Raw genomic sequence first — 140,227 nt, 5'->3', positions numbered from 1 at the left:
AAGGACATTCACTGAATGGTTATTGGACATATCACTACTTGTGTACATACCATTGATTCAGTTGGTGTAATTGAATTTGGACCAACAAGTGGATTTAGGCTAAAGTATTCTAAGCCTTGTGCTGACTGGCTATTAAGGCTGGCCTAGGGGTGGAGTTGAGGTGTCGCATCCATATGATGCACATCCTGACTCCGCCCCCAGGGTGGTATGATGCTGCGCACCGCACAGTGTGAGCCATCACGGCACTGCTCTGGCACTGTGTCCACACAATGCAGCGCTGAAGGAGTGCCATATAGCTGTGACGTTGCAGCTATTGTGCCCTTTCCAGGGCACTTTTTATGGCTCCTTTTTGCACCCTGGAAAAGTCAGATCAAGGCCATGGCGTGCGGTTGCCACGGCCCTGATCTAGTTGTAAAAGGGGCGTCTGGAGGCCACCTTTAGCAGCCTTTTCTCTGTAGAGGTAATTCAGCGTTTCCTTGTACAGTGCACCCTTACTTTACACGGGGATCCATTCCGGACTCCCTGCATAAAGCAAATTCCGCCTATGCTTGAGCCCCATTTAAATGAATGGGGCTTGTGCATGCGGCGGCGCGGCGGCACACGTGCGCCATGGGCACACACACCATTGTTCCCTATTGGACGCTCTGCCCTTTCTCCCCACGCGACTTTTAGCGTATGCTGAAAGCTGCGTATGATGCAGGTGCACTGTATTTATTACAGGTTGTGATTGGTCTACATGGTCTATATCATGTAAAAGTGGTCAACTGAACAAATGTTCTAAAAACTTGCCATTATCCAATATTTAATTCTGAAGAAATGTGAAGTCAAAGGGTTTTGGTGGGAGCATTCAAAGACTTAATTCAGTTGTATATTCAGCTTTTCCTGTTTGCTGTTTCTAAGCTCTGGTCTTTCAGCTTTTCTTCTCCTATATGCATTCCCTTATCTGCTTCATCCCATTAATTGTCTGTGATTTCACAAATTTAAGTTTCTTCCTTTTATTTTCTGTTGTTGCTCACTCTCTGTTTCAGTCCCCTTTCTTTGGAATTCTTTTTTTTATGATATTCAGGGGGTCTGGTTGTCTTCTTCTTCTCCATATCCTTCTCCTTCATTTCACCACTTGGGAAGGTGGTGGCCATGTTCGTAGGAGTCAGTGTGATATGTTAATTTATGTCTTGAACTAGGACCACAGTTCAACTGGAGACCATGGTTCAAATCCCTGGTTGGCATGGAATCCCTCTAGGTGACCCTGACAAGCCACACTCTCTCAGCCTCAAAAAAGGGCAGTGGCAAACCTCCTCTGAATAAATCTTGCCAGTCACTATAAATTGGATGTGACTTGAACAAAGCCATGTTAGCCTGCTACAGCAAGTTTGGAATGTATGTGATGGACACATCTGATTTAGGAGACTGGAGCCCACAAAAGCTAATGCCAAATAAATCCTGTTCGTCTTTATGTTGCCATAAGACTGTTATTTATATTTAAACAGCATTTCAACATATACATTTTACAAAAGACTTTATTCTCCAATCTGTGTTTTTTAGGTCACCTTCTGCATATTTATCTTATTCTAAGCATGTATGCAATGCTCACTTGAAATAATTAAACTTGTTTAAGATCAGGACATAAATATAAGAAATGTAAGCTATAAATATATACAAGAGGAAAGGAGGTCCTGTTGCAGGCTTCCAGCTCAAGTGAACAGAGCACACTATGCTAACAAAAGTAAATAAATACAACTGTAACATTCAGACCTTTTCAAAGTGTTGTACAAACATTAACTAATCTGCATGGCTCTCCTGAAAAGCAAGCAAGTACGGTAAGTTATTATCATGTGTCTTATCAGCTAGACCTGCCACAGATTGCCTTAATTTACATGCTGGCTGTTAAGATTCTTCCATCTCCTTATGCAATGTACTAAGGTTACCTGCTAAATAAACAAGTGAATGTTTACTGCAGTAACTTTCTCCAACTATATTTTAAAGTGTAATTTTAAAACAAAATAGAAAAAAACCCACCTCCTTAGAACTCTAATAAGAAGTCATGCAAATTCTTTGAGTCTGAAAAAGTATTATGCAGTGTTCAGTCTGAGAAACAATGCAACATTCTGAGAATCCCAGCTTCAGATTTTAAAACCAAATTTACAAGCCCTATAAAGTTAAATAACAATTTGAAAATGTTCAGAATCACTCGAACACTCATCTTTATGAAACAAAAATCTTGCAAAAAAAAAAGAGTCAGTGTATCTTTTCCTCATACATTCTTGAATATTACATATTCTTCTATTACTTCAGGTCAAGTTAGGTTATTCCATTCAGCGTAGCTTTCACTGCAATGGAGTCAAAGAAAGGTTTGCATGTAGGAACTGTTTTAGTCCAAACAACATAATATATTTTCTGTGACACTTGACACTGCTGTGTACTTTTTCCTGTATTATTTTTGTGCATGTAGTATAAGGAAGAACACGGAGTAAAGGATGCAGATGACACCAGTTTGTACAGTAAGACATTTTTCTGGCACTGTAATATTTGCCACTAGAATATTCCAAAATGACAGTTTGGAAAATACACTGCCAACTGCAAGATCATGAAAGACGTTTTCTGTTCTCAGGGGTGCCCTGCCTCTTTCTTTCTCCCTTCTTCTCTGTCTCTCTCAAGTTTTACTTTTGTCTCCTTCTTAATATTTATGGTTAATTGCTCACTACCTCCCAGTCTGTACACAGTACATGCCACTGAGCAAAAAATCTGTAGTAATGACAAGAGCGCACAAGGCAGAGAATGACTCACCTGTAAAACATTCAGGACTAAATCATATGTTTCCTGCTGAAGCATTTTTCAGCCAAAATAGTTTTGCATTTGCAATATTTAATTAAGCATTTTATAAGCAATCCATATTAAATGCTAATAATTAGATTTTAAAAAATCTTTCAGCAATCAAAAGTATTTAAAGACACAGAACTAATGTTAAATTTATTCATTCATATAGCCACTAACTCAAATCTGCAAAGCTTCAAACATTTCTTTGAGAAACAGACTCCTCATTTTTATATGCTATGAATGTTTTATTAAACAAGAAATTTAATTTACTAACAGACTGATTATACCTGCCCTCTATTCAGTAATAAAGCTGTATTTCACTGCTGGCATTGACAGTATATAAAACTGGCTTATTCAATGTAAAGAAGGGAACCTGTGGTTCTCCAGATGTCTTTTGACTGCATCTCCCATCATTCTGCACTACTGGCTCTCGCAGCTAGGAATAAGGGGAGTTGCAGTCCAATATCCAGAGGGCCACAGTTTCCATCTGCGCAATTATTAATAACTAATACTCAGAAGAATCAATGAAGGAGGGAGCTGTTTCACTAACATAAAGGTGTGGACTGATGTTATTTTTCAGCCCCTTATCTCGTCTTCCTGTTTTAGGCCGTTACTATTATCTTCAATGTAACAGACTTTATTGGTAAAGATCAGTCCTGTCCAGGTGTTCATCACTCTTCTAGACCTCTGAGCTATTTTTCTTGTACACAACAATAGTTGCAGTCAATTCAGAAAGAATGTAGGTGTTCAAACTTTCCTCTCAAAGTAAGATATGAATACATGATAATAAATGAAATACATGTGGTAATTATTCCATTCCATGCTGAAGCATAAATCATCTATGAAGTGTTCCTTGTCCTAAATAGATCCATCTGGTAGAAAAAATATATATATACAGTTCAAACGTTCCTCAACTTTTAAGAGACAATTCACACAATTTCTAAGGAACTTAGCTGTCAGCATGTGAGTGTGATGACTGGCTAAATATGGTTGCAATAAATTGAAGTTATTCCGAGATGCTGTGCATTCAAGACTATGGCATTCAAAGGCTTATCAGAGGGGGGAAATTGTGCCTACACAAGAATAATTTTCAGAGATCATTTTACTTTTGAAAACCATACTATCTCAACTTGTCTTTAAATAACTACCTGCTGCTTCTCCTTAAAGAATTACAGTAGTTAGTTGCTGTCCACATGCTTGTGCCCTTGGCAGAAAGTAAATCTCCCCTCCTGCATTTTTCAGATAGCCAGTTTTAGATCAAGACTCAATGAGTCACAATTAGACCAGCTGAAATCGATGGGACTGACTCACATCCCATTGGTTTCTGTAGGACTAGAGCATGACTAACATCCAGCTTGATAAACTTAGTTCTTTTTAAACACAGAATCTTCCTATCATTTAAAAGGACATCCTTCTTTATCTGAGGCATGTTATTTGACCAAACAATGTTGATTAATTTCTCACAGATACCAATTCTCATATATTATTTTATACAGTCTGCTTTTATATTGAATAAACTGAGGGTTTCAAAAATAGTCAAGTATTAAAAAGAAGGTCCTAGTTAACCATTTTCCAGTGTGGACATAAATATCCAAGGAGGACGCTTGCACAAGAACTTACCATATAAACCCCACTATTAGGTGGTCTTACATTTCCATTATGATTATGATCTCTCAAATCACATTTTAAAAAAAGACATGGGATTTGTGTGTGTAGTATATAGTAGCCTCCCTCCACTCTTCCTCATGAGTTTTGAAATTTGTCTTTTTCTTCTTTTTTGTTTGGCCAAATAACATGTCTCAGATAAAACAAGATGCCATTTTTAATCACAGCAAGATTTTATGTTGCAAAAGAGCTACATATATCAAGTTGGACGTTAGTTGTGCTGTAATCTATGGAAATCAATGCATGTGAGTCTGCTTTTATACTGAATAAACTGGGGGTTGCATCAATAGGTCTAGTATATAGAGAGATCTTGTAGCACCTTTGGGATTAACCAAAAGAAAGAAGTTGGCAGCATAAGCTTTCATAGGTCTAGTATTAAAATAAGGATCCATAGTTAACTGATTTCCAGTGCAGAAGTAAATATCCAAAGAGGACATTTGCACAACAGCTTATTATATAAACCTCTCTGTTAGATGGTCTTACATTTCCATTCCTCCAGATTATGATCTCTCAGATCACATGCAAAAAAGACATGGGATTTGTGTGTGTAATGTGTAGTAGCTATTTAGCTCCTGGGATAAGACGGGGTCTTCCCTCTCCGCTCCACTTTTGGCACTGTACACTTGACTTTTCCAACACGTTCTTCTGAAGTCACTGAGAAAGAGCCACCAACTGTTTTGAAAGCCAATGTTATCTCACTTACCTGGGAGGCATTTCAAAGAGGAAGGGGAGGGAGAAAGAGAAGCCTCAATGATCTGAGACTTAAAACTTCTTTCTTAGGGAAGCAGAAACACTGCTTGAGTTACTGACAGGCATCCAAACCCTGCAGCAATGTTTTTTTTTTTGGGGGGGATGTACTCCAGGCAAGGGGAAGAGAAGGACAGAGATACTCCGGAGTGTTAAATTTGCACATCTGGAGCAGCTCTTGGAAACCAGCCGCCTCTGACCCAGAGTTAACCAGAGGTCCTCCTTTTCCAGGACATGCCCTACATTTCAACCTTCTGTCCAGGAGGAATTTCAAAATGTCCTCCATTCTGAGCAGGGCTAAGAAGCATGAATTTACATTTGTTTTAGCTCTTATTTTGGTCATGTTCCACATTTTTCTGGAATGTCCTACATTCTGCAGAGCTGTTTGTCTTGTGCATAACAACTGTAGTAGTCTATTCAGAAAGAATGCAGGTGGTTCAACTTTCCCCTCACAATAAGACAGGAATAAATGATAGCTAATAATATTCCGCTCCATGCTGATAATTCTTGTAGGGAGTGCGTTAGCCGTTCCTTGTCCTATCTAACCCTGCTTCCACAATGGAGAAATAATCTGGTTTGACACCACTTTAACTGGCATGGCTCAGTGCTATGGATAACAAAAGACAATTCCCAGAATTCCATAGCCTTGAGCCATGGCAGTTAAAGTGGTGTCAAAGCGGATTATTTCTGCGGTGTGGATGCAGCCTATGAAACCTCTGGTAGAATATGTACACCCACCCACACACACACACACACACTGATGAAATCTTCCTCAATCTTTAAGAGACTCACACAATTCAGAGGAACAATTCACACAATTTTAAAGGAACTTTCAGCATGTGACTTTGATGGCTTGGTGATCCCAAGTGTATTGTTTGCCTTTAAGAGAAGAGGTTTTGCCATGGCCGTCCTCTGAAGCTGAGAGAGTGTGGCTTGCCTAAGGTGACCCAGTGGGTTTCCGTAGCAGAGCCGGGATTCGAACCCTGTTCTCCAAAGGTATAATCCAACCACTGGGTTATGATCACCCCCAGCTGACTTGCAAAAACAAACAAACCACCCAAAAAGCATCTGAGGAAGTAGTGTGAAGCCTAGAAAAGCTCATGCTGCCAACTTCTTTCTTTCAGTGAGTCCCAAAGGTGCTAATAATAATAATAGCAAAAGCATCTGAGGAAGTAGTCTGACACCTAAACAACACTAAACAGGACTAAGCTGATAACTAGTTTTTTCCCAGTCCCACTCCACCAAATGCACCTGAGGAAGTAGGCTGAAGCCTAGGAAAGCTCATGCTGCCAACTTCTTCCTTTCAGTCAGTCTCAAAGGTGTTCAGCCAAAGCTACTAGAGAAACCTAAAGAGCCAACGTGGTTGGACGACGATATGAATATGGAGAGACTAGGGTTCGAATCCGGGCCCCTGCCTTTTAAACCCACTGGGTGGGTGGACCCCCATCCCTTTGGGCAGAGTCACACTCTCTCAGCCTCAGGGGGAAGCCAAATGGCAAAATCCCTCTGAACCAAGAAAAACAACAACAACAACAACCAGGAGTCAGAAACGCCTTGGAGGCACACAACAAGGAGGAGGGGAAGGGGGTGGAACACAAGACAACACAACTGCACAAACACAACCCCCCTCCCAGAGCCCACCGACCTGCAGCCAAGGCGGAGCATCCCAGGAGGACCAGGGGCGGCCAGAGAGGGCTCCCCATGGCGCTGCCTCTGGGCCAAGGGCATCGGGGGGAGGAAGGGGCTCAGCTACCGCCTGGGCTCCTTGGGCAGCAGCCCTCTTCCCCGGGAGGCTCTGGGCCAGGGTCCCTGGGAGCAGCAGCTGAAGGAGGCATCCTCCTCTCCCTCGCCTCCTCCTTCGCTTTGCAGTCACTGGAGGTGCAGCTTTAGCCTCCTCCTCCTTCTTCCTCCTCCTCCTCTTTCCAGGTGCTCTGACCCGCCTCCTCTCCGGCCCTGAAAAGGAGGATGAGGATGAGGATGATAGTGACAGCCCCAGGAGGGAGGAGCAGGAGGAGGAGGAAGGAAAGGGATGCTCCCCTCCAGGAGGACCAGGCGTCCTCCTTTCCCCCAGGACATGTCCTCCATTTCAGATTGCTCTCTAGGGGTGCTCACACTCTGTCCTCCATTGCAGGACGTGTCCTCCATTCTTGCCTTCTGTCCAGAGGGAGGTTCCAAAAATGCTTTCTTAGCCTTTGAGCAAGGCTAAGAAGAAGAAGAAGGAGAAGAAGAAGAAGAAGCAGGGATTGACTTTTTTATATATAGGGAGTGTATGGAGTGTCTATTGATAGGACCAGGAACGAATTTACACTTATAATGGAGTGTTTTTGCTTGTAGTTTGGTCAACGTTTTCCCCCTGGGATGTCCTCCATTTTGAGCATGGCTAAGAAGTATGGGTTGACATTTATAGGAGTGTTTGTAGCTTTTATTTGGTCACACTACATTTTTCTTGAACGTCCTCCATTTTGAGCATGACCAAGAAGCATGAATTGACATTATATTAAGCGTCTTTAGCTTTTATTTTATCACATCCTCCATGTCTCTAGAATGTCTTCCATTTTGAGCATGACCAAGCACCAATTTACACTTAGATTGTGTGTTTTTAGCTTTTATTTGGTCACAACATCCATGTCTCTTGAACGGCCTCCATTTTGAGCATGGCTAGAAAGCCATGAGTGTTTTTAGCTTTTACTTTCTAATGCCCCACATGTTTCTTCAACATCCTCCATTTTGAGCATGACCAAGAAGCAGGGATCTACATTTATATTATGTGTTTTAGCCTTTAATTGGTCATGACCTCCATGTCTCTGGAACGTCCTCCATTTTGAGCACGACCAAGCTGAATTTACACTTATATGAGTGTTTTTAGTTTTTACTTTGTAATGGCCTACATGTTTCTTGAATGTCCTCCATTTTGAGCATGACCAAGAAGCGATTCACCTTTATATGAGTGTTTTTAGCTTCCTCTTTCTAATGCCCTACATTTGTCTGGAATATCCTCCATTTTGAGCATGAACAAGAAGCATGAATTCATTTTTATAGGAGTGTTTTTAGCTTTTACTTTGTAATGCCCTACATGTCTCTTTAATGTCTTCCATTTTGAGCATGACTAAGAAGCATGAATTGACATTTATAGGAATTTTAAAAAAGGTTTTTAATGTAGTCACAGGTTCCATTTTTCTGGAGCGTCCTCCATTTAGTGGTGCTTTGTCCTCCTTTGCAGGTCACCCTTCAGAGCCTTGCCCTGAAGCCACAATCCCCCGCCTGTGCCTGCGCCTTGGCCTGGCTGGCCTCCCTCCCTGCCTGCAGCCGCCTTCTTCCCCCTTCGGCCCTCTCAGCTCAGGCATTCCTCAGAATCACTGACTTTTTCCCTCCTGTCACATCTCTGCATGCCAAGGTACCTCAGGCAGCCTGACAGACAGGCTCAGGACAAGGGAAGAGCAGCCCTCTCACAAACACAGACACACAACGTACACAAACACAACTAGTGCCACTCTATTAAGCTTTGGTCAGGCCTCACCTGGACATACTGTGTCCAGTTCTGGGCACCACAGTTCAAAAAGGATGTGAATAAACTGGAGCATGTCCAAAGGTGGGCGACCAAAATGGTGCAGGGTCCGGAAACCATGTCCTATGAGGTGAACGACTTAGGGAGCTGGGGATGTTTAGCCTGGAGAAAAGAAGGTTAAGAGGTGATATGATAGCCTTATATAAATATTTGAAGGGATGTCATACTGAGGAAAGAGCAAGCTTGTTTTCTGCTGCTCCAGAGACTAGGACCCAGAGCAATGGATGCAAGCTACAGGAAAAGAGATTCCACCTCAACATTAGGAGGAATGTCCTGATAGTAAGAGCTGGTCGACAGTGGAACACACTCCCTTGGAGAGTGATGGAGTCTCCCTCCTTGGAGGTTTTTAAACAGAGGCCTGATGGCCATCTGTCAGTGATGCTTTGATTGTGAGTTCCTGCATGGCAGAATGGAGTTGGACTGGATGGCCCTTGGGGTCTCTTCCAGCTCTTTGATTCTATGAAACACACACACATGGCCTCCGCTTGCCCTTATCCAGCCTTCTCCCACACCACACTGTTTTCTCCCTCAGCCTTCACCTTCCTGCCATAGTTTTCTCCTGTGAGGTGACTGACCTCTCTGACCCCTGAGGCACTACACAATGGAGGATGTTCCAGAAATAAATGGAGGACGTGACCATGTGATTCAACTACTGCATTCCCGTAGCCATCCTCTTCCCTTCACCAAGGTGACCAGATGTCCTAAACATAAAGGAAGACAAAGCACCACAAAATGTAGGACATTCAATAAAACATGTAGGACGTGACCAAATAAAAGGATGTACTTAAACAAGTGATAGTACTTGCCCATAGGAAATCATACTTGTCCATAGAGAATCATTAGAGATGGGGAAGTATTCTCCAATTATTCTCTGTGGGCAGGTATAGTTTCTCTATGGACAAGTATTGTCATTTGTTTTAGCATGTTCAGCCAATTAAAAGATAAAAACAAATGCATATAAATTCATGCTTCTTTTGGAATTCCCCCTGGACAGAAGGCTGAAATGGAGGCCGTGTCCTGAAAAAGGGGGACCTCTGGTCACCTTGGCCCTAACCACCACCGCACAAAAGGTGAACCTATCATGCTTGGGGTTTTTTTTTTGGCAAGTTTCTTCAGAAGGGATTTGCCATTGCCATTCTTTGAGGCTGAGAGAGAATTACAGTATTTGCCTACGGTCACCCATGGCTGACTCCAGAGTCAAACGCCCAAACCACTATACCATGGAGTTTATCACATGGGAGGAATTTCTCTTAATTTTGAATGAAAAGAAAGTGCGGCCAGAACGCATTCACGTGAATTTGCTAGTTCAGCGAATTTTCATGAATTTTAATTGCATTCGAACTGACTTCCCATAGCCTGAAAATAACTTGCCATTGCCTGAAATTGCATGTGATCACCTCTCACACAATAACGTGAAACCCCATGATGGCGTTCAGACTGACTTCCCATTGCCCGAAATTGCGTGTGGTAGTCTATCACGCAATAACATTAAACCCCATGATTGCGTTCGGATTGCCATTGGATTATACTTCCAATTTCCCTTGTCTGATAAACTACCATGCTGGCACAGCATATGTAGAAGATGCTTAATTTCTCCCTATTGGAGGCTCTCTCCACATGACAACTTCTTTTTATGCAGCAGGTCACAATGAGAATGAGAAATATTATCCACGTTGCTGCAAAATTTGATTGGTAGGTTTTCATTAGTCTGCAGAAATTTTTCTGAGCCATGTGGTGAAATGCTGCAGGCTATTGGCCACCACAGGCAGGCCTGGGTGAGGCAACTGCTTCAGAGTGCAGGTGGTAGTGGGCAGTGGCGGCAGCCCCCCTACATTTATTCTCAACCCTCTAGCAATTCTCTTCTTGGGGGATAGAGTTATGCATACCCACCCACTCTATCCCAGTCCCACCAAAATAACCAGTTTCTTCAGATGTGGTGGAAGATACTATCCCTTTATCAGTGCTGAAGTAAGATATACTTGTCAGTCAAGTTATGTATGTGAAATTGATGGAGACATTGTGTCCCTTGCCTCGGGCAACAAAACATCCTGGGCTACCCCTGACTAGAGGGAATAAAATAGCTACCATGTATCTGTTGTTTTGGATGTCCTTAGCTTCATGTGGCAGCCATGTGTGTATGTGTGGGTAAACTGTATGTAAAATATATACCTCACTTTTCCTATGGCAAAGCAACTCACACTCACAGATTTTAGCAAAATGATAAACAATAATAGAACATAAATATGCCATTATAGTGAAGATAGGGAAATACAAGCAAGGAGACAGTTAAGGAGCCAGCTATGGATGAGCAAAACATGTGTAGCTACCACACAGTAGTAATTAGAAGCAGAATGACTGTGCATGAGAGCTGCAGACACATGTCTTCACTTCATGTTATGCGCTTGCCAGGAGATCACTGCAGATGAAATAAACACACTCTCTCCTGGCTGCTCCTCTAGGAGAGAGCTGACATCTGGTGTCCCTCAGGGTGCCATTCTGTCCCCCATGCTGTTTAACATTTACATGAAGCCGCTGGGAGAGATCATTTGGAGACATGGGGCGGGGTGTTATCAGTACGCTGATGACACCCAAATTTATAGTGACCAACGAGGGCATCTCCCCACTGAATGACTGCCTGAAGTCAGTAATGGATTGGATGAGGAAAATAGACTTATGCTGAATCCAAATAAAATGGAGGTACTCGTGATAGGTAACCCCAATCCGGGTATGGAGATAGGTTCGCCAGTTCTAGATGGGGTTACACTTCCCCTGAAAGACTGCGTCCGCAGCTTGGAGTGCTCCTGGATTCGTCACTTCAACTGTCTTCTCAGATTGATGCAACAGCCAGGAGTTATCAGCTTTGGCTGATATGCCAGTTGCACCCCTACCTGGAGCAGTGGGACCTAGAAACGGTTGTACATGCTCTAGTAACCTCTCACCTTGATTTCTGCAATGTGCTCTACATGGGGCAATCTTTGTGCCATGTCCGGAAGCTCCAATTGATACAAAACATGGCAGCCAGACTGGTCACTGGAAAATCCAAGTTCGACCCTATTACACCTATTTTAAAATCACTACATTGGCTGCCTATTAGCTTCCGGGCACAGTACAAGGTGTTGGTTATCACCTATAAAGCCCTACATGGCCTGGGTCCAGTCTACTTGAAGGAATGCCTCCTCCCATACAATCCTTCCCGTACACTCCGATCCTTCGGGAAAAACCTTTTACAATCTAGAAAGACCAGATTGGCGTTGACCTCCCGGAGGTCCTTTTCTGTCACCGCTCCAAAAACTTGGAATGACCTGCCAGAAGAGATTCATCAATTATCCTCACTCGAAGCTTTTAAAAAGGCGACAAAAACCTTTCTCTTCCGGCAGGCCTTCCCCGATTGATAATGTCCAGAACCAATTGAATCCCCCTTTTCTTATTTTTCTTATTTGTGATTTGTTTTTAACTTTGATGTATTGTTATGTACTTTTTAAAACATTTTTTTACTGTTTAATTTTATAGTTGGGAGGGAGGGTTGGGTTGGGGTTTTGTGGGACTTGTTGTTTTTATTGTTGTATATTTTATTTACTTTGTTGTTACCCCCCTCGATCCTCAATTGGAAGAGGCAAGATATAAATAAATATTTATTATTATTATTATTATTATTATTATTATTATTATTATTATTATATCGGTGCATGTGCTATACCTACAAAACTATGGTACAAAAGAACAGAAAAATGATCTGAAGGCCATGCTGGTAATTTAAACGTTCTAGCGTGCTGCAGTGGTTTGATTGCTGGACTCTGGGGAACAGGGTTTGAATCCCCACTTGGTTATGTAAATGCAGTGTGCAACTTTGGGCAAGTCACACAGTCTCAGCCTAAGAGGATGGTTACGGCAAATCCCCTCTGAAGAAACATGCCAAGAAAACCCCTTACTTGAAGGCACACAACAACAATCCCTATTTAAACTGAAATGACAAAACATGGGCCTTGCCATGAGAATATACACCCTTCTTTTAACAAAAGAAGTAACCAGACTTTAAGAAATGGCCTGTGTTGAAAGTCAAATTACAGTGTATTCACCAAAAAGTTACTTCTCAAACATTGTGATATATACAGTGCTAAAACAGAATATCACAAATGTGAAACTGAATATATTTCCAATAGGTTAAGAAGAACTGGTTTAACCCGGTTAATATAAAATAAAATGTATCTGTGAAAATGACTCCCTGATGTGAAATGGAAGTTATTACGAGTACCAGTTTGCTGAATTCATAGGAGAGCCAGCCTTCTTGGAAATAATGACAGTTCGCATGCTGGGATTGTCAAAAACAGTAACTAGCAAAGAGATTAGATATGTAGTAGTAGAAAGTTCCTGTCTAGACGGGGCACATACTATACATGCCAGGGTATTTAGAGAAAATGATAGGACTAAAGGGCACAAAAATGTTTTCTCTTATTATTTAAGTTTACACTGAAAATTAGAGATGCAGAAAATAGCACCTTAGCTGCTTTTCTGGTTAGAGGAATAAGATAATCAAACAAGTTAGAGCAAATGATAAATGATTATTAACATACAGTGATTATAATTATTATGACAGTGCATAGCCATCATGAGGACTGTAGGCATAGCATTGTGATAGCTGTTTATAGTCACAGTGATTAGGTTTTGGAAGTATTTTAATACAACAACAAAAGGTTGTGAGTCAATGAAGGCAGCTCCAAAGAGGTACAACGGGCAAAGAAACATATCTAAAGCAAGGTAGCACTAGTTAATATTGCTTATGCTTGGTGTGCTTGAAAAATATTTTTCAGAACATATCCATATATATTCCCTCACAATGGCACATATGCTGAGAACATGGTAAGATTTTTAAATTAATCATTTTAAGGTAGTATGCATTTCATAAGTCTGCATGCTGTCATGAAGAGATTTTCTTCCAAGCCTTGCACTTAAGTTTATTAAGAGAAAGGGAAAAAGAGAAAGAAGAGGTATTTGATTTCTGTACAGTATAAATGAGAAGCAGAACTATATGTTACTCCAAACGTATGCTAAGATCATTTTTATGAGAATCTTATAGCGGAGGAGTTTATCTTATGCCTGCTCATTTCCTCTATAGGGAGGATTATTTTTAATTTTAGGGCTCATTTGGGAGAGAGAAAAATTAATGCAGATATATTTGCACAGGTGGAAACTCAAGTATTCTCCATTTACTTACTGGCAAATGCCTGAACCAACTACCCCAGAATTAGCATTATGAGGGACATGAGGGGATAGAAACCCCAGTTCTTTCCCTCTAATTGACCAAAATAAATCAGATATTCAGTTTAATCTATTTGGTTTTCTCCTGCTTTTCTTCCCAATCTGAGACCCAAAGGAGTTTATGGTGTAATTTAAAACAAAAACAGTAAAATTATATTCCACAAGGAGGATGGCAACTATTTTGCTACACTGGTTTATTTTTAAATAATTAATTAATATTTGTATATCATACTATAAATGTCATCAATAACCATATGGTAACTTGTACTGTGACTTTCTGTTATGAGCTCATAGCAAAAGTCCTTATGCATGTGGCTAATTCTTCCCACCACAGAAGACAGTAAATTGATGTAGATGTTATTTATTTACTTTATTTTTACAAAACCAAAATGTAGCTTATGAACCCTTGTCATGATCTTTTTTATGTATTTAATGTTTTAGCAAAATTGTGTTCTTTATATAAAATGGCAAAATAAAGGTTTGCTATTGGGAATCTATACTTTTAAAAAATATTTTCAAGCCATGGATGCTTGAAGCAGTGAATAAAAAATCCATGCATAAGGAGGGCCAACTGTATGTTATAAAGGAAGGAAGGAAGGGTGAATGTGTATGTGTTTATTACTATAACAACATAAGAAATAGTGTAACATCATAGATAGAGATAGAAAGATTACTATACATTACTGTACACACATACATTTGCACACATATAGTGCTCTCCTCAGTACTTGAGCAATTTGGAAGTATTTGCTCAACAAGACCAATTCTACAGAAGACACTCAGTGTCTTCCTTGTTTGGTGAGGAGCAGGTTCAAAATTGTGTTTGGAACATGGGGCAGAACTTGTCTTATTTTGGAGAATCTGATTTCTTCTTCACCTCAGTTGACTGATATTATAATCAGTATTTCAGAAATTTCATCATTTCTGAGATTATCACTTCAAGTAGGAATGGAATTATGATACTCCATAGTTCATAGTATCCAAAGACAATGAAAAGTCCAGGAGAAATAGAAAAAAAAATGCACGCTTCCTATCTTTATCCAAATATAAAGGATCAACAAGAAAAACCAATTAGATATGTTGTAGTACAACATGAAAACCTGTCACAATGTGCCTCTGGAGGCTCTTTAGTATTACCCTGTGGGTTGAAGTAGGTTTAAAATCATATGGAAAAGATTAGTTAGACCACTTACTGACTAGAGGAATAATGTTTCACTACCATCTCTAAAAAGCAGACATGATACTGTGCTCTAAGGGCCTGATGATGTGGACAGACTCCTTGGAGAGGTGAGTGCCTCCGCATGTGTGTTAGACCCTTGCCCTTCATGGTTATCAAACACACGGGGGGCGGGCTGGCTGAGTGGTTGAAGGGGTTGTCAATGCCTCCCTCCAACACGGCGACATTCCAACTTGCCTAAAGGAGGCAGTTGTGAGGCCTTTGTTGAAAAAGCTATCCCTGAATCCCATTATAATGGACAATTATCAGCCAGTGTCCAACCTAACATTTGTGGGCAAGGTCTTGTAACATGTGGTGGCTTCACAACTCCAAGGGTTTCTGGATGAAATGGATTATGTAGATCCATTCCAATCTAATTTCAGGCCTGGCTATAGAACAGAGACAGCCTTGGTTGCCTTGGTGGATGACCTGTGCAAGGAACTAGACAGGGGCAGTGTGTCCCTGTTAGTTCTGCTGGACCTCTCAGTGGCTTCCAATGTGATCAACCATGGTATCTTTTTGATCCACCTGGCTGGGATGAGACTCGGAGGTACTGTTTTGCAATGGCTCTGTTCCTTCCTGGAGCGGTGAACCCAGAAGGTGCCTCTGGGGAATTCCTGCTCAACCCCTGCCTGTTGGCCTGTGGGATTCCTCAGAGTTCTGTTTTGTCCCCTATGCTATTCAACATATACATGAAATCACCGAGAGAGGTCATCTGGAGCTTTGGGGCATGGTGCCATCAATATGGGGATGACTCTTCTACTCCTTTCCACCTTGATTCAAGGAGGCTGTCCTGATCCTAAACTAGTGTCTGTAATCAGTAATGGGTTGGATGAGGGTAAACAAATTGAAACTTAATCTAGGCAAGACAGATGGGTTCTTGGTCAGTCAGAAGACAGATCAGAGAATAGGGTTTCAGCCTGTGTTAGATGGGGTACACTCCCCTTGAAGATGCAGGTTCGTAGTATCCTGGACTCAGTTTTGAACCTGGAGGCCCAGGTTTCTTCAATGGTCAGGAATGCTTTTGCACATCTAAAGTTTGTGCATCAGCTGCATCTATTCTTTGAGATGCCTGAATTGGGCATGGTGTTACATTTTTGTCCAGACAGGCTTTTAAAATAGAAAGTCTTTAAAGAATGGGCTGAGGGTGTAGTACTGTTTCAGTTGTACTGGCTGTACAATTGTAAGCCACTTGGAACCCCAATTTTCTTGGTAAAGCATGATGATGATGATGATACTTACTCCTGGAAACTGTACTGAGGGAAAGATGTGTCAGGACCATGTTCCACATTGGCCTGTGAAAATGACATGGCTGTGACCACTAGGAGAAACTGGAGCTGAGGTTACTACAGTTCAAGTGGCAGGTGCATGAATCAGCACTTGGTGAGCTGTGCATCATGGGAAGTCTGATGCAACATGCAAAGTAGGTGAAGTCAGCCAGCAGTGCATCATGGGCAATGCTATGATGCAACAGGTACTGGGTATGAAACCAGCAAGGTTTCATTGGTGGCATAGCTATCACATGGCTTCACAGAAGACCACCTATAAAAGGGAGAATGTGACTATCTCCGTTGTTGGGTTGTTATGGTTGGTGGTTGGCGAAGCACTTTGTTAGTTTGTTTGTGGAGAGTATTCAAGCTGTCTGTCTGATATTCTGTATGATCTTTGTAAAAAGTTTGCAACAAAGATTAAAGCCCTCGTGTCGAGTGAACCCTGTTGTCCGAGGTTTGTTCCTTCAAGCCAGGAGCTCAAGGCTGAAGCCTGTGTGTGAGGAAATTTTTCCTTGCAGCTCAAAGCCTTTGCAGACTTCTCACAGAGAACTTCTTCTGGGCGTCCTGCCTACGTGGATCAACTCTGTATGTGGTCGTAGTGGACACAGCTCGTCTCTCTATGCCCCAACAAGATGGTCTCCATGGTGATGGCCACAGTCTCATTCACAATTTCATCAATTGGGCTGTCCAGGAGTACAGGGGAAACTGAGACAAAAGTGACAGAAATGATCTCCATGCATACATCCAAAAGTCCCGGAAGAAAAATACCTCTAGCCTTGGACATAAAACATTACACCTAGGCCTGATAATTAATGGAAAATAGACTGGAACAGGAGCTGTATCATTTGCATGCTTAAAAACAGGAGCCAGTTCCAAGATTTTTACTAATCTGGATGAGCCCTTACTTCACTTCATATGAAAGTGTGCTCTTAGCTATGGTCAGTAGGTTCTTGCTACAGTACCCTCTACAATGTGAGAATCTGTTGTGTTTTTGTGGGTGGTAGATTGTGTTCATGCCAAGGGAGCATGGTTACAAAGCCCAGTGTGACTGGCAACCTGCTGCATCAAGGCTCCCAGTTTTGTGAAGTTCTGTTCATATTCAACTGAGCACAGTACCTTTTCAAACCTTCCCTGACCACACAGGGATATTGTGAGTAGATGGGTGGAACTGGAGTGCTCATCTCCAGCTTATTGAAAAATAGCACCCATATAAAGCTAAAATTAATGAATTAATGAATTAATGAATGAATAAAATACAGCCTTAATCTTGGGGGGCGGGATGTTGCTTTGGGATATGTCATTTATTTTGATTTGAAGTGTAAGCTTATTTTTGTTATAAAAGAATTTGAAAAATGTGAACAATAAGGTTTGCTTTTTAACTACAAGTCTGATCAAAGATCACTTTTTAAAATATATTGGCATCTCCATGGCCATGCACCATTCTTGTTACAGTTTAACTAGGTGTCTTTGCATGGGGTTCAATTAGTCAAATTCTTGTGGTTACTTGGAGTAGTGTCATGTGTTTTAGTTTGGTTCAGAAAGCATCTTAACTATTTTCAGATCCAGGTTTGGAATTCAACCCTATATTAGGTGTGAAATCCTAGGCAATAAACTTATTACTATCAAATGCCAGAATGATTGGGAAAAATACTGTATCATCCGGACTTTAAATGCTTTATTTGCCATTTGGTTGTAATGGGACAGCTTTTCAACTTCAAGAAGAGTGATTTGCATTTGACTGGAAGGTGATAACCACACAATTTCTACTTTCTAGACTTAACATTATTTTTGAATTGAAATAATTTCAAACTGACATTTCTGAATGCTAAATAAATAAATAAATATAATAAAATAGAGAGCCTTGTGGCAGAGAATGAATCTAGGCACACAGCCAAACAGTCCTGGGATGAACTTACCCCAAGGTAGCCTTGTCATTTCTATTGCCTTGCTAAGTGGTAAAGAAGCATTTACTACAAATTCAGTAGTTTAAAATCAGATATCTGAATGGAATCCATATTTTCTATGCATACTGATTTACCTTACATGTGAGGGCCTATGTTTGGTGCTCTTTGCAAGTTACTGATATCTCCCTAATTTATCCAGCATTTTGTATGAATGATGGTGTATGTGTCTGTATGCATGGATGCATGTGCACTTCTTATCATTTCTTAAAAGGCTGCAAAATTGTCAAACAGTCATCGAATAAACAATGAGCATTTTAATCTGTTACACTAGTGGAGCATTTGTTTTTGTGATTTCTTATATCTGAGTTACCACTGGGAAAATGAAAACCAAAAGTAATGACAGACGTTTGACATATCCTTGCACTGGGAACACTTAGGGCCCAAATAGACTGGCCAAAATAACGCTGCTTCAGGTCACTTTGGAGATTTGCGGTTTAAATGATGCATGTGTCCTAAGAGACCAGAAGCCGTGCCAAAGCCATGCTCCAGTCCTAAGGACTGGAGTGCAGCTCTGGCACAGCTTCTGGCCTCTCAAGATGCATGTTTCATTTAGACAGCATACCTACAAAGTGACCCAATCTGTTCGGGCCCTTAGATAACTTTGGGAACTTTTAGATGAATTAACAAAATCAAATTGCTCATGCTTTCAGATGGATTTTACAGTTAACTTTTTAAGTCATGGATGTTTTATGCTGGACTGTTGTCTTGGATTGGAAGTAAATTAATGTAACTGTTGTGTGCCTTCAATTCATTTCCACTTAAGGCGACCCTCAAACAAATCTATCATGGGGTTTTCTTGGCTAGTTTCTTCAGAGTGGATTTGCCGTTGCCATCTTCTGAGATTGAGAGAGTGTGATTTGCCCAGCATGACCACATAGTTTTACATGGCCAAGCTGGTATTCAAACCCTAATCTCCAGAGTCATAGTCCAACACTCAAACCACTACACCATACTGGCACTCAAATTAATAGTGGTGTTGTAATAATACTAATTAGAGTTTTTAAAAGATGAGATTAAGGGTGGTGGTAATCTACTACTGTTACTACTACTATTACTATTGATAATACTAATAATAGTAGTCATTGTCATCATCATAATACATTGACAACGACAACACAAACCATATCCTTGAAAACTGAACAGTGAAAGATGACAAGAATTTAGAGAATAATCAGGAGACTTTATATGGAATTCAATTTTTTTAGGTTTCTTTGCAGAGATAAATACTGTACTCAAACCAATGCCTAAATACCCTAAAGGCACCAGATCCAATCTGATCTTAGAGTTTGGAAGCAGGTAAATGCAAATATGGAAGCTTAGTATTTGCACTTCATAGTCACTGTCCCATAATATATATTAATACTGGTCAGTAATCTAGATAGGACTGATGATGTCTACAAGCCCAATAAATATGTAGTTCCATGAATATGTATAGAAACCATAGTTTTTGTTATTTTGAAAACCTTTCCAGGTGATTTCATTGATGTAAATTCCATTACTGACAAAGGGACAGTATCAGTCAGCTGGAACATCTTCAAGATTTCTCTTAAATAATGTTGTCCAATGCTAACAGGTCTTGATCACACTACTGATGTTTCGAACACTAAGAAGGTAAGTAACCGAACATACTGTATATACTCTGGAAATTACTGTAATACACCACACACCTTAGATCACACATATTTATGCTAAATTAGATATGCTTATCTTTAAGGTACCACAAAATTATTTGGTATTTTTGCTTCACAGACTTAACATGCAACAGATTGAACACTGCAGAAATTGTGTCAGAATAACGGGGGCTTCTTAATTACAACATTAAAGAATTACTCATAACTATTAGTGAGAGGTGACATCTAGTGTCAGTTACAAGAGTGAACAGGCCTAAATTCAAACACACACATACACCATAAAATGAAATATCATCTTAACATTTTAACATTTAATTTCTTTTTATCATTGATCCAATATAAATAATACTTGGTATATTTGCCCCCTACATATTGTTTCTCATTCTTATCTGTTGGAGTTATTAATTCTGTTTTGCAACACTGTAGCACTAGTTTCTCCACTTAGCTTAAAAAAACTATATGATATACTTCTGTGACACACACACACACGTTCTGTAAATCTTTGCACTGAAGATCTGTGTGAATTTAGGCATGCATATTTTAGTATATCCTCAGAAAAGGGACAATAACTGTACATAAGAGGGCGAAGGTAATTCTGATTGTAGCTTCTACATCTCTTTGTTCCACAACTACGTAGAAAATATAACCAATATAAATTATCCCCGTTATACTGGGCCCAAAGAGCACAGTATGTCTATAAAGATTTGAGAGGCAAGAGGTGGCCAATATGCACTTTGTGAGCTGCATGAATGCTCCTCTCCACAAGCCATTTTGCTGTGTACTCACCACTGAATTTCAGTGATATAGCAGTACAGCAGCTCAGTCCACTCCCAAATGTTTTTAGCACTTTTAAAGGGTGATTGCACTCTGCAAAGCCTCCATGAAGCCTCCCCTGACCTCCAGGAAACAAAAGATAAATCTTTCCTTTAAAACATAGAATTTGTGTGGCCTTGCCTGCAGCCTAAGCGAGCACTGCCAAATATTCAACAATAATTGGAGAGCCACACAGTTTCTGTCACTGCTCTAAAACAAGCTACATACTCCCCTGCCTGCCTTGTTTTAGCATGAAAACATTCCCATAGAATCATAGAATTGTAGAGTTGGAAGAGACCGCAAGGGCCATTCAGTCCAACCCCCTGCCATGCAGGAACTCTCAATCAAATCATCCCCGACAGATGGCCATCCAGCCTCTGCTTAAAAACCTCCAAGAAGGGAGACTCTACCACACTCCGAGGGAGTGTGTTCCACTGTCAAACAGCCCTTACTGTCAGGAAGTTCTTCCTAATGTTGAGGTGGAATCTCTTTTCCTGTAGCTTGCATCCATTGTCTCATGCAGTGACTAGGGATGCCATCTCTCCTCTAAATGCCTGCTTGGAGTCGGTAATGGGCTGGATGAGGAAAAACAAACTCAATCAAGTGAAATTTGTCCACCTGTCTTGAATGGGGTCACGCTCCCCTTGAAGGACTCAGTCCGCAGTTTGGGGGTGCTTTTGGACTCGTCGCTCCAGTTGACTTCTCAGGTGGATGCGACGGTCAGAAGCACCTGCTACCAGCTTTGGCTGATACGCCAGCTGTGACCCTACCTAGGCCGGGGGGACCTTGAAACAGTGGTACATGCTCTGGTAACCTCTCGGTTGGATTTCTGTAATGCGTTCTACATGGGGCAACCCTTGTACCAAACCCGGAAGCTTCAGCTAGTGCAGAATATGGCAGCAAGCTTGGTCACTGGATGCTTCAGGGCTGACCATATAACACTGATTTTGCAAGATCTCCATTGGTTGCCTATTCGCTTCTGGGCACAATACAAGGTGTTGGTTATAACCTATAAAGCCCTAAATGGCTTGGGCCCAGGTTACTTGGAGGATCGCCTCTCCCCATACAATCTGCCCCGCACACTTAGGTCAGCCGGGAAGAATTTGTTGAGGATCCCGATGGCGAGATATGTGTCAACCTCACAAAGGCCCTTTTCCATCTCGGCCCCTAGGATCTGGAACACACTTCCCAATGAGCTCCGCTCCACCACCTCCCTGGATCTCTTTAAAAAGAGACTCAAGACCTTCTTGTTCCGGCAAGCCTTCCCCGATGTTTCTTGATATCATGTGACTCCCCTCTATATGTACTGTATTATCGACTGCACTCAGCTAGCTTGGATTTGATGTAATGGTTTTAATTTGTATAATTGTAATGGTTTTATTGAAGTTTTATTTATGTATTGCAATTTTTAGTCTGCACTTTATATTTTGTCATTGCAATTTCTATCTGTACACCACATTGATCACTGTGGAAAAGCGGTTTATAAATAAAAATTATTATTATTATTATTATTATTATTATTATTGTCATCCTTCGGCCTGTGAGGGAGTGAATAGGCTGGCCCAGCTCCATCAGGGCTAGCCTGAAGAAGAAGAGCCCTCCCTCTAATCCATCTGCCTTGGTCCAGGCATCAGAGGGAGAGAAGAACCACTGGACCTCATCCCCTTCCCCACCACCATTCCCTTCTCCTTTTGTGTCGTGTTTTTTAGATTGTAAGCAGGGAACCGTCTTATTAAAAATAATAATTGTAAGCTGCTCTGAGAGCCATTAGGGCTGAAGGGCGGGGTATAAATAACGTAAATAAATAAAATAAATTAATTGTTCCTGGTCCTAGTCTCTGGAGCAGCAGAAAACAAGCTTGCTCCCTCCTCAACATGACATCCCTTCAAATATTTAAATAGGGCTATCATATCACCTCTTAACCTTCTCCAGGCTAAACATCCCCAGATTCCTAAGTCGTTCCTCATAGGACATGGTTTCCAGACCCTTCACCACTTTAGTTGCCCTCCTTTGGACATGCTCCAGTTTCTCAACATCCTTTTTAAATTGTGGTGCCCAGAACTGGACACAATATTCCAGGTGGGGCCTGACCAAAGCAGAATACAGTGGCACTATTACTTCTCTTGATCTAGACACTATGATTTTATTGATGCAGCCTAAAATTGCATTGGCCTTTTTAGCTGCTGCATCTAGGGTTGCCATAAGTCTGGACCTCCAAACCGGGACAAATGTAGGATAACATTTTCAAATGTAGGGCACATTTTTTTAAAATGGAGGACACACAAAAAAATTGATGGATTTAAAAAAATGTTAATATAAATTCATATTTCTTAGGCATGATCAAAATAGAGGACATTTGGGCATTATTCCTAGACAGTTGACAGAAATGTACTTTCCTTTTTGGCCAACCTCCCCTCCCCCCATTCCAAACAGCACATTTGGGCATTGAACATGGCTTTATTTTAACATGGCCCCTTGCATATTTCAGAGGCTTATTCAATAACCAAACTCTTTGGGTTTCGCACTGAACATGCTATGCATACTGAATATGTCAAGGTGGTTTAACAAGAAGTGGGTTTGCCCTCGGATTCAACTGTACTTCTCAGAAGTATGTACTTGGTCAAGGGACTTTGGTTTTTCTTCACTGCTCATGAGTTTGTAAAAATCACAGCAATTTACATTGGCCATGCCTCAGAGGCTTGCTGATATCAGTATCACCGTTAAAGAACCAAAAACACACAGAAAATGCACTTTGGAAGGTGACACTCTCTCGGCTTCTGAAACAGTGCCTGAATGTCTCTGAAGCTGACTCATATCATCATCATCATCATCATCATCATCATCATCATCACACTATCATTGTCAAAATAAGGGAGACTCGTTAGCATTAAAAGACCCCCCCCCCCCAAAAAAAAAAGCCACCTTGAGGCCTCTGGCCACTCACTCACCACCTCCTCCTCCTCCTCTTCTTCTCCTTCTCCTTCTTCTTACTCCTCCTCCTCCTTCTCCCCCTCCTTCATTTGCTGGGTGGCCTGGAAGGAATGGAGGAGGAGGAGGTGGGTGGCGCGGTCGCGCGGGGAGGTGGGGGAAGGTGGGTTGGCACTGTGCGGGCCCCAAACCGGGGGTTGGGGGCCAAATTGGACCGGGACCGGGAGGGGGCCCCCAAAAGCGGATTTGTCCCGGGGGCCACCGGGATATGGCATCCCTAGCTGCATCACACTGTTGACTCATGTTCAACTTGTGGTCTAGTTGGACTCCTAGATCCCTTTCACACGTAGTCTCGTTCAGCCCGGTGTCCCCCCATCCTATATCTGTGCATTTCATTTTTCCTCCCTAAGTGCAGTACCTTACATTTCTCCATGTTGAATTTCATTTTGTTAGCTTTGGCCCAGCTTTCTAATCTATTGAGGTCATTTTGAATTTTGATCCTGTCCTCTGGAGTCTTAGCTATTCCTCCTAATTTGGTGTCATCTCCAAATTTGAAATCCAAGTCATTGATAAAGATGTTGAAGAACACTGAGCCCAGGACAGAGCTGGTCACTTCTCTCCAGGATATAAAGGAGCCGTTGTTGAGCACCCTTTGGGTTTGGCCAGTCTACCAATCACAAATCCATATAACTGACCTTATCTAGCCCACATTTTACAAGCTTGTTTGCAAGAATATCATGGGAAACTTTGTCAAAGGCCTTACTAAAATCAAGATATACTATATCCACAGCATTCCCTTCATCTACCAAGCTGGTAATTTTATCCCTTCCCTTCCTTAACAGAAGGATAAGAAATCCCCTTCTAAATATTACTGTACCACACATCAGTAGACATGGAGTTTAGTCCATGGCAGAGTCCATGGGAGTGAGCCAAAGATCCACATAAATTGCCAACACTGTGACAGATAATCTGATCTCCCTAATGTGATAAACTTCATAGAGTTGCCAGACTGCAAACTGAACAGGGTTTCAGTGGTTGTGTAGACGTTGCATGTTACCTACTTGTGTGGCAAAGAACACTGTCTCTTCTACACAACCATTAAAAGTATTGTTCTCCTTTCCAGTTTTTACTCGAGCAACCCTAATGAGTCCCTATGTTGGGAGAAAGGCAGGATATACAATGATGGTAATAATAATAATAATAATAATAATAGGTTCATTTATTCTACCAATAACTGGGTGAGAAGATCTGGATCAGAACTTGGAAACATGACTTTTTGGGATTACATAGAACTTTATCACACAAGGCTTGAAAAGTGGAATTTGAGCATCTTGTGGCCTTACAGTGAGTATAGTCCAGTTCTATGCCTGATATGAGTCTGATCACATGATGCTGTGTCTGTCCAGTAGCTGGTCAGTAGTCCATCCATTGCTGGAGCACTCTTTCTCACTGATGGACAAAACCCATCCATGCCTCCCAATTGATCTGCCTTTCCACTGGTGATGCATGTGAGATAGGTTCCTCTTGAAGCTGCTCCAATATGGAGGCAACAATGTGGTGCTAGTAGACATGGTTATGCTTCTGTTCCTTCCTCTTCCTTCTCCCTCACTGTTTTTCAGCAGGCTGTTTTTCTTTTTTCTTGCTGGGAAGGGGTTAGGGCAGAGAGGCTATGGAGGCTGGTGTGAGGATGGACAGAGGATGGACACCTGAATGTCTTCTGTATTGCCCTGACTAGATTACAAAATTGAGAAAATCAAGCATCAGCCATCCCCCCCCCCCAAAAAAAATACCAGTTAGCTATTCAAAGATTAAAAAAAGCTAGCACACAGAGGATGGGACATTGCCTTTTCCTTCTCAGTAGATATCAGTGGAAAATAGCAATTACAAGCTTGCAAGTTTATATTTCTGGACAAAATGGATACTTTTCAGCCAAGGTGGCAAGTTAAGAACCCAAAATAAAGACAACCATAAGCAATATATATATATATTTTTCCGTAAGGGTGGTAACCCACAGAAGCTTTAGGCAAACAATTTAATTGCAAGCCCACTTATGTCCAGACATGTTCATCTTTAATTCAGGATGGCAGTATGTATTATGTTTTTGAAGGTATGAATGTTGAAATAAATTATTCAGTACAGTATTCTTGATGTAACTTGGCTCAAAAGAAAACATATTGGAAAATGTGTGTGCATTTTTAAGTAGAGTGGAAACAATTTCCTCTTACATTTCTATTGGGTCCATAAATGTTTTTTGGACAAAGATGGATAGCAGTACCTTGAAAAATGCTAAGAATTGTCAAAAGAAAATTAACAGCACAATCAGGAGTAAATGCAGAATTCAATGAGTTTACCAGTGGCTTGGATTTTAGCCTTCTTGTTGTTGTGTGGTTTCAAGTCGTTTCCAATTTATGGTGGCCCTGAGGCAAAGCTATCATGGTGTTTTCTTGGCAAGATTTGTTCAGAGGAGGTTTTCTCATTGCTTTCCCCTGAGGCTCAGAGCATGTGACTTGCCCAAGATCACCCAGTCAGTTTTATGGCCAAGTGCAGAACTGAACCCTGGTCTCCAGAGTCATAGTCCAACATTCAAATCACTATGCCATGCTTTAGCCTAAACATGCTTAAATCCTGATGAAATCAGTTGTATGTAGCAAACCATGAAATACACTGTCATCTGATCCTGTGCATGTTTGCCTGGTAAGAAATCCCAGAAAGTACAATAGAATTTATTCTTTAGCACATGGGAGTAATGCATGCATGTGTGTGCACACACGTGCACACATATGCATGCATTTTGAAACCTAAAACACATTGCTTACATTTACCTTCTCTTCAGGGTAGTTTTGATCATGAAAAAAATTGAGATTTCTGTTCAGTTTGTACATACTGTATAGCTAAGGAATGGATGTACACATATTTTAATTCTGATTTTTAAAATTAATATAAGAGCATCATATATGCATTGGTCTGAATACAGGATTCACACCTTTTTTTAAAGACAAAGTATACAAAACTTTTGTAAACACTGTACTGTTGTTCTGTACATAAACATTGCTTCTTTTTTTGTTGATCCTTACAAACTTTTTATAGCTACATAAATGATTATGGCTGAAATCCTGGACTGGAAAATATAGGGGCTGTACATGCAGGCAGGGAAACACTGCCCCTCTTTGCTGTGCCACATTGCTGGAGCAACTAAGCAGGGCGGCAACTCTACGCAGCAAAAAAGGAGCCATCTAGAGCATCTCCTTTTTGTGGCGCAATAAGGGCTGTGTTGCATCTCTTATGACATCACTTCTGCCCAGAGGTGTGTGGGCGCTCTGGCGCCCTTATGTCATGAGGCTGTGCCCCAGGTGGATGAGGTTGCAGCCTTGTGATGTAATGGTGCCAATATTAGGGCTCAGCACATATAGATGCTGCACTGTAGCGAGCCCTAATTTTGGAGTCAGGACCTCACAAAGCGCCTGTGTGTACTGCCCCATAGTATAAAGGTCTGCTTCCCCTTTTCCCTCCCACAGGGTTCATCTTGCTTTGCAGGGACACCTCCTACCTGGCCATTTAATGGCCAGTGGAGAGTGCAGGGTAGTGGTGTTTAAGCATCTGGCTATGCCTATAGCCAGTCATCCAACTACAATGTCATCCCTGGCACCAGAGGATTCCTGGGAATAATCAAAGGATGTCTTTGCTGTTATGCATCCAGCTAGAGGCATATAGCTAGACACTCTTTCACTGCTCCCTTTTATTCTCCACTGGTCAGTAAAAGTCATATGGCAGTATTACTTTGGTGTTTGTCACTAGTAGTATATCAGCCATCATGTACCTTTTAGATTAGAGATTTGGATATGGAAAAGATAAGTAGAATGGTGTAGCAGTTTGAGCATTGGACTACGACTCTCGACATCAGGGTTCTATTCCCTGCTTATTACAAACTCTCATCTCCAGAAAAAAAACGTGATAGGTTTGCCTTAGGGTCTCCATAGATTTTGAAGGTACACAGCAACATATGAAAAGGAGTAGCATTTGTGCTTTGTTTTGTTTTTAAAAAATAAACATTTATGCTAAGTCATTGGTACTAGCATTTCAGTTTGAAAAGGTTCAAATAATATATTGCTGCTGTGGCTCTCAGTTATTTTGTTATTCATTACCTAGTGCATACAAGTCTGCTAACCAAAAATAGTCATTTGGTAATTTTAAATGGCATCTCAGAAACAAAGAATTTCTATTGGCATATATACTTTAAGTGAAGAATGTTAAGAATGTCTTTGCTGTTGCTTAAGACTGCAGCTTTCTTGGTTCCTTGCCAATTTTACTAGTAGGGTAAGAGTAAGATATAACCTTGCAGGACAATTGTAATAGTTATCACCTGTGTGGGGATTGTGTGTGTGAGTGGGTGCAACAACATACTGATGAAGCTTTCAGAAGCTGTGTTTAGCACTTACTCGGTTTTCTAGGTTACTTTGTTCACATTGTTGGAATTTTTAGTTTTCTGAAAATGATAGAAGTGTAATCCCATATTCACCATTTTTGTGCCCATCCCCCAGCATTATTTCCAATGGAAGCAAAATGCTTCAGTGGGGAACAACTGTAACTCAGTGTAAGAACAGTGGTGACTGATGCCCACTGATGATGTTGTGCCATAGGGCAGGGTTACATTGTCAAAGCCAAGAGGCCCCCAAACATGAAGAAAATTACATCTAGGAGCTTATCACATTAACAAATAAGCCATTTTACCTCTTCTGGCTTGAATTCAGGAACCAGGATGTGCCTGGATGTTATCATACCTAAATCACCACCTATCTAGCTGGGATGCCAACACCCAGATGCATCCCTGGTCAAAGCCTCACTCAGCCAGCACTTTTTTGAAGTCGGGGAGCTTCCAGCTTCAAAAATTGGCCAGATGAGTGAGGCTTTGACCCAGGATGCATCTGCGCAGCATCATCCTGGCCTGATAGGCACCGATTTAGGTATGATAACATCCTGGGGCATCCTAGATCCTGAATTCAACCCAGAAGAGGTAAGACGGCTTATTTGTTAATGGGATAAGTTCCCTAGTTTGTTACTCAACCTCCCCACTTGCAATATCTGCTGCAATTTCTTTTTCTCCCCTGCTGGGTTGGAGTAGTTGATAAAGGAGAGTTACATGGACTTTGCCCATTCACTCCAACTTTACAAATGCATTTTTCCTATCAAAATTCCTAGTTTAATTTCTTGGCTTCTTCAATTAAAAAGATCTCAGGTATGATGAATGGGAAAGACCAGGGATCAACACAGGACAAGCCCTATCAGCTTCTTGAGATGGTAGATGCTGGCTAATACAGCAGTGATGGTGGCGGCAGCCATACTGCCGAACCTCCACTGTCATCCCCACACTGAACAATAGACTGTGTGTCATGCAGTCTTGTCGTGCACATGCAATCTAGCCTGCTATGCTCAGGTTCAAGTGCTTTTGCCAATTCTGAAGATTCATCTGCCACTCCAGTCAGCTTCTGTACACTGCATTTGGAAACAAGGGTGCCATCTTATTTTTCATTGCAGGTAAGCCCTGGACATAACTTTCTGGAATACAATTCCAGAAATCTGGGAGATACAGTCTAGAAAAGCAAACTGTTCCCTGTTCTAGGCCTAGCCAAGTCATGGAGAAGCACAGCCAGTCAGAACAGCATATACTGGGCCAAATGGACAAAGTATGAGTAGGTATAAAGGCAGTGTCATGTCATCATTTCTGATAGGAGGTTTGGTACTGAAGCATAGACAGAAAGGTCTACTTTATTTATTTATTTATTTATTTACCACATTTCAGCTGAGTTTTGCTTATTTTATAAAGAACCAGAAAGAATATTACATCAGAAATTTTTAGCTTGGTTTCTGATGCTGTTAACATTTAATAATTGTCTCTGTCACAGCTCCTGCTTTCCCACTTTTCCTATTTTGAGGAATAGCAAATCTTTTAAGCCATGAGTCTAAATTAAGAATGATGTGGAACACAGCAAGAACAAATAATTTAATACACCCTCCATATGCCAATACTACTATTACCAATATTGTTCAGTAATTCTGTAGCATTTGTTTAGCAGAAGAACTATGCTGTGCAGCAGACAGAATACAAAGCTCTTCTAAATGGCAGTTAAAAGCAGGACCCTAGTAATAAAACTATGAAAAGAGATTGGTAAAAGAGCAGAGAAGGTCAGACATTTGGGGCATTTACAGATATGGGACATTACTCTATGGGTTTCGAGAAAGTTTTTGTTGTGCTATGGCTAACCATCCCTAGCAACTACCATTTCAAATTTTGGAGGAAGAGAAGGAGGAGGAGAAGAATTGTTCACAGAAAGGAATGAATAAACAAGCACACTGATGAAGTATATGAAGGATGACACTAATGCAGCCTCTGACATTCCTAAAACCAATGCATGTGCAACAGCCATGATTACTGAATCTGAATAGGTCTTAACCAGACTGTCCTTGTGGGACAATTATTGCTGTTAAACAGTGAGGATCCGTTCCTCTGGAGTTCAACACAAAAAAATTTCTCCCTCAATCACTGCTAGTCAAATTAGTTTTTGCAGGAATTTGAAACAATACAAAAACCTCCAAAATCTCTTTAAAGGTAAAGATAAAGGTTTCCCCTTTGACAAGATTGTCATGTTGTGTCCGACTACTTAACTCTGTTACTAAGCCAAGGGAGCCAGTGCTGTCAAAGATGACTCCGTGGTCATGTGGCTAGTATGACTAAATGCTCAGGCACACAGAACGCTGTTACCTTCCCATCAAAATGATACCTACTGATCTACTTGCACTTTTACATGCTTTCGAACTGCTAGGTTGGCAGAAACAGGGACTCATCCGGAGACACGGGGCGCGGTGTTATCAGTACGCTGATGACACCCAAATAGTCTTCTCTGTGTCTCCGACTGATGCAGTAACTAAGGACGGCATCTCTCCTCTAGATGCCTGCTTGGCGTCGGTAATGGGCTGGATGAGGGAGAACAAACTCAGTGTGAATCCAGGGAAAACGGAAGTACTGGTGATAGGTTCCCCGGCTTCGGGTGGTGAGATCTGTCACCCGGTCCTGAATGGGGTCACGCTCCCCTTGAAGGACTCGGTGCGCAGCTTGGGAGTGCTTCTTGATTCGTCGCTCCAGCTAACATCTCAGGTGGATGCGACGGTCAAGAGTGCTTGTTATCAGCTTCGGCTGATACGCCAGCTGCGTCCCTACCTGAACCACGGGGACCTTGAAACTGTTGTACATGCTTGGGTAACCTCTCGATTGGATTTCTGCAATGCGCTCTACATGGGGCAACCCTTGTACCAAACCCGGAAGCTACAAATGGTGCAGAATATGGCAGCTAGGTTGGTCGCTGGCAGTTCCAGGTCGGACCACATAACACCTATTTTAAAAGATCTTCACTGGCTGCCCATTTGCTTCCGAGCTCAATACAAGGTGTTGGTTTTGACCTATAAAGCCCTAAATGGCTTGGGCCCAGGGTACTTGGAGGACCGCCTCTCCCCATATAATCCGCCCCGCACTCTTCGTACATCCGGGACAAATCTGTTGGAGGTCCCTAGGTCACACTTTGTGAGGACCTCACAGAGGGCTTTTGCCATCGCTGCCCCTTCCCTTTGGAATAAGCTCCCTGTAGAGCTCCGCTCCGCCGCTTCACTGGCTTCTTTTAAGAAAAATCTAAAAACCCATTTATTTCGGTTGGCCTTCCCACCTTAGTTAATTGTTTTCTCTGCCTCTGTCCCCTTCCTTTTTTGACCCCGGACCATTGTAAATTGATTTTTTTCCCTTTCTTGCCTTGATATATGTAATTTATTGATTCCTGTTCTTATCTCTTGTAGCTATGTTTTTAACTTCATATTGTCTTGTTTTATCTTGTATTGTAATGTTTTTAACTTTTGTAAGCCGCCTTGATCATTTTTTATGGAAAGGCGGGGTAGAAATAAAAATTATTATTAGTAGTAGTAGTAGTAGTATCAGATATAAAGTTGGGTTTAAAATGCACACAATGAGCATGAGTTCTTTCAAACCATATTCAACTTTGTAAAGGGTGGATATGGAATCATTTCTCTTCATCCCATGATTCTCTCACAGTGGAAATGCAGGTTGAACCAATTCCATCTGGGAGGTTTGATATAAGGTAGGATACACACACACACACACACACACACACACACACACACACACTTTGTTTTTTAAAATAACATATTTGTTCCCATAGATACAGATAATGCCATGTGCTTCTTTCCTCTTTAATTCACATTATTATTTTTTTTTTTTTTTTGGTTTTAGTTTAAACTGTTTTCTTTGCCCTCTGTTTCATGTTCTCTTTTTTTCCTTCATAATCGGTGCTTCCCTTTCTATATCTTCCTCCCAAACTACTGTTTTCTGTTTCCCATGCACTTGGTGTTGCCTTCCCACTCCTCATATTGTACAGATCCTCTTTTTATTTCTTTTCTTCTTTTCTCTTATTCCACAGAACAGATGTCTTTCTGACTCACTATTCTGCTTCTTCATTTTGTCTAGCCCTTTAGGTTTTCCACTCTTTAACTGAACTTTACTGTTAAGTATGTGTGGGAGAAATTATCTCAAATGAGCACAAAACAATTAAATAACAAGGCAGGCACTAAAGCATGCCAAACCATTTTAGAGCAATTACTACATGTTTTACTTTGTGCTTTAAGGCATGAATCCAAGAGTCAAATAATTTTAGCTTCTCAGGAATGTGTATCAATTATTCTGTGTTTTCATGTATTTGAGAGTGAATTTCGCTCTTGTGTATAGAGCCACATTTATAGAAGGTCAGGCAGAGGGCAGTCTGGATGACTGGGAGATATATGACTAACCAACACTCTGTCTTCACTTTTCAAACTAGTTTTGGAAAGTGTTTGTAAGATATTGTTATGGCTAGCTTCATCTTATGAATGTTGGCATAAGAAAGCATACTTTTCTTTATTTGGTCTTGGTTATCTTTGTCCATCTAGAATGCATAGAATTGGATACATTTAATGGAATAGCTATCCATCACAACATCAGCTGGAATAGATGTTGTTGTTGTTAACTGCCTTCAATTCAGCTTCATTTTATGGTGACCCTATGAATGAGACATCTCCAAGACACCCTATCCTTGACAGCTCTGTTCAGTTCTTGCAGATTCATGGCCATGGCTTCCTTGATTGAGTCCATCCATCTGTAATGTGGTATTCTTATTTTTTTCCCAGTTGCTCTCCTTGTCTAACATTAATGTATTTTCTAGTGAGTCATGTCTTCTCAGACATGGGCCTGTTACAAACGGGCCTAAAAGTGCGCGCTCTGCGCATGCTAGGGTTAGAAAGGGGCATCCTTTCCGGATGCCCCCAACCCTAGGACGCGCAGAGCGTGCACAAAATGGCAGCAGCCGTTCCACACGGCCACCGCCATTACGACATCATGACCGTGCCGCCTCTATACGGGGCGGCACAGACGTGACGTCATCACACCGCGCCAGGGCGCATAGTACGCCCCTTCCCCGGCCGCAAAAGGAGCTCCGAAACGGAGCTCCTTTTGCCGTTTGTGTCACTGGGCACAGCCTTCAGATGGCTGCGCCCAGTGACGCAGAGGAAAAAGGGGCCAAGCAGCCCTTTTGCCGTTTGTGTCGCTGGGTGCAGCCTTCAGATGGCTGCGCCCAGTGACGCAGAGGAGAAAGGGGCCAAGCAGCCCCTTTCTCCTCCTCCCCGCCGCCGCGGGGTGTCCTTGGGGCTTGAAGCCCCAAGGACACCCCTTTCCAGGCTGCAGGGAAGGGGCCTTTTGCTGCTTCCCCTCAGCCTGGAAAGTGGCGGATCGGGGCCTCAGCAGCTGCCACTCTGGCCACTGAGGCCCCGATCCGGTGGGGAAAGGGGCGGGTGCAGGCCACCGCTTTTCGGCAGTCTGTAACCCGCCAAAGTTTAGTCATTTTGATTTCTAGGGAGAATTCTGATCTGAGCTGCTCTAGGGCCCACTGACGTGTCTTTTCAGCAGTCCACAATATCTATAGAACTCTTCTCCAGCAACACATTATACTTTCTTCCAGTTACAGTGCACCTGCACCATACACAGCTTTCAGCTTACACTGAAGCCGTGACACATTTTTTTCAATTGGGCTTGAGCATACGTGTTTTTTTCCTTACATGGGGGGGTGGTGGTGTCTGGAATGGAAGAGCCCACTGAATTTGTGTGCTACAGAATAGATATTTGTGTTACAGTTTCAACCAGAGGTTGCATTTGGCCTTTCCCCCCATAACTGTTTTCAGTCCAACATTTCTAATAAACACTATGTCTTGATGAATACTATGGTGGCTGACACACAACTGCTTTTGGATTTTCAGCCCTGTCGGAATTGGAAGAAGAGAACTAATGTTTGCATGCAGCTGACAGACTAACTTACTATAGAAAATGTTTTGTCTATAGACTCAGGTACCCAACCACCAAAACATTTGATTTTCCTGTGACTTGGCTATTAGTGACTTCATAACATGCATCTAAGAAAGTAGGCTCAAGTAATGAAAGCTCATGCTATCAACGTCTCTCTTTCAGTTTTTCTCAAAGGTGCTACAAGATCCTTTTCCATATTCATAAAATGTATACGAAAAGACAAATTAAACTTTCACATTATGAAAAATGTCTACAGGTATGCTTGCTAAGAAGTATACACCACCCTGAATTTCATGGGATCCATCTTCATGTAAGGACCTTATGGCATGAGAAAAGAAAGCTGAAAAGGAGCGGGAGAGTAGAGGCTTTCTCCTTGCCTTTCCGCATGTCACTGTATCACTTCCATTCTCTTCCTCAGAGAGAGAAGAGTAAGAGCATGTCTTTTGTTGTGGTGGAAAAAATCAGTTCAGCAAAAGGCACACTTTTATGATTAGCAAGTGCTACGACAGCATGTGGAGAGGCATGGAGAAAGTCGCTGTTCTCCATCTCCATTTCAGTTTCAATTTTCATGTGATAAGGCTCAAAGTCAACATCTTAGTGATTTAACAAAACAGAGTTCATTGTTGATGTTGGTGATGGTTATTAAGCTGATACAATTTATCATGGAAGGTGTAGTAGCTTTTAATATGTTAGGTCACTACAGCAAAATAACTCTAGGTAGTTTTTTGTGGGTTTTTCAGGCTATGTGGCGGTGTTCTAGAACAGTTTATTCCTGATGTTTTGCCGGCATCTGTGGCTGGCATCTGCAGAGAATGCTGACATGAAAGAGACTGGTGTGTGTGTGTGTGTGTGTGTGTATACATACATACATACATACACACTCTAGGTACTCAAACCTGAGCTTTATGAACAATGTACCTATTGGGAAATACATCTGTGTTTACAGTGTTTTTCATAGATACACATCTCATTGAATATTGGATGTGTGCAGTGAGCTGAAATTCATATAACAAGGATAATTTTGTCCAACTCCCCCCTCCACCCACTTGCTGAACCAAACCTACCCAATAGATTAGCCAAAGATTTTATTATATCATTCCTCTCTGTGACCATCCTAATATATTTGTTGCCTGATGCAGGGTGGTTAAATGCATCCCTTTCCATATATGAGACTCCATGCGTTAATATTAATTATGCTGATTATATTTTCCATTTTTTTTAAAAAAAATCTTAAATCAGAGCATAAATTATCTATAGGTAAAGGTAAAGATAGTTCTTTGAGATGAATGTCTAGTCGTAACCGACTGTAGGGGGCGGTGCTCATCTCCATTACTAAGCCAAAGAGCCAGCATTGTCTGAGGACTACTCCAGTGGTCATGTGGCCAGCATGACTACCCCAAATGCTATTACCATCCCACCAAAGTTGTACCTATTTATCTACTTGCATTTGCATGCTTTCGAACTGCTAGGTTGGCAAAAGCTGGGACTAGTGACAGGAGCTTACCCCATCATGCAGCACCCAGATCTTGAACTGCCAACCTTGCGATTGTCAGAACTGATGTCTTAAACACTAAGCCACTGCATCCCATAAAGTACCTATTAGCCACAGCAAATACACACACACACACACACATTTATACAAGTGTATAAATATACTTTGTGTGTGTGTGTATATATATACTCTGTGTGTGTGTGTGTGTGTGTATTCATTAAAAGGCTGACAATGTCTTCTCTTTACAGATTCTTTTCATATTCTGAAAAAAACATTCTGAAAATGTATCATTATCTTTCCCAACTGGACACTCGCCAGATGTACTGGAGTTTAATTCCTATCATTCTCAGCTGGCATGCTGCCTAGAGCTGTAATCCAACAGATCTGGAGGGCACCAGGTAGTGGAAGTCTCTTAAAATGGCTTAGGACATTATATAGAAGTGCTGGGATAAGAGGATAAGTGTTTGGTCTTTCCATTCGCTTTTCTGGGTAGTCTGCATCTGAGCCATCAGTGACCTTAAAGTGTAGTACATTTCTGTTCTAATATGGTTTAGTGTATTTGATCACTGGTTCATATAAGCAGCAGATGCTGTGATTCCTGGACTGTATCACTTCATACAACAAGTAGGGAACTGAATGGTGAATACTTTGCTATTGATGGGGGGGAAATCCAATAATCCTGTGAATACAAAAGGAAAGGATAAACTAAAAACTTTATCCCTGTCATTTAGTTTTCAGTGGCCAGGATCCTCTTATTTCAGGAGTAGGCCAGCATAAGTACTTTGAGTAATATTGCTCAAAGAAATGTGTAACAGCAGCCAAAAGATGTGCAGGTGCAGCTGTAGCTAGCCACTGACTGGCCATGGAGTTTGAGCACTAGCCAGGGAAAGGAGCAGCCTGTAGTTCTGTGAGGACAAAGGCTGCCTTTTCCCTAGCTGTGCAATGCAGATTAGATGACATTTTTGTGCAGCACTCCAGTGCTTGTCCACAGAGGTGCTCAAGGGAACCATCCAATGTTTATTGCCCAATCAAGAAAAGAACCAATCTTTATAATCATTCAGTCCTTCCACCCATTACCTAATATGGTGCTATTTGAGAACAGTTTTGGCACCTAGTATGTGGTTTGATGAAAAAGGGCCCAGTTATATCCAGCCCAAGAACTATAAAATGGGGGAAAGGATGTCCTAGTCATGTCCTTCTTACGGCCTTATGGTGCAATCGCAAAAAGATGTGCATACGACATTGCGCTTATCTTGTCAGTGTCCCATCTGTGAACTGCCCGTGATCACGCAAAAGAGTTTTAAATTATGTTGCACTTATCCTGTCATTGTCCCGTCATTGAAGTGGAATTGTCCTGTCATTTTGTATTAAGGGGAGTTTGTGTTAATACAAAATTACAGGATAATTCCACTTCAGTGACAGGATAATGACAGGATAAGTGCAACGTGTATGAAATGCTTTAGTGTGATCATGATAAGGACAGGATAAGGATGGGAGAGCAATCTGCTTTTCTCCTCTCTCCATCCCGTCCCCATCTGATAATCCCCATGGTTTCCCTATAAGTCCCATATATATTTTCCAACCCATGATCTGGATCAATAAATTTTGCTACCTGAAGTGGAACAACAAATAGTACTTCCAACTATCCATATCACTGTGCATAATGCACAAAGTGAGCTAAATTATTTTGGTTCCTGAGGCAAAATATCCCACAAGCACCCTTTCCTGTTCCTGTAGTTGTAAGAAATTAAATAATGAACTATTTATTGATCTTCCGTTACACTTAAAATCTGCTGCCTGAGGTATCTGCCTCCCTCTGCACAATGTTAGGGATGGTCCTGGGCCCTTTTCTTTATCCTAGAGGCTGTCCTTTATCGTTCCTCCAGTATTTTTTATTTGGCAATGATTGGCTGCAACTTGGGTGCCCTTCTGCTCCATTCTGAGTAACCAGGAGATGGTTCTCATTGCATGTTAACACAGCAAAACAGACATCTATGTATATCACATGTTAGATAATGAGTAGGCTCATGATTTTTCTACATGAAAATAATAATTGTCCAAGTGGGAAAATCATCTGGTGGAACAGGCCTGATGTCCTTTCAAAATGCCAGGCTCCATCATTTCACCCTGTGTTCACCCTAAACATTCCACTAGCTTTCTCAGGCTAAATTTATCCTTTTTGAAACCCTGATGACAACTCTCTATTGAGCTCATATATCTCCAGATGTTTTGTGATCTCATCTCTCATGAATGTTTTTATGGTATTTGCCTACAATCAAGATTACCATCTTTTAAAAGTATAAGCTTGTTTCATTTCTAGCTTTCCTATTTTGTTGAAGTTTCAATAACTCTACATTTTCTTCCTTTCTAATGCCCACTTACTGGGGACATAGGATAACAGTGTATGCAAAATTACATACAGAATTTCCCATCTAGCTTAATATCCAGTTTTTGTGTATGATGTGAAACCAAATAGCTGAGCCTGAGAATAAGAAGCAGACAAGGAATTTCACAGTGGACAGTTACGGAATAAACTGCCCAAAGTGACATTTTACTAATCCTATAATTTAGAGCCTGTTTTATGCCTTGAGTTATAAGATTCAACATTAATTTCTTAAATGGGTATTTAACTGTGATGTTCTAAATGCCTCTCTAGATTATATTCTTTCATCCATTGCTTATTCTTCTAGAAACCTCTGACATGATCATACTCACTTCAATATTGCAATTATAGATGGAAATGACACTTGTTGATCCTTCAAACCAGGTGATGTCTAAGAATGAAGATTATATATTTGCTTGACTAATTATTCCACAATGTTCACAATTTGAAAGGAGAATTTCTCTTTCTAATTAAATGGAATGAATAATTTCCTTGCTAATTAAACTGAACTAATTTGCCCCAACTGTTGGCTCTTTTTAATGCCCCCTGGAAGCACAACATGATAGCTAGTACGAACACAAAGACATATAGAGATTGGTGCACACACATACACCAGATTTAGGAGAGCTTAAACTGTATTTTGAAAAGACCTTTCAACTTCAACTGTGGCAATGATTTTAATTACACATCAGTGAGAGGAGAACATATAAATGTGTGCTTACCAATCGGACTCTGTCCCTGTGTGTAATGATCTTTGCAGCATGTAGGCTCATTGTGTCTCATTAATGAGACATAGCAGGGAGAGTGGTTGCAAAAACTACAGAGCAGTAACTTCTAAAAGATCTTTGTAAAGAATTACAAAATTATAAAGATTAGGCAAATTCAGCTCAAATGCTATTAACTTGATGGAGTGAAGGATGGAGGCAGTATTTTCCATCTACAGTTACTTCATATTGCCAGTATGGCTTAAATTTTGAGATAGTTATGTGATAATCCAAGCATTCTGGTTAATTTCAGAACACAGAAGAGGCAAGTTGTTGAGGCCTTTATTACATGATCCCCATTCTCACTGCTATCCACTTAATGAAGGAAAGTACATACATATAGTACTGGATTGAGAGCAGTTGCTACTGCACATCCTATCATTAGTGTGACTGGGCTGTTGCTGGTCCCACACTCTCTCTTTTGCCCTCATCTCCAGCTCCCAATATTATGTCTTATGCAGCATGCCTTTTATGTTTGGTGTGTGTGTGTGTGTGGGGGGGTTAACACTGTTCTGGAATTGTGCTAATATGGTTTAATAAAAAAAGAAAAAAGAAAAGAAAAAGGAAAACCCCAACCCTACATCTGGAATAGTGAAGGGAAGGGGAGAGAAGAAGACACTGGTACCATGTGACCATGCCATCCCAGAACTGCCACTGGATAATTTACTGCACCTGTTGACTAGTGCTATACCAGTGTGATAGAGAGCTTATTGATAGGTTTTCCTAATGAATGGCAACGGGTGGGCTAACCATGATTGGAAGATAAGGCAGTGATGATAAGGAGATGGTGTTGTGTGATGGGCATTCCCAAAGGTGCTATTATCGACCTTTCATGGTGGATTAATAGCCATGTGTGATAAAGTACTGAATCTCCTTGGATGAAAAAAGAAGTGAGGAAATCTTGGAACGCTTTGATGAGACATGTCAAATTGCTGAAAAAAAGTATGGGGATACTAAAAAAAAACCTCCACTGGAAAGAATAGTAGTGGTTGCAGAATCACAACCAATCCATTCTGACAATGTGAATGTGAAAATGATCATACTACAGTGGACCCTTGTTATCCACTGGAGTTTGGTTCCAGAACCCCTGTGGATAACAAAATCCATGGATGCTCAAGTCCCATTAAATATAATGGAAAAGGAAAATGGTGTCTCTAATATAAAATGGAAAATCAAGGGTTGCTATTTGGAATTTATACTTTTTTTGGTAATATTTTCAAACCGTGGATGCTTGAATCTGTGGATAAAAAATCCGTAGATAAGGAGGGCTGGCTGTAAAGCACCTTCTGGATCCTTTTTCTTGTCACTAAAGCAAAACTTGGAAGAGTCTCTGTATGACTATAGCTCTCAGAATCCCTGAGTGAGCAGGGCCAATGGCCATCCTGTCTGGGGACCTGCTGTCTGGAGGATTCTCAGGAGCTGTAGTCCAAAAGGGTAAATTCTCATACATCAACCAAATGTAGGGGGAAGCCATACTAATATAAGCAATTGCCATTTTTCTGCTGCTCCTCCTAATAGCAAAAGAGCAGCAAATGCACTTTTTCAAACTGATTCTGCCAAGTGTGAATTTTAAATAGCCCAAATGCTTTGCTTTTCTGTAAGGACCACTGGTTGGAGGACTATATTCTTAACTGGAAGCCCATTGTAACTGAGCAGAATCCTTTATATTGACTTCAGTGGGGCTTTGACATGTATTTCTAAACACATGACACTATTTTCAAACATTGAGATTTGGAATAATGAAACTCTCAGGAAAGTTTTTGGCTCAGTGGTTCATCTGCTGCTTTAAGTGTAACAAGCAAACTACAATTTGCAGCACTTTCCAGGAAAGCTGACAGTGTTTCACCCAAACTGCTGGCTGTTGGAATTAGGTTTCTTTCAGTTCTTAATCTTTGGAGGGAAAAGGAATGTCCCGTTGATATAATAATATCAGGCCAGGCAGAGTGCCCTGCTTGTGTAATCCAGTTTGAGCACAAATAACACATTATGGCTTTAGCATTATTTCCATGTGAAAGTGTCTACATTTGGCTGAGCCAAGAAAGTTATCCTGATTGACACATTTATAAATGGGTCACTTGGAATGTGAATTATAGATTCAAAGAGCAACACAATCCACCTGGTGTTTGGAAAGGAGGTCCTGGGAATCTGCCCACCGAAGGGGCCCTCTCCACCCCCATCACCCCTGCCTCCATAGAAACAGAGACAGATGGCTTTAAGGGACCTCACTATCCTTTTCACTTTCCATAGAGTCTCAGAAGTGTAGGCAGCACCTCCTCCATCCTTCCTGTTTTGACATCATTATCACATTATCCTTTTGGCAGGACTGCATTCTCTGTCTCCAGTCCTGGTGACAAAAGGAACAATCTGCAAGTCTCTTATGGGTCTTCATTACAGTCAGTCCACAAAAATGCCTGATCCTTCCCCACAGCTAAGCATAGTCCCTAAGCTAGGTATAATAGAGGTCTGGCTAAGCCTGAGGTAAAGGACAAGATGGCAACCTTTTCTCAGACCAAATTGACTGAACTGTGAGTAGAATACTTCAGCACTGGCCCCTGAGACAGTATGCTGGTTTAGAGGGCCCAGGAGAAATTGTAGGGCATGTGCAGCTCTGTTCACCAACAGAAGAGAGCAGCTGGAGACTTCATGAAAAATAGCTGAGAAACAGCATCTTTTGTCTCAGGGGGTGCAGACCACACTGGGTGGTACCTCAAAAGGTGGTGTCACCTGTGCACAGGTGGGAAGGAGTTGCCTTCCAGGTCTGGTGCCTCTGCTGGCTGAATGGGAAAGCAAGTCTCCTCCCTCTTTCACATGCCCAGCAGCTTTGCCAGACCCAGAAAAGGCTGTGGAATATTAAGAGCAGCCCAGCCGCACCAGCAGCCACTGTTGGGACAACATTTTTCAATGGGGAACAACTGTAACTCAGTGTAAGAACAGTGGAGACTGAAGCCCACTGATGATGATGTGCCATAGGACAGGGTTCCATTGTCAAAGCCAAGAGGCCCCCAAACATAAAGAAAACTACATCTAGGAGTTTATCCCATTAACAAATAAGCCGTCTTACCTCTTCTGGCTTGAATTCAGGAACCAGGATGTGCCCGGATCTGGTGGCTCTACTGCCTGGGTGGCAAAAAGGGTCATGTCCCTTTGCTTCTCAACCAACAGCTCCATCAGACCTGTAAAAGGCTTTTGAAGAGAAGAAAGGGGTATTAAAAATGACCTGTCAAATATACTAGGTACACCACTGCTTTGTCCCCCCATCCCCACCCCAACCCCCACCCCAATATCTTCCAACTGAGGCATTTATCTCTTTCTGCTGAATTGTAGGGATAGCTCTGGTCCTGAAAGATTCCAGGCAGTTTCATGATTTTGCAGACTCAAACAAAAGTGGCAACCTGCTATATGTGGTTAGTTATCTCTTTTTGTCTTGATGCACCCCACACTGCAGATTTCCTTCTGATTGCATCAGCTGTGATATTTCACACCATGCTGCAAGGCTGCAGAACATGTATTTCACTAAGCCCACTCTCTCTGCACAACATTTTAAGCAATGGTCGTTGTTGTTGTGTGCCTCCAAAACATTTGTTACTTATGGCAACAATTAGGCATGAATTTGGACCAGCTCCAGGACCAACTCCAGGAGTAGTTTACATTTTCTGTTCATTTGGGGGAGTAGTTAATGGCTGAGAGAGCTTCAGATCCTGTGGATCCAATAGTTCCTGTAGCACAAGTGCTCCTCTTTTCCCCCTCTGATCTCTATAATCAGACCTCCCATATCAGAGCAGTAAAGGGTAAAGACCTATCTGCATTGTCATTAAGGGAGAGAAGAATCCAGTGAAGTTCCTACTCCAAGATCAGAGCTGTCTCTATTCTCAGAGTGATGGTTTGTAGTTTTTGGTTTATGGGTTCTGCATAGGCTTCCCATATCCCGCCTGGGGGCGGGACTTTCCCGATTTGGGGCGGGTCCGCACGGTCCCACCCCGGTTTGGCCCCGCCCCCGGGACTCCCCCCCAGCAAGTCCTGCAGGCTTGGCTGGGGCTTGGAGGACGGCTGAAGCCAAGCCCCAAACCTCTGCTTGGCTGCCTCCGTCTCTGGGGGGGGGGGGGGAATTCCCGGGGGTGGGGGCAAAACGGCGACGGAGGCAGCCAGGCAGGGGTTTGGGGCTTGGCTTCAGCGAGGCCCCATTCCCTTGCCTGGCTTCCTCCGTTGGCGACGGAGGCAGCCAGGCAGGGGAAAGAGCCTTTCCTCTTTCTCCTCCTCCTCTTCTTCTGCCTCCTTTTCTTCCTCCCCTTCTTCCTCCTCCTCTTCTTCTTCTTTCTCCTCCTCTTCCTCCCCTTCTTCTTCATCTTTTTCCTCCTCTTCTTCTTCCTCCTCTCCTCCTCCTCCTCCTCCTCTTCTTCCTCCCCTTCTTCCTCTTCCTTCTTCCTCCTTTTCCTCCTCTTCTTCATCTTCTTCCTCCTCCTCTTCTTCTCCATCTCTTCTTCTCCTCCTCCTCTTCCTCCCCTTCTTCCTCCTCCTCTTCTTCTTCTCCTCTTCCTCCTCCTCTGCCTTTTCCACTCTTCCTCCTCTTCAATGCTCAAATATGCTGTTTGGAAGGGGGGGGGGGAGATTAGCCAGAAAGGGAAGTACATTTCTGCCATCTGTCTAGGAACAATGCCAAAATGTCCTCCATTTTGATCATGCCTAAGAAACATGCATTTATATTAACATTTTTAAAAAAATCATTTTTTTTGCGTGTCCTCCATTTTTATAAAATGTGTCCTACATTTGAAAATTTTGTCCTACTTTTGTCCTACATTTGTCCCAGTTTGGAGGTCCAGAATTATGGCAACCCTAGTTCTGCACCAGGGACCATATCACACTGAAGATCTAATTAATATATGCTATTGTTGGTTTCATGGGTTTACATGATCAGTATGCTGTTTTCTAAGCTGCTTTGAGCTACTCATATGAGATGCAAATAAATAAATAAATAAATAGCTTAGTATTATATGTTGACCAGTCTCATTTCATAAAATATGATGGCAACACCATAATTCATGAGCTAATAATCTATAATTATATATGTTGCTCACCATAATAAAAAGCCAAACTTGTTATGTTCAGAAGCAAAGTATGTTAGCTGTTTTTGTGCCTCTCTTATTCTGGAATTAGCTGTAAGGTGTATACTGCTATTACTAGATCTGACAAGCATTATGTAAACAGAATTAGACTCTGTTTGCAAAATCTTGAGTTTCACTTTACAGTCTTTAGCAAATAAATCTAATGGCTTTTCTAATTCACAGCTGGTGGGATGCCAAGCAGTTAACACCCGGGAAGTCCATAAACACTATGAAAGTATTTATTTGCCAAGACTTTAAAAAAAAGTTTCTTGGAGCTGTGTTAATTTTGATATGTAATGTTTTGTGGGAATAACTTTCACCAGTTTTGATCTACAAGTTTCACCCCCTGAAGCTGGGGCCCAAAGTGGAAAGGAGCCTGGAAAGAAATGAGCTCAGTGCCATAATGTGGCCCGGGCTTGTTTCAAGTTGGATTCAGTTTTTTTGGAAAGCTTCATGAATCCAAAAGGAACATTTAGACTCTAGATGACAACAGAAACCCACATTTTTCATACGTCTTTAAATTTTACGACAAACTGTGTGTGTTTTTCTTCCCCGGCTTTATGAATTCAACAGGACATGTTATGGAGCCCTGGTGGCGCAGTGGTTAAATGCCTGTACTGCAGCCATTCACTCGAAACCACAAGGTTGCGAGTTCAAGACCAGCAAAAGGGCCCAAGCTCGACTCAGGCTTGCATCCTTCCGATGTCGCTAAAATGAGTACCCAGACTGTTGGGGGCAAATTAGCTTACTTGCTAATTAGCTTACTTGCTGTTCACCGCTATGATCTTTGGAATAGCGGTATATAAATAAAACAAATTATTATTATTATTATTATTATTATTATTATTATTATGTCCCCAAAAAGATATTAACTCATGCCTTGCTATCCTAATTTAACATGGCTGGCCCTAACGCTGCAGATGGCCTTGGGCATAATCTAGTTCTTGGTCTAACCAGAGTTGTTGAAAGGATAGCGGTGTGCATGTAGAGGGAGGAAAAGGACTATGCATTCCACTCTGAGTTCCTTGGAGGAAGAGTGGAATAATAAATAAAACAAATAACAAGGAATTATCCTGAATGAGCAAGGCTAATGTGCTTCAAAAGCTGCATCCAGACAGCTTCGTAGATCATGGATGGGGACTGAGAATAAGATGTAGATCTGCTACTACATCAGCTCTACATGCAGCAACCAGCTTCCATTCATCAGTCTTTTTTACTGGATTTACTTTGGAACTGGTATGCTAATACTTTAGAAAGCATCATTGTTCTTCTGAAGTAAGCATACTACACATCTATCTTTTGTCATTTGCATTGGAAAAGAAAGAAGGAGATTATTAAAATTGGATGTCGTGCTACAGAGCTGGCAATTGTATAGATTTCAAGAAAATGCCTATTTCCTCATTCTAAAGTGATGCAAAGGTAAACTCTATGAAGAGACAGATCCTCAGGACAGAAAGAAAATAGGAGCAGTTATTTCATCACTTACTTGTCTTTGTAATCTTGCTTTTTTCCTCTTCCTTTCCTTCTGTTTATGTTTTGGCATGACTGTATAGTCCTAGTTTCACATGGATGTACCATAACACCACTATTAAAAAACAGATTAAAGAGGGAAATGTAAATAAAAAGTTATACAAGTGGTTTGAAGGCACATAATGCAGCAAATCTGTTGAAGCTAAACAGGTCTGCATACATTTAGTGCTTAGAGGAGAGACCGCTTGGAAACCATATGCATATCCCATGGAAGAAAGACAGAGACAGAATAAAATGTAACAGCATTAGGAGCAACACATCCACACAGCCAGAGGGATAGCCAGATTACCATTGTGTGATGTGAGCGCTATGGTGATGAGTTCTTGAAGCTGTCTTCAAGTACTTTCTCATTTGTGATCAGAGATATGAGCTTATTGCTCTGTCTCCAGTGCCCGACTTACCTCTTCTGAATTGGCTCAAAAGCCCCGTAAGTGGAGCTCCATTTCTTCCACATCGGAAGCTTGAGTTACCTTGAATTGACACCTTGAGTTACCACACCATAGTGATGCCACTCCATAAAAGAAGAAGGCTGGTTAAGACAGCAGCAACTATGGACAACAGGGAAACAGGAAATAAAATGCATTTGTATCTCAGGCAGGCACCTTGTGAAACTCCCATCACTCTTAGCCGATATAGTCAATGGTGAGACATGAAGGGAAGTGCTTCAACATCTGGTGACCCATAAGCTGTCCACCTGCATCTTATACCATCTAATGAACAATAAATAAGTAGGAGCTAGTCAGAAGATCTGTATCTGGCATTGGGTTGGCATCTGCCTGTCTTATGCTGTATAAGCATTTCTGAACTTAATGCTGGGAAAGCCAAGTTCATATCCTTGCTCAGTACAGTGGATTGTATTATGCAAGCATCAACGTAGAGAAAGGGTATGAACCAAGGATAATAGAGAAGCAAGACAGATGTATATTCTTCTCCCATTTTTCCTTTATCTTGAATCATCAAGCCTTTCTTTACTTATTAACTTTTAATATATGATATATATTTTGTTTCCGTTTGTGGTGGACTCCATTGCTTTGTGTTTCAAACAATTCTAAGGAGATCTAAAATGAATTCATAAACTGGATCTGACTTGCATCTTTAAGGCAAGCAAAACAGAGGTACAGCCTCAGGCTCAAACAAAACGACAACACCAGCAGACCAAAATGAAGTAGCATGGACTGTTGCAGATCTGTACAATCAGGATGGATATAATTTTTTTAATATCCAGCATGTCAGTCCACATCGTTACTCAGAAGGGCCATAACTCAGTATGGTAGGCCATATACTTTGCACTGAGAACATCCCAAGATGGATTCATGGCATCTCTAGTTAAAAGGATTTAATAGCAGATGATGTGAATCTCCAGAGCACCACTGCTTGCCAGATTAGACAATACTGAAACAGGATGAATTATTTGACCTATTTTTCCAAAATGCAGAATAAATCTAGTAATTGTGGGATGCATATTCCACAGTCTGTCAGACTTTAAAGCTGTTTAAAATAATTATATTCTCAAATTTTATTCCATCATGATGAATATTAGGTACCCTAAACACATTTCCCTCAAGGATGCTGCTTTTGCATCCATGCTTGTAATCTCTCTTGGCAGGAACCTGACTTTTGAGCAGTTTCTATGATTTGAAGCCAGCATTAAGTTTTGGTTGAGAAAACGTTGATATGAAAGTGGAGCTTCCAGATTCCTCCAGGACACAGCGCTGATCCTCTCTCTCTTCCGAAACAGCGGAATAATCACACAAACACAAATGCTTTTGTTCTCCTCATCACATAATCTTTGTTCCAAATAATTAATGTAAAATATGTGGAAGAAAACAATACTACAGAAAGCAATACTATGTTATCAGAAATGAGGAAACCCCATCAGCATTTTCTAATGTTTTTTCAGAACTGAATATTTTCCCTGTAGTATGGCTGCCTAACTTGCGTGTTTGTTATTAACAAATGCAAAATATGTTTCCCCACCAGCAGAGCTGAAAAACAGAATTTGCCCTGGGATGTCTAGCTTTACTGAAGAATGATAACAAATTAAAAGAAAAAACAAATTACTTGTACACATTGCTGATGCAAAGCAAGACAGATTGCCAGCATTTTAAATATGGTATCATTTATTTTACATCATTTGTGTAAAACAGATGCAACATTGTTTTTAATGTTCACATAAAACATCTACATTTCTTGTGTACAAATGGTTTCCATAAAATTAGTACAAATAATCTTTCTACTATCTTTCACAATGATAGGAGAAAATGAAATGAATGGATGTTGACCTTAAATCTGGAATGCAGAATGTATGGCTCTCCAGATTTTGTTGAATGACTAGCCAGCCTAGTGGTGAAAGGTGATGGGGATATTATTTATTTTATATCCTGGATTTTCTAGGTGTCAGAGCAGCTCACAACAAGATTTCAAAAACTCACAAATAAAAACACAGTGGGCCCTTGGTATCTGCTGGGGTTTCATTCCAGGATCCCCAGTGGATAGCAAAATTTGTGGATGTTCGTCCCATAATATACAATGGTATAGTAAAATGTGTCCCTTATATAAAATGCCAAAATCAAGCTGTGCTTTTGGGAATTTATATTTTTTGAATATTTTCAAGTTGTGAATGGTTGAATCTGTGAACAAAGATGATTCTCACATGGAGTAAGGAGGGATTGCTCCCATCCTTACTCCGTCCGTGCTTATCCTGTCCTTCTCCTATCAGTGGCACCCATCTTTGTATTAATGGGAATATTAACTAGAGTTTCTGTTAATACAAAATAATACAAAGGACCTTATCCCACAGCTAAGTCAGAAACAACAACATCAAGGCACACAACATTTCTTTTTCTTTTTTCTTTTTTTTACAAAATAACTTTCCATGCTCAATTTATGAATTGCATTTGGATAGACTTTAATTTAGAGGTACATTAAAGAAAAACAATATAAGGGGTTTGTTTTTAAAAAAGGGAGGGGGGATTTGTGAAATATCAGCTTTCAAGCAGTTCACCAGAGGGCTCCACTTTTGCATTGTAACTTATTTACTGCCATCTGCTGGCCAAAACACATGCAATAATTCATAGGATCAGATAGTTCTGATGGAAAGATGGATTAGTGCTATTGTCCTACAGTTGCTGCAGTCTTTTGTACCTTCTTTTTTATGGTTTGGGATAGATAGATGATAGATAGATAGATAGTATAGATAGTATATTTGGGATATATATATATATATATATATATATATATATAGTATCTTTGGGAGATAGATAGATAGATAGATAGTATATTTGGGAGATATATATCCCAAATATACTATCTATATCTATCTATCTATCTATCTCCCAAAGATACTATATATATATATATATATATATCCCAAATATACTATCTATCTATCTATCTATCTATCATATTTGGGATATATATATATATATATATATATATATAATCTTTGGGAGATAGATAGATAGATAGATAGATAGATAGATAGTATATTTGGGATATATATATATATATATATATATATATATATATAGTATCTTTGAGATATATATATATATTATAGTATCTGGGATATATATATATATATATATATATAGGGAGAGAGAGAATCTTTATTTTAAAAAACATACTAATATATATATATATATATACACACACACACACACACACCATCATACGACAACTACAATCAGTCATTACAAATTACAAAATACTTCTTTCCCATCTTCTAATCCATCTACTTCTCTCCATACCATCTAAAACTTCTTGTTCATATATATATGTATATATATATATATACACACACACACACACACACACACACACACAGAGTATGGTTTCCAGTCTGTGGCCACCTCTTTGTTGTCCATATTTGTTGGCATATTGCAGCACAGTGGTCCCCAAACTGTGCCCTTTTTAAAAGAGATTTTGGAAATTCCATCAAATAGTTCAGACTATTGGCCAATAGTCTGGAATTCTGGGAACTGAAGTCCAAAATCCCTTTAAAGAGAACAGTTTGGGGACCACTGTTGTAGCATATTTTAGGGCAGAGCTCCCTAAAGTATGGTCTTTGAAGGGCTTTTGGACTTCAGCTCCCAGAATCCCAGGCTATTGGCCAACATGACTGAGGCTTCTGGGAGCTGAAGTCCAAACACATCTCTTAAAGGGCACAGTTTGTGGAAACCACTGCCTTAGAGTGACTGTTGATATTCCTTCTAGCTCCACTCCTCTTCCTCCTGAATCTAACCCTGCTTTGTTTTATATGATATTGTCTGCAGTGTCACTCTATAGTCTATCTCTATGCTGCCGTTGACCCTTGACGGCGCTTAGTCCCGCCTTTTTTGTGTCAGTTCACCAATCAGAGCGCGCGTTTTTGCTATCGGCGTGAACCATAGAGATAGAAAATATAGAAAGGTCAATAGGAAGGCTGGCGGAAGCGGAACTGTCCTGACGTCACTTCCTGGGCCCTTTTTTCGTACCGAGCTGTGGCGGGCGCACGTGCAGCCCGCGGGTAATTTTTGTTCCTTGCAGCCGCCGTCGCCTCCTTGGCTGCGTTGCTATGGTGAGTGAAGAAGGCTTTGGGGCCTAGTAGGCCTCAGAGGAGCCTCTGCTTTGCCTTCAAGTCGTTTCTGACTTATGGCGACCCTAAGGCAAACCTATCCTGGGGTTTCCTTAGAGGGGGTTTGCCATTGCCATCCTCTGAGGCTGAGAGAGTGTAACTTGCCTAAGGTCAACCATTGAGTTTCATGGCTGAGCCAGGATTTGAACCCTGGTCTCCAGAGCCAGTAGTCCAACAATAAAACCACTCTGGCTCTCACCACTTTTGGAGTACAACGCACATTATCCCCTCCCATGGCAGCAGATAGTGGAGGATGATGGGTAGCATGGCTAAGAATCACCAATATTAGTGTTTTTCAGCTTTTCTTTATGGCCATATCCTATATATTTGGTCATATCCTGTATGTATGTATGTATGTATGTATATATGTAGGATATGACCAAATATATAGGATGTATATGTAGGATGTATATATCCTATATATATATACACACACATATATATATAGGATATGACCAAATATATAGGCTATGGCCATATATATATATATATATATGACATGTCCATGTAAAAGGTAAAAAAACACTAATGTAAACGTAAATCCGTGGTTCTTAGTCATGCTAAAAAAGGAGGATATCTTGTAGTTCCTCCTGAACAGAAGGTTGAAATGGAGGACATGTCCTGGAAAAGGAGGACGTCTGGTCAACTTCAACGTTTGGGGAGGAATCCAGATTTTGAAGATAATACAGACCTGGGTGGACTAATGGTCTCGCCTCGAAAAGGGAAATGTGGGTCTGTGAAATGAGCTCAGGCATTACAAAAAACCTTGGGAAGTCACACTCTCTCAGCCTCAGAGGATACCAACAGCAAACACCCTCCGAAGAAACCTGCCTAGAAAACCCCATGATAGGGTCACCATAAGTCAAAAATGTCTTGAAAGTACACAACAACAACAACAACAACAACATTACTGCTATTGTTATCTATCTATCTATCTATCTATCTTCTGTTACAGGGACTCAACAGAGCAAACCAACCCCTCCAACTCTTAGAGGAAACCTTGCCAGGAAAAACTGTAGTGTTTCTGAATGGTTGAGGGGAACGAGGGTGTGTTTGTGTGTGTAAAATTACACAATGTAGGGAATATGAATAAAGAAGTTTCTGTCCCGTTGTAATAGTGGGGCTCCTTCACTAGAGTAAAATGTTGAGAAATTTGATAAAAGGAAGTACAGTTCTCCCTGTCAATACTAAAATCCATGGATGCTGAAGCCCCGTTATATACAGCGGCAGAGTAAAATGTCATCCTTAATGTAAAATGGCAAAAACAAGGTTTGCTCTTTGGGATTTATATATTTTAAAACTATTTTCAAGTTGTGGAGGGTTGAATCCGTTCATATGGAGGGCTGGATGTACCTCTAATGGAGTTTACAGCATAGAAGGTGCTAAGGGCCACTAACTTAAGAGGACCAGATTTAGGGAGAATAAGAGTGTTGATGGCTACTTCAGAAGCATCATACAGCAGCGAGGAAGGGCTTTTGCACTTATGTCCTCCTTGTTGGTTTCCTGCAGACATCCGGTGGACCAGATGTCTCTGTGAAATTCGATAGTGGACTGAGTAGGTCTTGGTTCTGATCCAACATAGCTCTGAAACTATTGAATTTCCTGCCACAGAGAGCAATAGCAATCACCAGGATTGACTTTGAACAGCAGATATTGAAGACTCTGAAGAGTAAGGCTATACAGTTGGCCCTCCACATTAGCAGCTTTGATTTTTGCAGCCTCGATTATTTACAGTTTTGATATGTTCTCTCTTCTAGGAATCTCTAGTGCAACTCTGCCAAAAGTTGATCATAGAGTTGTGCTGCAGAACCTAGAGTTCCTATAGAAAACACTTGTCTAGACATTTGTAGGTCCTCCAGCTTGATTCTCCGATAAACGCCTGGCAGATGTTGACCATAGAGTTGCATTGGATGACCTGGAGATTCCTAGAGAAGTGTTCTCTCAGGTGAAAGGAATAGTGGTTTTTTTCACATTCATGGGGATCCTTCCCCCCCCCCCAAACCCCAGCAAATGTGGAGGGATCACTGTATAATAATAACAGCTAATCAGGAGTGTATAATACTCTCAATATAAGGTACAGTATGCTTCTGTGGGAGTGAGACGGTACTGTTATCCTCATGTCCTGCTTATGGACTTCCCATAAGCATCTGGTGGTCCAGTGTGTGGGCAGAACGCATTTCTTCTGATTCATTGTGTTTCTTACATCTCACTTTGTCCTATGCAGAGTTTGCCTCTTAATCCAAAGCCCTTCCTAAATGGGCTGACTGGGAAGCCTGTGATGGTGAAACTGAAGTGGGGAATGGAATATAAGGGCTACCTCGTCTCTGTTGATGGCTACATGAATATGCAGGTAAACAAGTTGGGGGGGATCAGTAAGAAGATTGGCAGAAGTGAAACTATCCACTTAGTACAGACATCCAAGCACACTGTTTCGTAGGGAGGAAATACTTATTGTGCTTTACTATATAAGTGCAGAAACACAAGATTTAATTTATCCAGACAAGACAGAGATGTTGGTTGGTCAGAGCACTGGATTAAGAGTACAGATTTGTCCTGTTCGGGAATGGGGTCACATTGAAATATCAGGTACATAGTTTAAAAATAGTTCTATAGCTGGCTTTCATGCTGGATGTTAGATGGCAATAATGGGCAGCAAGGCTTTTGCACAGGTTTGGATAGTGTGCTAGCCATGTCTCCTGCTGGATAAATCAGACTTAACCACTGCTGTGCCTGCCATGCTCCCATCCAGATTTGATTAATGTTATACACTCTGTGTGGTACTTTCTCTAAAGATTTCTTGGAAACATCCGCTAATACAAAATACAATAGCCAAAATGATATCTTGGTTCTACTTACATGATCACAGTATCCCTTTTTATTCCATTTCCACTTCCTTCTGGTTTTGTTTGTTTTAGAAACACAACTTATTAACACGAAGCAAAACAATGTTTCCTGAATCTCACATGAAAATGCAAGGCTGTCCTTAAACTGTAAATGACCATACCTGGTGCACAATCTAAGATCCTTGGCTGTTCTTGGTGCAGTTTGCAAAACTAGGAAGGATCCCATCCCTCCCCTTTAACTGTAATCCGGACGATCAGACAAGGGTTAGGTGGAAAATGTGTTGTTGCTGCTCTCAGCAATGGTGGGGCAGTGCTGGTGGGAGAAGTAAAAGTCTTTCCCAACTCACAGCAAATCCACTTCCAAGACTTGTTTTTTACTGCTGATAGCAGGCAAGCAAATAATTTCAATGAAAAACACTGGGATGGATAGACTTTCATTATCACCTCTCCTAGCAATCTGTAGAGCTCAATAGGCAAGGAAGGGGATGTAAACCTCATGGTGATGGGGGTTACACACATGCATATGTGGCCGCTGACAGATAAGATGAAGCAGCCCTTTAGGCTGAAAAAGTTATGAACCTTTGAATGGTTGCGTAGTTTGCACTAATAGGATCAGTTAACAAAGTCTTTCATTTTTTATTAGAGACTAATTTTGGTGACTATAACTTTTATTACAATTATTTTAATGTGTTCTGCTGTCAGCCGTAAGGAGAGCCAGCACTAGTTTTCTTAAAGAAGTTGACATTTTCATCATACATCTGCAGAGAGATTTTAGAATAAAAATATCTATTTTCAAGTGTGTTTTCACACTTCGACTAAAGGACAACATGATGTGTGACTTTATATTAAGATTTTAAGGAACTCTTATATCAAAAATTCTGTTGTTGTAAGGTCTTATCTCTCCCTTATTCATTTGTATTAATTCTTTTAAAGCTTGCAAATACAGAAGAGTACATTGATGGTGCACTGTCGGGACACCTTGGTGAAGTTCTGATAAGGTAACTGGCATTAACCTATAACAGAATTTAGAGGACAGATGAAGCACGTGCTAAAATCCATTCAATTTCCACTGCATATAAAGAAGTGCATCTGAAAGTAAAGTTCTATGGATGTCACAGTACAGGTGGCCCATGTATTATATGAGGGATCTGTTCTGAGACCATTTGCACAATATGATTTTTGTGTAAAATCTGAAATCCTATTTCTCTTACCTGCAATGAATGATTAAGTGTTCTTTCTATGCATTTGCTAGGTCCTCCAGTGCAATTCTATGACATGCTTCTGTCAGATGTTGACCATAGAGTCACACTGGTAGTCCTACAAAAGCCTAGAGAAGGAATCTCTAGGTCCTCTAGTGTGACTCTGTGGTCAGGTTCCAGCAGAAACATATGATAGAATCTGCTGGAGGACAGAGAAAATGCGTAGAAAGATAGTTTTTTTCCAACACGTGAAAGTAAACTAATGTTATATGAACTCATGTAACCCATGGGCAGCCTGGACAAAAAACAGACTTCTAAAACAGAATACTTTTGGGTTAGAAGAAATTCTTGATTTTAAATATTCCTTGGAGTATATTGAAGAATTTCTTAATTTCCTATGCACTTGAACGAGTAATTTTCAAATTTGTTTAATATAGCTATGATAAGAGTTGGAAGCTGTAGTAATATAATATGTCATAAGCAATAAACTTATTTTTATTACTAATTAACACAGCAGCAAACATATAATACTTCACAACAACTTGGAATATGAAATAGTGGGGTGCATCAACTTTTCCAAAGCTTGTATTTAAAATCCATATGAATCAAACCAGAAATAAGTAACTTTTGGTTTCATTACAGATGCAATAATGTCCTTTACATAAGGGGTGTGGAAGAAGAAGAAGAAGATGGAGAAATGAGAGAATAACTATTTTTGGAAAAGAAGAATAAAAAAACCGATCTTGTGAATTTTTAATGTTTTCATAAAGTTTTTTGTTTCTTGTAACAATCTTGCTGAAGAAAAAAATAAATACTGTTGGGAAAGGAAAGTATCGCTATACAAAATAAAAATGCTACTTCTTATGGTTCTTAATTCTGCTAGTTATTTGATCACAGTCCATACTGGATCAAATTTATCCTGTCACATTTTTATTTAATACAGCTGCTAAAATAAGCTAGAAATAATTGAGGGTAGGTAGCCAGGTATCTCCCAGATGCTTTGGACTGCAGCTCTCATGAGCCCTAACCATTCATAGTCGAGAGTTATGGGAGCTCTAGTGCAAAACATCTGGACGTTACCAGACTGCATGCCCTCAGAGCTATTCCAGAAATAATTTATGTTACAAAAATTCATGTAAAATAGTAATCATCTTCACTTTTTGTAGTTAGATCTATAACAGTTTCTTGTCCCTGGCTAGTTTTTGGGGGCTGTGAGCGGTGCACCAATTTTCTTCCCACCTAAAATGAGAACAGAAAATATAAGCAAAACCTTGTTAAATCACCTTCAGTTTTCTTATGTAAACTTTAACATTCTTTCAACATTTTTTCTAAAATTGTGTAAAACATGGATTATTTAAATGTTCATGGTATCGATACATTTTTAATAACTCTGAAAACTGCTATACTACTTAGCGTGCCTACTGAGAAGTAAGGTCCACTGAGTTTAGTGGGATTTATTTTCCTGTAGGTGTTTAGATAACAGACTTGGCTGTTAACTGGTTCATCCCAAGACCTGTCTTCCAATAGCAGAAGGATGTTCTGTGTAGCAGGATATCACTTTGGCTTCAATTGTGCTGCAGAAGTAATCTAGTTTCACACCACTTTAACTGCCATGGCTCAATGCTATGGAATTCTGGGAACTATAGTTTTGTGAGACATTTAGCCTTCACAGCCACAACAAACGACACTTCCCAGAATTCTACAGTACTGAGCCATGGCAGTTAAAGTGATATCAAACTGGATTATTGCTTCAGTGCAGATGCAGCCCCTGTAGCATTTTCAGAAGGTGGTAGTAGGACAGAAAATTCATTTTTTCCAGTTGAATTGCATGCACTTATATCTAGATGTGGAAATCTGAAGGACTTTGTTTTGTAGGGAAGAATTTTGGCAGAACGTGTGCTTTCTTTCATAAACTGGGACCTGGCTGAAAACATCATGTTGGTTTGAATGGAGGCTCAGCCATGCTCAGAGAACACCAGGTGAAATCAGTGGGACAGATTAGTCGTAACAAGTCCCACTAATTTAAGTGGGCTTAATCTGATGTAGACTGGTTACATAAAAAGTACTAGTTTGGAGAAAGTGTGTTACAACTACAATAGCTGCAGTTTGTTTTTCTGGGCCAATAAAAAGTTAGTGACTTTTCTGGCATACATTGGAAAACTTAAGTATAATTGACACTATGGTCAAACAAAAAGAACAAAGCAATTTCAGCTGGATCTGAAATGCTACTGCATTCTATATACTGAAGCAGTATGTTCTTTGCAATGCTGTAGTGTCCCTGGTTTCTTATAGATGATTGCAAGTTTAAAGCAACAAGCCATGAATGTATGTGGGTGCCTTCAAATCACCTGTTGATTTAATGGCGACCACACAAATTTCATACGGTTTCATTAGGCAAGAAAAACTCAAGAGGTGTATTGTCAGGTCCTTCCTCTGAAATACAGCTTACAACACCTGGTATTTGTTGGCAGTCTCCCATCCCAGTACTAACCAGGGCTGATTCTGCTTAACTTCCAAGAACAGGTGACTCTTTAGAGTATTTATACTTCCCAGTATTGGTTTTATGTGCTTATGATTTGAGGCAGTTAAGTGCACTGCTACATAGGTTGTTGTTTTTTAATTATAACACTTATAAAAATAAAAAGTAACAATATACTGTACATAACATGAGAACATAGGAATAAGACATGAGATATTAGCTAATGGTGTAGTCCTGTTATTCAAACTTTACCCTTGGGACTCCCTTTTACATCTACATGAGGATGCTGCGTACCCCCCACTTGAAATACTGTATGATTATAAATATTTTATTTGGTGTGCGTATTTTCATTTGCACATTCATAAATATTCATAGTTTAACATCTTATATGGAAATAACATCATTCAGATTAGAACAGTTTTATCCAGGGCCTCCAGGTATTGAGCACAATACCCGGGGGGGGGGGGGGGTCCCACCCCACTGTTTTAGTCACTGTCTTCATAGTATCTAGAATCCTATTAAAAAGAGTTCAACCACTGTGTGGCTTGAGCATTGGAAGGCCAGAGTTTGAATCTCTGCTCAGCCATGGAAACTCTTGGATGACTGGGCAAGTCACACTTTCTCAGCTACAAAGGAAGGGAAAAGCACATCCCCTCTGGACAAATCTTGCCAAGAAGCCAAGAAAATCATGTGATAGGTTTGCTTTAGGGTTGCTGTAAGTCAAACGATGTGAAGGCACACACAACAACAGTGCTGAACTGTACTGTGGGTTGACTTATGAGACATGGCTTTTCTTAAGTGAATGGAGTATACTGCCCCAAAGTTAACTCGTGATTTTAGCAACTAGTTGGTAGCCCAGATATTACAAAAACAGCTGTGCAGTATGGTATTACATCACCACCAAGAGGATTATATACACTAAAAATATGTGTGCTGCTAGCTATGAACTGTTCAAGGCATTTTAAAAATCAGTGCTACTCACCCTTTTCTTTGGTGCTGCAATTGCTCTTTCAAGAGCATTCTTTACCCGCTCTTCCTGAATCCTTTTCAGTTCTTTCAGTTTATCTTCACGGACCCTTCACAGATTAAAGAAACGAGCATTTTTAAAATTCAAAGAATCTATTAGAATGTTGTTGGGGTAAAACAATCCCATTTATTCATACAAACAAAGTGGGCTCTTGTTATCTGCGGGCTTGTCATCTGCAGATTTGAGCTTCTGCAGATGGCAAGCCCTGTTTTTAATAGAGCTGCATGCAGGCAGCCACACTAATGGCTGTGCACATGGTGCCCCACCATAGTGAGTAATGGGACTTGAGGTCCTGCATTTTTTTATCTGGACTCTGGATAAGAAGGGACAACTGTATATATCTGCCAGACTTGGGTTATACACATTGGTATTAAAATTACCTCTGTCTTCTTTCTTTTGCCCTGAGTTTTTCAGTGGCTTCAACAGTTTCCATGTATTCTTTTGGAAGTGTTTCCAACATCTCACAGAGTTCTGACACCCGGATTTCTATTACTTTCAGCATCTGAAATGGACTCAGGCTGGACACTTCATCTGGTCCACAGCAAGTTTTGTATACTTCTGCCACTTTTTTAGTAAGTGAATTCAGCGTTTTATCCTTAACAAAGAACATCAGACATCAGCCCAAATGCATCTGAGGAAGCAGATTTAAGTCTACGAAAGTTCATGCTGCCAACTTCTTTCTTTCATTTAGTTTCAAAGGTGCTAGAACATCTCTACATAACATCAAGATTAAGATCTGGGTATGTAGGCCAACATCTTGAACCATGCAGGCAGAATGTAACACCATTCATGCTATTCAACAGCTCTCCCACCCCAGAAGACAGCTTCCACATGCCAAGGTGGGCTGCCATGGCCATTTATTGGCTGGGGAAAGTTAATAGGAGTCTGGGCAGCATTGGGCTGCAGTTCTGCAGCCGTAAGAAGGGAGCTAATATCACTGTTCTGGATTTCCAGCAAGTAGCTGGAAATCCAGGAGGGTGATTTGACCTGTTTTGTCCTGGATGTTGAACTATAGCCATTTGCTGCCTTGGTGCTTCCTGCCATTCTTCTTTCTTGCTAGTAAATGGTCATGGGAACATATCCCAGCATATGAAAGCTGCAGGAAGATGTTACACACTGCAAAGGTGGTACTGAATGCCCCCTTTGCAACGTACAAAAAAGGACACAGGCAGCGTTATGTGCTCATGTCATCAACAGAATTTCAGCCAGAATATCTGGAACCCTCCTCTATGCCTACATCTTTGTTGGGGGTGGGTGGGGGGGACAGTCTTAAAACTGGTTGACATAATTTCTCACTGCAAGTAAGAAAATAAACCATTGTTTGTCTAAAGACAAGTTAGTCATTTCACAGTCTGGAGAAAGAACTGATAATTGTGTTTGACTGCTGTGTTATAATGAACTGTTTGTAAACAATGAATTTATAGTTGTATTATATTTGTTAAAAGTTTTAAAAATAACAAAAACAAAAAGGGCAACACCCAGCAATAGGACTACACTATTTACACTTTTTAGAAGCTGTCCAAGACTTGGTGGTATCCTATCACTGTGGTTATTGTTTTGGGTGGTAACATTTGTGTAGCTGAAACAGACCCAGTGTTTTCTGTGGCCTCTTAGGATGATCTCTTTGGACATCTCAATATATACCTACTATACCACTATTTCTTTGACCAATACCAGGCATGATATCAGGATTGGTTTCCTTGTGCCATTTCTCACAGACATGCTGAGTCAAGCCTTGTAGTGAAGTCACAGAGCTAGGAATCATTATGCCTCTGTCTCAGCTATTATCTTAATGCAACATATCCCTATGAAAGTGGTGTCATTATTATAAAGATGATTGATACACACTAGCTTACCATGGCTGCTGAATTATAGTCTCTTGTAGCAAATAATTTGGCTTTTAGTTCTAGTTCTGCGCTTTTGGCTTCTTCTTTGGCGCAAGCTACTTTAAGAGCTTCTTTTTCATCTACAAGGCTCTTTATTCTTTGCTCCCTGCATTTAAAAATGTTAAGACTGTTCAAAATTGTTCGGTAAATTAGCTGTGCTGTAGGGGTTGCTATGTTGGCCATAAAATAAAACAAAGCAAAATTAAACACCTATCTTGTTGTGATACATTTAAGGCCATCCAAAAGGCACAAAATATATCATGCTGGCTTTCAGTTTCAGGGAGTTCTTTATCAGGCAGACACAGTAAAATAATCCGTGGAAGACATGGGGCAATGTTGTGGTCACAGTATCTACATTCTGCTGTGAGATCTTTTAGGAAGTGTCTGCGGACAAAAAGGAGGGTGTTTTCTCAAAGCAAAGTATTATAGGTGAGGCCCTGGAAATTTGTGTACGCTGAGATAGGGAACACCAGCAACATGTGTGTCTCCCCCACCCCACTCCCCCAGCAGTAAGGTATCCTGGGCCACTATTATGGGAGCAGTACCAGGATGGATAAGCACTCACAAGATGAAACACAATTTGGATTAGACAAAAATGCTGTCGTCTTGTGAAACCTGCTAAGCATTCAGATCTGGACCTGCCTGTGGTTGAACCAAAGGACAGGGTACAGTCTCTGAATCCTTTTGGACTTGGTACTGTGTAATAATGGCATCCCTAGGGTTGGTGTCACCCAGTGCAGTAACTCATGGTTTCATTCTCCCGTTAACTTCCTCCCATTTCACACCACACAGTAGTGGCACCCCGCAGCAGGGTGTCACTCAGTGTGGGTGGTTGGGCATGGGTCAGAGTCAAAAGGGCACACTCCCAACTCCCTGCCCTGCACGGCTTTACTTCAGAGTAAAGCTGCACAGGGCAGGGACAGAGGGGAACCGGGCCCTCTTCTTCCCTGTCCCATGTGTCTTTATTCTAAAGTAAAGCCACACAGGGCAGGGACGGGGGAACCAGGCCCTTTCCTTCCTTGCCATGCACTGCGGTGTGTGGCAGGGAGGTGGGGGGCGCTCAGCAGGTGTCACCCCCAATTCTGTGGTGTCACCCCCTTCAGTGGTGTCACGTGGTGTGGTCTGCACCCCCGGCACCCCCTAGTGTCGCTACTGCCATACAGAATCCTTAGTAATGCTTTTTTGCACTAATCTTACTTGTAAATCGTAATTCCCATATACCACTGAATGTAATGCTAATAGTTGTGACATAAACAACTAGCTAAATTAAAATTACAGTATCATATACATAACCTATATGTATTAACATATAGATAGTGAAGATTTGGTTAAATATGAATTTTTTTAAAAAATATATATTTTTTAAAAAATTAAAAATTAAAAATTTTAATTTTAAAAAAATCTGGGGCCTACTCCCACCATCTCTTAAAGGGAAGCAGATGAATGCCATAGCCCCTTTCTGCCAAAATGTAGGTGTTTGAGGAACAGTGGTGTCAACCCCCCCCCCCCCTTTTAAGGTTTCCCCTATAGTGCTGCCACTGCTGTTTAAGAAAATACACATGATATTAGTTGCCAGCCTTGCTTTTTAGCACCCAAGGCTAGTTTCACGACTGTGTCTCTAGCCATAGTGAGACATGCCTTGGCTACATTTAGTGTAAGTGATTGAATATGCTCTATCATACTTGGGACTGTTCTTGATGACTGAATAACTGAAACTGATACAGAATGCAGTAGTTAGTTTTCTTTGTGAGCCCTAGTTGTTACAACCATATCACAGCTATTCTGTGTTGACCAGGCTCAGCTCAAGGTGCTAGTTTTGACATCTAAACCATCAAATGGTTTGAGATCGCATTAGTTGAAACACCACCTACACACAGATAAGCCATATTCCGTGGCCTATTAGCTACCTGTATTAGGTTCTCAGGTACTCAACACGGCCTCTTCATCGGTGGCTCTACATCCCATGGAGATCTGTGTGGACTTATCACTTTTTAAAGACACAATTGTTATATTTGCTGCTGGGAGAGGGGAAATAACTCTGGCTTTTGTTACTTTAAAAAAATTGATTTTCTTTTCATATGTTTTGTAATTTTCTCAGCCATCTACTGAGGGCAGTGCAAGGCAACATAAGAATCTATTCAACTACTAAATAATAAATAAACTTACATTTGCTGTTGAACAGCTTGATCTTTCTGATGTCCGTCTTCCAATGTGCCACTGATTTCTTGAATGTTTTGAAACAGAGAAAGATTTTGTTCCTCAAGATGTCTGTATATCTGTAATAACTCTTTTGGGTCTTTGAAATAGATCTCTGGTTCCTAATGTCAGAGACAGGGTGTTATAGAATATTTCCTGGAAGATTAGCCATATCAATGTAGTTGTAGATCTGCTGCACACATTTTTTTTTTATAAAATTGAAAACAACCATACCAAAGTGAAGGATGAAAAAAAGCTATGTGTAGTACTGTATTCTATATGTAGTATTGTATGAAAAGTTGTGCTTGCCTTGCTATTGAATTAATAACAAGCAGAAGTATTTAATAAAACTGGTCATATAATGCAGAAGAAAGACCTGCTGCTTGTATAGTAGGTATCTCAAGGGTACCACTGTAGGACAGGCGTATGATGTGTAACATGCCCTGGGGAATTACAATTGACTCAAATCACCTAGCAGTGGTCCACAACATGTTTTCAAATAACTATTTCCTTCACATTTTAGAGCATTTGCTGTGGAAAGGCTAACTATCAGATATGCAGTAAAGTCTGATTTGCCCCTTAGTTTTCTTCAAAACCAACTGAATGTGCCTGTTGTCATTAGAAATAATCATGTGAACACGTGCTTTGATCAGTTAGGAAAATGGCAATATCTGGGCTGAGTACCAGATGAAGATTAGTGTTGAATAAATGGCATTTTAAAATCAATCTGTATAGCTGTAAATAAATGGTCATGATATCTTCTTAAATAACTGCAGCTATACTTTTTTCCTTGAAAGGAAGAGACAGCCAGTGTAGTGTAGTGGTTCTGAGTGTTGAGCTACCACTCTGGAGACCAGGGTTCAAATCCCGGCTCAGTCATGGATGACTTTGGACAATTCACTTTCTCTCAGCCTTTGAGAAAACCAAAGGCAAACCCCCTCTGGACAAATCTTGGCAATAAAACCTCATGATAGGGTTGCCATAACTTGGAAATGACTTGAAGACACACAAAAACAACAAATCTCTCCCCCCCCCCCCCCGCATTGGACTACCTGGTATCAGGTATCAGACTATCTGATCATATCTGCACATTTTAATTGGAATCTAGGTGTCTTATTTATTTATCAAAAATTTAAAAACATTTAAAAATGATTTAAAACAATGATGTTTCCTTAAGAATATGGGTCATCAGGCAGATTCCAGCCTACTTGGTGTGGGAAGTTGTTTGCATTTTGACAGGATATAAGGCAATATTAGTAGCATGAAGACTAATAAAGATCTAATGGGAGAAATTGTATATTTTTGTGTCTTTGTATTAATTCTTTTAATTCTAATGCTTTATTCTTAGGTTATTCTCAATCCTTATAAGTAAGCCCTTGAAAGATTTGATACTGTTTGCATTGGGTTATTTTGGATTATTTTGCCTAGCCAAGGAGACTTCCTGCTTTGATCCTTACATTGCTGTATCTGGTGCCAGAGAGGCTAACATATAACAAAAAGTATAGGTTCTTTCTCACAAATTAAGTCCTTCTAAGTTCTCAAGATCCTAGTACTTTGAAACATGGGGCATATCAGATGTGAGTCAGGGCAAGGCTGGTGGTGCAGTGGTTAAACGCCTGTACTGCAGCCACTCATTCAAAACCACAAGGTTGCAAGTTCAAGACCAGCAAAAGGGCTCAAGCTTGACTCAGGCTTGCATCCTTCTGCGGTTGCTAAAATGAGTACCCAGATTGTTGGGGGCAAATTATGGACTATGACAGATACTTTCTAGATATGGCATGTAGATTCTTAATAGAGGGATGAAATAAACATAAGCGAAAAATGCTGATGAAAGGTATGTATATGAAAAATCGACCCCCTAGCAGCAACATTTTAGCAGAAGATTTGCTCCAGAGGTTCTGATGATACTGTGTAATTTAAATCAGAAGAAAGAAGAACCTTATTTTTGTAAGATACTTCTGTATTTAATAAAGAGGAAGTCATTACCTCATCACTATGTATATCATCCAAGGAAAAATCCTCTTCTGAAGATAAAGACATACTTCTTTCACTTTCATTGCTGTTATAAAGTAAACATTAATTTAGATTTGTGTTTATGCTTGCAAGCTTGCTAACGCACTGCTTAACATTAAATAATAACAATAATAATACAGATCTCATACTTAGTGATGGGCATTAATTTGGCAAGAAGGAACTACTACTATTAACCTCTATGGGCAAGGAGTTGAAGGTCTGAATACAGTTTACTTTAATTTATATAAAAATTGCAGTGAATTTTTGGTCTTCCATAAGTAAGCTGAATATAAATCTGCTGGTACATAACGCAGGCATTATTGCTAAATTTTAAATGCTTTGGTAACCTCTCGATTGGATTTCTGCAATGCGCTCTACATGGGGCAACCCTTGTACCAAACTCGGAAGCTGCAATTAGTGCAGAATATGGCAGCCAGATTGGTCGCTGGTAGCTCCAGGTCGGACCATATAACACCTATCTTAAAAGATCTTCACTGGCTGCCTATTCGCTTCCGAGCTCAATACAAGGTGTTGGTTTTGACCTATAAAGCCCTAAATGGCTTGGGCCCAGGGTACTTGGAGGACCGCCTCTCCCCACATAATCCACCCCGCACACTCAGAACATCTGGGACTAAATTGTTGGAGGTCCCTAGGTCTAATCTTACTCGGACCTCACAGAGGGCTTTTACTACTGCTGCCCCTGTACTTTGGAATAAGCTCCCTGCAGAGCTTCGCTCCGCCGCCTCATTAGATGTTTTTAAAAAACAGCTGAAAACATATCTATTCCGGCTGGCCTTCCCACCTTAATTTGTTTGTCTGTTTTTCCTGCCCCTTTTTTTCCTTTTTGACCCTGGATCGATGAACGTTTTTGCATTTTTCCTCTGCCCCTGATATATGTATTTTTTATCTTATCGTTTCCTGTTCCTGTCTTTGTAATAATGGTTTTAATTGCTTATTGAATTTTTAACCTGTATTGTAATGTTTTTATAACTTTGTAAGCCGCCCTGATCATTTCTTGGAAGGGCGGGGTAGAAATAAAATTTATTATTATTATTATTATTATTATTATTATTATTATTATTATTAGATTGTGCTGCAGCCACAACGTTGTGAGTTCAATCCCACAGGGCTCCAGATTGACTCAGCCTTCCATCCTTATGTAGATTGGTAAAATGTGTACACAGCTTGTTTGGGGCAGTTGGCTAACACACTGTAAGCCACTTAGAGAGTGCTTAGTTCACTATGAAAGGTAAAGTGCTATTGCTATCAGACACCACAGTTTCATAGCAACTCTGGTGTCCACAGAACTGTACAATTACTTTTTCATGTCTAAGGGGGCCCTGAGCTTCTGTTTCTTGGCATTTTCAACTTGAAAACAAAGAAATTTTAAAAGTATTGTGTTTTACCTTTCTGCTAAATACTTTTTCCCTTCGAAGGATATCCGGCGGCCCAGCACTGCTCTTGATGACTTTCTAAAAAAGCTATAATCACCTACTTTGAAGATTAACAACACAGTATCATATGAGCCACAGGGGTTACTACATCTGTATTAAATATCTACTGAGCTATCTTATCTTTCTAATACCCTACATTCAAGATAATCGAATATAACAAATCAACATCACTGTGTTGGGAGTGAAGAGGCTACACAATCTAGGAGTACTACATTAGTGTACAGTAGGGTACAAAAGCAATCTACGTTGGTTATGAAATTTCTTTAGCTTACCACATCCAATATGATTAAACAGACTGAACCACTTATGTCTACCAGCATCTTTCAGGTATTATTAAAATCAGCAAGCTGAACATTTATTGCTTTGATGGTCAGAATCTAAAGAACATGCACAGCATGGTATTTGCAACTAGCAGGGGGTTGGACTTAACATTTCTTGAGCAGCATCACACACAGCAAAGTGCTCCTGAAAGACAAGGGATTTTCAAAAAACAGCTTCTGATATGGCATAAGGTTCTGCTGTTCAGAGAGGTAAAATCCTATTATATATGAGCATAGGAGACTATGTATGTATTGTCTAAAATATTTTAAGTGCTGTCTTGTAGAAGATGGAGAAAGCTTGTCCTCTGCTGCTCCAGGGAGGAGATAAAGGATTCACATTACCATACAAGAAAGGAACATTACAAAGAACATGATGATAAGAGCTCTTGTTCTACTATAGAACAGGCTGTCTTAAAAAGTAGTGATCTCTCCTTTGTCAGAGGTTTTTAAACAGGCTAGATTTCTTTCTTTGCAGGGGGTTGGCCTAGATTAACTTTGAGACACATAAACACATGGACAGAGATAGACTAACTCTAGTCACCCCACAGATGCAGTGTTTTTCAGATGTCATTGCAAGTTCTTGACAACATGAACTTCTGGAGCATCCAAATGTATCTGCATACAGATTGCCTTCCCACCATTTGACTCCTCTCTCTTACCTGGGCTCTGTATGCTTTTCTTCTTCTCTTCTTGAGGAGGAACAATCATAGAGGCTGATCTCCCAGATATTGATTTCTTGCCAGGTTGTAGCCCTTTCACAGGTGGTTGCGCTTTGCTATGGGCCCATTTGTCTAAAGATACAGTTCAAACAACATAGAATCACAGGCTTGTAAAGAACTAAAAATTTCAACTAGCAAACTCATACAGATGAGCTTGTGAAATCCAAACCAGTCGGCCACCCACAAAGACCTGGGACAACATGTCACACTGGTGCAAAGATACTGGCAGAGTAAACAATTCAAAATTACAGCTATACCTCAATAATATGGTGGGTTATGTTCCAGACCACTGCTGTAAAGCAAATACTGCCCTAAAATGAATCACAGCCTCCCCCCCCCCCCCGGCACACACTTGTTAGTCCATATAAAAGTCTAAAAACACATTTATGCTAACATATATTGAGTATGAGTTCTATGTTGTTGTTTTTACAAACTACAATGCAACAAAGCAAAAATGATATACTCTGGTTGTCTCTGTAGGCTGATCTCAATTGAAGGAAATGTAATTTCTTCCAGGCATGGGGTGAGGAAGTGGTGGAATGATTGAAATTCCTCACAAAATAAGAACTGTCCTGACATTTGCTGTTGTTGTTTGCTGTTATAGTGACTTCAACCTATGGTGACCCTATGGGTGAAAGCAGGTCCGGCTTGTCCATATAGGCAACCTAGGCAGCTGCCTAGGGCGCCAAAGGTTTAGGGGTGGCACTGGCGCGGCACGGAGAGACCATGCACCAATCCCGGGGCACCACTCACGCTCCTGCTGACCCTGCCCCTTTTGCTCTTTGCAAAGAGCAAAAGGCGGCAGAGCCAGCAGGAGAGCAAAAAGCAGGCGACCCAGCAAGGGAGGGAAGGGCGCCCTTTGCTCTCTCTGGGTCCCCTGCCTTTTGCTCTCCATGGAGAGCAAGAAGCAGGAGACCCAGCAAGGGAGGGAAGGGTGCCCTTCGCTCTCCCCTGGGTCTCCTGCCTTTTGTTCTCTGTAGAGAGCAAAAAGCAGGAGACCAGCAAGGGAGGGAAGGGCGCCCTACACTCTCCCTTGGGCCTTCTGCCTTTTGTTCTCTGCGGAGAGCAGGAAGCAGGAGAGCCAGCAGGAGAGTGAAGAGTGCCTGGCTGTGCGTGCATGCGCCAAGGACCCTTCACTCTCCTCTGGGTCTCCTGCTTCTTGCTCTCAGGGGGCGCCAAAATATTTCTCACCTAGGATGGCAAAATACCTAGAGCCGGCCCTGGGTGAAAGACCTCTAAGATCCAAAGACATCAACTGCCCTGCTCAGGGCTTGCCAGCTCAGGACTGTGGTGTCTTTGGACTTTATCGCATGGGGAAATTTGGGGGTTTAAGCAGTGATTATCTCATGAAAATTGTGTGATTGCAATTAAGATTTTCATACACATCACGATTAAAGAGCCATTATCCTGGGAATAACCAGGCAATAAACAGCAACAAATCATTCACAGGACAGCATGGCTCCATTGTTATTCCAGCAGACAGCCAAGACTGTAATAGAGGTCTAAAACACACTGCAGAAATAATCCAGTTTGAAACCGCTTTAACTGCCCTGGCTCAATGCTATGCAATCCCGGGAACTGTAGTTTTTAGTGGCACCAGAGCTCTGACAGAGAAAGCTAAACTGGATTCTTTATGCAGTGTGTTTTGGACCAACCTGACCTTTTGGACCTTAAGACTAGTTTTAAGGTTGGCTTTTGGGATTATTTTAACTTGTTCTCAAATAATATTCAATAATTTTTTTTAGAAAACGTTTTTTAAAAGTTATTTAATCTGTTTTCAGATAATGATTTTATCTGTTATGCATCACGTTGGGATCCTTGGTGGGCTGAGAAGCAAAAAAATAAAATAAAAATAATCATAAATTATTTTTTAAAAAACCAAGAGCAATGTAAGGCAGAAGACACCATTACACCAATTCTTTTGCTAATTAAAAATTAAATCCTCCTCAACCTCCATTGAATAAGTGAGGCAGACACAGAAGTACTAAATATGACTCTTGTGTTACTGTCTTGTCTAGATTTGACTTAAGCCATTATTCTTGATTCTAATTGTGACCTGAAGATGCCACAATTACACAGGATGGCATGATTTAAATTACTATCATACAGTTTGGGGGGGGATCCATGCTTACGTATTCTGTGATGTAATAAGAATGAGGTTGATGCTAGTTTGTGTTTCTCTTGAGAAGGAACAGAAATATAAGATTTTGAAAGACCGCTTTTCTTCTCTTTCTTCTTTTTTTTCTTTTTTGCTAACTGCTTTTCTTGCCACTCTTTGGGAGAGATACTCAGCAAAAAAGCTTCATAGGATACATAGAGTTTCAGAAGATCTTCAGTTTCTGTAATTTCGCTGCAGGCATTAAAAGATCAAAACCAATAAACCAGCAAGTACACATATTTTTGGAAAATATAATCTCTAGATAATATAAAGCAAATAAATTGGCATTACTGTAATGGAAAAGTAATGAATAAGAATTGTTCAATTGCAGATTCATGTTTGTTCCATATTACCATTTGGACTATAATATTAATCCTAGAAATCATTAAAACACTGAAATTGTATTTCATCACTTCAGATAAAACCAGATAAAATATTTATTCAAGAACTTTCCCACACACAATGTCTGTCCTGAAGCATCCCATCACAAATTATGAAAGCAAAATTAAATATATTTATTAAAGTAACAGGCTTGTTGTGATTACAACTTCCTATAGTTTTTTTTCCTCTTATACCCATGCATATTTTTATGAACTGACATTGACTGAACACTTTTACTTAGTTTGATATCCCATGCACTTTTGGTCAATTAGCAAGCTATTCCAAAGATCATAGCGGTGAACGGCAAGTAAGCTAATTTGCCCCCAACGGTCTGGGTACTCATTTTAGCAACCTCGGAAGGATGCAAGCCTGAGTCGAGCTTGAGCCCTTTTGCTGGTCTTGAACTCGCAACCTTGTGGCTTTGAGTGAATAGCTGCAGTACAGGCATTTAACCACTGCGCCACCAGGGCTCCTTAATGCCACTACTCAAGCATTTATTTTCTTTAAATCATAAGCAAAATAGTCAACATTAACCTAGACAAACCTGGATCTATTTCTCATAAAGAAACCATGCTTTGCAAAAGAAATTAAATAAAGAACTCACCTTTTGAGAGAGAATACCTCATTCATTGCTGACTTGACTTCTGCCATGACTTCCATTTTAGCTTTTGCTTCTTGAGTTGCCCTAAAAATAAAATGATTCTTAGAAAGTGTTTGTGTCTGTATAGGCAGATCTTAACCTTAAAGAGTTTTTTCCCTCTCACCTAGTCCAAAAACTGGTGCACAGCATTATGGGATCTTATCCTCAGCTACGATCAATTTCTGTCAAATACTTTAATATTTGAGCATTACCCTTAACACAGATTTAAATACAACACCCTTTGCTCTAGATCTTCCCAGAAGATCCAAAGCCCTCCATTCTGATGCTGGGTGACGGTTTGAAATGTGTCTCATTCTGCCACCTGAAGTGTCCACTGTTGGGACCCGTTACTCACAGTTAGTCAGAACAAGGTGCCTAGCCATGCGAGGCTGAGTGCCTTGTTTTGACCTCAGAGCAAAGTGACCCACAGCAGATACATCAGGCAGCTCAGGGGGACACACATGCAATCAGCTGTTGGGCATTGTTCAGCTTTGTAATGCTTTGCGTTTGCAATGGGGAGAGTCAAGGCAGCTCTGGGGCTAGGATACTCTGGGCTGCCATGTGTCAGTGCAGACAGGACCTAAGACATCATCATCATCATCCCCTTGCATTCCACTGTTTTCTTTTAATTTAGATGCAATTCCTACAGTAGCTGGAAGGAGAAATAGATTTTCTAACAACAATCTCTTCTAAGCTATCACCTTTTTGTACTTTAAATTATGTTGGAGTGCCATGTTCTACAGTAGCTAAGACCCATTCGCTTTACAAAAGACTGCATTATTGGTCTCTCCTTATTGCATTATTGGAGCTGCTGCTACAGGGACTGTTATAAGGTGGTTTAATCTACATGACTGCATGTGAGCCTCATCCATCTCCCATATCCCCAAGCACCCAAAACTAATGTAGACTTTTGCCCATTGAGCATGAAGGTCTAAAGGGGGCTTTGTAACTGCTATAGATCCCCCTTGGGCTGTTAAGAGTGAGTTCCCAGTCATGGGGACTTTGGCCTGTTAGAGACTGCCAAAATAAAGCTGCTTCGGGTCTCTTTTGGAGGTATGCTATTTAAATGATGCATGGGTCCTAAGAGTCTGGAGGTCGTGCCAAAGCCACACTCCATTCCTAAGCACTGGAGGGCAGCTTTGGTGCAGCTTCCAGATTCTTAGGATGCATGCATCATTTAAACAGCATACCTCCAAAGAGACCTGAAGCAGCTTTATTTTTGGCAGTCTGTAACAGGCCTTTGTAACTATATTTAGCTCAATGCTCAAAAGTCTAACTTATTTCCAGAAGCTTACAAATTTTGAGGTAGTAGGGCTACATGTGCACTCACACCTCTGTCACAGGTTTTAGCCTGACATGTTTTCAAGCAACTGTCTGATCTACAATTATATGGTTTTACTTCTATATGCCGTACAATGAAATCATACTCTATAGCATGAGTAGTAATATGCATGTCACAGACCAACAAGGTAAGAGACCCATGCAGTTCCTGCCAATTTCGTCCTGGTGCAGTTCGTGGATTTGTGTGTGTGTTTGTGGGGAAACTGAAGGACAGCAGCTAGACAATCAATCTGTTCCATGGTTAATAACAGAAATATGTCCCTTACAGTTTAAGAGCATCAACAGAACGTCTATCATTTTCTTTGAGAAACTCCTCAAATGCCAGCGTATCTTCTTCGAGTTTAGTTTCAGCCATTTTGGCCTTTCTTTCTTCCCTTGCTGCCATTTTCTCCATATTTGATATAGAGCGTTGTTTTATTTTAACTGCATACTGAGATGGAGAAAAAACAAAAAACAAAATGTATTGTACTAAATGCCCTTTAGATACCAATGTAATTTCAATGACCTGATTATAAGTAAGAGTATGGAAATACAAACGTATTTGTGTTCTGTTTGGCTATTAGTGGTTTTAAAAATGGGAATGATTCCACTCTCTGTAGATTTAAGAAGTTAGTTGTTAATCTGGTCTGCTGTTCTGATTTCACCCTCCCCACCACCACCACCACCACCATCACTATCTTCCTCCTCTTTTTCTATAGTATCATGTGAGCAAAATAGATTTAACAATTTTTGAGGTCACAACTACTTTTCAGCAAAATTTTAATCTAACTGCAATGAGCTAAAAAATCCTATTTGCTTTCATAAAATGACATGCCAGTGCATGCTATAGTCTGACCATCCATGGATAAAGGAGAACAAGCCAAAGTTTGATCTGGACAAGGGAGAGAGTTCAGTGGACTGAGAAGGTGACAGATCAAGACAATGATGTAGAACTGTTTCTACATGGGACCAAAATTTCCATAAAGGAGCAAGTTTAAAGTCTGTGGTACTCCCAGACTCCTCTTTGTCTGGTGAAGCACTGGTAGAGGCTATAGCCAATAGCCAAGAGCCGCTTATCATAATGTCCAGTTTATATACCAGTTATGACTGTGTCTGTTGCAGTCAGACCTGGTCTCAATTACCCAACCATTATTTACCACCAGCTTTACAGTCAGTTGCTCTGGATGGCAGTTAAGCTTCCAGACCCAGTTCAAAGTGCTGGACTTGATCTTTAAAGCTCTTAGTGGCATGGGACCCCATCATTTGAAAAAATATACTTCAAGATCTGCTTTTGATCCTTCTCCAGTGTCCACTGTTAAGATCATGTTGTAGGTCTAATGCAGATTTCATAGAATGTAACCTCTTTTTCCATGTTTTTACTGCTTGCCAGAAAGAATACATGCAGTGTATGTGATATATTAAATTGGGTCATCTTTTAAAGAACAAGCTATGTCATATGATCTGTGCATTTCATACAATTTACATAATATATCTACTATTCCTGTCATGAGAATTTTTGCTGAAAGGCAGCATAGGCATCCCAGCTGAGCCCCCAAAATAAAATTTAAAAAATTAAAATATATCTGGAATGTTTTGATAAGAGTTGAAATATATACTCTATGGTGCTACATGTGGCTTAGATATATTTTGTTTTTATTTACACCCACTTTTAAACTACAAAAACGAAAGCATGTACCTCCAGTAAAAACAGTTCCTTCTGTTCACTGATGTAATCTGTTATAGACTGCTTATCACTTTGACAGCCTTTAAGAAAAATAGAATTATTAGATTTCTCTCCTTATATCTCTGCATTTGGTAGACTATACATTAATTTGTATATTTTGGTAATTTGTAAAATATACATTAAACTATGTGTATTCAAGGAATTGTCTGATTAGCTTGATAAGGAAAAAAGATCTTTTAAATTAATATTTTATAGAGGTAAACTGATTACATTTTTTGGTGAATTTTAAAAAGATGCACTACCTTCATTATAGACACAACAACTGTTGTGCTACCTAGATTGACAAATAGTTGGAGATCAGCCAGTAATCAGAGGTTGAAACCAAGGTGTGCAGGAGGTTTACATATAATATTTTATGTTAGCTACAATTTAATGCCTATTGGAACTGATAAACCACAATTACAACTGTTGCTCTGTCTCACAAAACCACAGAGGATTTCAGAAACAGAGTCACTGAATGACCAGTGAACAAAAATAAGCAAGCAATTCTAAAACATGGTTTGGAAGATACATTTGGAAGCTCAACCCATGATGCAGATTCTAAATTAGGGCCGGCACAAACCATGATTTAACACAGTTCAGATAAATGCCTTTTTTAAATTACAGCTCCCAGAATCCCTCCCTGCCAGCATGGCCCTGACAAATCAAGCTGGGAAATTCTGGAAATCAGAGTCAGAAAAGGCGATTTTTCCATATGTGTTAAAATGTGTAACAATAATTAAATGCTTCTCATAGCTAGAACCGGAACCAAAAGTCATGTTCCTTCATTTAAATTTAACATGGCCAGCATATAGCTCCAAAGCTACAAATGAATGATCAGAAATCCTGAACCTCAAAATAAATTATTGGTGAACACAAAGGCATTCAAATTTATGTTTTTTGTAACCCTTTTTACTCACATTTTGCAAAAGCAAGAGCCCAGTTCAGAGCAGGAGTGTCCTTTTCTATATTGCCTTGTGTCTCTCTTTCAATGGCTTCTTCTAGTTTTCTATAAGTCTTTCGAGATCTAGCTCTTGATGAAATTGTAGTCTTTTCAAACACCTTCAGATTCTGTTGAATTGCTCTAATCTGAAATTAAAACTCATCTTCATCATTTAGCTTTGGAGAAATTTACCATAATGTAATTTGTTTCCTGATCTCTACTTGGCTTCAAAGGTTAAGCAAGGTATGTGGAAGTAAAGGCCAAACAAAATGAGACACAGTACATCCACGACTTTTTATTGGACTGAATCCCATTTAGTTGTCTTCCTTTTCCTTTTGACAGTCTCAATCACATGAAAATGATACACATAGGTTTGGGGAACCTTCCTGAATGAGGTGAGCTGTGATGTGGAAGAAATATTGGATTCCTCCAAATTACACAGAAATACCCTCTGACAGTCTTTTGTTCACCCAAAGCAGATTCTGTATCCATTCCTTACACTATAAAAGTAGCCAGGAGGAGGAAAAATTGGGTGGGGTTCAGTGGAGTGGGTGAGAACAGCAGTGTCTTAGGCTGCATCTGCACTGCAGAAATAATGCAATTTGAGACTGCTTTAACTGTCATGGCTCATTGCTATACAATCCTGGTATTTGCAGTTTGCTGTGGCACTGGAGGCTAAATATTTTAAAAAAGCTACAATCCCCAGAATTCCATAGCACTAAGCCACAGCAATTACAGTGCTGTCAAACTGTATTATTTCTTAAGTGCAGATGCAGCCTTACTCTTCCCCAGTGCCATTTCTCTGACTGTAATCTTTTGCTTCCAACCCTAACAAAGGACCTAAGAGCTCTATGGCAGGGAGTGATTTTTTTTTTAAAACAGAGCAGGAGAAAGAGTAAAGCACCCTCCTCCCTTTAAAGCAGTTTCCTCCCCTTCCAGACCCCATTGGTTTGAAGCTTTGAAGAAGACATCAGGAGACCCAATCAAACAATTTCTAGGTCTGATTAGTATTTTTGGTTCTAGGTTTCCTTAATAAGAATAAACAGATGTGCTCCTCCACACGTAACACTAAACAATGGTGCTTATTACACTAGTCGGTTGTTTTCGGCCGTTCCATTTGAGAACTGATTCTCTTGTACTTGGAAAGGCAGTGGAATGGCAATGCGCTGTTTTCCACCATCACTGCATTTGGGCTTTATTAACATTAGTTCCCATGTTTACTTTCTTGCACCTGAAATCCTGTTTGCTTTACCTCCTGCTCCATGAATAGCATTTTTTTTAAAAAAGGAAACCCATATTTGTGCAATTATACAATTTCACAGTTACAAACTGACACAGAGAAACACCCCACCTCCCTGCCCACATCAGCAAGATGAGCACACACTACATCACTTTCAAAAGCATTTTCTCCTATCGTTTCTTCCACTAACAACACTTGTCCAGTTTTGCTTTTGTATATTACTCTTCGACCTTTTGCATATGTTACCTTTGTTTACTTGTTAAACTCTTCCTGAACACAGTGGTTTCTCTGGGCATTTGTCTTTATAATAGGATTACATCAGAATTAAGAGTATTGCACTACTTCCCCTATTTTTTTTAATAATGTAAAAAAAACCTTCCTGGAGAACGGAGAGCAAATGTATGATGCTTCTTTTGGGAACTCTTGGGAATTCTAGTGTCCCCACAGTCCACAGTCCCCACAGTTTGGGGGTTTCCTGCTGGAGATACCTAGGAAATCCCTGGGAGAGGGGCAATTAAATCACACCCACACTGCCTCCATCATGTTCCAAATATCACAACAAAGGGAAACATAGTGCCTTGTCCTTCTTTCCATCTATGACATCTGATCACCCTGTATGCACCACATCCCTCTTCCTTTTCTTGTGATTTGTTGTTGTTAACTGCCCTCCAGTTGATCCTGACTCATAGCAACCCTGTGAGACATCTGCACCACTCTTTATCTACCACAGATAAAAAACACTGTGAATTCAGGCACAAGAGCTCCTTAACAGAGTCCATCTATCTAGCATGCAGTCTTCCTCCCTTTCTACATCCCTCCACCTTTACTAGCATTATTTGAGATTATCACACGAGGGACGTTCCGTCCCTGGTTCATTACTGCCCCGTCCTTCCTGTACGATTGTGGGAAGTTGTTCTGATCCCATAATTAACCTGGCATTAACCCATCATTTAAGTGATATTGGCTGGCATTTTGTATTAATGGCTGATCGTGTTGATACAATGCCACTTTAATGATGGGTCAGTGGCAGTTAATGATGGAATCAGCACAACAACTGAAAGTTTTTCACACCATCAGCGTAAAGGATAGGATAAGTACAGGAAAGTAATCCTGTCCTTATCCCTTCCCCATGTGATAATCTCCACTGTCATTTCCAGTGAGTCATTCCTTTTTATGATGTGAACAAAGTACCTTGTCATACCAGACTTCTTTTCAGTTTTGCTTAAGCAAAAGCCAAGGCACCACCAAGCCTGGGTTTATTTAAGAAAGATGAAAAATACCCTGATGGGAGTGTGGTAAGCATAGCTGGCTGCAATCTTCATGATAAACAACAGAGACTCCCCCTTTTTGTTGTAATGGTGGGGGTGAGGGAGAGGAGTGCTGATCCCATCGCAAAGGTAATGTATTTTATTTCCAAATAACAAATCACTCCACAACATGTTGTCTCCAAGCTCTAGAAAAACATACCTTTTCTTTCTCTAAGCATTCTATATCTCTGTAAAGATAGATTTCACTGTCTAAGCATCTGAAGGGGCTCGTTGGTTTCTCATCTTTCACTACAGGACATGAAAGATAAATAATATTATTTTTGAAAACCATTTAAGAATATCAGTACACAACCCAAAGAAAAGCAGTTTTATCTTTTCTATACTAACTACTGTCCATGTCAGTAGTACAAGTCTCAATGTGGCAGAAGGCAAGCAAAGAGTATTCTCCCTAGAATGCAATAAGGTTGGGGGAAATGTGTGAGGGGACTTCTCATTCGTCATGTAGCAGCAGAAAATCTTGGGACTGCCCTGTCTTCTGCACAATCACCTCTGGTAATGGTGCTTCAGAGGAATCTTAACACAAATGTGCCAGCATCTTTATATATATAATATATATATTTTCCCCCATAGTCCTCTGAAATGAGAACAACATCTGTTAAATAAGTATGTCACATTTACATCTATACATATTGTGTTGGAGTATCTAATCTAAGGTCATGCTACTTATAGGAACAACAGATCATAATACATTTCAGGCTAGTGTTTTTAGGCTACAGCTCCTGTGGACCCCAAACCAACATGAATGAAGGCTGTGCATTATGAAGATATAGGAGATTATCAGACTGGGGATGTCCCGTCCTTGTGCCGTCCTTCTTGCACGATCGCAGGAAAGGACTTTCACATTGTCTCATCTGGAAAGTGTGGTTGATCACAGTCACATGAAAGGCTTTCGCGTTTATCCTGTCATCATCCCATCATTAAATTATCTTGGCATTTTTATTAACATGAGTTCGTGTTAATACAATTCCACTTCAATGATAGGATAAGCATGGTGTGTCTGAAATGCTTTCACGCAATCGGGACAGAGATGGGAGAAGGATGGGAGAGCAATCTGCCTCACTCCTGACCCCGTCCCATCCCCAGGCTGATAATCCCCATGGTCCAAAACATCTGCCTGATCCTGCTCCAGATTCTTGGAAAGATAGACAAGTCTCTGAGTCCATTATAATTTAGACTCTTCTCATTCTCATGCAGGAACACTTCACCAGGGTTGGAGCTAGTCCATATGCACATAAACACAGAATTCAAACAGCATGCACTGTTTCCCAGCCTGTTTCTATCATCCCCTGCTCATCATCATCCATTTGTATCCTAATTTTCTCTCAGAATTAGAATTTAAGATGGTTTACAATTAAAAGCCTGACAAAATAAAAAGAGGGTTGCTGTCTACGGAAGGACAGCAAGGAGGGGTCAATCTGGCCTCGCTGGGAAGGGAGTTCCAGAGTCTGGAGCCAGTGACTGAGAAGACGCTCTCTCACATCCCCATCAACCATGCTTGCAGCAGTAGTGGGACTGTAAGATGGGCCTCTCCAAATGATCTCAGGGCCTGGGCAGGCTTCTGTAGACAGTTATAATATGATATATGACACGATAGCCTGGACCTGAGCCATATAGGGCTTTATAGCTCACAACTAGCACTTTGAATTTTGGGCAGAAACAAACTTGCAGCCAGTGGAGCTGCTGCAACAAGGGAGCAGTATGGTACTGTTGCAGAGAAACCACAGAGTCCCTTTGGAGATATCAGAAAAAATGGATTTTTAACTTACGGCCGTGGCACCAGCCAGAAATACCTTTCTAAAGAAGCTGAGTACAGGTATTCAAGTACAGAATCACACAATAAAAGGAACCCATTCTCTTCCTATATTCCCTTCTCTCCTCATTTGGCTTTTGCAATGTATAGTTAACAAAAACATTCTATATTTTCATCAGGTTGTTTGTATTTCTGAAGGCACAGAGCAATCTGTTATAAACCTTGGGAAACATTTTGAGAAAATGATGGAGGTCATGATTTTTAGAAAGAACGAGAAGCATAGAGCACAGTGCTCTAAAACTGACAGAAGTTAGTCAAAAGGAAAATTACTGTGCCACTTTTGGGGCCTGTATGGCTCTCATAGACAGTCATAGTCAAGCAAATTTAAATGTATTATTTTTAGCTAGAAGCAATTGCCCCTTCAGTACCTGTAACCAGCTCCAGTTAACATTTGGGCTGCACCTTGTTGAACTAGCTAACATTTCCAAACACTCTGCAAAGGGACCCCCCCCCCCCCCAGTTCCACATTTGGCAGGTCCCTAGCACTTCATAATCCAGTTATATTCAGGTTACACGGTTGGTTTTAATTTCTTGTTACCAATGCTAGATTCTGTTCCTGAACCTGGAGCAGGTGATACAAGAGCTGATTCCATGGTAATCTCTGAAAATGCTCCTTAGATCTAAATAAAACAGAGGGGGGGGGGGGGGGGGAAATCAAGACAAAAGAAATTAAAATCATATTCCATCTTTACCCATTTCAGAGTTTGTAACACTGTAACATGAATGAGCTGCACAAGACTCCATAGCATTTAAACATCTAAAGTTTGCATGTTTGCAACAAAAAAATTTGGACCAGTAAAAATATTTCTAGATGTTATTATAAACACTACTGATTGCTTAGGGTTTCCATTGCTGAATGTTAACAGAAAATAACACATGTTCTGACATAACACTTTATCTTCAGTGGGCTTAGAAAGATACTTTTACAAAAAGTATGACAATGGGTAGCTGCCCTCCTTAACTGAGGACCAGTGGAAGAACTATCTGGGTCCTAAACCATCTTCCTAGCACTGTTTTGCTATGAATACCTTTTTGTTGTTGTTGTTGTTGTTGTGTGTCTTCAAGTCATTCCCAACCAATGGGAATGACTTGGCAACCCTAAGGTGAATTTATCATGGCAAAATTTGTTCAGAGAGGATTTGCCATTGCCTTCCTCTAGGGCTATATGATCACCCAGTGGCTTTCTATGGCTGAGCAGATACCTTTACCTTGTCATTATCTTAATTCTTCTTAAATGTAATATCTGAATCTATTATTCTAAGGAAGCATCATTCTATGCAGGTGTGTTATTTCTATGGGAAATAGCACACCTGCCTAGAATGATGCTTCTTTCATCCAACCTGGTGTAGAGCCGGAGTGGGCAAAAACGTAGCCTGTGGGACGTATCTAATTTTAAGTGTGACCCTGAAGCCCTTCAAAGCTCCCAGACTCCATTTAAAATAAAATATATTTGGGGGGCAGTTGTTGGGTAATTTTTTCTCTCTCTGAAATCTATCCCAACTCCAGCAAAAGCATTGGGCACTTTGCCTCTCAGGGGAGTGTTTTTGTTCTTTGTGGTTTTTCCACATTCACAGCAAATGTTTTTGAGGGTGAGTGTTGATGGGTCTGGGGTCCTGCTGTGGCCCTAAGTGCAGGGAATGTGGAGGGACAAGTGGGATCGGAGCAGCCATGGCTTTGGATATCCATGGGGAGGGGGATCCTGGAGCCAAAGCCCAGGGGACACCAAGGCCCCCCTTGCAGCCCCAACCCCCTCTGCCCCCCTGGATGTGCCCCTCTTAGCCCAGGAGGCCCCAAAGGGCCCAGCTCTGGATTGGGGAGGTTGATGGAGCCAGGGCCCAAGGGCTGACCTGGGCAGTGGAGGGGCTGCTGTGGGGGGGAGCCAGGAGAAGAAGAGCCTGCTTGGCCTGCCAGGACAGAGGGGGAGCCCTTGCCCTGGGGCGAGGGAGGGAAGGAGCAGCCCCAGGAAGGCAGGGAGGCCCGCCGTTGCTCCAGCTGCAACGGAGCCTTCCTCCTCCTCCCCAAGAAAGAAGGAAGGCAGCAGGGAGGCGGTTGCTTGGGAGGAGCTCCAGGGGATGCGCGAGGCCCAGAACCCTGCAGCAGTGAAAGGCTGCATCCGCACTGCAGAGCTAATCCGCTATGACACCGCTTTAGTTGCCCTGGCTCCAGGGTATATGGGCTTCTTTGTACTGCAGGGGGTTGTGCCCACACCAGAGCTCCCCCACCATCCCCCAAATTCCATAGCCATGGCAGCTGAAGCGGATTAGTTCTGCAGTGCAGATTGCAGCCAAGGTGTGGCTGCTCCCTTTCTCCCTTTAATTGCAAGAAGGCTTTGCATGGCCCAGGAAAAGGCAGGGGCCCCTTCCATCTTCTCATCTGTACTACTGGCTGAGAGAGACAGAGTTTGGGGGGTGGGATTATATGGAGTTGTAAAGGGGGGGGGAATTATACTGAGTTACCAAAAATTATATTGAGTTATAAAGAAAAAAAATTATATCAAGTTACAAAAATATTACATTGAGTTACCAAGAAAAAAAATACATTGGGTTACCAAAAAATTACATTGCGTTACAAAGGAAAAAAATGAAATGAGTTAGAAAAAAAAATAGACTTGATTACAAAGATAAAAATACATTGAGTTACAAAGAAAAAATAACTTACAAAAAATTACATAGAGTTACAAAGGAAAAAATTACATCGCGTTAGAAAAAAAATACATTGAGTTACAAAGGAAAAAATTATTTTACGTTACAAAAAAATTACATTGTTACAAAAAATTACATGGCATTACAAAGAAAAAAGTTACATTGGTTTACAAAAAATTACACAGAGTTACAAATTACAATGAGTTGCAAAATTACTTGGGGATAGAGGAACATCCGGAATCCACAAAACAGTGATACCTTGATGGGGCCAAACAAATGTTAAAAAAGTAAGCTTTTGAAGCTTCACTGGCTTCTTCCTCAGGGAAACATGTTAAAAATCATACAGGAGAATGCATAATATAAAACATATATGATATACATACCAGAAACAATCCAGTCTGACACCACTTGAACTGCCATGGCTCAATGCTGTGGAATTGTAGTTCTGCGAGACATTTAGTCTTCTCTGTCAGAGAGCTCTGGGGCCACAATAAACTACAGTCCCTAGCATCCCATAGTACTGAGCCATGGCAGTTCAAGTGGTGTCAACCTGGATTATTTCTGCAGTGCGGATGCAACTGCAGAGTTGTCCAAAAAGTTAGTGTTTCTCCAAGGTCTGTATCAAAGTTCCCACTGTCAGTTTCAAAATCGTACAGTCTGCTTCTCCAGCTACACAACCTTTCATCCAGTCCTTTTCTGGGCAGTTGAGCCTGGCCCCCAGGGATTAGGAAATGTGTGTCTGTGTTTGTCCTGTGTGAATGCAGCCACCTAAAGACAAACAAAAGAAGGCATCTAGAGGGAAGACAAGCAGACAGAGGCTGACCAGGAAAACTCTGAGCTTCTCTCCTCTAAAGCTCCCCTGAAGTCTTCCTTTGCTGTTCCACATTTGGAGAAAGTGACGAGATGCCTGGTGAATACAAGCTCTTGCTTGAAGGGGCCAAAGAGCTGGTGCTTGTCTGCACCCAAGGCCAGAAATATCTCCTGGAGGCTGGCATGAAACAGCTGGAGGTGCTGGAAAATGCCAGTGTGGTGGTTGGCAAGTAAGTGGCTCTCACTGGTTGCCCACTCTGGGGAAGGAGGGATATAGAAATGATAAAAGTCCCTACTCTAGTTTACTCACAGGACAGAGGGGGAAGAGTTTTGCTAGAGTTATTCATCCAATTTATAAGCACCTTTCATTTATGTTCAGGCAAGGCACACTCTCTCAGCCTCAGGAAAGCAATGGCAAACCTCCTCTGAACACATCTTGCCAAGAAAACAAAAGAATGAAAGTTCATTTTATTAAAAAAAAGTGTTTGGCTGGTTAAAAACCAGGGAGTACATTTTTAAAAATTAATTCTCTTGTAAATAATGGATTTGTTAGGCCAATACTGTTGTTTCATTTCAGATAAATGACAGTTGGGTCTAAACTCCCTGAAACCATAGAGGCTCAAGTTAGTCCTCCCAATGATTTCAGTGGGTTTATGGGGCTAAAACTGGATTCAGCTCAATGCATTTCATTTTTTCCCCCATTGATGTCTCGAACATTGCTAAATCCTTTGTTTAGCTGATCAGTTCTACTGCAATTTATGAGACAAGCAAGACAGAGGTTTAGGATCAGAATGGGAAAAACTGAATTTCTGTCTCTCTTATTTGTAAGTAACATGAGGATCATTTGTTTGCTTGCAGAGATGGCTGTATAAAGGCGGCTGGCGATGCAGGTGCCATTCGCCAGAAGTTTTCCGGAGCATCGTTTGAAAAAATTATTGATTGTTCAGGAAAGTGCATTTTACCAGGTCGGTGTATCCTTAGGCTTTATTGCAACAAACAGAGATTTGCTTCTTCAGTTGGTCAAAGATATTCTGTATTATTTTCCTTCAGAATGAAAATTAACGCCTCTCTCTAGGCTAGAATCACAGTTGGAGGAGACACAAGGGTCATCCAGTCTAACCCCTGCCATGCAGGAACACAATGTTAAAGCACTCTGCAAAGCTAGCCATCTGACCACTGTTTCAAAATCTCCAAGAAAGGTTGGAGCAGCAATGGAGTTCTAAGATGGGCTCAGGGGAGTTTCTGGGGGAAAGATGTGTCAGTTAACTTTGATTCTGTGTACCTAGTATTTCCGATTGCTGTATTTATGTTCCAGTCCTATAATCTCCAATCAATCGTGTGATCAACTATGAGCAGTGCTCCACAAGGCAGAAGTGAAACAGTTGGGTATGTTTGGAAAAGAGATCCCACCTCAATGTTAGGAAGAACTTCCTGACAGTAAGAGCTGTTTGACAGTGGAACATACTCCCTCAGAAGTGGTGGAGTCTCCTTCTTTGGAGGTTTTTAAAACAGTGGTTGGATGTTCATCTATTGGAGGTGCTTTGATTGTGTATTCCTGCATAGTGGGGGTGGGGGGTGGACTTGATGGCCCTTGAAGGAAACATCTTCACATCCACTCCAGCAACTTGTTTATTTGCATGAATATACATAATTCTACACATGAACTTGGAGGATCTATTTAATCCTTTCTGACAAAAACGTTGACTTCAAAAGTTTGTTAATGTATTCACTAATGTTAGGAAATAAAATGGAAATATCCAGATTGAAACTGAAATACATTATACCTTGTGTTTTTATATTTTATTTTAAATTAGGTCTGATAGATGCACACACACATCCTGTATGGGCTGGTGACAGGGTTCATGAATTTGTAATGAAGGTAAACTTGCACAACTATTAACTATATCTGTTTTAACAGTTTGCAAAAGGATCTTTGTCCCGCTAATGACCATCCTTAAAAGTGAACTTGTCCTCCCATCACCCCCAGGTTTTGCATTTCTGTTACTGTTCACTACCTTCACTCACTTATGAATATAACTATCTGTCCAGAAGCTTTTCACTTCATGCAGCTGATAAAGTAGGCCCAGTTTATAAAACTTTATGTTACAAACTTCCTTCTCTAAATTAATCTCAAAGGAGCTAAAAAATCCCTTTACATGCTGAGATAGACTAATATGGCATGTCTTTGGATTTTTTAACTATTGTAAGCTACTCTGAGTCCCAAACTGGGGGAAAGGTGGGATAGAAATAATAATAGTAATAACTAAGAATAATTGCTGCAGTTCTGATTCTTGATCTGTCCCAGGTTTGTTGGAATCCCCTGGACTCAATGTAGGTAATCCTTGCTATGTGCCTATTCCTGTTTCCACAAAGTGTTTTTGGAAACTTGAGTTCATTGTTAGCAATTAAATTGTCATTCACCTGTGTTGTACAATGTGTAGGTAGTCCACCCTAGGTTTTGTACTGTGCATCTGGGAAAGCTAGAATAGTTGGCATGTGCCTTGGGGAGGGAATTACACAACAGTGAGGACTGCATCTTTTGTGTATCTGAGGAGCTTGTAATCTTACTTCTAAGAACTCAGGCTGCCAAACACAACAAGTCTGTTGGGCAAGCATATGCTCCAACTGTCCTGGTTTAGCAAGGACAGTCTCAATTAATCCCATGTTGTCCCACTTTTCAGCTGCTTTTTAAAATGCCCCTGTTTTTATCTCCTTCTTTCCCTTTGTCCTCAGCTTACTGCAATTGCTGCAAACTGAGTTCAGATCGCAAAAGTAGTTTGTCTTCAATTAACTCAGCAGTGAAGAGAGAAGAGGGTGCAGAACTAGCTTGTCCTTCCCAATAGGCTCAACCAAAAGTGAATTGCCACACCCTTTTCTAGCTTACGTATATCAACTTTGCCATTAATAATTTCCATTATCTTGCTTGACCACAAGTTTCCTGGTTTTCATATGTGAAATGTTGGAGGGTATGTGGAAGTATGTATGTGGTAGGGTAGTGCATAAAGAGAAAGGAAGAGAATGAAGAGAATCTGAAAGAGATGAAGCCTCAGTTCCCTTGAAGATCTGGAAGTCTTGAGGTATTCCAGGCCAGGAAAAAAAAAAAACCACCAGAGGCAGTAGTAGATGTTAACTACACTTAACTGAGATTTTATGTTGGAGCTATTGTTTTGTGTGTGTAGGTGTGTTTTGGTTGAATTCCTTGCCTTGGAGGAGCATGGATTGTCCTCCCAGCTAAGCCTTTTACCATCTCAGTGAACAGTCCTGTTGAACAGGTGACTGGTTTTTGCTGAGGTCTCTCCAAAAGGAGTACAAACAGAAGGGATGTCCTGAGTCCAAATGATTGGAGGAAAATTTGGAGGAAACATTAAATTAGTTTATTTTTAAAGAATAATAATAGGTTTTATTAAAGCTTAACTGGAACCAAAATTCAGCCCCAAAGTCTGCTTTAGATTCTAAGTCTCATAAGAAATAGAATCTCTGAACGTTTGCAGAACATTCCCTAAAGTATCACAGTACTCTCACATTTGTATTGATAAGACAGAGCTCCTGTCTTCACTTCTGTTCATCAATTTAGAAATTAACTGATGGGTCTGATAGCAATGTATATCATGTCCATTCCACAAGATGACTTGTGTTCAAGGCTTCAAGCTTTGGTGTGCTCCCACAGTGAATCTAGTACACTGACAATAGCACATGAATTTATTTCTTTATCCTTAAACTATAAAAGTACTTTGCATATGTTCATGTATGTGTGCTGAAATAACTAAACAGGCATATGCCTAACAGATTATTGGATTTGCTATATCGTAAACCATGCAAGTTCAGGCTTTCTGATTTCCTAATGTACAGACACATATCTGGTAGCACTTTCTCATGTGGTTAATTGTCATTTCACTTGTTCTATTTTTCTCACTTTGGGGACCAACATTACATTGCAGCTGACTGTAATTGTACTGCAAGTGGATGTGATGCTCAAGAGGAAGGAATTTACCCCACAGAAGGAAACAAAGAGAACATCAGGCTTAAATTCTTTTCTTACTGACTCCCCTCATCTCACACGTACACCAGTGTATAATCTGGACTCAGGTTTACCTGACAAACATATCAGTGGGGGCTACTGGGTTCCATGTCAGAGTGGTAGTCCATGCATGCCAGGTTTGGGCTAATTTTGAAAGAGTTTGACCTATTTAGCACCCTGGAGAATGCCCTGATTAAAGCCTGAAGTGGATTTACTGCCCGTCTCACATGGGACCCATCAGTCTGGACATATACTTGGTTGTTAAAAGCAACTGGGGAGAATTAGAAAAAGATGCTGACAGGGCAAAGGTTTAACATTACATTCCTCCCAGTTCATTGCCCTTTTGTCATGGAAGGGTCTTCTCTTTGGCTGCTCCCAGTTTCTGGAACTCGTTCCCAGAGAGGTTAGACTGGCAACCTCCTTACTGTCTTTTCAGAAGCAGGGGAAGTTCTTGATATACCAGCCAGATGCATCACTGGGGGGGGGGTGCAGGGAATGCGGGATGCACCAGATAATACCTTAAGGAGGGGTGACACCAGTACTCTCCAAGCAATTATCTTTTGGCAGAAATGGGCTGTGGCATTCACCTGCATCCCTTTAAAATGCTGAAGAGATGGTGTGAGTGACATGAGGCTCACTGTGGGGAGAAAAGGGAGGCCCCTTTAAATAATTAAAATTTAATTTTCCCCATTTTTTAACATTTAACATTTATTCATTTTTTATTCTACTGAAAGTTTCTTTTTAAAAAATAACATCTTATCAAATTTTAACTTTCACCACATGAAACTATACATATATAAATAACATGATATTGTTATTTAAAGATATAATTTTAATTTTTCTAGTTGTTTATCTCACAGCTATTACCATTACATTCTGTGATATACAGGAATTACAATCTGTGAGCAACATTAGTAAGAAAAATATTAATAAGGACTCTGCATGGTGTGGCAGGGGAGGACGTCAATGGGATGTTTGGGTGCCACACCATGAATTACTGCACCAGATGACACCAACCCTAGTGATGCCACTGGGTCCAACAAACCTTTGAAACTTTTTAAAGGTTGAAATAAGCCTTATATAGTGTGTTGGGCTTTTATTTATTATTGTTGTTTTAATGGTTTATGTTTTAAAAGTGGTTTTAATTGTATGATAGTTTAATTGCTTTTTAACTTTCTATATGTACAAAGTTTTAACTGTGTTTGTTTTAACTGTTATAAGCCATCTTGAATCCCAAACTGGATGATGATGATGATGATGATGATGATGATGATGATGATGAAAATGAAAAGAAGCCCTTCTTGAGGCACTTGGAAATGAATTAGAGGATACTGGGGCTTCACTCATTACAGCTATTCTGTGATGCGTGGTTTTCTCAATGGCAGGTGTCTGAATAGCTTGTTCTTCTTTAAGTTGGCAGGGGTTTCCTATATGGAGATTCATCAAGTAGGAGGGGGAATACATTTCACTGTGAGGCATACTCAGCAAGCCCCCGAAGATGAGCTCTTCCAGAGTTTCAAACAGCGACTCCTGCGCATGCTCAGAGCTGGCACTACTTTGGTTGAATGCAAAAGTGGATATGGCTTAAACCTTGAAACAGAAATCAAGATGCTCAGAGTGATTGAGCGAGCCAAGCGGGAGCTGGACATTGGTATTTCTTCTACTTACTGTGGAGCCCATTCTGTTCCCAAGTAATATGATCTTCTCTCTTGTCATTTTAAATTCGGTGGTGCCTATAACACATTTATATCTTTAGTTTGCATATAATAATTGTTTGGGTCACTTGGCTGATCTGTCTGATATTAACACATACACACACAAAAAGGGGGGAGGAATTAAAGCCCAGAAAATGTATTGTTTGAACTCCAATGCCATTGGTAGCTGGGGGATTCTTGGAATTGTAGCCCCCAAATCCTTCTGATTCAGAGCAATTTTTCCAGACCCTGGAAATGTTTCCTCTGAATCAGAATGCTGTTCCTGTACAAATTCCACATTGAAAAAGATCATTTCTATTGTTAGGGACTATTTAAAACTGCTCTCATAATCAAGGTGAAAACTATTTTTCTCTTACATGTATCTGATTATTGTGCATAGGAGTTAAGTCACAATTTCCATTTTAATAGGGGCAAAACTGCCACCGAAGCTGCTGATGACATTATCAACTTCCACCTTCCTAAACTGAAGGAACTTGACCTTAATGGTGAAATACATATTGACAATATCGATGTTTTCTGTGAGAAGGGTGTCTTTGATCTGAATTCCACCAGAAGAATCCTTCAGGCTGGGAGAGATATGGGATTACAGATTAACTTTCATGGAGATGAACTGCATCCAATGAAAAGTGCTGAGGTATTTCTTAAAAGGCAAAAAAGAAAAAGAAAAAAGCACACATATTAATTAAGGAAATTTTCAGGCAAACGTGTACTGGAAAGCACAATGTTCAGCTTGGTGAAGAGAAGACTGAAGGGCAACATGATCACACTCTTTACATACCTCAAGGGCTGTCACAAAGTGGAAGGTGCAGGTTTGTTCTCTGCTGCTTTAGACTAGGTCTAATGGTTTTAAGTTACAGGAGAATAGATTTCAACTGAACTTCAGAAGTGGTTGTGAGAGTGGTTTGGCAATGGAAGCAATTGTTTGGTGTGGTGGTGGTGTCTCCTTCTCTGGATGCCTTCAGAAAGAAGATGGACAATTATGTGGTTGGGATGCTTTAGCTGGAGAGCCTTCATTGAGCAGGGTGTTGGATTTGGTGACCTGTAGGGCCCCCTCCAGCTCTATGATTCTACAGTAAGTTACAAGAAAAGATAGCAGATAATACAAATGGTAGATGAGTTCAAAAGCTCAGAGCCTGGAAAATTACTTGTACGAGTTATAATTATAAGTATCCCCCAGCCTCCATAGTCACTGATCGTTTTGGCTAGGGAATTCTAGGAGCTGTAGTCCAAAAATATGTTTTCCATACTCTGGGAAAGCTGTAATTTCTGACCTTTGCTGATTGCATTATGCTTTCCATTCAGACATTGACTTTGCTTATCTTTTTTGTTGTATGGCAAAATAAAAATATTGACTAGCGCCAGTAGTGCTCATATCTTAATTATTACTGCATCTTTCTCATTACTTCAAAGGATGCAGATTGTTTCACCAGCGGGTATTGCTATGTATTACAAATCTTAATTTCAGTAGTATTTTTCAGTGCATAATCACAATTGAACTGTGATTCCAAAGGAGTGCTGGCAAAGTCTCAAGCATATCCCCCCCCCCCCCCCCCACTTTAATGCATCATTATTAGAATATTAGAAAAACTTATTTTCTTTTGTTAAGTGAAGTTATCTGTGTTGTCTACATGACAAACAAGAAATGCTTCTATACAACTCCTGGTCATGTAGGAAAAGGAGAGATCCAAAGGTGTCTCAATCTAGGAAGAGACTACGTTCATCAACATTCTACTGAAATCTCAACTGTGATTAAACCCTGAAGTAAGACTCAAATGTAGTCAGTAAATTTTTAAAACCAAGGTTAGCACACCTGCTATAACACATTGTTTTCCAGTTCTATGGTCACCTGTTATTTGTATAGTTTTGAATACATTTTTCCAAACAGTAGCATTTTTCCCAACCAGAAGGCATGCTGTAGGGCAAATTGCTTTTTGAAACAGGAGGAATTAATAAACAGTTTGTGATATGGCTGTAGGGTGGGTGGGGTGGATCAGAGTCCCATTGAACAAAATATAAAAGAGAATCCTGTGTGGCATGATTGCTAGGTTCTCAATAACTATGTGTTCAGCATTAAACATAGCAATACTCAAATGCTGCACAAAACCCTGTTCTAGCATCACCTGAGGAAATACAGAAGGCTTATAAATTCTTTCCATTTTAAAAAAGAAAGCCAGACTAGATGCCAAGGCAGAGTTTTATGATGTGATAAAGTTACCTTTCGGCCTAAAATGCCCAAGAATCCCCCAGCCATGCTGAATGAAGGATTCTTTGAAGTTTACTCCAAAAAAGAAAAAAAAAACCTACCAAACTCTGTTTAAAGTGACCAAATCCTAAAGACCTTTGAAAGAAACAAAATGCTTGCAAGTCACTTTGCCCTTTAAGAACATTCTCTCTATTGTCTGCTCATAACTTTTAATTCAAACCTTGCTTTGCTCTCTATTTAGCTTGGAGCTGAACTTGGCGCTAGAGCTATAAGTCACCTAGAAGAAATTAGTGATGAGGGTATTACTGCAATGGCCCGGGAAAAGTGCACAGCAGTCTTATTACCAACCACTGCCTATATTCTGAGGTAATTCTAAAATGTATTAAAGTTTATTGTTACTTTCTGTTGTTTACACTGGGGGAAATATAATGTATTTGTGGAAAACACATATGATATTTTGAGGGCCTTGATGCTGCTCCTCCACCCTATTAATGAGACTGTTCTTGACTGAATGTAAACTTGGACATGATATCATTGCATTGCTTTCAGTTAGATTTAGCTGTGGCTAAGCTTTACTGAAGTGTGCTTCTATTAGGTCATCCAGTTTGAATTTTATTCCCCTTTTTTCTGATTTCTGGTAGATTTAGAATATTGAACTTAAAATCTGTGCAGCAACCCTGTTCACACGTAGCTGAGAGTAAGTCCAATTGAAGACAGTCATGCTTTCACAATTTACCATGGCAAAGAAATCATTTTTAAAAGCTGTTTTCTAGTCCTGAAATTTCCAGAGAAGCATTTGTCATTATTAAATGCATGCAAATAAAATGTACTTGTTACACAGGATCTGCACGGATCCTATAACCAGTACATCATGTAGGTGAAACAGAAAAAAAACCCTCTTTTTCCAATATTAGAAATTCATCTTTATTCTGTCTTTGTGAGATGACTCAATGCTTCTTATGCTCCAGTTTAAATAGCAATTGGTCTTTTCTTTTTAGATTAAAACAACCTCAAGCTAGAAAAATGTTAGAAGAAGGAGTGATTGTTGCTCTCGGCAGTGATTTTAACCCCAACGCTTATTGCTGTTCAATGGTAAGACATTTCTTTTGTGAAAATTATCTGACACAAAACAGTTATTCATTTTACAATTGTAATGTTCTGTAAAGCTGGGATATAGGCTACTTGAATATTGCTTCCTTAGGAACTGACAATGACCCCATTTCATTTTATGTACTAGTATACCACATCAGTTCATTTATGCATTGCTTTTAATTTACCTATGCATAGTTGTGCTTGACAAGCCATTGTATCCCAGTAGTCATGTAGTGATCTCTTTGGAGCAGATGCTTCCCAAATATAATGTTGCTTTCTCATGGTTGAAGTCAACATAGATTAACTTTGATGTTGTTCAAGGAAGTACTTAAATCCACATTGTCTGAAACTAACTCCAGTCAGCAATGTGCTGGAAGACCTCTAAGAGGTCCCAAAATGTAAGAGATGACTGATGCATTGTTGTTTTATTCACCATATAGTTAAGTTCAGGTATTACTTTCTCACTTTTATTAGCCTATGGTAATGCACTTAGCCTGCATAAACATGAAGATGTCTATGAAAGAAGCTTTAGCTGCTGCTACTATCAATGCAGCTTATGCTCTTGGAAAATCACATTCACATGGCTCCATAGAAGTTGGCAAACAAGGAGATCTCCTCATCATTAACTCACCCAAGTAAGTATGTAAAGGCCTAAGATGTGATGTTTTTAAAGAAAATTTAAAAATAATATATATATTTTAAAAATCATTTAAAAAAACCCTCTCCTTTTTCTTCTCACCAAGCCTCACCCCACTCACACCATCTCTATTGAATGTTCAGATTCAAAACATGAAGACATATGAGCAATCTCTGTGTCCTAAACACTGTTGCACATGTTACCATAGGTAGATCAGACAGACAGATCAAATATCTCAAGGAATGATTATCCTGTGTTAGTGTCTAACCAACATGTTCTAGATAACCCTTTTCATGGATACCTGAATAGTGCAGCCATGTCTGTTGATATGTTTTAGCTATAGCTGTAGAGATAATTTGAATCGGATGATATGACATTTTTTCTTCTTGATAACTGATCTACACCTGCTTTATAAGGCTACCAATGCTTGAAATTAAAATTCTGATGTTAAATGCAAACTGGTCAAAACAGCGCTAAGGAGGGGGCACTAAAGCTACAAGTACAGGCAAACAATTCCCATTATTTACAGCTGGCCCTCCTTATCCATGGATTTTTTATCTACAAATTCAGGCATCCAATGATTGAAAATATTGAAAAAAATTATAAATTCCAAACCTTGATTTTCCATTTTATATCAGGGACACCATTTTGCTATGCCATTATATTTAATGGGACTTGAGCATCCACAGATTTTGTTATCCACGGGCGGTCCTGGAACCAAACTGTATTTCCAGAAGAAACTCCCAAGGCTAATCTTCACTTTTCTAGAGAAATTATCTCAAATGGTGATGTAGAAGGGACATATGATTGAATTCCTCCATGTGAACTTGTGGAAAGCTTAGGGTGCCAATGAAAGGTTTTCTGTGTCTGTCCTTTTCCTTGAAACACTCAGTTTTCAATGTTCAGAGTGTGTTAGAGTCAGTGTAGTACAGCGGTTTGAGCGTTGGACTAGGATTTCAAGAAACCAGGGTTCAAAACCAGAACTCCAAGAAACAAGCCCTCAAGTAACAACAAAGAGTAGTTATGTGTGTTTAAATAAATGGGACCGCTTTAAACATGACATCCCCACTTGCATTCTTTGTGACTTTGCTGATAGTGTAACTTGACTCTTCAACTACTTTATCAGTGTACAAAAAGATGTTTGTAAATATATGGTTACTTTTGTTTTATCTTTTAAAATCTCTTTAGATGGGAACATGTCATCTACCAGTTTGGCGGTCATCAAGAACTTATTGAATATGTAATTGTAAAAGGAAACATTGTCTATCAAAATGACAGCATTTTGGACTTCTAGGTACATCCTGTAAGGCTCAGTATAACCATTGCCAGAAACGCTGAAGGACACACAGACTAATAATTATCAGGATCCCACATCTATACAAAAGCTGTTTGTCATATCACACAATATGTGCTTATTGTAGATAAGGCTCTAGGATTTTCCTAGTTTTGATCTGCCTTCTTCTTGTTTTTTTATATGAGAAAAACTAAGACAATATTACCTTTAATCATCTTCCTCATACTTTCAAAGTGAACTGTGAAATCAACCTGTATCTGTATTTTAAAAATGGATTTAGTTTTGTATTACTGAAGGTGATTATTTATATCCTCTTTAACACAGAAAGGAATGAATTGCTGTATTAAAAATATTAAAAATTATTGTAGAAAATTCTCACATGCTTCAGAATTTTGTGTAGCTGAACATCACCATTCACCTTTGTGCTGCATGGGGATGGATACACTAGTCAAGATTCAAAGGACTGCAGAAGTACTTCCATGGACATAAAGCATGTGCCTAAGGATTCAAGTGGGTCAACTCAGGGGCAGCTAACAACAACGAGGATTCAAGCACACATTTACTTTGAATAAATGCCCCCAGCCCACCATGTGGCAAAATCAGTGAGGGGACTTTTTAATTTTTATCCAAGCAGGGGGAACTTCTTTAATGTGAGAAATGAATTCAGTTTCAGATACATTTTCCGAGGCAGCAGTAAGTGAAACAAAAGGGTGAAGCCAAAAATACCAGTATATTGTACCTTAAAGTGCTTACTGCCAGTGGGTAAGACTTATGGCAGGCGTTTCAATCTGACAGAGCCAGCAAATGGTGGTGTCATGGGCTGTCTCATCTGAGGAAGTCCAGCAGTCTGGATTGGGACCCACCTTTCTGGCTGATGCTCAAGGTCTTTAGCAGGAGGACCCAGGGATGAAATAAGGAAAGCCTCCCCTGTGTTTTCATTATTAAGAAATTAGCGAAGAATTCAGCCAATTCAGTTTTTAGCCAGTAATGCTGATACAGTGATGTTTAGCAGTGGGTGCCCTGGCTCTGTGGGTAGTTTTTTCTCTTTGTCTTGGTTCCTCCTGATGGCACTCCATGATCAGGCTGTGGCTAGAGGAATGAATTCATTTGAAGACCTAAACAGTGCAGGTAAAGTCCATACTGTGGTACCTCCCTGTGTTCCTTTTGTGCCTTACCTCATATGACAGTCCAGCAGGTTTGCAGTGTGAAGTGCTTTCTTGAGTCATAAAATCTCCATGCGGGTGATAGTGGCCTGAGGGGAAAGTACACAATGTAGACTCTTCCTAAGAAGCCTGAATCCGTTTGATGTTACTACTAACACAGGAGCTGCTGCAGCTTTCACAGCCTCAGGGTTAATGTGGGAAGAGCATTTTGCCTCTTTCCGCCTGTATTGATTGTTCTGTATATATATTTAAAAATCAAAGCTAGGTACACAAGTGGCATCACTAGGGTTGGTGTTGCCCAGTGCAGTAACTGATGCTGCCACCTGATCCATTCCACACCTCCCACAAACCCATGAGGTGCACTATTCAAGAGTGTTTTGGGCCCTGGAGCAGGTCCTAATTCAAACACCCAAATGTGTGTAAATACCTTTTTCAGGACCTAAGGTGGCTTTGGGCCTGGATCTCAGCATGCAAGATTGGAGTAAGAGTCCCAGAAGAATTCCCTACATGCCATCTATCTCTTCAGTTGTTCAACAGCTGAAAATGGGGTCTGAGTGCATAGTAAACAGTACCAGGATGTGTGTAGGAGGGGAGGGGGGGGAGATCTTCTGCTTCTAGGAGTGTTTATTTCTCAACAGCATCACAGTGCTAGAAGTTGATACTTGTATGCAGTGCCAATAATTGCATGGCACCCTACAGAATTTGTACTAACTGAATGAACCATTTATAATCCAGCCTTGGTCTTACTATTGTTTCTTGTCTTGTTTTTGGACTTCCCTTTCTATTTGAATATGTGGTCTGGCTGCAAACACATAGAGTTTAATACATGACAACAAGGATAGATGAAAGATTGTAATATATCTTAGATTCTATAATATCAACCCCAACCTCTTCCACCTGTCATTAGAATTTGAGTTAAAAGAAATTGTAGCAATTCAAGTCAGATAACACTGAAAAGACTGGAGCAGGATCCTCTAAGATTGTAAGATTAGTTTTCTTATTTTTATAAAATGTTTTTGCTAATTTTAATTCTAGTTTGATATTATTGTTGTCAACCTTACAGTCACAAAACGAGTTATATCTACACAGGCCTTCCATATCTACCCACCCTGTTCATTTGATGCTATAGGTAAATATATATATTGATCCTTTTTTAGTCCAAAGTCAAAGTACTGTGAACTATTGAAAATGCCCCAGAACTTTCACAATGGATACAATATTTCTGGCTTTGGACTTTGTTGTTTATGTCTTTGGAATAAAGCACAAAATACATTTTTAAAAGTAAGATTATTCAACAACTGAAGTACTGAAGTCCATTTACAACTGTTTTCATTGTTCATCATATTCTTCTGAATCGCTGTGGCATTGGTGTGAAGTGTTTTTGCTTGCTGCTAAGGAAAAAGCAGTGGGGGAAATTGGTCTGGACTCTGGAATGTGCTCCCTTCTGTATTTTTCAATGTATGGTTCAGCTACGTCCCAAACCTAGAAGCAGGAAAGCAAAACAGAGAATAAGACGCAACATCTGAATTTGAAACTCAGCTGGACTGAATGTCCATGCCATTGTTAGAATATATATATAGAGATAAGAACAGCTTTCATAATCTGGGAACTTTCAGATGTGTTGGACTACACCAAGAAACATGTTTTTGGGAATAATGGGCTTTATGACATCTGCAGGGTACTAGTTGGAGATATATTGAATGAAACAAAATAGCTTAAACTACCCTATGTAGTTATGTAAGTATCCATGTCTACCCACAGTAGAATCTGCAGATGTCCAGATGGCAGTGTTCAAAGTAGGACTGATGTGAAGCCAGTTTATGATAGTTATTAATAATCTACAGCTGCATGGAAGTGTTTCCATACTTTATTTTCTCCTCACAGAGAAACCTAAAACCAGCAAAACACTGTATTTCAGACAGCACAAGTAGCTTTGTACAATAGCAAAGATGGGATAGGGCTGGGAGGGAACAAGAGGGCTGAATGTTTCGGTTATTCACTTTAGCAAAGAAACACTAGACAGAACACAAGGAGCCGCTCTCTGGTGGCTGCCAGTTCTCCTCCACTCCCTATGGTGAAAGTGATACTTGAGAAAATATCTCTGAAAACAGAAGCTGTGCTTTTGTACTGCAGATTTGAAAAACAAAGCCATTGGAAAGGGCTCTAATAGGCTGAGCAGGCAGTTAACAATATGAATTCTAGCAAGGCAGATGCTAAGATGTACATTCTTCAGCAGAGCATGATCAAAGGATTTTAAGTTAGAAGCTTCAAGACAGAAATGCAAGTCCTGTACTGACTTGTTTGATTTGCTGAATGCACTTTGCTGTGTAACAGTTGTACTGAATATTTTTATTTTGTGATTTTAACACAACTGTTGGAAGTTGCCCTGAGAAATATATTCACATTAGAAAGACAAGGGAGAAATATTTTTAAAGGCTTAAACCCTCATTAGGCTTAAATTAACTCCATTGTCTTCTAGTCCACTTCTCATCATGGCAGTTTGGGCCTTTAAGGTCCTTTAGGACTTAGGATCAATGTACTTCAATGACAAGTTCCCTTATGAACTTATTCAGATGTTGACATTTTCCTGGGGGGGGGGGGGGTCTTCCATAGCTTCCCTTGCCATCAGAGGCAGGACAGCTGATGTCCCAGTCCCAGGCCCTTTCAGTGGTGTCACTCCATCCCCTTTGGGACATCATCCCCAGAAGTCATACATAGTGTCAACTTTACCTTTTTCATATCATAAAGATACTGTTTTATAATATAACGTAACTTGGCTAAGATAATGTAACTTGGCTTTTGTTTTAATATTTTGGTTTGTTGTTCTGATAAGTATTTATTGTAGATGTATTCTTATTGTTTTATTTTAATTTTGGTCTGTGCGTGACTGGGAATGCTTTGGGGTTGAAGAGCAGAGCACAAATATGAAAAGAACAGAAGTGATCTGCTTGCCCAGCCTTCATCATGTTGTTATTGGGTGCCTTCAAGGCATTTCCAGCTTAAGCAAACCTATCATGGGGTTTTCTTTGCAATATTTTTTTCAGAGGGGGGTTGCCTTTGGCTTCCTCTGAGGCTGAGAGTATGACTTGCCCAGTGGGTTTCCATAGCTGAGCAGGGATTCAGACGCTAGTCTCGGGTGTCATAGTCCAACACTCAAGCAACTACACTATTGCTGACTCAGCTTTGATCATATTGTACTAATAATACTGTTTTTTTACTTTATGATAGATACTCCCTGCTCCTTCAGTCCAGCCCCTCATATCTTTGGGTGTACATGTTGTTCTGAGCAAGTATCATGAAGAAATCTATCTATAAATCTATTTGATTTATATGATGCCTAATATCAATACCTGAGCCTTTTCTCCAGCCCATTTCTATAAGAGCAAATAAGCCTCCATATAATATATTCTTTTCTTCTTCACAAAAATCTTGCATATTAAGTCATGTGCATGTGGGTAAGAGCAGTAAACGGCAAGCAGTTCAGCACACAAAGGGACTTGTAAAAGTGCAGAATTTCTCCATCAGACATCACTAGGTGCCAATGTCAACACTTGCCTTCTGATCCACAAGCAGCCTGTGAGTTGCCTCAATGTCTGGGGCCATGAAGCGGTCTTTCATCCATGGCCTGAAAGGAGACCAAATGAACAACTCCTAAATCTGGTAGTGCTAGTGGTTAATATTTTCCCAATGTTCTCTGAAGTTGTAATCTCTGTAGAAGTATTTGTTTAACATACCTGACAACAGAGCGCACAAGGTCATAGACTTTCTCCAATGGGGTTGTAGTTCTTAGGGGGCGTAGAAACTCAATGCCCTGGCATGCTGCAAGGAGTTCTACAGCCAAAACTGATGAATGAAACCAATGGAGAAAACAATTATTTCAAAATAAGTTCAAGAGTTACACAAAACAGGCGGATGTGATATTTTTGGGCCAGTTCACACAATTAAATGGATATTTAGAGAATCTGGACTAAATGGAACTGTGACCAATGTGACATGTGAAATAAATGTATGGACACTTTATGTAGCTGACAATTCAAGAGATCAAAGCATAAGCTAAAAGATTTTAAAAACCCGAGAGAGAGGGAGGGAGGGAGTCAGTTTTTTGGCAGTTTAAATACTTAACATATTTATTATGGCCTATAACACTTCCTGCATATGATGAGGTATGCTGCAGTCCATAAAAATTTATGCCATAATAAATTTGTTGGTCTTTTAAACTGCCAAGTAAGCATTGATTTTGCTGCAATGGACAAACCCTGCCATGGCTACCCATGTGAAACTGGAACCTACTTTTCTAGGCAGTGTGTTGCTACTGTTAATCCTGCATTCTTTAAATATGTTCATCCCTCTCATACCTCTTTGTCCTACTGAACTTTTATGTTTTATGTTATTCTGACATCAATAATAAAAGGAAATGCCATTGATTGCCATGGAATCATAACCTAGTGCATAGACAATGCTGTTATGAAACCTTGTGCCTGCAAAACTGGGGTCCAGTTTTACCTTGTTCCACATGCTCAATGACTTTGAGTGCTTTTCTTGCTGCCCATCCTCCCATGGATACATGGTCCTCTGTTGCAGCACTGGTTGAAAGAGAATCCACAGAAGAAGGGTGGCACAAGGCTTTATTCTCAGAAACTGCAAAAGTCCAGTATGAATAAATGGTGTTCTCCAAGGCAAACAATTGCAGAAACAAAGTCCTACTTTAAACAACAATCAACCTCTCTGTGAAGAGCATCAGCATGGCCATATTGGTATATAGCATTTATCACAGCATGTGCTTCAACTCATCCACACTACTACCATATCTGTCATTCTCTCAAGACATGTGCCCTTCTTTTGGCCTTTCTATAAGCCTCTGGCTAGTGGCAAGCAACAGGTTACTTGGCTAGATATATGCACTTTGATACTTGAGAGAGTGCATCTTCCTGTATATGCCAACTCAGGGACTGAAAACTGCTGGAGAGGATTTCTTCTGTCTTCCCAAGTGGAAGCAAGATATTGTAGAATGACATGAGAAAGGAACTTGTCTGCTCTGGTGCCTCCCCCTGGGAGGAGATCGGATTGGCATCAATACTGGTTTGCTTCAGGGCCTAATTTGATTTTTCCAAAATATACATGCAGAAAAGTTTAGCTGTTTTAACCTTTTAAACTGTCTTAATCTGTGTAATATGCCATTAGTATATTTAAATAACTTACATTGTTTTAAATTTGTTTTGAAAGTTATTAAATCTCTGAGACTCCATTCTATTAGGCAGGAAATAAATAAATGGACTCTGGGTTTGAATTAGCAGAGATTTTCTTATTTTTGAAGTTTCCTATACATTTCCTCAGTACTTCAGCAGACTAATATAATATTACTCACATATTGCAAATAGAAGAAGGATCACAAAAGTAGTTTATTGAACACTACCAAGTGAATTTGTTGGCAGAGATCTGAAGCAGGGATTTAACAAGTTCATCTTTTAGCCTGGGGGTGCTGTTAGACTCTGTCTCCACTGGTTATACTGGCTAGGATTGCTTGATCTTGCAGTCCAACTGTATCTGAAGGGTCATATAGTATTAGTCACTGCATTGCAGATTCTCATCTCTGAAATGATTGTGGATATAATCCCAAACATTTATAACTGAGAGTGAGAATTGTTGACTGATATGCATAGGATGGCAAAGTAAGGTTTTTGTTGTTTCAGTTATACATCAAAAATAGTGTATTTGTTGTATAGGATAAAGAAAGTCTTATTTATAGATTATCACTCTGCAGCCATGGCCCATTGTGTAAAGAACTACAAACAAGAGAGAAACTCAAGTTTCACACACTAGTAGTACAAGGCAGATGTGGGTCTGTGTCAAGAATAGCTGCCATCTTTAAAAAAAATAATCAGGAAGCATTTGTGCATACAGAACAAAATCTCTTGATAAGATTATTTATGTGGTGAAAGTTCTGCCGTTAACTAAAATTCTATTCTCTAAGCAGCAGATGGCTACCAGAAACAGAAGCATATCTTTGGACCCTAGCCTTGTAAGAAAAAAGGAAGAGAGCAGAGAAAAGACTTATTAATATATTAATGCATCCCAAGACAGTTTATATATAAACTTGGGATTACAACTATGACAATAACATATGTCCATGAGTGCATACGTGCACACACATGGAATGGAAATGGAAGAAGAGTTGCCAGAAAAGTGAACAAATTCCAGGTTAGAGAAATGGAAATATATTTCTTAATTACTCCTTCTTGAAGCTCTTCAGGCTACTGCATACTCACCCAGGGATGCTGCTGTGCAGTGCGCAATCATGAAACCAGAATTCAGACCTCCTTCCGTGACTAAAAATGCAGGTAACTCACTGAGGGATGGGTTGCAGAGCCGTTCAATTCGCCGTTCACTAATCGCTGCAAGTTCATGGACACCAATTGCAAGATAGTCCAAAGCCTGCAAAAATAAAGTTTTTTAAAAAAATTATTATGAAATATATATATATATATATATATATATATATTAGAAACTTCAGGGGGAAATATTAGTTACCTACCTTAGCAGGGTACTCGCCGTGAAAATTTCCACCAGAAATGGTCTCTTTCCTCTCATCAAAAACCATCTTTACAGATAAGTTAAGATTTCAGCAGTAATGAAAAGGGTTTGGAGAAATAAGTTTCTGACCACAGAAAAATCCTACTGCAACTAATTATGAAAAAAAAGAGGAGGAGAAAAGAGCTTTTAGCACTCCAGATCTTCTACTGCAATTCCCATCGGCCCTACTACGGCCTGATTATCACTACTTTTTAAACTGGATCACAAATCGGTTTGAGCTGGTTCAAATGACCCTGGTCCCCACTTTAATCAATTCGCTGAAGCAATTTGGAGAGGGAGGGCATGAACTAGAACCATTTAACCCACATCTTTTTGATGCTGATATTTTCCGCGTCTGTTTGGATAAATTGATTCTGTGCAAGTGTGAACCAGATGCGGATTGGAATTGATTTAAATTTGCCCTTCGGCCAGCTGGAGCAGGTCCATTTTGAACCAGTTCATTTGTGAATGTGAACCACAAGTAGGTTATTTTAAAGGGAAAAATGTGATCGAGGCAAATGTAGTAGGAACCATATTCCGCTGTCAAATTGATCCATTGATTCGGATCGCAAACCACTTTTTTTGTAAGTGGGACTGAGGCTTAGGAGAACTAATTTAACAACCCAGGAAGACTATAAGTTAGAAAAATAATGATGGAAGACCCTTCTTCTACTGATTGCAATGAACAAGTAGGCTCATATGAGAGGAAAGATGATGGTTGTCTTAGTATTTTGGTCCAGAGCCATCTCTCCACTAAATTAAGGCTTTGAAGTAATCCCTCTGAATGAATTAATCAAGGAATTACTTTACAATGTAAATATACAGGAGATCTCCTGACAACGTCTCCCACTAAAATATTTTCAAATTCTTAAAGGCACAGTCGCATCCTGGCTTTTTGTGACTGAAGTACTGAAGGAGGTGACAACATAACCATGTACGAAAAGGATACAGGATTGTCTGTTGCACTATTAATTTCTGTGGTGATTATGTCCTTGACAAATGCTATAGTGTCATTCACAACACCATGAACCTGGAAGAAATGACAAATATTAGCTGCAGTTCATGTCTCTTTCTAAATCACTGTGTTAATTTATACTTTATTTTATTTTAAAGGAACATTCTATCTTGCTTCCAGGCCTTTCTCCTTTGCTTAGCAAATGCCATATTGTCTTTGTATTTCTGCAAATTTTATGAAAAGTAGTGGATTTACAGCTCATACTTATATTGTGTTTTTCAACATGGAAGCTCAATTTCCTCATTCTTCCTTTATGACTACAAGGCTTCAGGGATTTAAGGCTAAGAATGGCTTCCCGGACATGTTTGTGCAGAATACATAGAGCCAACAAAAGGCAAATATTCTCACCAAGTATAGAAACACTCTAAGTATTACTAAACTTGTGTCTTCTATACTAATAACATGTATAGCAATAATCTTTTCATTTGATGCAAATAGCCCATTTTGGACACTGCAATGGTCATATGAAAAGATAACTTTGTGTAGATTCTATTAGCCTTCCCTCACACACACACACACGCACAAAATACTTTGACAAATATAATCTTACTTTAAAACATTCCTGAACTCTGTACTGTATGTTTAAGAAATACTCATGTGCTATTTGTGCAACTCCATTTATTTCATAACATAAATTACCTAGACCTTAACCCAACTGTTAAATGCAATTAGAGAAGACCTGTTGAATCAATGGAGACTTGGTAAGTCAACACTTACATAAGTTGCACTGATTCAATTGGTCTATTCTAGTTGCAATCAACAACTCAATTTAGAATTTAATTTCCTTTAACCACTGTTTTATTTCTGAAAATGGAAATAAAATATGCTTAATGACAAAGCTAATTTCTGTTTAATATAAGTACAATATTGAGACTGTGGCTTCATAAATTCCTTTGAACATAGAATCAACTTTACCTGAGGGCAGCAACGCAATGTGTATGCATCCTGTACTCTATCACAAAACCTATGGGATTCTACAAAATTCAAAACAGAAACTTAAAAACAAGCAAGTAATCAAAGCTAACACCAGTACTAAACATCTATAATACCAAATCAAAATATGATGTTTGCAATGGAGTACATGTTGATAATGTGTAGTTTTACAATCTGCATTCACTTTTGCAATTTTGCTTCATACAAGCAAATTGCTATTTCATAGCAACAGTATTTTTTTTACCTTTACTTTTTTGAAATAAAGATTTTACAGATTCAGGTTTTGCACTTGATGTAAAGTTTAGGATTTATGCTCTAATATGCGCTATTAAGATTTTAATTTTTAGATTTGATTTTTTTAAAGCAAGAAATATGGCAATAGCAGTTCATGAAAGGCCTTTATAGTAAACTATCCAGAAGGGCAATAATGTGTGTCTGTGAACAGGTGCCAATGTGATGTAGTGGTTTGAAAGTTGGATTGTGACTTTAGAGACCAGGGTTTAAATCCCCACTCAGCCATGGAAGCTTACTTGGGCAAGTCGCCACTTCAGAGGAAAGAAAAGGCAAACTCCCTCTGAACAAATCTTGCAAAGAAAACCTGGTGATAGGATTGCCATAAATTGAAAATGGCTTGAAGGCACACAACAACAACAATGAAAAACTGTCATCTCTTGTGCACTAGAAATCTTCCTCAGTCTAGACCATCAATTTTGGGGCCAGGAGCAAATCATGACCAAGGCATTTTATTCCAGAATTATGAACACTAGAAATGACAATTTGTAAAGTAAGTATGGGTGAGATTCTCAGATAAAAAAAAATATCCCCCCTCCACACAAGATGGATAATCCCAGGGATGTATTTCCCTCACTCCAAAATGGTTATTCACCTGCTATTTCAGAGGGATGATGATCAGAGTCTAACAACGACCTGAATCGAAAAGCCACTTCAATCTGTCCACGATGTGGCCTCAGTGCATGAATATCTGTTTTCAAAGAAAGACAATTATTAAACCATAACACATTTGAAAATAATGTTTAAAACATCATTTTCTTCTTCTTTTTTAAACAAACTTAAGGGTATAGTTACATGAGAAATATATTGGGAAACAAACAATGCCAATTCCAGTGATAGTCCAGTGGAATGTAGCTGTTTAATGCAGATTACCTGATGCAAATGCATGCAGAAATTTCCCATTTCTGTAAGAAAATGCTACAGAGTGGAGTGTTGATTTTTAGGATTCCAGCCAGGTATACACTTTTCTAGGATTCTCCATTCTGTTCCCTATCCCTATAGTTTCCCAGATTTTTTTTTAACCCCAAAAGTCAGCATTCTAGTCATCACTGACTTGTGTTTTTTCCCTCTTCCCTCTTGGGTTTTGTTTCCCTAATGATTTAGTTTTTTATTACTACAACAGCATTAAAATAACTGTAGTGGAGATACATTTATACATCATATTTCTTCATCACCCCTACAATTTACTCCAGTCAGCCCCGCATATGAAGATCTCAGATGAATTGTTTTACTTAAATACTGAGCTGTCATGAGAGATATTTTTGATTCTTGACCACTCATAAAATAGGTTGTTCTAATATGAGTATCCCAGTGCATTGTTCGCTTAATATAGGGTCCGAGATACAAATCTCTCAGACCTAAATCTGCTGATACAATGTGTATATGTGCTATCTCCTCAATTTCACGCTCTCCACAAATACAGATTTGCTCATTATAAGGAATGCCATTAAATCTCCCATATCTTACCATTGTGTCAAGCTGATCAAATCTTGCTCGGGTAAATGCTTCCCTAAGGTGTTTTGGCATTTGTATTCTGAAATAGTTAGCTACAGTATTTGAAAGGTCTTTTTATATTGGCTCAGCCATTTTAGGTTGCCTACCTTATCTTTATTACTAAAATCCTTAGGATTCTCTCAAGCCTGTTGATACTTTCTTATGTATGAATGGTGCATTCAACACTCAGAGAATATTTATGACTGATGAGCAATCTTCACTGGGAGCATTAAGGAAGCATATGCTCCTTTCCAGTGGGTATGGCAGATATTATTTTTAAGCAAGGCATAAAAGAGATCAATATGTGTGGGAAATGCAGAACAAAGAAAAGTGAGCAAAAAAGACTAAATTTTAAAATGCCTTACATTTATGCAAGCAGATACAAATATGTGAAAGCACCCCAAGAGCTACTGGGCTTAGAAATGCCAATACCAACCTGTGTCAAAGGCTCTTGTTGTGCCCTTCAGAACCTCAAGTGTGAGGGCAGCCACTATGTCAGCTTGCCTAGCAATCGCACTGGCCCTTTCAACCGCTTCACATCCTAGAGAGGTAATCATTTGTGTTCCATTGATAAGAGCAAGGCCCTTTAAAGAAACAGCGTTTGTATTCAGTGACTCTTCCTCTATGAAGACACATAGGTTTCCCTCCTGCCCTGACTCAGATTATGCAAGGTGACTGACTCTTCCCTCTCCCCTTTTATTTTAATTCAAAGTATCCTTGGGCAGACTGTAATAGAATGTATGAGGAGAAGATGGTAAGGCTGTCCCAGATCATTTTGCTGTCTGAAGTGGTGCAGCAAATGCTTCTATTCATTCATCCTGGGCTTGTTTACATTAGCCCTATGCCCTGAATTTCCCCTAAACTGACTGCATAATGTCTACATCATAAGTTGGCTGCATAGTTGTCACACAGCCCCTAAATCCCAAATAGGGTTGAGGTAGTTTACATAACATCTGAATACAATTTAGAGTTTCCACCCCCTAAGCTGCATTTATTTAATTCACCTTTACTGAAAGTTTTCCGGTCTCTGCAGTGACGACAAATATAACAGTAACAAATCAAATAATTAATTTGATGCCCTTCATAGCATCCAAAATCTGCTGCCAGAGGTTGTCTAAGGATAGGGCTGTCCCTGGTGAGTAGAGAAAGTCTGCTTAATTCTCTGCCCCTCAATTGTTGTTCAACTTAAAAATGGCTGCTTAACTTGCAGGGGGGGGGGACCCATGGTGAAAAAGCAAGCTGCAGATTACAGTGCTTAACTCAAAAGCAAGAAGAGTGGAAAGATTCAAGCACTTCTTCACCAACTTACTCTATTCTGATGAACCACATCAGATTGCTTTGGATTTAACATACCCATAGGTACACCACAGAACTCTGTTTAACTTGTAATTTGAGCTACTGTCTCAGACTATTGGGGTTATAAAAATGAGAATCCTACTCAAAGTCTCAAGTCAACCATTAATTCACTGGGTGGTTACAGGCAACCTAATTCCCTCTCAGCCTCATATCTGTAACGTGGAGCTAATTAGACTGGTCTAATATATGACATTCCTGTGAGGATCAATGAGACATAAGAACATCACAATGTATTATCCCATCATTCTTTCAAGAAGCAGGAAGGAATGCATGGTTCTTCACAACCTTGCCAGATTAGCTAAACTGAAAGATGGTGACTGGTTGAAAGTCACTCAACAAATTAAGCAGTGCAGTATGGTTGTGAACCTCAGTCTCTACTTATTGCAAGTATTAGGTTTAATCTCAAGTGTGCCCACTGGAGAAGAGTATATGTGGTAAAGTAATAAAGATTATAGTCCAGAATATTACAATCCTAAGAATGTCAAGGGTGCCAACACCATTAACATCCAGCAGATGAGAGAAATGATAAACATCTTATACAGTATGCATTTCACTATCTTCTCTAGATATATGTTAACAGCCTTTCCTAACATGCTGTTATCCATATGCCTTAGACTATACTTCCCATCACCAAATATTCTGGGTGGGGCTGATAGAAGTTGCAGTCTCAAAACATCTCCTGAGTGTCAGGTTGGGGAAGGCTGTGTTATTAGGTATGCCAGGAGTATATAAAAATTCTGATATATTCTATTTCAAAAAATGAAATCTTACTATTGTGTTGTCAAGTTATATTGTACATTATCTTGTCTATTGGTCCACTGAGGTGGGTTCTGACTTGTTTGGGAGACAAATATGCATTTTATTACCTCTTTTGGCTTCAGGGTAATTGGCTTCAGTCCATGAGCTTGTAGTACCTGTAAGCCAACATGAATAATTTTCATTCAGTGAGGAAAAATAAATGGTTTTAGCATTCAACGTAAAAATATTTTGAAATATTCTACTAAAAACAGGCAGAGCACAGCCTGCCATGCAAGAGCAGAAATGAGGATGTTACTTTAAGTCTCAGCTCCACTGGACATCCTCAGTTTTAGAGCTAGTAGTTTAAATTCATGTTTTCAGTTCCCTTTATATGCAAGTGATATCACAATTCTGTATCCCACATGCCATGAACTTCCAGTGGCTAGTGGCTGCTCTAGATTTAGGCAAAATATTGTGGAACTATAATATTTATTTAGGAACATCTACTACATTTCCTTAACAACCTGAAATAGATTAAATACTAACCGATGCCCCCATTCTATTGCTTTAATCTTAAGCATGCTTATATTTGGCAGTGAGTCCAAATGAAAGGAGAGGGACTTACTTCTGACTAAATATGACTAGAACTGTACTGTCAGTCTCCATTTAAGTTTACCTGTCAAAAATAATTAATTTCTTTTTCCTGTCAAATCATTTTAGTTAAAAAAAATTGTTCTGACATTTGCACACTAAAAATACACACACACTTTTCTTTGCATAAAAGGATCCTTACTCTCATACTCTCCCACTTTCACCTGTCCAATTAAATTCTTATTACAGATTCAATCACAGTAAACCAGAAAGGACCGGCAGAATGGTATCCAGCTTCATCTTACATATTTTGCATCAGCCCATCCACTCTTTGGAGACCACATCTTCCCTTCTCCTATGAGTCCAAGAGCAAGATGGGAGAGAGGTGCTAAATCTCCACTGGCTCCAACAGTCCCTTGCTCAGGAATGTAGGGTAGGCAGGATGCTATGGAGGGAAAGCAGGGCTTGGTTAAGGTCCCTTTTTCATTGAACTGTACATGCCATAATTTATTCTGTACCCCAAGACTTAGAAGTGAGCTTGGATGTTCCCTCAAGTGACCACACATATGAGTGCATTTGGTCAACCAAACGTCTCTGTCCTCTTTCATGGACACCAGTCTCTGTGGCACCATTCTTACTATTGGCTGTAAGTACAGTTAGCAAAAAGTTCCTTTTTGGTGCAGGGGACTGCATCTCTCAGAATCAAAGTGGAACTTCTATTTAAAAAATCATTTTTCTTAGTTCTGACGACAAAAAAATCCCACAATCTCCAACCTTTTCAAACCCAGGATCCATCTTTACTTCGAAACTGCACTATGCGAATCACCTTTAACTGTGGAGTCATACATGCTCCTTTCTATCAATTTCAGGTGAACAGACACAAAGAGGGACATCAGGGCTTTTGTCCTTTTTGGATGCATGGAAAACAGAAGTATAACTTGTAGGAAGCCTTCATCACCTGCCCCACTATATTTTATTTGATCTGTTTTCTGTTGATCTGCAAGAGCTGACTAGTACAGTATTTATGACCTGATCATAGAATTTCCAAATCTGAACCTTGGAGCCCAGGCCAATATGGAATCCAGAGTGTAGGATTCAAATACAACATCTCTAACTATATGACTATCCAGCCTTTGCTTCAATATTTCCATTTAATCTTTTGTTATTGTCTCCCCCCCCCCCCAGTTATATTTTGAAGAACTGTTTAGGGAATTGTTCTGAAATATTAATATCTCTATTAACAATATGATGATAATATTGTTTAACATATGTAATTATTAATAATATTGTCGTTATCTGTAACTGTTAATATTTAATACATTTATGTATTATTTCCTTGTAATGAATTGTTTATTGCATTGTTCTTTATTTCAAGATAATGAGGATTAATAACTTTTGCTGTTGATTTTGGTACCATCATTATGTTATGGTATTGTGTGTGTGTGTGTGTGTGTGTGTACGCACACATGCACACACAGAGGCAATAAATATAAAAAACTGATATTGACAGTCATGCACGTAGTAAGAAAAAACACAAAACTATTAAAGGTATAAGAATTGTGCTAACCCCTTTTACATCATTCTATCTATATTTCCCCATTTACCTTTCTGCACAAACACAATGAAAATTAGGGTATGTCACTGATATAACCCACTTGAAATTGGCGTATCTTCATAATCTAGAAAAGCTAGAGTTTTGGACAAATTCCCAGAATCCCCCAGCTAGTGTAGTCCAGAAAGTAACTTCTCCAAGCTCTGAACCCACAGTTAGGTCTGGAACCACCAGTTATAGATCAATGGTGTATGATAAGCAATAGCTGAGTGTAAACAACTGTAATCAATAAGGCCAATGTGAACAGGTCATTGTCCAGACCAGAGAGAATACCATGACATTTAAATGTAGATCCCTTCCTTTAAAGTGACAGTTGCCACTTCAAAGAAGAGGTCTACAATGCAATCCACATGCCTCCCCTCTCTTGGCAATGTATTGGGAGACTGATTTCATCTGCAAAAAAAAATTAAGCAGAAACATAGTTGTGCTGATATACACAAAAGATTGATAGATGAGACTTTTTGTCCAGAGCTTGGAAATGTTACTTTTTGAGACTATCAGTTCATGCTGCCTGGTATTTTCTGGGAGCTATAATCCATAAAAGTAACTCTTCAAGGCCTCATTTTGTGTTGCTTGGCGTGGCAGGACTAGAATGAATGGAGAGTTGCAAAGCAGCAAATTTTGGTTAAATTTCATGAGAAACATCCTGATGCCAAGAGCTGTGTGACAATGGAACAGACTCAGGAATGGGTGGGCCCTCCTTCAAGGGGTCTGCAGACTCAAAGATATCCCTCCCAACTCCAAAATTGAAGGAAGTAAATCAAGACGTAACAACTTTATTTTGGTAAACTTTAGGAGGAAGAAACTGCAGTGCCTTGTCCAGTATGAGCCACCCCTCTCCTTGTATAATGCTTGCCAAAGATGGGGAAAGGATCTGTAATATATATATTTTGATCCCCAAACCAAAGGTATACTTTGCCAGTTGGTGGACACTTCATTTCTTTTCAAATGATGACAATTCCCCTTCAGGACAATTACTATTATACTTAAAGGTAAATCCCATTTTTGAAACCCAGAAAGCATTGGTCAAATTACCATTAAATGCTTCGATGACTTGGTGAAGGGTTTCTAATGAAATCCCACTGTATCCTTTGGCTAGGACATTGATTCTTAGAGCTAAAAGCATACGAGATCTCTCTGGAATCAAAGGCTTCCCAACACCTGGAAGAAACAACCACCTTAGGATTACCATTGCTGCTTGTAATACTGGAAGAAAACCTTTGAAAAGCAAGTCTACGTTACCTGCAGAATGTGATCGGACTAAATTCACCTGAAGCTCCCTCAGAGAGAAAAGAAAGGACATAATCTATTTAGTTGAAACAATATTAAGATGTTAAACTTTATTACAAAAACGGTGTAAAGGAACAAAATATCAAGGCAGTTATAGGAAGAAAGCCAATTGAAAATAGCACTAAAAATTATTTGGCTGTATTTTTTAAAAATATATTTTAATATAAATTTTAAAAGGCAAAATAAGCGACATACTGTAGCTTACTGTTTGGAATGACAGTTCGTGCAAACTTCCCAAAACCTGTAGTGATTCCATATACAACTGAAAGAAGCATGATAAAAGACACATTTTAATTTAAGAAAGAGGAATCCAAGTCATGGTTATGTACACTGAATTTCTTCCCAGCCACATCTCTTTTTTTTTTTTAAAAAAAGAAACTAATAGTTACCTCTCCGTTCATTTACAATACTTTCAATAACTTCTCTTGATGCTCTGACTTTAGCTTCAGCTTCTGGGGTAAGCTGGAAACATAAGTGCCTTTATTTATTTTCCATTTCAAAGCTAAGTGAAAGGAAAATAAGGTAGTTGGAGACAGATTCTTTCCAGAAACTTACCTTGATCTTATAGAGTCCCTTTCCTAAATTGACCAAATCCTTTGTTGTCAAACTGTTCCCATCCAAATAAATGTACTGCACAAAAACAGCATTACAGCAAGAATTAAACAGTGAGAATTGTTAATAACCTTTGTTATGCAAAAATTGGGAACCATTACACTTAAATGTCCATTTTCAGCACTTGAAAAATCAGCACATTTACTGCAAAACTGATGTTGGAAATGCACCACCTTCTTATGTAGCAGAATGCTGTATATTTTCTAGAAAGTATCATCATCTGTTTCCAGCTTTTTCTGAGCTAAGTGCATGTAGCTAATTGTGGATTTACTGAATCTATAGATTTTTGGTAAATCAACACTTATTCAAATCTCATTGATTTAGAGGGTCTACTCTAGTTGGAAATAGCAACTGGATTTAGACCATAGTAGTACAGCAATACCTCCACTATATAAAACATCTTAAGTTTTCTATGCAGTAAGTAGAGATTAAGAAAACAAGATAGTCACTTATAAAGATAATCTTTGTAAGTTATTATTGCTCTTTACCTGCTCCGGTTCTCGATATTTGCTATATCTGAAATCGTGCATAAGAAAATATACACTGCAAGTTGCTTTTCATTTTTATACGCAGTTTGGAAAATAGATGAGATGGCCTACTCAATGAAATACACTTAGCTGATTAGGCTTAACTAAAAGACCATTGTGTCCTTTTGGAAAAGGATACAAATAAACACCTTCTGGCTGTGATGGAATGAAATCTGGAGACATCACATCTCCTTCTATTACTGAAAGAAAAAGCAGACAAGCACCATAAAAGTTCATTTGTCACATTTGTTACCGCACTTTTTACAGCATTATTTGCTTTCCCCTCTGCAAAAAACAAACAAATAAACAGACAGACAAAAAACCAACAACAAAAAACAATATCTTACAATGACAATTAAATCAGAATACATTTCTGGAGAAATGGGATAGATCAATATTAAAAGGGATATCACAGAGTAAAAAAGTCAGATTATCTAAGACATTACTATATGAGCATCAAAATGATGGAGAATGGGGGTGTTCCATCACTTGAATGATATTTTGAGGCGATTCAATTGCTAAGAATGATAAAGGTAGAATATAATCAAAATACAAAGTGGGTTAAATTAGAAAGACAGAGCAATAAAATGGAGCATGTCTCTATTTTCCAAAGAAAAACATGGGGAAAGAAAGAAAAAGAGAAAATATTTGGTCCAATGATGGAAAATTATAAAATATGGGAGAAGTGGAGTAAAAAACTGGGTATAAAAAATTGGAAATGGTTACCAATTGAATATTTAAATAAAAGTAACAATGAAGACTTTGGAAAGATATTTTTAAAAAAAGCCAAGGGATTTAAAATAATTGGAGACTTATATGATTCAACAGGGGCACGAATACAGGAAGAAAAATTAATTACATTAATTGGAAATCAATATTGGATTCAAATAAAAGGGATAATAAAATTATTAGATGAAATACAATTGAATATTTTAGATCAAAATGAATTGTTAGGAGAGGGGGAGAGGGGAGAAAAGCATATTATGAAATTTGGGTTGTATAATTTGCATTGTGTAATAAAAATAATAATAATTTAAAAAATCAGAATAAATTTTGTTGAGTTTGGAATTACTCCTAAATGTCATTGCTATCTTACCCATATTTCTTCGCAATTATTTTTCTCCCATTTTATTTTAAGGAGTAGCTGCAAGAGATAAATATCTCCATACAGCAAGAAACAGTGTTGAGCTTTAATTTATATAAAACAATAACACGTATGCATGGCATTTTACAGCAGAAGCCAAATCTTTCAACAGGCACCAACTCAGAGCTTCAAAGATCTCATCAAAGTTTTATAGTGAGTTGGAAGCAAGGAGGCAGGGGATGAACTGCAAGCAAATGCCTCCTAGTTTTTTGTGGGGTTTTCGGGCTATATGACCATGTTCTAGAAGAGTTTCTTCCTAACGTTTCACCAGCATCTTTGGCTGGCATCTTCAGAGAAATGTCTCCTGTTTTTGCTTAGACTTCATTGCATTTGAAGGCTGCAACATTACACTTAATTCAACAGAAAAAACAGCACACAATAAATCAGTTTCAATTCAACATACATTTGAATCATATTTGTCAGTCTACATCATGTGGAAAACACAAAGTACTGTTCTTTGCATGCTTTGTAAAATTATTTTTAGATGTGGAAAAATACTGTGAAATGTTTGACTATGCACAAGTCCAACAGATTCAGATGGCATGGAAACTGATTTCTGTAGCATTTCATCATTGTATGCAACTACGGTAGTTTTCATGAGTCTACAGTATACTTACCAACTTCCACAAATTCATTGTCCTCTAGGGCAACTTCCAACGTATCATCATGATCCAGTAATCCAAGACCTTTGCAACGGCGAACATAGAATTTTACTTCTTCCACAGAATCAAATCCTCCATTATCAGGTTTATTTTTCATGTAACGTCTCACAGCTTCTTTTCCTAGCCATCGCACTGTGTTTGTACTATTTTGGCAGGGCACAGCAAGCCATTCCCCTCGGACATGTACTGTGTACCTTGGCATGTTTGTCCTCTGGCTAAGGCTGCCCCTCTGCCCTAGAGTATCAGTAGATGAGCACCACCCTGGGGATCATTCTGCATCATATGCTGCCTGACCAAGTTCCACTGTCCCAATCAGGAAAGGGCAAAAACCCACCCACCATCCTTGAAATTCCCTAGCTTTACAAACATAGATTTAACCAAATATCAAAACAAAAACACAGAGAGGACACACCTCTACTGATGAAGAAAAAAACTGGAAGACACAATCTAAATCTGGTTGACTGACAGTCATAAATATTGCAATTTGTTTATATTTTTGAAATTCTGTTTTAAATATTTGAAAGAATGGTTTAATAACTGAGACATCATTAGGAAACCATTTCCTAATGAAGTTGTCTCCTCCAAAATTCCTGAAACACTTTGGAAAAATCAATCTATCATATTATCAGTGGAGATTATCCTCACAGTACTTTCCAGGAGAGAATACACTGACCAATAGCATTAAATTATTTTTCCCAGCTATAAACTATTACATACTTGCACAGATCTTGGCAATATTTCTGTGGATAGTTATTCTGGTAAGGTTCTGGTTTCACCTGCTAAATCATATTCATTTTGTGCAGTTATTATTCTATTAGGCTTTTGAAAGCCCTTAACACTGTTTTGCCTTGTTTTATAGAAAAGTTTCTGATGCTGCGTTACTGCATTTGTCAAATACTGTACAGTACTTTAAAATCCATGGAGGGCAGAAAAGTTATTTATCTGTTTTTTAAAAAACTTAAAATACAGTGTTCAAAATGAAAAGATGAAAGAAATTAAAGATTTCCAAAGCCTTGATTATGTTACTTTCCTTCACAAACCCAATGCAGCTATTCAAAAATGTTATTGTAACTGACCTTGTAAGATCAGTTTTCTATTTAATACTAGGAATAGTATGTTGGCCTTCCAGTGTTGCTTGAGTGAAAACCGGAGACAGGTCCTGAACCTTGGATGGTTGTCTAGAAGAGGGGATGTTGCTTTTTACCTGGTTGCATAAGTAGCGCCTGCTGAAATTTCCTCTTTTCCACAAACATTAACGCTACAGGGGTCATTTCCAGTTTTCATTTTGGCCCTCCTCTTAAGCCTTTGGCACCTTCTCACAGAAAAGTGGTAGATTTCTCTTGCCAGGATTTGTTGCACTGCACACTGTATCGGAAGTGATACAAGATCCCTTTACATACTGATTTTCCAGACTAACACAGCTATGTCTTTGAATTCTATCCCCATGGAATATATCAAAGGTGCACAATGACAGAAACCATGTGAACGTATTATTTCCATAAACTACTGCAAATGTCAGTGACCCAAATCAGTGTAATGAGTCAACTGTGACATCCCAACCTTTGCACTTCAACCAAAATAAGAATTATTTGTACAGTAAGATTACCAGTATTAATTATTAATCCAACTCTGGTTTTCTGGCTTTGTAACAATATCAAGGATGCAGCTGGAAGCTACTTTTCTGAGTGGAAGCTGTCCATACTTTACATTTTCCCCCCTGCTACCATTTCTATTGGAATGTGGTTGATATCTTATCAAGGGGCTATGAAGATTATTGTAGTAGTAAATGTGATATACTTGGATCACTAGAAGACACTATGCAAACGTATATAATTATACAACTATAATTACCCTTACCTATCTGAGGAAGGGGTGAGAATCATGGAAGCCTTCCAAATGTTGTTGGACTCCCAATATTCCTCAGCACTGACGATGCTGCTTAGGGCTCATGGAATGTGACATCCAATAAACTCTGGACAGTTGCATAATTCCCATTAGGGACAATTGCTGATGTAGGGGAAGATCAGTGATACAATCATACATGTTGACATGCAGGGTCTCTTTATGACAGCATATGTTACATTTTGTCAGTGGTCCTTAACACTTCTGGAACTATTTGCAATTCTGAGTGCAAATACTGGAGGCATTTCTACATACCATGACTACTTGCTTTGCCATTGAACAAGAGCTAGATTTAGTGGATATGAGTTAGCTTCAGCAGAATTAAAATAAATCTTCAATTTTCATTATTTTTACATGGAGTCTCCCATCTCAAAACCACAAGATTAAAGTTCATTCTGGTTTCTAAGGTAAAACTTCCCCTCTTTATTTCTACCTCAGTAATAGTACCTCAGTATGGCCATGGCATAAAAACATGAAGTTGAGGGACAGATCATTGATCCCCACTGTATTCACATGAGATGTGAATAAAATCACTACCAATCTACAGAACAAAGAGGCAGTCTATGATATGAATGTGATTTCGCTGACATTTGGGGAAATCACTTGTAAACAATTCCTTGTAAGAATTTGTGTCTGTGATCCATATTTTTGTGCTATGACAGCACTGAAAAATGCCAGTCTGTTTTTTTTTCCTGTGCAGACAGTAGCATCAGCTTTCGCTTGGCAGATGTGATTTGAAGGTTTTAGATATGCACAAGGAAAAGATATTTACTTACATATTGTATAAATGTTTATCTTTACATCTTTAATCCAGGCATTTTTGACTTCTTTTCTCACAGAGAAGACATTAAAGATATGCTGGAATTCTCTCCAATGATGTCAGAACACTCATTAAGTATTCACATACAGAATGCAAACACTATTATCTAATCCCAGACCATCTCTTCTGTACAGTACAACCATTACCAAGTATTACCAAGAGAAAAAAAACCCTTGGGCACAAGAAGTCATTAATTACTTACAAAACAGTGCTGTACTCACTGGAAGCTATTTAGTAATATAAAGACAAGACAATTTGTCATAAAAAGGTTTATTTCTTCAAATAAAGCAGCACAGATAGCCAAACATTGCCAATCCTTTCTGTGGTACAGTGCCAAGCAATGTATTAAAATATATTTCAAGAATTTTTCTTCCAGTCTGGTAGCTAGGGCACAAGATTGAAATGTCAAAAAATCAGCATGAAAATCTTATAAAAGCCTTATTGTTTCAGGTTCAGAAAAGAAATATAGGTTAATAATAAAAAAATGCAAGTTACCATGATTGTGACAATTGTTGCTATTGTTATTATTATTATCTTGTTAGATGAGGAAAAGAAATAAGTGAAGCTGTTCTCTTATGCAAAGTTTAGGCTGTTTGTCCATCTAGTCCCAGGTCTTTGGCTACCAGCATTGCAGTCACGGGATGCATAGATGTTTTGTGTTGCTGGAAAGCACTGACGGCTTGATCACGAGATTTTTCAAATTTATAGAGATCCCTGCAATAAATTGCAAACAAAAGTTATACAAAGTTTGGGTAACTGTCAAAATTATTTTCGTTCATTTATTTAATTTTGCATTCTGTGGTTTTAAGTATGATTGTTACTGAATTATTTTTTTTAAAAAAAATACTTTTAATGTCCAGTGTTTTTCTTGCTAGGATGCTACCTTAGCATATTCAGGTATTTTTTGTGCTAATAAACCAGTGGTCAGATTAAAGTATGCCCACAAAATAAACATAATCCTTGTCTTACTTAAACAATGGACGAGTAAACTTCATTCTGCCTTGTTCTGTAGCCATCTTTAGAGCAAGAGGAATGGCATCTTCCCATGTGGCTTGAACGCAGAGCCGAAGCCATCTGAAAACCAGAGTCAGTTTTTATCTATATGAAGTTCAAACCACAATCAAGATAAAAAGAATTCAAATTCTGAAACATGAAATTTCCAAATTTCTCCCTGTGCAAATTAAGCACACAATGACTTGCCTATTTTATCTTGCCTCAAATTAGATAAATCTCTATAAACTAAGGATTTCCAGACAAACCTTGGCTACACTCCCTGCTAACAAAGTCACTTTGAGGGCTAATTCTGTCATTGTTTTCTTAACCACTGTTTTATTGTCAGGATGAGTGAGGATCAGGACTATGTAATTCCCACCCCCCACCCCTTTCAAACCTCTTCTTTAAACCAGTTTTCTGCTAGCTCTAAAACTGGGGGGAAAGATTTAATGTTTGTTAACTAAACAAAGTTTTTAAACTGTAGTTTCAAGATACCAGGGTCAAAGCACCAATGTGGCTAAATACAAGAGGCAGAGGGGGCAATGTATGGGCTTGGCATTCATCTTTTATAATGGTTTCTTAAATTAAAAAAATGTCCAGAGTGGCACCAGAAATGATGCTTTTTAGCATTTAAGTAAATAGCAAAAGTTCTGCAGAGTAACCAGTTATATTTGGCCAGATATTGTCCCTGGACTTATTTAAGAAACAGCAAAAGTATAACAGTATCAGTGTTCACACTTGTTCAAAAAACTGCAGGTATGAAAATGTAGACATATCTTTGAACATTTTACTTTTACTTACTTCTATGTAACACCGTTTTCATTCCTGGTTACCATACTACATGTAATATTATATGCATATAACATAAATTATGCATATAGCATGCGTAATTCAGTTGCATATTTAAAATAAATTGCTCCTATATACAGTAGCATAATCCTGTCCCTTTAGTAGCTGTTTCAAAACTATGGCTCAAATCCAGTAGACCTGTTTAATCAATGGGATTTGCCTAAATGCTGCCTCATTATTCAACAATGGATTGAATATGTCTACCCTAGTTGTGATTAACCAACAGGCCTCTAACCTGTGTTTCCATAGTGTACAAACCTGAATCTAATTTCTGAATTGTTCACAGCATTAAAGTCATAAACCTCCTGCATTCGTCTTAGATGGCTCACTGGAAGAGGATTCTAAAAGAGAAACAATAGCATCAAGACAGTAAATCTTCATTCTTAAGTAACTGCAGGAATCTTAAACTTCACACATGAGACAAAAAAGGTCATTGTACCTAGAGTGCCAAGTTATTTCCTTTTGAAGTAATGCAAAGCCTGGGACTCTAAGGCAGCCAAATGACATCTATTAGCAATCTGCTGCCTAAACAGAAACTTTGTTATTAGAGTGGTTTGAACAATAGTGAAAATACAGTGTCATGTGTTACCATGCTGCATAGTCACAGTATTGACTTTTATAATTTACACTTACTCTTACCATAGTTTCTAAAATGGCAAGATCTAATTGTCACTGAAGAGAAAACAGTACAGTGGGGCCTCATTAGCCATGGGTATGCCATCAGCGGATTTAAGCATGAGTGGATGGCAAGTCCCCATTGTCCACAATAGCAGCGCATGCACATGGCCAGGCCATCATTAGGAACAACCCCCATTGTCCCCAAATGGCAGTACATGTGTGTGGCTATGCTGCCATTAGGGACAATGGAACTTTAGGTAAGCCCCCACTGTTTGGGGACAATGGGAGCTTGCCTAAAGTCCCACTGTCCCTAATGGTGACATGGATGCATACACACACTGTCATTGAGGACAACGGAGGATGTCCCTAATGGCAGTGTGGCCGCTTGTATGTGCTGCCTTTGGGGACAATGGGACTTGAGGTACCATGGTTTTTAGTATCTGCGTGGGGATGGGGGTCTGAAATGGATCCCCTGTGGATACCAAGTTCCTACTGTATTATTCTGACTGAGAAACATCTAGCTTTCCTGATCCAGCCTTCGTTGTGTAAGAGAAGAGGGTAACCTCTGTCCTCTGAGCTTAATCTAACTGCCAAGAGACCTGGAGTGTCATTCCCTGCCATTCCCTGAGCTACCTGGGGTCCCTCACATACAGCTAACTTTCCAACTGGGAAGGCAAGTGGTACACAAGGGAAACTTTGCTGTTAGTTCCAATCTCAGATCAGAGATAACAGCATCATTAGCTGTGCAGAGAAATCTGTGCCCCTCTGTTTACAAAAAGGAAATGAGTGATGTCTAACAAAAGCCAGTCAATGTCAGAGGAAAGGAGTAGTTTATGGGTAGTGATCTAACTGGCTGTATAGCGTCGTCCCAGAGGGAGATTCACAGACTCCCCCCTCACCACACAAGCCACATGAGGGTGGGGGGAAAGGTAGTGGAATAATTTGTATTAAAAATGTTCTGCCTGTGCTTACCTCCAACAACAACAGTGCAAGGAATTCAATAAGCTGGTGGGAAGACAACTCTTTTATATCAGCCGAACTGAAGGAGGACAGATCACTTTCAGTGGCCTAAAACAAGCAGAATTCAGAGTGAATTGAAAGCACACCTTTCAGAAATTCCGAGCAAAGAAGAGAAAGACAGAATTTGCTTCTAGCAGCTGGATTCAACTTTCATTCACAAAATTCCTCTGCATAGAATCAGAATAAAATTAAGACTTTTACAATGCCTTTTGTTTTCTCTGTACACTGAGAGAAAGTGAATCAAGAACTGAGTACTGAAGTTTAGAGAAGATGTATTCCTTTTTTATAAAAAGTAGATCCTTTGGATACTGGACTGCAACATCCATCAGTTCTAGGCAGCACATCCCTGGGAGCTACAGTTTAGTAACATCAGAGGACCACAGTTGCCCATAAAGTATTATGCAAGCAACTTTATTGTCACTCTCACTACATTATTACTAAAATTGTTTTAAAAAGTTAAGTCATAGAAAAATACACTCTGAGATTATCAAAGCAAAGAAATACAAACTGCAGTTAATACCTTAACTACATTTTACTAAACTCACATTACAAATCTGGATTTACTATACCCCATCTTCTCCTGAAATGGGATCAAAACAAATAAGCTTAAGCAGGTTTAGAAGACATTACAAAATTCAGTATTAATACAACACCTGGTATGTGATAAAAGTAGTCAGGGGTCCAGTCCAGATGGGCCAAACAGGATTCCCTCATCACGTGCGAGGGGCGGCGCTTCTAGACGCCCCTCGCATGTGATGAGGGGACAGGAGCCATTGTTATGCAAGTGCTGTGCAACACTTGCGTAATGAGTGCACCAGTGGCACACTGGCGCACTCCTTACGCTGCCACTGCAGCGTAGAAAGAACCCACTTTTTGCGGGTTCTTTTTCCACCGGCAGGAAGCCTCGCTGTTTGGCAGTTGAGGCTTCCCTCTGGTGGAAAAACAGGTGCTGGCAGGCCGCCCTTTTTGGGCAGTCTGTAGCCCATCTATGTATTTATCAGAAAATTACTCACTTTGATCCACCTTTGGCTCAAAGAAACACAAGCATCTGACAGTGTCATATCATATCTGATGATGAAAAAGGAAATTACAGTATGTGAAAATTCTCTCACTTAGTAACAGCACAAATGTTCCCCACCCCAAATCCAAAATCTATTCTGCCACCTATTACCAGAATAGAACTTATGGGAAGTCTTCCTTCATACTCCTCACTGATCACATCTGGTTTGGGAGAAATGTTATTTTCTACTGAGATATTGTTACAGGCATCATACCAAATTCTGATTATAGTGGAGTCTATAACTGTAGCCATTAAGATAAGTAAGTCTAAAAGAATTTTTAATGGACCAACAAATTCAGAAATGACATAACCCTTGTTGTTGTCAAACTGTTGTCACTGTTACATATATTGTCTATATACTATATTTATATAATCACTGACTGGCTAGGGCTACTGGGCCTTGAAGTCCAACAAAATAATACATTTGATGAAAACACCAACATGTTTGCTTAAAGTTGTCTTTAAATTCAAGCAGGAAGTCAGGGAGATCACATTGTACCTAATTTACATAAGATTATCACATTCTTACATTGGTTTTACAGGGGGCATGCCAGGAGTGTTCATCCATGCATTCCAATCAACTTTGTTTAGGAGATCAACCTAGAGAAAATAAATGGCTTTGTTTATCTCAAATCTTGAGGGTGCATGAAAGTTTCGTGAAGCAAAAATGCTTGTGAAGTCATAATGTTTTAGGACAATGGGACATAACCAAATAAAATAATGTCACTGTATAACTAAAATTGAGATGTGGGCATTCCTATAATTTTCAGAAAAAAACCATAGTAAGTTATTACCATTTTTGCATTAATATTCTAAGACTTTTTTGATTAGCATCTTCTGATTGCCCATTAAGTCCCAAGCAAATGTTTTTGTGAGGGCAATTATCCAGTGGACACTTGTTGCATACAGCAGAATTTTAACATCTTTTGAATAATGGGGCTTTGTCAGGAGATATGCACTAAACTTTGCCTGACTTTAATCCTTATAAAAGCATCAATGCTCAATAAACCCTTGTTCCTTTGAAAGATGCACCTTTCTACCTAACTATCAATGGAAGAAAGTCAGTCACCAACACAAAGATTATTATTAAGATACAGTGCAAACATGGTCAATGGACGTTTAGGCTATGCCATGCTTCAATATCTACAAAATGTGGAAGTATGAAATGTTTGGTGAAACATTTTCTGGAACAGTTTACTGTTAATTACTTAGGACACTTATTGGGAAAAAAATTTATTTTGCAAAGTGCCTGGTTACATCTCCCAGTATCACTGTTTAAGCAATGCAAGCTTACTAAATGGAGAAAAGTCTCTGAAGCATGCCCTCAGTTACAAGATACATTAGCTGACCAGAAAGATCATGGATGTGACTTTGTATATGATAGCTTTGTTTCTCTTCTTAATCTTAACAAGAATTTTGTTTTTAACTAGTAAGAATCTTGAACAGTAAGAGAAGCATTTAACCTTGTCCTTAAAATAGGAGTACAGGAAGTTCTTCCAGTCCTCTGTTGTTATGCTCTTGTATGCAAACTGTTGTATATATCTCCTCAAGAAGCCAATGAATACATCTGTGAACATATAAAATATATTAACCAGACATGATGTCATGATGCAAAAAAGCCACATGCTTTTGAAAGTAGCTTAGTACCTGGTCCACCAAGAAGCTGTTCAAGGTAAAGTAGTAAAGCGAAGCCCTTCTCATAAGGGACAGATGAATAAGCAACGTCAGGGTCTACTTCCTTCAGACTAGGAATCAGGTTAGTTACGGGGTTTGTGCTTCCAAGGGTATTTATCTAAAGAAAGAGATATATTTATGAAAAATGAAGCAGTGATGATAAACCACCTGCCCTCTTGATGGGAGTGGGAAAGGGAAGAAAAGAGTACATACGTACAACCTCCAACACTACACAAACTTCACCATGTCATGATGCTAGATCAGTGGTTCTCAACCTTTGGTCCTCTACATTTTTGAGACTTCAACTCCCAGAATTCCTGAACAATGAACATACTGACTGGGATTTCTGGGAACTGAAGTCCAAAACATCTGGAGGATGAAAGATTGAATACTACTGTGCTAGACAGTCAAAGACTGATTAACTGCACCATTATCCCAATACCTGTTATTTAAGGCAAGGATATGGAGAACATGAGGACCCCAGATACTGTTGGTCTACTACTTCTCATTAGCCACATCTAGCATAGCAGATAGTCAAGGATGATGTATGAAGCCTCTAACCAATTCATCTCTGCTAGTTTAATTCAGAGGTAAAAAGTGTTTCAATCCATCTGTCTAGCCCAAGTGTTCAGAATGGAAAGTAACTAAAGGTCCGATTCATCAGCCTCCAACTGGCAAGCCGAGACAGGAAAATACAGAAATGTCTAGAAGATGGTACAGTTGCTCTGGTATTTTCTAAGTAGACTGATGATAGTTTATTCATTTCAAGTTAGTGCACAAAATATTAAAGCACCCCTGAGCAATTTGATCCAATTCAAAGCATCACAATATAGACAAAGAAAAAAGAATCATGTGGCATCTTTAGTATTAGCAGATTTAATTTTTCTGTGCTCTAAGTTTGCACACAGTTTTCAGCACCTGCAACCAAGCTCTGTATTCTGTCACCTTCAGAGATGCAGCCAGATTTGCAAGAGAACAGGCTTTCCAAAGCAGTAGCATCTACACTGCAGAACTTCCTCCCAAAGGGAGAAGGGGGGTTGGACTTGGTTGCAACCTTCTATTATCAAGTAATTGTGTCATGACTTTAACTTGATTTAATTGCCTGCTGTGGCAATGTCCTAGCTACTTTTGTGCAGTTTTAATGGCTTGATGTAATGTATTTATTTTCCTCTAATTTTTATTGCATTCTTGTATTTATTCTAGAAGCTGCCTTGGAACCAAGGTGCAGATTAGAAATAATTTTGTTCTATTTCTCAAGGCGAGATATTCAAATGCAGTGTTTTTAAAATAAAAGTTTTTAACTAGAACCACTTACTGTATTTTGTAATTCTCTCCAGCCTCCCAGAGCCTGAAAATGCCTGAACTGCTCACCAAAGAGACGGCCACCAATCCTGCGTTCCAGGTAAACTGTGTGCCCCTCATTTAGCCTGAAATAAAATATCACTCATCATTATTTCTGAAAACTATAAACTTCAGGTGAAGAATGGAACTTTTAAAAGCACATTAATTTCACGTACCAAAAATGTTCCCAAGTTTTATTTGTTACCAGATTCCCTGTCCAGCTGTGAGAAATTTCATGTGCAATAACCTGAAATGCACAAAGGTATCATAAGTATACTCTTGTCTCTTTTTGTCACTTCCACCTAGTAAACAAAAGGGAGGGGAATGCCAATCAGGTGGCAAAGAGACATAATTGGTCCTACCCACATGATGTTTTTCACTTATGTAGTAACCAAGCAAGCTATCACACCTTTTAAATTTATCAGTGAGCCTTATTTAAAACTTAGTGGGTATTGAACCTATTGCTTTAGAAACATAATAATCTGCAATGTTCAGAGATGACTCAGTGGTTCTAAATGTTAAATAACTTCAGTACTAATTGCAAAAAATGGCAAGCTGCCATGATAAAATAAGGCTCTATTTTATAAGGCTCCCCGTAACTGAACTTAATTTGTATCTATGCAGTAATTTAAATGGTCAACTGATCAATACTTGGCAATAGGTTTATCATTTGCACATCACAATAAGCTAGAATTCTGGGGAATAAGGCAGAGTGTGACTGAGGCAAAATGCTTAAGCCACTTCTGCTTGCAGTGGGAATAACTGCACATACGTGTGGCTTATTATGATATGTAAATTCAGACAGAACACCACATCTCTGGTTGAATAGGCTTTGCATTTTTTTAAATCACTTCCAAAACAGAACGGGTGTCTAGTAAGCTCTCCCCCCCACCCATGAACAAAGATTACCTACCACTCAGAGGTAAATCCAATTAAAAACATAAAAAAAGAGAGCATGCTTTAAACTGGTTGCCCTCATAGGCGGAGGTAAGAAAAGCCAATTTTTACCGATCCCACACCTCTAAATGTGCTCTTGAGGACTGGGAAACCCTCTGCAAAAGTTTGGGAGGTGGCTCTGGAGTAGTTGAGAGGAAACAGCTGAGTATTCTCTAACCTCTTTCTAATCAAAGGACCACTCGGTTTGCAAAGCAAAAGATCTAGCCAACTTCTATGAAAGAAAACAGTCTATCTCCTTACACAACAGCAGGTCTGGAACCAACTCACTGAAAAAAATCCAGCCATTGTCTTTCAGGCTGTGTTATAACTTGCTGAACTACAGCTAGAAATTATTGAAATCCTGTTCAGTAATTATGTTATAAGCCTAATTCACCTTTACAGTTGTTGCACTATTGCAACAACCAAATGTGTTCCCCTCCCCACCAACCTATCTTTTAACCATTCCGGATCTGCAACAGAGAAAGCTCAGAAGCACTGAAGAGTAGGGTGGTGAGTTATGACATGTCCAGCCCTCTCCTGGTGGTGAGGCATACTGCAACAAGTAACAGAAACAGAACTCTGTAGGGATCCCTGCTGCAGTGCATCCTATGGCCAAAAGAGGGATGAAGGAAGAATTTAAAAACATACTTATTTGGATTGGCCTTCCCTCTTTAGTTTAATTGATTTTCCTCTGCCCTTTGTTTTTTTTTTCTTTGACTCCGAAATATTTGTGATTGATTGTTTGTACCCTGATATGTGTATTTTTTGACTCCTGTTCCTATTTTTGTAGTAATGTTTTAACTTTTTATACTGTAATTTAATTTGTATTGTAAATGCTATTGTAACTGTTTTAACATTTGTAAGCCGCCTTGATCATTTTTTGGAAAGGCGGGGTATAAATAAAATTTATTATTATTATTATTATTATTATCATTGCTCCAATGCTCTATTCTCCAGTGCCTTGGAAATTCCTACTGGGGAGACAGCACATGGCTTAAAACGTAGATTTTTGGGGGAACAGCATGAGGAAGTATAGCTATGTTGTTAAAACTATGTCTTCCTATTTCTTGGCCAGTACCTATTACAGGCCCAGTCACTGCTGCTCAATCTATCTGATGTGGGAAACTGGCAGCTGTTTTTCCCCAGTGTACCAGGTACTGGTACCATACTTCAGTCTACTGTTTCATTCTTTCTTGCCATGCCTCCAGAGACTGGCACCAGATAGTAATAGCAATAGCAAGTACATTTCTATACTGCTTATCAGTACACTTAAGCACTCCCTAAGCGGTTTACAAAGTGTAAGCTAACTGCCCCCAACAAGCTGGGTACTCTTTTTAGCAACCTAAGAAGGATGCAAGCCTGAGTTGAGTTTGAGCCTTTGGCTAGTATTGAACTTGTAACCTTATGGTTTGTGAGTGAGTGGCTGCATTACTGGCATTTAACCACTATGTGGCTTGCGGACTAACACTAATCCACAAACCACCACTTTGAATAGCAACTGACTTGATAAATTAGATTCTAGACTATAATATTTAGATACTTGATTTAAATTTCAGATTAGTATAGAATAATTTGATAATAAATAGTACATTATATATACACTTCTACTTACATTGGATAATGATCTGTCACCAGCCTGTAAGAGAAAAATAGTAAGACATTATTTCCTTAAATAACACCAAACAAAGTGCATGCATAACCATTTCCACTTTTGGCAAAAGTAAGGGGAGTGAACAGATGTTGATCAAGCTACAAGAAGGATGCAAGCCTGAGTTAAGCTTGAGCCTTTGGCTGGTATTGAACTCGTAACCTTATGGTTTGTGAGTGAGCGGCTGCAGTACTGGCATTTAATTAAATGATCTGAAATTAAATTAAATGATTTGAGGTGATGTTCTAACAAACTCTATTTCTTATAATTTTATAAAATAAAATTTAAGTACTTACCAGCAATGTTGGAGTCACAAAAGTGAGACAGGGATTCTCCATTCCACCATATGGAAATGATGGTGGCAAAACAAGCAAGTCATACTGACCCCACACATAAGGTCCAGCCAAGTCTTCTGCTGTTTTCAACATGGCTTCAGCCTGAAAGAAAGAGTTGCAGCTTTTAATGTTCAAAACTGGCATGACTTCACAATATACAAGTTGCCAGGGACAAGTGTTATTTGCCTTAGACAGGATCTCAAGGAGAAGCTTCACTGTTTACCAGTTAATTTCCAGGCAAAATTCAAACTGCTAATAATGACCTATAAAAGCCCTATATGGCTTAGCTGCAAACTATCTGAAATACTGTATCTGTCTATACCAACCTGCCAGAATCTTAAACTCTACAGGACAGCACTTTCTGTCAGTCCCATCACTGTCACAGGGTTGCTTTGGGAAGATACAAGAAGTGTCTTCTCAGCCGCTGCTTCCAATCTCTGGCCTCTACCCTGCTTTCCTTTTTCATGTAGGCAAATACCTTTTTGTTCATAGGAGGCTTTTAATATGTAATCACCTATAAGGGAAGCTTCTTATTTGTGTGTGTGTGTGTGTGTTTTGAATTGTGTTTTAAATGATTTTATACGGTTTTAATGAGATTAATTAATTTATTTAAATTTTATTATTGGCTTTTGATTCCATTTGTGAGATGTCTTGGGCCCCATGCCTGGGGAAAGGAAGCATATAAATGAAATAAGTAAATTAAATAAAAGTAAAATATGCAAAAGTAGAAAAATCACAGAATTTTCACCAACCTCTGCAAATTCATAAGCTGATTTGTCCACTAGCTCCTTTTCAGCCCATACCAAAGTTCTGGGTCCAATCTCTCTGAAGAACAAAAATCAGTTAGATTAGCTAATAATGCTGTCTTTTTTATTTTAAATTGTAAAGCAGCAATTCTTGAAGATTTAATAGCTAGACAGCTATTAAAAAGCAATACTGGAATTGGTGATTTGTGAATATTTCCTTTTAAGGGCTGGAGCAAGACAACTCATTTCTTGAACACAGGTCCCTGCAACTCTTGCCATACTGCAATTAAATTCTCCCACCAGCTTACATAATGATTATATCTTCACTCATCTTAATTATGCTTCACCTTCAAATACTCTATAGCTCTGTAATCTGGTCAAGAGAGACACACAAATGCAAGGATGCATTTCCCAAACAGGATGTAAGGGCTGCTCTCTTCTTATACACCCTGCAATTTAACACTTATATTTGTAGCATAGGTACATTATGTATTGCATTAGCAGAAGCAAAAAAACAAACAAAAAAAATAACCCTTATCTTTATAGCATAGGTACATTATGTATTGCAGTAGCAGAAAGAGAAAATGTAGCTAATTCTTTAAGACTGTTACCAAAACAGTTTGAGTTCTGTATTCTGTATAGTCAAAAACTGACTAAAGTACACAGTAGCTAATTTAAACAGCAATAACAGTCTAAAAATAAACACTATTTACTAGGTTCTGGCAACATGCAAACCCTATTTAAAGAAAAGTACAAGGGGAACCTTCCGAAATTTTTAAAATGTTTTTTTTAATTGTGTTTTGTATTTTAACATGTTGTACCCCACCTCAAGCCTTGAGGAGAGGTGGAAAAGAAATTATTATTATTCATTATCACATCAAGGGAGGGGAAATATGGAATTCCCTTTCAATGGGTTATCTATGTCGTACTACTGCAACTGAGCAAGGCAACTGAAAGTATCCATCTCAGTGTAGTAAACCCACCTGCTTTCCAATGCACCAACAACCAGAGCAATCAAATAACAGGGTATTGGAACCTAGAAATAGAAATCATTAATATGTAAAAATTATAATAAGCTACAAGTCACATCTTAAATATAGTATATACAGTACCATAGTGGGTGGAAAGCAGATTCTTACATTTTGAATGAAACGATATATCTTCCTAGTACTGTCTTCTGGATCAGGTAAGTCTCCATCTCTCTTAGCACTCATAAGAGCCACAAGTTCATTTGGAACAGATATCTGGTTAAGTACAAAAAAGGTTTCTATTTAATATACTATTTTCTAACTCACATTTAGAATACCAATTCTATAGCTATACAGCTCAGATAAATCTCAATTCAACTTGCACAGAAAATTCATAAACTTAGATGCAGGGTTCATAAGCTTAGATGCAGGTTTTAGTCTGCTACTAGAAGGACAGAGGGCCATTATGGCCTCCCTGGGCATGGAGTTCCAGAGCCTGGTGGGAGCTACTGAAAAGGCCCTCTCTCATATAGGCACCAAGCATGCTTGCAATAGTTGTGGGACTGAGAGAAGGGCCTCGCCTGATGATATGAAACTTGAGTCAGCTCATAATGGGAGATGCAGTCTGCCATATAGCCTGGACTTGAGTCATATGTATATCAGCATACCTCTACAGGGCTTCTCCATGCAAGGGGGGAAATTTTTAATTGTTCTAGGATCTCCCCCAGTACAGATGGATCATACACCGATTGGTATGGATGTAGGGTTTTTTTGTCACAACTGATGAGGATATGGCCATTTGTATATTGTCAGACACATTAATACTAGGATAGGAATATTCCACTTAATGCTTTCTTGTCTTCGTATTAGAAACATCAAGAAAAGAACACCAGAAAGTATCAAACATAGTAAATGTTGTAGGCTTTAGCAAACAGCACCTCAGTGAAATTACAGAAAAAAACCAAGGTTTCCAAATATGTTAAATGAAAAGTGTTTCTGAGTTACAATGAACATAAAACATCACCTTAACATACACTGCACATCAAAACATATTTTTAGATTATTTTTTTTGCTAAGTGGTTTCCTATAATATATTGGTTAGCTGGTGTGCATCACAGTTTCTGCCTAAATACAAAGTCATTGCTTAAACATTTACTAAGACCCATGCTGCAGAGAGTAGCACATCTCTGGCCATGGGATACAGTATTTGTGCTCATTTTAGTCCCTTAATATGCATTCCCTAGGACTTCCATCTGAGAATACCAACTTCTAGAGCAGTTTGTTTTGGTATATGCCTTTAAATCTCACTTGTCTATGGGACAAACTGTACATGATGTTATTTGCATCTTTTGTGTGCAGTTTATTTTAAAAACTTCGGCAGAGTGTTCCAAAGGCAAATAGTAAAACCTCCCCCTGCAGCATGCCATAATCCCCACCTGTTTGCTGCCTCCTACAGCTCTAGCTATTTTTAAAGTCTGTCATGCATAGGATTGAGGTGCAATCATCACATCATCTCACTTGCTCTTCTATTTGCCTTTCCATGAAGACTGAATTTCTATATACTTGAGAACTACCAATGACAGGAAGCCACTAATAATATATACCCTTATCAGATTTTGAACACAGTTCCTCATATGGAAAGCAGCAAAGAGGGTAATTTCAGGGAGAATGTTTATATGGGTAGGATGTTATCTGGTACCCTCAAACTTCCAGTGTCAAAATGCTGGCTCAGCTAAGTTAGTGATGCCACAGCATGATTACTTCCACATTCTGTGGAAATCTTTCTAAGTGTAGAAACTGCTTACCTATCACCTCTTAGTTCCTCTTTAGTCATTTCAAAACACTTACCACAACCTGATTTCATTTATGAATGACATTTTGTAGTTAAGTATGGGAGCTAATATATCTGAGGCTGGGAAGCAGGAGATTGCTATATTTCCATTTTTTTAAAACAAATACATTTTAAAATTCATTGTACATAAAGAGTAAACACAATGACAACTTGACTTGATACTGTACTGAAGCTGTGACATGTACTTATATGAAATAAAATGATACACAAGTCTGATTATTTTCACTGAATTAGAACTGCTGTAACAAGCACACCAAACTGTACACATCTACATTTTGAAAGGCATTTTTGGCTAAAAGGCAAAGATTGAATGTTTTAAATTAAAAAAAACAGTAAGTAAAGGGTCAATTTCTCGAAGGACTTTTAGAACATGGAAACTTTGTGAGAATAAGTATACTCTTAGGAAGTGCTTTGAACCCAGCTTGTTCCATTTTCTTTGGCTGAATACAGAAAGATCTCCAGGCTCCTTTACTTACAGTAGTAGTATTTGTTTTTAGAGAGTTGTCTGAAGAGAAAGATCAGCCATTTTATTCTCTTTTGAATTCTGCAACATGACTCCTGAATGACTTTGGCTTTACAAATGCATTCAGATATTTAAACTAAGGAGCTCATTTTCAGGTCAAAATACTTTCCCTAGTCTTAACTACAAAATTTCTAAAGATCATTTTTATGTACTGTCAACAAACAATTCCCACTTCTGGTATGGCATATAAAACATACATAAAATCTATCACATGCAGTACTCCTATGATAGGATTTTGCACAGTTGTTATTTTTGGTTATGTGCCTTCAAGTCATTTTTGACTTATGTTGACACTTAGACAAACGTATCACAGAGTTTTCTTGGCATGATTTGTTCAGAGGAGGTTTGTGTTTGCCTTCCTCTGAGGCTGAGAAAGTGTGACTTGCCCAAGGTCATCCTGTGGATTTCCATGGCTGAGCAGAGTTTGAATCACAGTCCAACACCCAAACAATTACACCACACTGGCTCTAGGTTTTTACATATTCAGGAGTTAGTAACATAACAATAATGGTTTAATAAACTAATAAACCATGGGGTTATTGTGTTGGAAATGTGAACTTGTGTTCTCTGACATCCAAAGGTAAGCAGTGTTTTTTACTAATATGTTCTGAAATCAATTCAGTATCTTACCTCTAAACAAATAGTTTTGTTTGAAAACACAGAGGCATTTTTCATATGCAACAGAATACAGCAACTAGACAGAACTTCTGTATAGCCAAATTAACTTTTGTGTGCCAGATCTTACAAAGAGAGGAGCATAATATAGCACCACCCAAAACTAGCAAAATTCAAAAAAAGTTTACTGATTTTCCATTTACTACATATGTTCATTCAAATTTTTTAATCCTGGTAGCAGAGTCTGTAATATGTCAATACATACCCTTTCAACCAGCTGAACTCTGGCAAGACTGCTAAATAAGAGGGCCAAGTGTTTATCTCAGACATATTAAGTCTTGGTTTTACCTACCTCTGCATAATATGTTAACTTCACAGAAGGAGTGTCTTGGCAAGGAAGAACAGCTCTGCAGTGGGTGGCCTGAAAAAGAAAGTAGCATAGCTCTTATTCTTACAATAAGCTGCAAGGAACAAATAAGTTTTCCCACTACAGTGATTTCTTTTGTATATTCTGTTACCATCAACAGTAAAAGACCCAAGTAAAGACATCAAACAACAAACCAATCAGACTCATTTACCTGACCTTATTGCATTCCATATTTACCAGGTAAATCCCCTACAACAGTTATTTTCCCAGATTCCAAGTTTGGATGGGCAGTTATTTTTAGTCTTTGGTAAAAAGTTAAATCTCCTGTTAGTGCTCTAATTCATACACAAGATTAATAATCCGATCATTTTATTTAGAATGTATTACACAGTATGATCAGAGCCTGGAAAGCTTATTTTTGGAGTATGACTCAATAATCCCTCCCAGCCAGCATGACCAGTGACGACACTGGCTGGTAAATTCTAAGAGTTATATAACAGGTGAAGTCCTGTTGTCCATAATGGTGGCATGGCTGCATGCACGTGCCACCACTGAGGGCAACAGGGCTCAAAGTCCCATGGATTTTGATATCCGCTGGGGGTCCAGAACAGATCCCCTGTGGATACCAAGCTTCCACTATAGTTCTAAAAAGTAATCTTTCCGGACTCTGAACAGTATATGAAAACTGCAATTACTTGAGCCAATGTGGCATGCAACTCAATTTAATTTTGTTTTAACTTTTGTACTAAGACTTTTAAAAATTGCATTGTGATTTTAAAACATTGTTTAAAACAGCCTTAGAACCCACGCTGGAGGAAAAGTGGGATATTAAATAAATAAATGCAATCCCTTCTGCAATGTCCAACTATATAGTTTCTTAAAATTATATAGAAAGGAGACACAGACTAAGGCCTGTTACAGACTGCCAAAATAAAGCTGCTTCGGGTCTCTTTGGAGGTATGCTATTTAAATGATGCATGCATCCTAAGAATCCAGAAGCTGCACCAAAGCTGCACTCCGGTGCTTAGGAATGGAGTGTGGCTTTGGCATGACCTCCGGACTCTTAGGACCCGTGCATCATTTAAATAGCATGCCTCCAAAGAGACCCGAAGCAGCTTTATTTTGGCAGTCTGTAACAGGCCTAAGTCTTTCAATTCCAATTAAATCAGGCCTTTTGTATCTTTGTCCCCAGCCAACATATTCACTACGTGTTAGTATGTTCTTATGTAACAACACAGGCACACACTGAAAGGATATTCACAGCTTTGAAAGCCTTTATGGTTTGCTAAACTACACTATAGGGTCCCATGTTACATACTTGAGAGAGTGTATTGCAAATCTTTGGCTCAAAACTTCAGTTGAAAGGGCATAACGTGGCGAGGGGATAGACTGCTTGATACTGAAAAACTTGTACCTGTAGAAGGTACAGTTCATAGCAGAGGAGAACAGTACAACATTTTGCTCACCTGACACTGACTAAAAAGGAATGGATGCCTTTTCCCTGATGTTTGCTCTGGAGTGAACCACTGAAGTGCTGATGATCTCGGAGAAGTTTCAAAAGAAATCTCTATGATGACATCTTGTCCTCTTAAAAGATATTAATAATTGTAACATTATTGTAAGCATCATCATCATCATTATCACCACCAGCACCACCAAATGAAATATTTTTTCTATACAATCCCAGAAAATTGTATAACTGCCTATTTATGGACATTGTAACAGCAGATTTGTATAAAAACCCAATATCCAAGTAATTAATTATGTTAATGAAGAGTATGTAGGGGAGGGAAAGACACCCTTTAATGAGTGTTTCCTAGGTTGTAGGCGGGGCCACTTTGAGTCCCTGTTTTTTTGGTGGGGAGAAAGAAGATATAATAAAGATAACAGAAGCAATAGGAATCATCACCACCATCATCTATTGTTTACATAATGCTTCAACATTTTTCTGTACACAACCAAGCAATTTCAGGTATTCCAAACAGTTGAACTTAACATGCAAAATACAGGAGATGAAGGCGAGGAATTAACTTTACTTAAAATAACTAAACAAATCTGGAATTATATCAGCTAGACATTTTAAAAAAGAACCTCTGATGTACAGTAGCTACCAACAGTTTAAAATACTCTGTTCAATACAGTTCAGCCACCACAGTACATACTCAGCATTAGACCCCAAATTAACACCAGCAGCCACTATCACAACCAAAGTCTCTCTTTCTCTCTCTCTCAAATTAGGAAGTTTTGGTGAAGCATTCATTAAAATTACCAAATACCAACGACAACTTACAATTTTCCACCTCAGCTTTCTGATCATATTTGCAACACCAGTGTGTAAATCATATGCTTCATTAGTATGCCAGCATAGCCATTTACTTAGCATGAATTAAACGGAATGCTCTTAATAGGACTGCTTTAGGAGGTGTGTTCAATGGTTTTTAATTTTTATATTATATATTTTGTTATATTTTAACAGGTACTGTAAGATGTGTTGATTCTTATATGGTAGGATATGTCATTGTTTTATTTATATCCCATTGCTCCAACAGATCTTACAGTACTTGTTAAAACAAAATATAACAAAACATATAATATGTAAGTTTAAAAACCACTGAACAAACATTCCTCCTAAAGCAATCCTATTAAGGACATTTCATCATCAGGAGTTCTCAAATATGAAGAGAGGGACCAAATAAATACACACATACTTTCCCAGCTCAAAAGGCAGAGTGATTTCTAGAGGTGCTCCTTTGAAGGAATGGCGTTGTCCAAGAGCAAATTGTGCCTCCTGCCTATCAACAAGCACGTTGTGTATTGTTAGATCCTTCGTATCCAAAACCTGTCAAGGAAGTTCATGAGATATTATTAATAAAGGTCCTAAGATATCTTGACAAAGTTTTTAGAAGAGATGTAAAAGAACATACAAAGGAATTTTATGTGTAGTGATGATCAGTTCTACTATAGTCCTTCATTTTAAACAGCCAAAAAGTAACATGCTTCTTTACATTTCCCTGCTCAGTTATGTATTTTTGTAACATTAGTTCAGACATGAATATAAAACTAGTATCTTGCCAAGTATCTTGTATACAGTCTAAGTGTTTAACTCTTATATACAGTCAGGAATACAGTTTGACTAGCTCTCAACTTAGGATTTCAAAGACTAGAAACATAGAATATCTAAAGCACTTCTATTTACTTAAAAAATATTTTTGCTCATTCCATAATCTACTGTTATCTCCTGGTACTTAGCATATCTCTTGGAACAGAGCTTAACATTATTCCAAAGTACTACAGCAAAACAGCTAGTGAAAGATGAAGATTCCTGAGAAATATTTGGCCCAGAGGCTAAACATTTTTGTGGCTAGGAAGTCAATTTCTGGCAGAACTACGTAGTTTTTAATCAGAGGTTTGTATACACAACAGCCTCACTTAGTATCTGTACTGTATTGTGTATAACATTTTCAAGGATTTTATATAACCATAGTAGAAACAGTCCCAGAAAGTGACGACATGAAACTGGAATGCAAGCCCAGATTCTCCTCATAGAGATACTCAGAACCCATCTTTACAATTCTGAGCATCCTTTGCAACTGGCATCCTGCAATTCCCATACTCGCAATCAACATAACCAAAAACCTTCTGGTTGGTGATAGCACCAACTGTATTCCAACATGTCAGGAGGGCACCATGTTACTAGATTTAGTCAGAGATCTCATTGTCTTTAAGCACCTTCTTACCATGTCAAGTGTAGACACTCATAATTGTGATTTCCCGCATGGCAGAATGGGGTTGGACTGGATGGCCCTTGCAGTCTCTTCCAACTCTATGATTCTATGAGACCCAAAAGGACAAACAAATGGATCCTAGAACAGATCAAGCCAGAAATCTCCACAAAAGTCAAAATGAAAGAAGTTGGCAGCATAAGCTTTCACTGACTTAAGTCAACTTCCTCAGATGCATAAGGAAACCCAATCCACCAAATGCATCTGAGGAAGTAGACTCAAGCCTAGGAAAGCTCATGCTGCCAACTTCTTTCTTTCAATTAGTGTCAAAGGTGGCCCAAGATAGATCTCTCTGCATATTGATTCTACAGACTAACACGGCTATCTCTCTGAATCCTAAACAGAAGCTGTCTTACTCGGCCACATCATGAGAAGGCACAAGGGTCCAAAACATACCCCCTTTTCGCCTCCACGCCGGACCACCGCCGTCGCTGCCGTGGCCAGGACTGCGCTTTAGCCGGGCGGTTCCCTCCCGGGGTGTTGGAGGTGCGCATCTGCGCACCGCCCCGGGAGGACCGCCCACGGACTAAGGAGCACCCCGCTGGGACTCCTTTGGGACCTTTGCGGCCACTGGCTTTGGCGTTTGGCGGCCAGTTTTGGTGCGTGGGGCCTTTAAGGACCATCTGGGGGGAAGCCAGGGAGGAGCCCCGCCAGGTGAGAGCGGCGGGGATAAAGCCGGGACACCGGGCCCTTCCTGGCACGCCCCCTTTTCGCCTCCACGCCGGACCACCGCCGTCGCTGCCGCGGCCAGGACTGCGCTTTAGCCGGGCGGTTCCCTCCCGGGGTGTCGGAGGTGCGCATCTGCGCACCGCCCCGGGAGGACCGCCCACGGACTAAGGAGCACCCCGCTGGGACTCCTTTGGGACCTTTGCAGCCACTGGCTTTGGCGTTTGGCGGCCAGTTTTGGTGCGTGGGGCCTTTAAGGACCATCTGGGGGGAAGCCAGGGAGGAGCCCCGCCAGGTGAGAGCGGCGGGGATAAAGCCGGGACACCGGGCCCTTCCTGGCACGCCCCCTTTTCGCCTCCACGCCGGACCACCGCCGTCGCTGCCGCGGCCAGGACTGCGCTTTGGCCGGGCGGTTCCCTCCCGGGGTGTCGGAGGTGCGCATCTGCGCACCGCCCCGGGAGGACCGCCCACGGACTAAGGAGCACCACTGCTGCGCACCTGCGCAGTTGCGCAGTTCTATTGGGGTGGGAGGCTTAGATTGGCCCTGGGAGCAGAGGATGCCTGCAGTGGCTAGCCTCAGCTCCTTTAGTAGCCATAGAGGGAGGGGGGGAGGATAGGGATGTCGGGGATGCCTGGGCCGGGGATAACACCTTGGTGGGCGGAGCTCCTATTGAGGTTGTGTGGGGCAGGGGGAGGTATGGCGGTGGGAGGAGGGACTTGCGTTCCAGGGGAAGGCGTGATAGATGCATCATATCTATCTCGCCTTCCTGTCCCCCTCCCAACCTGAAGGACCTGAGGGTCTCTCCAACCGTGCCACAAACCCTGTCGCTGCTCCTGTGCAATGCCAGGTCACTTAACAAGACCCACATCTTCCAGGATCTGCTGGAGGACTCTAAGTGTGACCTGGCTTGCATTACCGAGACCTGGCTGGGGCCTGAAGGAGATGCTGTGTGGGCTCAGGCCCTGCCTGCTGGGTACTCGGTGAAGGACCAGCGCAGGTTAGGTGGGCGGGGGGGGGAGTGGCCTTGGTACATAGGAACACCGTGTCCCTCACCAGGAACCACGTCCGACAGACCTCCTATATTGAGTGTATTTACCTGACCCTAAAGGCTAGGGACAGTCTAGGGATTCTGTTAGTGTATCGGCCACCCCGTGCATTAGCGGACTCCCTTAACGAGCTGACACAGCTGGTCGCTGAGCTGATGTTGGAGACGCCCAGGCTTCTTGTCCTGGGTGACTTCAACATCTCCCTCACGGCCAGCCATGTTCCATCCGGTGCGGCTCGGGAATTCATGGAGACCATGGCGGCCATGGGCCTGTCCCAGCTGATACAGGGTCCTACGCATTGCGCGGGTAATACTCTCGATTTGGTCTTCTGTTCGGAAGCGGAGAATCTGTGGGTGGAAATAGTTAATGTTTCCCCCCTGTCATGGACGGATCATTTCCTGGTAGAGGTGAAACTCAAGGCCTCTGCCCAGATCCCCCCCGGGGGTGGTGGACCTGTTAGGATGGTCCACCCTCGAAGGCTGATGGAACCTGAGAGGTTCCAAGAAGCCTTAGAGGGGCTCACGGTTGGAAATGACGGCGACTCTGTTGATGCCCTCACCGGTATTTGGAATACCGGACTTTCTAGGGCTATACACAGGATCGCTCCCAAGCGCCCTCTCAGGCCCGCTTCCAAACGCAAGCCCTGGTACACGGAAGATCTCCGGGCAAGGAAGCGAGCGCTGCGACGGCTAGAGTACCGTTGGCGGAAACACCTTCGCTTAGACGATAAGACTCTCCTAGACCAACTGTTAGAGGACTATGGAGAGGCAATACGAGCAACAAAGAATTCGTTCTATGGTGCTCGTATTGCGTCCGCTGAGTCGCGTCCGGCTGAGTTGTTCAGGGTAGTTAGGGAGCTAACTCAGCTCCCTCCCGCCCTGAACCAGATCCTTGAACCTTCTAAGGCCTGCTGTGACTCGTTTAACGACTTTTTTGCGGATAAAACTTCTCGTATAAGCGAAAGTCTGAACGCCGACATTAGAGCAGAACCTAGGGTAGAAGTGTCCAGAGCCTCCGTGGACTATGTTAAACTGGATCAGTTTGAGTTGGTGAGTACCGAGGATGTGGACAAGATCCTCGGAAGTGTTCGGAAAACAACCTGCTCTCTTGATCCCTGTCCCTCGTGGTTAGTGGCCCAGGGGGGACCGGCGGTAACATCATTGTTACGCCGGATAATTAATTCATCTTTGAGGGATGGGCTATTTCCATCGGATCTTAAATTGGCCATTGTAAAACCGATCCTAAAAAAGCCCTCCCTCGACCCCCTGGTACATAATAATTATCGGCCTGTTTCGCTGCTACCATTTTTGGGAAAGGTGATTGAGAGGGCGGTTGCTATCCAGCTTCAGGCGGTCTTGGATGAAACGGATTATCTGGACCCATTTCAAACTGGCTTCCGGACGGGTTACGGGGTTGAGACGGCCATGGTCGCCTTGGTCGATGATCTCCGTCTGGGCATCGACAGGGGAAGCGTGTCCCTGTTGGTGCTCTTGGACATCTCAGCGGCTTTCGATACCATAGACCATGGTATCCTTCTGGGGCGCCTGGCAGAGGTGGGAATCGGGGGCACTGTGCTCCAGTGGTTCCGGTCCTACCTCTCCGGGAGGTCCCAGATGGTGCAGCTGGGAGACGTGTGCTCCGATGAGAGACCCCTTAAAACTGGGGTCCCTCAAGGGGCCATTCTGTCTCCCATGCTATTTAACATCTACATGAAACCGCTGGGAGAGATCATCCGGAGACATGGGGCGCGGGGTTATCAGTACGCTGATGACACCCAAATTATTTTCTCTATGTCTCCGACTGATGCAGTGACTGGGGATGGCGTCTCTCCTCTCGTGGCCTGTCTAGAGTCAGTAATGGGCTGGATGAGGGAAAACCGACTCAAGCTGAATCCAGAGAAAACGGAGGTACTCGTGATAGGTTCCCCTGGTCCAGGAATGGCGGTGGTTCCACCTGTCCTGAACGGGGTCACGCTCCCTGTGAAGGACTCCGTCCGCAGTCTGGGGGTGCTTCTTGACTCGTCGCTTCACCTGACAGCTCAGGTGAATGCGACGATCAAGAGCACCTGCTATCAGCTTCGGCTGATCCGCCAGCTGGGTCCATACCTGGCCCAGAGGGACCTAGAAACTGTTGTACATGCTCTGGTAACCTCGAGATTGGATTTCTGCAACGTACTCTACATGGGGCAACCCTTATACCAAACTCGGAAACTGCAAATGGTACAGAACATGGCAGCCTGGCTGGTCACTGGTGCTCCCAGGACCAGCCATATAACACCGATTTTGAAAGACCTCCACTGGCTGCCCATTCGTTTCCGAGCTCAATATAAGGTGTTGGTAATTACCTATAAAGCCCTAAATGGCTTGGGCCCAGGATACCTAAAGGACCGCCTCTCCCCATACATTCCGCCTCGCACCCTCAGAACGTCTGGGCAGCAGCTACTGAAGGTGCCTGGGGCTAGGTTAGCCTCCACTTCTCGGAGGACGTTCTCCATAGCTGCCCCAGCCCTTTGGAATGCGCTGCCCACAGAGCTCCGCTCGTCTACCACCCTGGCCCAATTTAGGAAGGACCTTAAAACCTTCCTATTCCAACAGGCATTCCCCGAATAGATATCCTGTGGGCCTCCCTCCTCTTTCGTGGCCAAGAGGTTGGGCTAAGGGGCTTTTTATTGTTGGTTTTTGTTTTATTGTATTGTTATGCATTTTAATTTGTATGTATTTTATCTGTTGTGAGCCGCCCTGATCGAAGGAAGGGCAGCATATAAATAAAAATTTTAATTTTAATTTTAATACTAGAACAATCCACTTTGCAACTGCATTAACTGTCTTGGCTCAATGCTAGGGAATTCTGGGAACTGTAGTTTTGTGAGACATTTGCTGTCAGAGTATTGGTGCCACAATAAATTACAGTTCCCAGGATTCCCTAGCACTGAGCCACAGCAATTACAGTGCTGTCAAACTGTATTATTTCTTAAGTGCAGATGCATCCTTACTCTTCCCCTGACTGTAATCTTTTGTTTCCAACAATAACAAAGGACCGAAGAGCTCTATGGCAGGGAGTGATTTTTATTTTAAAACTGAGCAAGAGAAGGGGTAAGACAGTATTATGTCGTTATAAGAGGCAACATGGAATCCCCAGTATAGCCATGGCAACGTTCCATCCACTCGTTGGCGGCCGAGGCGAGGCGAGGACGAGGCGGTTGCTAGCTGGTCTCGTGCATTATTTTCGGTAGAGTGCCGGCGCTTCCAGACCCGTCCCATGGATTGGTTCACGAACGCCATCTTCTGGCTTGGAATTGGGCATTGGACCCACGTCCTACTCTGGGGCATAGCCGTTATACTTGAAATCTACTGGAGACGCCAGGTAAACGCCAGCTCAAAAAAGGCTGGAGAGCAGCCAGCCAGCCCCCCCCCCTTCCATCAAAAGCAGGGAGTCTCAGAGAAGGAGGGAGTTAGCTAGCCTTGAGGTGTTCAAGGGCTTGTTCTTTTAGGGTTGCCATAAGTTGGAAATGCGATTTGAAGGTACACAGCCCAGTGGTTTGACTGTTGGGCTATGAGTCTGAAGACCAGCCATGAAACCCAATGACACACACTTTCAGCCACACAGGCAGGCAATGACAAACCTCCTCTGAGTCACGTAGTCTTATGGCTTATAGAAAGAGAGTACTGCATTTCATCTCCTTTATAGACTGAGAGAATGTCACTTCCTTTATGCTGTTTTGATATAGGTTCCAGAAGTCCAGGGAATCCAGAACCATCCACCACCTCCTGCCATGCCAAACGCACCTGTAGCAGTTATTGCACAGGAAGAAAGTGAAGAGAGTGACCATTAAAGGGACTCTGGAACCGTGGGACTATTTATCACCAATGTCCAGGAAAGACTGGCTCATTTAACACAATGCTTCCCAGGATGATTATAGCAGGCTTCAGTTGTGTTCACTGACACATTAAAGCACAACTCGTGTTACAAAAATTGTATATGTCATCTCATTGTGTGTGTGTGTCTCTCTCAGGGGTCAATCTGGCCTTGAAGCGGAGGCCAAGGCGGGACTCCATTGCCGCCTTCTTCACCATCGGCTCTCCAGCAACAGTGGTGGTGCAGAAGCAGTCAGGCCTGGGCGAGGCTCTCTTCCGCCCCTCCTTCCACTTGCCTGGTTGCCAGAGCGACGAGGCGGTTGCTAGCTGGTCTCGTGCATTATTTTCGGTAGAGCGCCGGCGCTTCCAGACCCGTCCCATGG

The 140,227-nt window shown here is 40.1% G+C and overlaps 5 protein-coding genes across 9 annotated transcripts; 2 read left to right on the top strand and 3 right to left on the bottom strand.

Moving 5' to 3' along the window:
- Positions 1-49,958: 49,958 nt before the first annotated feature.
- Positions 49,959-55,046, top strand: LOC149312088 (small nuclear ribonucleoprotein F). The gene is made up of 4 exons (XM_089523935.1): positions 49,959-50,083; positions 52,365-52,490; positions 53,917-53,981; positions 54,825-55,046. The coding sequence occupies exons 1-4, from the start codon at positions 50,081-50,083 to the stop codon at positions 54,889-54,891; spliced, it is 261 nt and encodes an 86-aa protein (XP_089380061.1). The 5' UTR covers positions 49,959-50,080; the 3' UTR covers positions 54,892-55,046.
- Positions 54,921-79,843, bottom strand: LOC149312087 (coiled-coil domain-containing protein 38-like). 2 transcript variants are annotated; one of them, XM_089523933.1, is made up of 16 exons: positions 79,667-79,843; positions 78,358-78,439; positions 76,149-76,237; positions 73,419-73,587; positions 72,472-72,539; positions 71,063-71,226; positions 69,420-69,500; positions 68,409-68,626; positions 66,217-66,348; positions 65,190-65,277; positions 63,757-63,829; positions 61,741-61,892; positions 59,545-59,680; positions 58,069-58,283; positions 57,644-57,737; positions 54,921-55,421 (listed from the first exon to the last, which is right to left on the bottom strand). In XM_089523933.1, the coding sequence occupies exons 2-16, from the start codon at positions 78,410-78,412 to the stop codon at positions 55,314-55,316; spliced, it is 1,842 nt and encodes a 613-aa protein (XP_089380059.1). In that variant the 5' UTR covers positions 78,413-78,439; positions 79,667-79,843; the 3' UTR covers positions 54,921-55,313. The 2 variants fall into 2 exon arrangements, with proteins under 2 accessions (XP_089380059.1, XP_089380060.1); XM_089523934.1 differs by having other exon boundaries at positions 65,190-65,274.
- A 1,443-nt stretch (positions 79,844-81,286) lies between these two features.
- LOC149312086 (putative imidazolonepropionase) lies at positions 81,287-92,565 on the top strand. Its single transcript, XM_089523932.1, has 9 exons — positions 81,287-81,501; positions 82,130-82,236; positions 83,086-83,150; positions 86,703-86,980; positions 87,413-87,638; positions 89,449-89,573; positions 90,206-90,299; positions 90,774-90,934; positions 92,125-92,565. Exons 1-9 carry the CDS (start codon positions 81,365-81,367, stop codon positions 92,228-92,230), a joined length of 1,299 nt encoding a protein of 432 aa, XP_089380058.1. The 5' UTR covers positions 81,287-81,364; the 3' UTR covers positions 92,231-92,565.
- A 2,047-nt stretch (positions 92,566-94,612) lies between these two features.
- LOC149312085 (histidine ammonia-lyase) lies at positions 94,613-112,472 on the bottom strand. Of its 4 annotated transcripts, XM_089523929.1 has the most exons (20): positions 112,184-112,447; positions 110,562-110,622; positions 110,384-110,411; positions 109,839-109,913; positions 109,673-109,745; positions 109,479-109,545; positions 109,236-109,273; positions 109,029-109,154; positions 106,687-106,826; positions 105,919-105,966; positions 104,133-104,280; positions 102,798-102,893; positions 101,894-101,952; positions 100,913-100,993; positions 99,926-99,991; positions 99,660-99,825; positions 97,897-98,031; positions 97,128-97,236; positions 96,949-97,018; positions 94,613-94,875 (listed from the first exon to the last, which is right to left on the bottom strand). In XM_089523929.1, the coding sequence occupies exons 1-20, from the start codon at positions 112,428-112,430 to the stop codon at positions 94,723-94,725; spliced, it is 1,986 nt and encodes a 661-aa protein (XP_089380055.1). In that variant the 5' UTR covers positions 112,431-112,447; the 3' UTR covers positions 94,613-94,722. The 4 variants fall into 4 exon arrangements, 3 of the variants coding, with proteins under 3 accessions (XP_089380055.1, XP_089380054.1, XP_089380057.1); XM_089523928.1 differs by having other exon boundaries at positions 109,029-109,273; positions 112,184-112,448; XM_089523931.1 differs by lacking the exons at positions 94,613-94,875; positions 96,949-97,018 and having other exon boundaries at positions 97,143-97,236; positions 97,897-97,976; positions 109,029-109,273; positions 112,184-112,468.
- Positions 112,473-115,204: 2,732 nt separating this feature from the next.
- On the bottom strand, positions 115,205-134,325 carry LOC149312084 (leukotriene A-4 hydrolase-like). The gene is made up of 19 exons (XM_089523927.1): positions 134,233-134,325; positions 133,204-133,334; positions 131,962-132,082; positions 130,481-130,549; positions 127,310-127,414; positions 127,154-127,206; positions 126,177-126,249; positions 125,386-125,526; positions 125,054-125,077; positions 122,682-122,752; positions 122,480-122,591; positions 121,138-121,282; positions 120,954-121,057; positions 120,020-120,090; positions 119,444-119,498; positions 118,383-118,478; positions 117,051-117,133; positions 115,920-116,024; positions 115,205-115,664 (listed from the first exon to the last, which is right to left on the bottom strand). Exons 1-19 carry the CDS (start codon positions 134,233-134,235, stop codon positions 115,535-115,537), a joined length of 1,692 nt encoding a protein of 563 aa, XP_089380053.1. The 5' UTR covers positions 134,236-134,325; the 3' UTR covers positions 115,205-115,534.
- Positions 134,326-140,227: the final 5,902 nt, after the last annotated feature.

This window comes from Sceloporus occidentalis, unplaced genomic scaffold, assembly GCF_023333645.1.
Source record: "Sceloporus occidentalis isolate IW3139 unplaced genomic scaffold, rSceOcc1.0.p SCAF_5, whole genome shotgun sequence".
Lineage (NCBI taxonomy): Eukaryota > Metazoa > Chordata > Lepidosauria > Squamata > Phrynosomatidae > Sceloporus > Sceloporus occidentalis.
The sequence above is the reverse complement of the archived record's forward strand: the minus strand, read 5'-3'. Positions and strand labels throughout refer to the sequence as shown.

Excerpts from the sequence above, each read along its gene's own strand:
- LOC149312088 (XM_089523935.1), top strand. Across the intron at positions 52,491-53,916 it reads ATGGCTACATGAATATGCAG|CTTGCAAATACAGAAGAGTA; the intron begins GTAAACAAGTTG and ends ATTCTTTTAAAG. Across the intron at positions 53,982-54,824 it reads CTTGGTGAAGTTCTGATAAG|ATGCAATAATGTCCTTTACA; the intron begins GTAACTGGCATT and ends GTTTCATTACAG.
- LOC149312087 (XM_089523933.1), bottom strand. The coding sequence starts at position 78,412 with ATGGAATCAGCTCTTGTATCACCTGCTCCAGGTTCAGGAACAGAATCT. Across the intron at positions 71,227-72,471 it reads AGGAACTGTTTTTACTGGAG|TATGCAGTTAAAATAAAACA; the intron begins GTACATGCTTTC and ends TCTCCATCTCAG. Across the intron at positions 65,278-66,216 it reads GAAAAGCATACAGAGCCCAG|TAGGTGATTATAGCTTTTTT; the intron begins GTAAGAGAGAGG and ends TAATCTTCAAAG.
- LOC149312086 (XM_089523932.1), top strand. The coding sequence starts at position 81,365 with ATGCCTGGTGAATACAAGCTCTTGCTTGAAGGGGCCAAAGAGCTGGTG. Across the intron at positions 81,502-82,129 it reads GCCAGTGTGGTGGTTGGCAA|AGATGGCTGTATAAAGGCGG; the intron begins GTAAGTGGCTCT and ends GTTTGCTTGCAG. Across the intron at positions 87,639-89,448 it reads ATCCAATGAAAAGTGCTGAG|CTTGGAGCTGAACTTGGCGC; the intron begins GTATTTCTTAAA and ends CTCTCTATTTAG.
- LOC149312085 (XM_089523928.1), bottom strand. The coding sequence starts at position 112,430 with ATGCCAAGGTACACAGTACATGTCCGAGGGGAATGGCTTGCTGTGCCC. Across the intron at positions 109,546-109,672 it reads TATTGTAAATGAACGGAGAG|TTGTATATGGAATCACTACA; the intron begins GTAACTATTAGT and ends TGCTTCTTTCAG. Across the intron at positions 100,994-101,893 it reads CATTGCGTTGCTGCCCTCAG|GTTCATGGTGTTGTGAATGA; the intron begins GTAAAGTTGATT and ends CATTTCTTCCAG.
- LOC149312084 (XM_089523927.1), bottom strand. Across the intron at positions 127,207-127,309 it reads TATATCGTTTCATTCAAAAT|GTTCCAATACCCTGTTATTT; the intron begins GTAAGAATCTGC and ends TTCTATTTCTAG. Across the intron at positions 126,250-127,153 it reads GTTGGTGCATTGGAAAGCAG|AGAGATTGGACCCAGAACTT; the intron begins GTGGGTTTACTA and ends TTTGTTCTTCAG.